Here is a 144179-nt window from a genome sequence, read left to right on the forward strand (position 1 = left end):
TGTTCATGGTGGATTTGGGTTAATTTGGGGCTTTAAGGGTTCAGACACAGGACGTGGAAATAGTCTTTTCTACCTTAATCGCTTTTGGATTATTATGCTGTTTGTGCTTACCATAGTCTTGCTCTTGTTGGTGAGTTTTAGCTTGTAGTCAGATTTTGATGTTTTTACTAGTAATTGGGTTCTCAAAAAAGTGAAAATTCTATTATGAAATGGGCATTTAGAACTGTTCAGATGATTGCTGTGAGTTTATTCAATCTTTGATTGTTAGATGGTATGTTGGTGTTGCACAAAGATAAGGCTTTTTTATTATTATTTTGTGATTCTTTCTGCACGTTGTATGCTTGTAGACTTCCTCGCTTTTCTTAGTTTTTGTTTTCACAATTTTTCCATTCTTTCTCAAGCAAGTCAAACAAGAATCCTTATTGGAGGATCCACTAGATGCTTAAAGTTCATCAAAGTTCATCAAACTTCTCAGGAAGAACTTTAGAGCTATTTGGAGAAATGGTAAGTTTGGAGCAGAAGCCTGATGGCTTTACGTTCATTGTAGTTCTAATTGCGTGTAGCCATGCTAGGTTGGTTAAGGAGGGGCTAAAATATTTCAACCAGATGCAGAGCTTGTATGGAATTGATCCAAAAATAGAGCATTACGCATGTGTGGTGGACATGCTTGGTCGGAGTGGCCAATTTATGTATCATCATGCACCCTACGGCACATATGCAACATCTCTGTTGAATTTACTTTTGAATGTCAACTTTGTTCTTTGTAAGTATTTTTTAATGCCCCTTCCAATTTGGTTTAAAATTCAGGACCTTGATAAACCTCCTCTTATGTGAGAAACATTTTTCTATCCTGGCATCGTTGTGTATCATGCTTGTTGCATAATTCAGCTTGTCTATGGGGATAATGGGTCATTTATGTATCATCATGGATATGGTTATGCACCATACGACACATATGCAACATCTCTGTTAAATTTACTTTTGAATGTCAATGTCCCTTCCAATTATGTTTAAAATTCAGGACCTTGAGAAACTTTTTTCTATCCTGACATCATTGTGTATCATGTTTGTTGCATATTTCATGCTGTCTGTGGGGATAATGGGTCATTTATGTGTCATTTCAAGCGGTATATGGGGTAACTTCACTTCATCTTTCTTTTCTTTTTTTCATGTTCCTCACCCCTCTGCCTCCCCCTTTATTCAAAACAAGGGCAACCATTGTCCGATTTCCACCTCTCACAACTAGAGCTAAGCTAAAGCACAAGGGAATTTTGCAAAGAGGTATATTTAATATGTGCAGCTTATTTTAATTTTGGCTATTTAATTTGGGAATTTTAGGAGCTTAGTTTGATTTGTATTGTGTTTATTTAATTTGTGCAGCCTTGGCTTAAAGCTTTGGTTGCCTTTGCGATTGGACAAGGATTGATTACGTGATTCCTGCGAAAGTAATCAAATATAGAAAAAGAAATTGCTTAAATACGTTTGGTACTTCTGCATTTTTTGTTGAGTATTCCTCTAAATGTTAAATTGTGACTTCTTTTTTTTTTTTGTTTGTTTAATATTGGAATTTTAGCAGCTTGGTTTTATTTTTATTATGTTCATTTAATTTGTGCAGGCCTTTGTGTAAAAGCTTTGGTTCCCTTGACAATTCAAATATGAAGAGTTGTTCCCAGGAACTTATAGTAATTCTACGGATATTTTTATGAATTTTAAAAATTATAAATTTTACAAATAATAGAGAAATGACACTAGTCATGATTGCAATGCTGCATCAGTACTTGTTTGCCACCAAAATTTTGTAAACGCTTCAAAAGGATTCGCTAGAGCTTCAACATCGCTTCATTTACTATTCACTAAAGTTTCATAATATTATTTTTATTTTTTTACTAAGTCTTCATTAGTGCTTTTATGAATGTTTTAAGATGAACTCAAAAGACTTGAAAAGTGTCACATTGAGTTTGTAGAATTTTTTGGTGTGTATTTTTTGGCTATTTGATGAATTATTATGATTTTTAGAGGGTGCATCATCAGTGCTTCTGACAAGTGTCATTTTGTGTAGCGCCACGTGTCAACAGGGTTTCATTTTGTGTCTGTTTATCTTTAAAAATTCACAAACAATTAATTTTTATAAAAAAATCCTTAATATCTACAAATTTCATGCGACATTATCTTTGACTATGATGTGTGAAAATCAAAATTTGACTTTAGAAATTTTGAATTAATAATTTCAGTTGTAGTGAGGAAGAGTAATGATCTTAAACTTGGTGTGTAGTTAGTATATAAACAAATTTGAGTTTGAGAAATTATTTGAAATTTTTTTTATCTCAAAATTATATTTTTAATGCTTAAAAGATGAAGAAAAAATCAAAAGGAGTTTATAGAATTTTTCTGTACCTATTTATGATTTTTTATGAATTTATTACGATTTTTGGAAATTAAAGCATCAAAAAATAGTAATTAATGGAAGAGAATGACAAGTGGAAGCACCTAAATGTTGCATCATCAATGCTTCAGACGGGTGTCATTCTCCGTAGCACCCCAAGTCATCAGCGTTGCCACTTCTCATTCTCTTCCATTTATTACTATTTTCCAATGCTTTAACTTCAGAAAAATCATAATAAATCAGAAAAATACACCAAAGAATCCTATGAAATTCTTGCAATATTTTTTTTTTCTTCGTCTTTTATGTTTTAAAATATAACTATGACTTATATAAAATTCAAATAATTTCACAAAGTCAAGTTGCTTCCATACTAACAATAACACTAAGTTAAAGATCACTAGTCTTCATCACTACAACTCTTCCTCCAATTATTCTTTCAAATTTCTCAAAGTCAAATTTTGATTTTCGAGTATCATAGTTAAAGATAATGTCGCAATGATTTTGTAGGAATTTTCGGTGTATTTTTTTGATTTTTTAATAATTTTTTTTTGTGAATTTTTAAAGATAAACTCACAAAAATGAAACATGAATGGCACGTGCAGCTATGAGATACTGACACCCACTGGAAAAGATGACACTCATTATCTTCCATTTATTATTATTTTCCAATATTTTGACTTCCAAAAATCATAATAATTTGATAATAAATTTGAAAAATTCATCAAAAAATACAACGGACTCCTTGCGACATTTCTAACATCCTTGGAGACTTAAAATACAATTGACTTAGAGAAAATTCAAATAATTTCACAAAGTCAAGTTTGCTTCCATACTAATAATAATACTAAGTTGAAGATTACTAGTCTTCACCACTACAACTCTTCCTCCAATTATTCCTTCAAATTTTTCAAAGTCAAATTTTCATTTTCGAGTATCATAGTCTAAGATAATGTCGCAAGGAATTTGTAGAAATTTGTGGTGTATTTTTCTGTTTTTTAATGATTCTTTGTGAATTTTTTAAGATATACTCACAAAAATGAAACATGAATGACAAGTGGAGCTATGAGATACTGACACCCGTTGAAAAAGCTGACGATGCACCCATCAGCCACTGCCATGTGTCATTATCTTTCATTTATTACTATTTCCCTATATTTTGACTTCCAAAAATCATAATAAATTTGAAAAATTCACCAAAAAAATACCATGGACTCCTTGTGACATTTCCAACATCTTTTGAGACTTAAAAGACAATTTTGACTTAGAGAAAAATTCAAATAATTTCACAAAGTCAAGTTTGCATCCACATTAACAATAATACTAAGTTGAAGATCACTAGTCTTCATCACTACAACTCTCCCTCCAATTATTCCTTCAAATTTCTCAAAGTCAAATTTTGATTTTCAAGTATCATAGTCGAAGATAATGTCGCAAGGAATTTGTAGAAATTTTCGGTATATTTTTCTATTTTTTTAAAATGATTTTTTGTGAATTTTTTAAGATATACTCACAAAAATGAAACATGAATGACATGTGGAGCTATGAGATACCGACACTCGTTGGAAAAGCTGACGACGCACCCATCAGCCGCTACTATTTCATTTATTACTATTTCCTATATTTTGACTTCTAAAAATCATAATAAATTTTTAACATTCACCAAAAAATACTCTGGACTCCTTTCGACATTTCCAACATCTCTTGAGACTTAAAATACAATTTTGACTAAGAGAAAAATTCAAAGTCTTCATCACTACAACTCTTCCTCCAATTATTATTTCAAAATTTTCAAAGTCAAATTTTGATTTTTCGAGTATCATAGTCAAAGATAATGTCGCAAGGAATATGTAGAAATTTTTGGTGTATTTTTCTGTTTTTTAATGATTTTTCGTGAATTTTTTAAGATAAATTCACAAAAATGAAACATTAATGACACATGGCTCTATGAGATACTGGCACCCGTTGGAAAAGCTGACGACGCACCCATCAGGCACTGTCCTGTGTCATTTTCTTCCATTTATTACTATGTTTTAATATTTTGACTTCTAAAAATCATAATAAATTCATAATAAATCTGAAAAATTCACCAAAAAATACCCCGGACTCCTTGCGACATTTTCAACATCTTTTGAGACTTAAAATACAATTTTGACTAAGAGAAAAATTCAAATAATTTCACAAATTCAAGTTTGCTTCCATACTAACAATCAAGGTCTAAAATATCGGTGATATCGGAAATATCGATAGTCCAAAAATACAGAAATTTCGATGAAAATATCGGGATATTATCGATATCGATAAAAATTGAATAAAAACCACGGAAATTGTAAGAAAAACTTGGAAATTTTTATTGAAACTTTGGAGGATGCTTATTTAGTCAATTATCTATTAGTTTATCACAAAAAATTGGAAGAAAATGCATTGCATGATGGATTTAACTAATTTAAGTTGATTATATAGCGAGCTGACAAATATTGTGAGTGTAGAAAATATGTAGTAATTAATGAAAGAATATTAAACACACCACAATCATTTATATATAATGATTTACTATAATATTTTACATTTTATACATTGCATGGTGGGTTAACTATATGTATAGAAATATGACTACAACTAATTAGTTATGTGAGTGGTTGAATGGTAGGGTAAATGAGTAAGTTGAAACGTGGTGAATAGTTGAAAAGTGAAACTTGAAAACCAGCTCTCGCAAGTACTGTATTATATATATTAGATTACATAGTTTATAATCATAAACTTATGACCAGCGTGGTGGTTAAGAGGCTGCAATTTTCGGAGTGGAGAGGGGTTCGAGCCCCAGCGTGCGCGAGAGGTAGAGTGAGTTTAATTGTTTCATTTACTATTATTTTCCAATATTTTGACTTCCAAAAATCATAATAAATTCATAATAAATCTGAAAATTTCACCAAAAAATATCACGGACTCCTTGCGACATTTCCAACATTTTTTGAGACTTAAAATATAATTTGGCTTAGAGAAAAATTCAAATAATTTCACAAAGTCAAGTTTGCTTCCATACTAACAATAACTCTAAGTTGAAGATCACTAGTCTTTATCACTACAACTCTTCCTCTAATTATTACTTCCAAATTTTCAACGTCAAATTTTGATTTTCGAGTGTCATAGTCGAAGATAATGTCGCAAGCAATATGTAGAAATTTTCAGTGTATTTTTTTTGATTTTTTTTAATGATTTTTCGTGATTTTTTTTAAGATAAACTCACAAAAATGAAACATTAATGACACGTGGCGCTATGAGATACTGACACCCATTGGAAAAGCTGACGACGCACCCATCAGGTGCTGCCATGTGTCATTTTCTTCAATTCATTACTATTTTTCCAATATTTTCACTTCCAAAAATCATAATAAATTCATAATAAATCTGAAAAATTCACCAAAAAATACCCCAGACTCTTTGTGACATTTCCAACATCTTTTTTGACTTAAAATATAATTTTGACTTAAAAAAAATTCAAATAATTTCTCAAACTCAAGTTTGTTCCTATAGTACCTATAACACTAAGTTGAAGATCATCACTCTTCCTCACTACAACTCTTCCTTCACTTATTACTCCAAAATTTCAAAAGTCAAATTTCGATTTTCACGCATTATAGTTGAAGATAATGTCTCAAGGAGTTTTAAAAAAATTTCAATGCATTTTTTAGATTGTTTATTAATTTTGTGTAATTTTTTTTTAAGTCAAGCACACAAAAACGAAACTTTGATGGCACATGGCACTACGAGATACTGACACTTGTCGAAAACTCATCATGTGCTACCATGTGTGATGCTCTTCCATTTATTACTATTTTTCAATGCTTTAACTTCCAAAAATCATTATAAAAAATCATAAAAAATCTGAAAAAATCATAAAAAAAATCCTAGGAACTCCTTACAATATTTTCTTCATCTTTTAAGTTTTAAAGTATAAATAGTTCAAATAATTTCTCAAGACACTACCACTCGTCATTTTCTCCCATTTATTGCATTTAATACAAAATTTTGAAGTTAAAGCATAAAAAATATATAAATAAACTGAACATAATGACACATGGCAACAGAAGAGTGATGCGACTTTAGTTTTTTAAATGGGTTTCCTCTTAGAGTATGTCCACCCCAAAAGGCAAAGGCAAGGCAAGGGCTGCTACTATTCACGTGAATAGTGGCAGCCTTGCCTTTTTTGGTTCCACCCCAAAAGGCTTGGGCAAGGGCAAGAAAAAAAAAGAATATGCAACAAAATATAAACTTGTTATGTATTTGTAGGGAAAGTGAATAAAATTGTTATGTATTTATAGGGAAAACATCCATAATTTTTTGGTATTTTTTTCAAATTTTTTTTTTTTGCTCCACGCTAACGTCAGTGCCCTCGGGCTGAAACCCAGGCAAGATCTGCCCTTGGGCTTGCCCGGGCTAGTGGGACCCAGGGCTTGCCTGGGTTGCTTCTTCTGCACTGGAGGACCAAAATCCAGCAAAAGAGCCTCTTGACCTGGCAAAAGGGCCTGCGCTGGACATGCTCTTATAGCGCCATGTTAAAAAATATTTCCTTTTTTATATTGTTTAGCTATAAATGGAAGGAAATGACAAGTGCAAGTGCATTGAGGCTGCATCCTCAATGCTTCTCACGAGTGTCACTTTAAGTGGAACTATGCGTCATTAAAGTTTCATTTTTGTATGTTTATCTTAAAAACTTCACAAAAAATGTATAAAAAATAAGAAAAATAAATATGTCAAAGCAGTGTTTATAACACGTGTCATTGTCCAATTACACCACGTATTTCTAGAATTACTCTAAGTGGAGAATAATATTTCACCAAATGTATGGGTTAAAATAGGTTCCATTAACATTTATACAGTCAATAGGTGTTTGCTAGAATTTCAGTAGGTGTACAATAAGCTTTCACCAATAGGTTTGCAATGAGGTTTCAAGAAGGGTGCAAGAAAGTTCAACTGAGGTTTCACACCTATTTCACGTAATATGCACTAATGTTTCACCTAGTGTTCATCCGAACCTAACTTGAGCAATTATCACCAATTAGAAGAGTCATAAAGCCTTTAATTACTCTACACTTCTTCACCGATCCTTCTGCAACCAAAGATTTGAAAAATAACAGAAATTGTCAACAAAAAAAAAAAAGAAAAAGAGTGCTGCTAAACGAACCTTAAAATTGACTGAGTACACCCTATGATATAAGTACACCCTAATATTTTAATTAAAATGTAAAATTAACTAAGTACACCCTATAAAACTACTAAAAATACCCATGGTACACCCTAATATTTGTAGCATTATTTTATAGTTAATTTTCAGCTCGATTTTTTTAATAGTGTTTATAAATCTTTGACTTTTAATATGGATTTATACTTCTACTAAAACTGTTGACACTTTTTTTGCAATCACCACCTCTTTCGTTAAAAACACAATAGGACAAGCAATCTCTTAATTAGAGTTGAATATGGTTCGTAGGGTGTACTTATTAAAATTATATTTGTTTCACAATTCCATATATCCTTTTTGGTCATTTTATATTAGGATAAATCAGTAATTCAATATATACTTCTAATTCATCTGGATGAGGTGCAATACCCAGCAACGTCCAATAATTCACATCGTAGTGGCAAGCTTCCATTCCCGCTCTTCAAAATCTCTCTCTCTATAAGTATAAATATATGTAGATATCTCTTCTCTTATTCCCACTTTGCCTCTATTCTTTAATCAACCCGTCTCTCATGAAACTTTTGTCGAACACATAGAAGATGATTGTGGAAAAGCAGAGCCGGCTACAACATATTGTAAAACACGAAGGAATTGAGCTTAGCCTCTTCGAAATGATCTAAGAGCGTAAGCTTCTTCACAATATACGACCTGCGCTTCTTCACGATCTACAAGCATAAGCTCTTCAAAATTCTGAAGATGAGAGGAGTGATGCTTTGTATAGAAATGGAAGCAAGGAAATGGGTGTAGATGGAAAGATAGATGAGAAAAGAGGGACGTAGCTCATGGAGATTGAAAAGTCCACTGTAAGGGTAACTGGGATGGGTAAAGCTGATTGCTTTCAGTATTTTAATATAATTTTGGGGCAAAAATATCTACATTCAAGGGGAGGACAAGAGACAATGCGGGAAAAAATGGCGCCAGCGAAAAAGTTTTGGAGGTAAGAGAGAGAACAAGTTGAGGTGAGGGCCTTGTTCTAGTACAATTGTTTCACTTACAATTGCTTTTAGCGGAGTCGTTAGATTAGATTCAGTGGTATTCTTATATAATGTTCTCATATAGCTGTTCTCGTTAAATAACCTCCTTGTTTCTTTACTTTTCATGTAGTGGGCTTTTTTTACATAAATTAATAAACTTAAGTTTGAAATTTTTATTTAAATTTTTGTTCAAAATAAGGTAAATATTGAACATAAAAGTTCTCAATTTTGCAAAGAACCCACTAGTGTAATGGTTTGGGGTATTTATTCCCTCAGGCAAAGTCAGGTTCGAGTCCTAGTATCCGTGTAGTGTGAGTGAGTTTAGTATTCTATCATCCCTCTCAATAAAAAAAGTTCTTAAAAAAAAACAAAAAAAAACAAAAAAGGTTCTCAATTTTTATTTCTGTCCAGGGCTCCAAAATCAATGGACCAACCCTAATAAAAGAACGCAATGCTTGTCAATATCATCTCAACATACATATAACCTGTGGCTTGATGATCAAACCAATAATGGGGCCACAAATTACAACCATTTGAAATCATCAAGTACCACTTCAAAACTTTATTGAGTATATATATGTATAAGAAAGGTAGACATAAATTACACCTTCAGAAAACCAAACATTCATGCTTAGAGCTTATAAAGTTGTGGAGCCTGGATATCAAACATTCATGATGAAGACATACTTCATTGTATAATGTATGAATGTTCCTTTTTCTCAGACATTTCAAGACTTCTGCAGTAGAACATGTCGTCGATATTCTCCAAGAGCCCATACGGGAAAGATATTTCGATATATTGCGTAATGCAATACACAATTCCTCATAAATAGTCCAGTAATTTCCTATAATGATACATGAAATAATATCAAAATATTTAATTTAAAAAAATAAAATATAAAAAAACCTACTTTTATGCTTTAATGTCATGTATTGTATATAGCTTTCTTCCATGTATGTAAGTTGATGCATTTGTATATTTGACTCATGTTGGTTGGCCTTTGTATAATATACACAACAAAGAAGAAACTTGTGGAATCACCTGTTCAGGGAAGTCACCATCCTCCATTTGTGAATTGATCAATAACCTCATTCCACGATGGATGGGCGTTGGATCTATATCGGCCTGAATTGACGACAACAAAAAAAACCAAATATACATTACAAAAAGCTGAACCGTATATTCCTTACCCAAAAAATAATAATATTGAACGATCGGCAAGAATAGTGGGATCTTTAAACTACTTCCTTAGACAAGCGTTTTCCCTAAAAATTTTAAAAATCTATATGCCTTTGGATAAAACAAGAAAATCGTTTTAAATCAACCGAATATTTTACCTGTCCAGCATTAATGAGGGCTAACAAGGCCCAAGCAGTCTGGACCAAATGAGCGCGGTTGCCTTCTCGATTAGTATACACCTATTTTTTTTTTTCAAGAAAGAAAGAAAAATAAGAGAGATGAATGTACAATATCGTGTGATCTATTATGGCTATATATGGATAAGTTATTGAATCAAAAATAAGAAATTCAACTAGGAAAGAAATTATTGTATGATACTGAAATGCCGGCTGCACTATAAATTTATAATTACTCATATAAACAACATGAGATATTTCCATGGCGTTTATCTTGTTTTTGGTCAAGGCCGCATGGCTATTATCTCTATGTTATTAATTATGTTAGGATTGATAGATAATAATTGACAAGGAGAAAGAAAGTACATTGCATTACATACCCTGGTTTGGCTAGAAAGATAACTCTCTCCCCATCCACCATTAATTAGCTGCTTTGATAGTAAAAACTCACAAGCTTTCCTCATAATTGTGGGGCTATTGTGGTGGTTCTTCCCACAGGCTATTAGCGCTTCTGTAGCAAACCATGTACCATATGTGTAGCAAATACCCCAACATCCAAGCCTGTTAAAATGCCAATTATCCTCTATGTGTTAGAAAACAATTAGAAAAATTAATTTATTTTACGCTCAAATTAAGATATTATTATATGGTATTAGAATGCGACCATGTGGTTAAATTCGTCCATGTGTTATCAATCTTTGGTTTCCAATACCTCGCTATAATAATACGGTGTCTAAAATAAAATAAATTACCATGAACCATCAGGATTTTGTGCGTCTTCAATGTAACGAATTCCTCTTGATATGCAACTGTCTATTTCTTTGCTTCGATGCTTGGGATGCAATTTCCTGAAGAGCACTAAAGCTTGCACAGCTGATGATGTGCACTCTAGATACCTGGAATATTTAAAGCCCCATTAATTTGCAAGTGTTAGAAAAGCGGAATTAGAGAGTACCTATGTGTAACAGATTTTTTTTTTTTTTTTTTCTTTCTTTCAAGAATCGTACTCTCGTTCGATAAGACTATCTTCGAAGAACTCTATGGGGTTGAACTTCTGCAAAGAAGAAATAGAAATTGTTGAACTGTATGGCCTTGCTAAGTTCATCCATATATCGCTTGTATTATAAAAAAACAATTTACAAAATTGCTATTGTGCATGTATACACTTGGAGGGTTAAAATTAATTACCTCCACCCAACGGGGTGCACTTTGAGGCTCCCATGCACTAAAACCACCATTTGTGCTCTGTATTAAAAATTAATTAAAGAAAGGAAATTCATTTAATTAGCTAGCAATTCGATGTGTATCATAGTTGGTTTTTTCCTTACTTGCAAAGAAAGAATGACATTCACTGCATTGTAGAAACATTCTGTTTCCATTTTCTCTCCAACTAGATCTGGTGACATTTGTGAGAGCAGGAGTGCAGCCTGTAATTGAGAAAAGAATGCGATGCATGATGACTCAATATTGTTCATTATTTAATTAACAAATTGTCCAAGTTGAAAAGTATTAAGTATATAACGAGATATTATTGACACTCCAAAGTAATCATCCAGCACTTCCTATCCATCTTTTATACAAACATAAACAGAATGCATTAGATTTTCGGAGTGCCAATAAAAATTCCCACGTTACAAGAGTGACATCTTTAAAGTAGAAAACTCTATAAACCTTTAATCCTTCTGCAGTGCAGTCGGAGACTTGCCAACCATTATCTTGGACTGAGAATGTCCATCCACCTTTAGATGTGTGTCGGTACATAGCAGTGAAGTTGCCAGAAGGATTGTCTTTAACCTTAATTCAAAATAACGTGTATGATTAGTTACTTATTGATTATATAAAAGTATTATATATGCATATATATATATATATATATCACCATTTAACCTGTGAAGCCTTGATGAAGTCATGTGCCTTCCGAAGTGTTGGCCCAAACTCTTCGTTTAGGTTACAAGAGAGTATTGCTTGAATTGCCAAAGCTGCATCCCACGTTTGACTGCCAAAGCTCTGTATATATATGTAGTACAAAAAGGCATGTACATTTATTTATATATGTTCGGAAACAATAATGCTACCTTGTTAGATTTAGGGGGGAAAACAAAGTGATTTTATTAAATTTGGAGGAGAATAGTATATAGCTTTGTGTAGGTTAATTGGCCTCTTTAGCATATTGGCTTATTGGCCATCACACTTGATTAGATTAGTTTGGGCTATTTCGCCCTTCACTTAGATTGGTGAGTTTAGGCCATCTCTAGTCATAGGGCTAAATGTAGTCCAGAGCTAAAAATTTAGCCCTCCAACCACAAGTGTGTGGCTTCATCTAGAATATTCTATATTTGTACAATATTATTTGATTTCTTGTATATATTCTTTCCTAGCTAGTTAGCTTACTTGTAGAAGAAACCTACAGAATGTATTATATAAACATACATCAGCGATGAATGAGAATAATTCTAGTCAAATATCCTTCCATACCAATTTTACACATGTGGAACTCACCGGTATATAAATAATTTTTCAACACATTTCACCTGCTTATTGGTTGAACTTGAATCTATTGTTCTATATCATAAGATGCATTGGATGTTGTATATCAAAATATGAAATAGAAAAATCGGCTCAGCTGATCTGATATCAAACCGACCAATTTGGTTCAGCTACGTACTTCATTTTACACCATACTGGGAACCGTACCAAACCGCTTGGCTAATACGGTCCGGTTGTTGGTTTGGTGGGCTGATTGTGCGAACCAACTCATGTATAGTATATATAATTACCTGAATTTTCAAGCCATCTTCAGCAAACCCAAAAAAAATCTGGTATTCTTGCTAGATGAAGTTTGTAAGCTTCTGAATTTGGATCCTCAAACCAACAAGCAAGCATAGACAATGCCTGCAATTGAATTATGCTATTAATTAATGAAAAGAACTCTCTTTCTCACCTCAGAAGAGGAAAAAGAAAAATATAACATTCAATTTTTAAAATCTTGTTACAGAAAATCTCATGTACTAAACAAAATCCGTGAACCAAAAAAAAAAAAAAAAATAAAATTTTAACCTTCAACTAAAACACCAACTAACTTTTGGTTTAGTGGTACCGATTTGCTTGCTAATGAACGATTAGGGACCAAATTAATTATGTAACACATACCTTTGGGACATTTCCAGCGCAAAAGTATCTACTATTCTCGTCCTCATAATGTATGTGCTCAATTGCAGCTTTCAGCGCCTTCTCTCTCAAGCTAGAAAATGGCCAACGACTCAGAATTGGTTCAGCAACATGGTGAAGAAATCCCCATAGAATATCTTGCACCAGGGGAATTGAATAGCACTGATCCTCCTGATCAAATAGGATTGGATTAAACACTTTATTATATAAACAAGTTTACTATATATATGTTTTTTTTTCTTTTCTGTTTATGTATGAAACCATAAAGTAATGTACCTTGGCAACCTTGTTTCGGGCTTTAGCCCAGTTTATTTCATGGTAAGGCATAGTGTAGAGCTCTTGTCTTAGTGATCGAACCAATCCAGTAATTGGACCAACAGACTTCTTGCCATATAAGTATGACATTGGCATGCAGACCGTCCGGGCAAAAACCAACATTTTTCCTGTGTTCATAATTATATTATCATTGTTTTCTATTTTAAAAAAGAATAATATATAACCGGTCAGATTTTCTCCTACATGGACTTTCGGACGTTATTACAATGTTGTGGGACGAGTCATTTGGTGAGTTTTGAGTGAACTCCAATTTCTGGGACTCTACAATACACCAACCACTCCATTTCAGAACGAACTTCGTACGAACCTGAATAGTCCGATTTCATGAAGGAATTGACATCGGACTGAGTCCAAAACTTGGGGAACATCATAATATGGTGATAAGAGTCATTTGGTGGGGTTTGTGTGAAATCCAATCTCTAGAACTATGCAATACAACAACCACTCCATTTCAGAACAAACTTCGTACGAACCTTAATTGTCCAATTTTATGGACCAATCGATATCGGACTCAGTCCAAAACTTGGGGAACGTCATAATATAGTCGATGGAGTCATTTGGTGGGTTTTGAGTGAAATCCAATCGTTAGAACTATGCAATACACCAACCACTCCCTTTCAGAACGAACTTCGTACGAACCTGAATTGTACAATTTCATGGACCAATCGATAACAGATTGAGTCCAAAACACGGGGGACATCATAATATGGTGGGAGGAGTCATTTGGTTGGTTTTGAGTGAAATCCAATATCTCGAACTATGCAATACACCAACCACACCATTTCAGAATGAACTTCGTATGAACCTTAGTTGTCCAATTTCATGGACCAATCGATATCGGACTGAGTCCAAAACTTGCGGAATGTCATAATATAGTCAGAGGAGTTATTGTGCAGATGTCATGTATTTTCTATTATCCCTCCCTGCGTTCCTTCCTATTTACAATGGAGTCCACACAATAATAACATGTGGACAAGTCCGAATGAGAGAATAGTTGTATAACATGTTATATTGGGAAGTATTCTCGTGTTAGTATGATATGTTTATGTTGTTAGACTGTAAACTTGAACTATTTAACATTTGAATAGTAGTGCTTTTAAAAATGTCAGAGTACTTTCATTTAGGGATTAGGAGTTTTAAGTTTTAATTCTCAGGTCTTGGCTTTAGGGGCAGAAACCTAACTTATTCTAAGCACTTAAGCGGTTTCTGCACTATTATTTGTGCTCCAATTCTGCGTGTGTTTCCAGTAGTAGCTCGCTTTGAATTTACTGAAAGAGTTAAGAGTAAACCAAGCATTCTCATCTTATATATATATTTATATACTTTAGCAGCAGCTTCAAAACAAAAGATGTGTAAGTTTTCATGACCAACCTGGATGGATGGGAGATGTTTTTGGTAGAAGCCATAACTCAGGCGGCGTAGGGTTGCAGCCTGAATACTCGTACACACCTAGCACCTATATCACGCATATGCATTTGGTAAAGCTTTCAATTTTTGTAACATAATTGATAAAATATCGTGTACTTATATGAAACATGCTTTAATCATTTCGTGGTATAGTTTGGTAATTTAATTATGTGAACCTAATTACAATTAGCTCCCTTAAATAGAAAAAAATACATTTTCAATTTTTGCTTTTTCTTGTTGTCGGTGTGAGAGTGATAATTTCATTTGGACAAAAAAAAAAGTTTTAATATTATGTGTCGATCATATATTTGGAGTCCGGATCTACCGTCCCCATTTTCACAAAATGCGACATTTTGTGAAAAATCAAAAGTCCAAAATGGCAAGTAGTTTTGCTCTCCAAATAATCAAAAGTTGGTTAGACTTGTGACCTAACATTATTGATTAGATTCGAGAAAAGAAACTAGAAGGATTGCATCTCCAAATTTTGAAATTCTTAACTAAATTATCTGTAGAAAATTGATGTGTACGTACAGAAAGAAAAAACTTTCCCCAAGAAGGGATTCCCTCTGCACCACCATGGTCAAGAATCCATTTTCTGGCTCTAGCCATAGCCCTGTCTTCACCATCATCAGGACCCTCTCCAAGCAGCCTTAAGGTAATGTAGTTTTGCGTTGACCCAAATAATGTGCTTTGACCTTCTATGTGCAGCCCCCAACCTCCATCTTCATTCTGCCCAAATTTTTCTTTTAAAAACAAATTTTCTTATGCAAATTACTAGTCATAGCTGAAATTAATAAGTACCTGATGATTGTATAAGTAGCGAATCATTTCCTTCTTGTGTTGTTGTCCTAAAACTGCATTAAGCGATCCAGTCACGTACAATGCTATTATCTGCGTGAGTGCATAAATGGATGTATTAATTATCTCAATGATGTCCTTTTATTTTATTTTTGAAGTTAAGGGACATTTTCGTAGAGCCCATATAGCGCTAAACTTTCGTTTAGGCCCGCTGTATAATGTCATCATCATATGATCAAAACTGTTCATTTTTAGATCAACATTTAAAGATCATCCTTGCAAAAATGTGTCCAAATTAGAAAAGATTTTAGTCATCTAACTATGATCAAATAAACAGACAACCTATTATAAACAATGAAAAATTTCACGATAATAATCAAATGGTTAAACAATTTTCGGTTTGGCTAATTATTTGCAGAGATTTTCCTTGAACAATGATCTAAAAAAAAAAAAAAGAATAGTTTTGATCATGAGAGTTGGCATTGTAGAGTGGGCCACACGAGTAGTTAGCACCGTATTAACTTACAAACTAGTTAACACTTGAAACCGTGCATATATATATATATATATGCATATGTAAATGAATTTGTTACGTACAACAGAAGAGGGATCTATTACCATAGATGGAAGGAAAAACGAGGGACCAGAAGATTCAACAGCCCAATGACCGTCATGGGTTTGAATGGAAGACAAGAAGCTAAGAGCCCTTCTCAGTGTAGTTGTCATTGCTTTTTCTGTTATCTCCTCCGTTTCCTCCACCTTCACTGGAGCTGGTATTGGTCCACAGTGGTTTTCCTTCCTAAGCTGTGAGTTTAAATTCCGCATCAAAGATTAAAATGTAGTTGTTCATTGGGTTACAATCAGTAAACGACTGTCATGTTACGTCAGATCAGTTGGTAAAACAGTTCAGATAATAACTAGTGCTACTAAAAATAAATAAAAAATCTTGAACTTCACAAAATCTAATGTGAAAATTTAAGTTGAATATTTATCAAGAAAGAAAATGCTTGAATATTAACCATATGATCATAACATACATGTTGAAAGAACTACGTATCGTAATCGTTGTGGTAATTGGATCTCTGTTTGTTATTTAGATTCAGTTATTAATATATAGTGCCCGTTTAGCATTGTTTATTTGGAGTGATAAGTGATTTTTAAAAAAATTTGGGAAACCCAGCCCATTTGGTAAACTATGAGAAAATTACTTATTGTTGAAAATTGTTGTGAGAGAAAGCTATAAGGGAAAACAGCTAATGATGTGCTTTCACTTTCTGATTATGCGGGAATTAGTTTCAAAGAGGCGCTAGGTTTAATGATTATGCGGGAATCATTTTCTGATTATGCGGGAATTAGTACCAACAACACTTTTAACAAAAAGTTTACCAAATGCTAAACTGCTTTATCTCACAGCTGATTTCTCTCACAGCAAATCTGACATTGATTATTTTCACAGCACAACAATGTCAAACTGGGCCCATAGATAGTTTGATAAGGTTTCATCATACACACCTGCAATCTCATCAAAGATCAGCACTTTGTTTGATTTGAAACCGATTTTTCTTAAAATTCTCACGAACCCTTTCGACTTCTTCTCGTTCTTCCCGTGTTCCAGCATCTGGATCAAACTCCCAATGTTGTCGACCTACGTGATTGTTTACGGTAGTCAACCAAGGTCCACCTTCGGCTATCTTCAACTTCCACATTCTATATACAAAGAAAAATGACGAATCCTACATTATTTTTGACATAGTAGAACTTAACAGTTTATTAATTAACCAACCAAGTTTTCAGGCTAAATTTACCGATCAATCAGCTAGCCATATGCATGGCATTGGAAGCTGTTATTATGATCATTTTAACAAAGAAGAATATAACATATAACATATATATATATATATAACATAATGTAAATTCTAGTTTGGATTCCGCCTTATTCGCTAGCAAATTACGGTTTGACATATGCCCAACAAATAATTCATAAAAAACAACCTAAAAAAATAAACTTCAACACACATGTCAAATTGTTGTTGCCACAAATGTAGAAGTTCTTACTTACACGAGAAGGAGGCAAGTATTTTCTTTCTAGTTTTAGGCTCCTCAATTGTAAATCAGGAGTGCAAGAACAAAAGGTTGAAGGCTGCGCAGTGCATTTGGAGAAGAGTTATGGGCTTCTTATATAGGAGAGGCGGGGGGGCGCTGTAATTGTGAGTCTAGGGGAGTAGTGAGGCGGTGGTTAGGCCGAGCTCCTCTATGTGGGGTTTCAGTGCTCATATTAATTCCTTATCCCCATTACTGCTAGTTAATAGGATCGTTGTCTGCACGTACCCATCTTTTTTTCGGCAAACCTAAAAAGAGGGTGTACTGTGCTGTCCTTAGGCTCTACATCTTTTTTTGACACAAACCATAATGAGGGTACGTACGTACAGTCTCTTTATGGTCATTCACAAAAAATAAAAAAAAAACCTTTTAATGCAATGTTAATAATTACCACCAAAACCAAAAAGGAAGCAGTGCAGTGTTTATTATTTGTTAGATTTTTCACTAAGTTTTGATACTGGATAAATAAAAGTTAAATGAAAGAAGAAAAACTATGTAAACTTTGTATTTCAAAAAATAAATGAAATTTGGATTTCCGCCACGGGATTTTTATGGCAAAGTTTTAACGAGGTTACTTTGTAGCACCTAGAGAGGCCATGATCTCTAGTTGTTTTGTTGATATTTTCAGTATGAATGAAAGCTCTTGACTTGATAAAAATAAATAAAATTTCTCCTAAAGAAATGAAGTTTTAAAAATTAAAACTAGAAAGATAAAAAGAGTTGTAGCAAGGATGGTAGTAATTATGGGTTGGCACGGTTCGGGTTGGACCGATTTTTGCCTTAAATTAGAATTGATCCGATACTATTCATCCAGTTTGGTTCAGTTCGGTTTTAATAAAAAAAAAATTCAAAAACTATCTGGTTCGGGTTGAATCGATTTCGGTCTAGTTTCGATTCCGATTATGTTTTGAACCGGATTATTAAAATTATTTTTTAATACAATTGTCAACTAAAATATTATTTTTTTACTTGAAAATTAACAAATTATTCAATTTCATGTAAAAATAAATATTAAAGTTAGAAAAGAGAGATATTTTGAAATTGAACTTGGATAAATATTAGTTTTTTTTTGTTGTGAAATTAAAAATATAGCATTAAATATAAATATATATTGAAATTATATATATATTTTTTAATTTGCCATGTTCGGTTTGACCCGGTCCAATTTTTGAAGACATGGAACTTGAACCGGAACCGGTCCAAATCGGTCTGGTTCGATTTTTGACTGGTTGTTAACTTCTTGGTCAACTAGTTTTTTTTTTGGGTTTGATTCGGTGTGGTTCGGCTCGAATTTCTGGTTCGTCGGTTTGAGTGCCCACCCCTAGTTGTAATGTCGCAATCCACACTAATGAGGGTGTTTGAGAATGCTTCTTCTAGATGTGCCGGCCCTTGCCAAAAGAAACAAGGGCCACAACCCGAGGCCTAAACCTAAGGGGGCACCAAAATATTTCCAACTGCGATTGTCCCAAAGAAACAAAATCTAGGCCATCCATTTGTTTTGATTGTTGGAGCAGAGGTGGCCCAAGTTGCGTATTGTGAGCACAAACTACTTGTCTAGTAAGAGCATTTACAATTGTGTGCACATACTATTTGTTCGGGAGCTCTTTATGAAATTTCAACTCCAACTATATTCTTTAGTTTACGAAGTCATAATTAATGCTTTTAATTTATTTATTTATAATTCAGTTTTTGAATAAAGTGTATAAAAAAAAAGCAATAAAAATTAAATAGCATTGATAGGGAGCATGGTTGCAAGGGTGGAACTAGGAATTTTTCGACGGGTGTGTTAGCTAAAATAAAAATATACATTAAATCATATAAGTTAAGCTAATTCAAAGCTTCATTAACTAATTTTCAATCAGCTTTAACATAAAAATAAATACATATTAAATGTAATAAAAAATACACATTATCAAAATGATTATATGTTCAACAAAATAATTTCAAGTGTACCTATTGAAGTTGTGCCCTGTGCAATCCTTGAGAAAATTGAAAAAGATTAAAACTTGAGAATTAGGGATAAGGACTTTACCCTTGGGTATTGATGATGAGATCGACTTTGATAGCATAGAATACAGAAAGGCAACATATATTTTTATGAGACTGCTAGGGCTAAGTCTCACATATATGTTTTTTTTTTTTAAAAAAAAAAATTTATAAACAGAATATCGTACTTTATTATGTGGTGGGACCAACTAGCATACTAGGATTTCATTATAATTGTAGTCAAACTTGCAAACTTCATTATGTGGAAATTGCTAAGAAGTCACACAAGATGAGCGCTAGTCACTCGATGAGCTATATATAGGTTTAATATTTTTTTTCTTTTCAAAAAGCTACAGTGGGCTGCTTTATAGGTTTAATATATAATTTTTTTTTTGCAGAAAGCTACATGGGGCTACAGCCCAGTGTAGCCCATTACGTGGTTCGGTCCATGTATGGTTGGAGTTGTTTATTTTTTTTTTCCTTTTATTTTTTAAATTTCTCTCTAAAATTTATCTAAAGATGTACTTTAAGGAGTCTATTAAAGATGCTCTAAGTACTAAGCACAAAATTTCTACGTGAAGCACATACTTCTTGATCATTTTTCTCTTCAAGGATGCAACTATACTTCACATGTGCATCGCATTTTATGTATGGCACTAGCTTTTCATTATTTTTGTTCTGATAAAAATCCCTAAGTAAGTATTAGCAAGTCTGAATATATGCTACCTGCATGTATAAGTTACAGGCAGAGCTTCTTCCTCAAATGATTAGTGTCCTTACTAATAAAATATATACCAAGAGTCCAATTCGAATGAAGTCATAATATTCAAGTGTACTTGTTCCTTCACGAACGCTAATATAAATATCCAAGCATCAAACATCTCTCTTCTAATAAGCTTCTATTTTCTTGAAGCAGCAAGTGATGAATTTCTATGGCAAGTTGTACTACATATATAAAAAATACCAAAACATGAATATCATCTAGCCACACAACACATATCAATCAGTCCAAACCGGAAAAGGAAAAAAACCAAAAAAGAATTAATTGCCACATATCGTAGTTCCCATGGTGGACAAGGAGTTGTATAAGATCACACCAGAAGAAATTGCAACAATTCAGAATCAAAATAAGAATCGCAAACATACTGTTGTAGAAGACCGCATGCACGCGGGGTACTAAATAATTAGGGGCTTAAGGCGGACTCAAAAGAAGAGTCCAAAGATCCAAAGGGTTCACTTCATGCTCTGAGATCTTAGAAATTGGGTAAAATATTTGGAACCAAGGCTAGCAACATTCAGTTCTTTCCACCATGGTAAACCAAAGTACGAGCATGCAGAGGTTTTCAAGCTTAAATTAGTTGCAAACTTTGTCAAAGACTAACAGCAAAACGATGAAGCTTTGCTGAAGAAAGCTGAGGAGAACATCAAGGAACTAAGAGAGTGCTATGATGAGGAAGCAACAAAGGACTATGACGACAAGTGCCTCGAGTGGATGTTGTTCGTTGATGCATGCTCGATGTCGTTAGAATTCATATACAAATATGATAAGTTAGAACAATTTAAGATCAAGAGAGAGCATGTGGCCTTTACACAACAGGACATGTTCATGGTAGAGAATCAACTTCCTTATAAACTCCTCAAGGTTGATGAGCTTGAGCTACATACATGAGGACTTGCATTACTCAATCGAGATTTTTGTTCATATGCACGGAGGAGATGATATCAAGCGCCAAAGCAGAAGGCACAACCAATAGATGGACCAGGCATAACACCACACGCCCAACCCCCAGCAACAACATGCAGGCACAAACATAAATAGGGAAGAGAAGCGGCATCCTAAAGGCGTAACAATAAACGTGGAAGCAGAGCCAACTCATCTTCTTGAGCTTCTTCTGATAAGAATGCTAGGACTACCACCTAACAACAAAATTAAGGAAAACTAAGGTCGTACTAATGTTCGTCCCCAATCTTGTCGCAGTGTACAAGAGCTTCATGCAGCAGGGATCCATTTTAGGCCTCGTATGGACAACTCCTTTATCTTCCTAAAACAAAAGTAGATGACTCGACGGGAGCCAAGTTCATGAACTTGATAGCCTATGAAATGTCTAGTGATTTCCAAAGCAATTTCGGGGACGTCACCTCTTACATATGCTTCCTCCATTTGCTCATTCATCATGCGGATGATGTGAAGCACCTCAAGGAAAAGTACATACTTGAAAACTCACTCATGAGTGACGAGGATGTGGCTCAACTCTTCAAGGAGATGGGCATTCAATTTGTACCTAACAATGACATTTACCACATTGTTAAAACCAAAATAGAAGATCACTGTACAACTAAGTGGAAGATATGAATGGTTAAATTCATTCGCAACCATTTCAGCAGTCCCTTGGCTTTCCTAGAAGTAGATTTCAGGATCATCTCATCTAATGTTCAACATTTTTTTTTTTTTTTTTTGGGAACTAAAAGTACATTGGCTGCTTTTCAGTTATTGTGTTGCATGGTTGTTCATATACCCCAATTATGATGTGATTCTCATAATAAAATAATGAATAAAAACGATATGTATTGTTTACGAATATTTGCGTGTGTGGCATTTTTCAGAAGTTTGTTGTAATTAAACCCAGTATTAATCATGCATATTACTTGTTGGGTGTATTTTTTAAAGCATTTCCAATTTTTATGAACTATTGCAAAAGGGATCTCATATTGTGACAGCTTTGACTAATAAGATTATGTGAGATCCAATGTGTTTATTAATGCAACAGATTAATATTATTGGTTGTGGGATTTAGGAAATGCACAAAAGGGGCATAAAAATTACATTCAATGCAGGCAGTGGTGGACTCAGAAATTTTTTAGCGGAGGTGCAAAATTGATTAAGTATGAAAAATAGTTTTTCGGAATAATCATTTTCTCAAGATAATTTTTGGCGGCTTTTATTCCTTACACATTAAATAAGAAAACTTGATTTTATGGGATTTTAGTATGAAGTATATATTGACTTAATGAGCCATCATTTTTAGCCTAAATCGTATTTTGCACTAAAACCGATTTTTCATATTTTGATTTGATAGGAATTTGATTTTCTAGTATTTTTATTTGAATCCAAATGGGGGGTACTTCCTTATTTACATTGTAAACTTAAGTAAATGGAGTAATATAAAACTAAATTAAAGTAAAATGACAAAGACATTTACTTAAATGTTGAAAATGGAAATAAGGTAATCTGTACACCAGTTAAGCAAAGGGGTAGTTTGAAGCACCTACAATGGTTTTTCCGGCGAGGAGAGGTGCAAGTGCACCTCCTTGCGCCTATGTAGATCCGCCAGTGAATGCAGGGATGGACCCAGGATTTCAAATTTAACTGGGCTAAATTTACCTTACATATAAACATACTAAATAGATAGAAAACTCGATAGTACGATGTAATTTAATTGATAACAAAAAATTAATAATACATCTACTCAGAGGGGGGACACTATATAAGTTGCACCCTTCGAGTCTTCATAGAATTAAAATCATTAATTATCTATTAATTATCTATATTATCAGCAAATTCTCTTTCAATGTGAAGTAACATACAATCAGCAAGAAATTCATCACCTATCTTGTTTTGAAGCCAATTTTTGATCAGTCTCATACAAGAAAATGCTCGTTCTGTTGTTGCTGTAGAAACAGGAAGAGTTAGCACCAAACGAATTAATCTCTCAACCAAGTAGTAGGTTTGTGCTAATCTTGTTTCCACTAAGCGCTCAAGTAATATAGGAATGGAATCAAGATTCTTGAAGGTTGGATTGTGATCCATGTCAATCTTATAAAATCCCAGTTGTTGATTTAAAGCTTGCAACTCAGTTGTAGTGAAATCTTGAGGATAAAATTTCTCAGCAAGAGTGTATATATCATCAATGTTAAATCGCTTGAAAGCATCATGGGGATGCAATGATGAGCTAAGACGAAGGAGTTCCACAGTTTCATCTGGAAATCTAGTATTTAACTCCCCCAACTGATAATCTATTACCTCATTAAATACATCCCTATGATAATAATGCTCTACTGTGATACAATCTTTTGTTGACAAGAACACCTAGTTCCCATTGTATGACGAGCACCCATATCAGGCATACTAATTTCATGTTTTTAACAAAATGATCGTACACTTTGTATAAAGTCATCCCAACCATTGTTTCTCAACTCATCAAGCTCCATTTTTGTACTTGCAACCAAATTCGAAGCACTTACAATGTCTTGAGATTTTCTTTGAAGTTCTTGACAAAGAAAATCAGTGAATCTCATAGTTTTGTCCAACAAATTCAAGGCAAAGACAAAGTCAAAAGATAACATAAAAATTTTAATGCCTTCTGCTTCCCCACGAAATTGTGAGGTAGGTCCATTATGACTGATATCCTTTAAAAGTGTCTTGGTTGCACCAAATAAATCAATCAAACTCCTAAAATGTGTGCCCCAACGAGTAGTTCCAAGTCGTTGCAGACATCGAATTTGATTAGCCCCTTTACCTGTTCCAAGTCTTCTAGCTGCTAATAAATCTTCAATTTCAGCTTCTCGGGTTAATTTTAACTCAGAATGTCATTTGGCAGAAGCACCAACAAAATTCACAATGTTATTCAAAATTGAAAAAAAATCTCCAAACAAGTCCTACCTCTTTAGCAGCAGCGTTTAAATCTAATTGAAGGCGATGAGCAAAGCAATGAATATAATATGCATATGAACAATCATTGAGAAATAATGCTTGTAAGCCACTCCATTCACCACGCATATTGCTAGCACCATCATATCATTGACCACGCATATTGCTTACTAAACACTTTACAAATATCACTTTTAAGAGTTGAGGAATTAGTGTCATGAACACTAACAATATCAAAAAACCTTTCTCGAATATGCCCATCACAACTAACAAACCTTATGATAATAGCCATTTGTTCCTTCTTAGAATCGTCAAGTGCTTCATCAACAAGAGTACAAAATTTCCCATCTTCCCCAATTTCATCGCGTATCATTTTCCTCACTTTGTTAGCATAGATATTTAGGATCTCCTTTTGTATCTTATGTGAAATATATTGGGCATTTAGAGGAGCATTTTGTAACACAACTTTTTCAACTTCTTCGTTCATTCTTGCAAAAACCTTTACCAACTCAATAAAATTACCCCGATTAAAGGAGTCATGAGATTCATCATCACCTCTAAAAGCCATTCCTTGATTTTCTAAATACCTAATGGCCTCTATTGTGGTTGTAAGCCTCAACCTATTTTTCGCAACTTCTTGTTGGGGTTGCACAACTCTATCAATATGGTGAGTCGGGTTCTTTAAATCCATCCACTTTTGGATAGCAAAATGATGTGGTGAATTTATAATGCCTACATGAGTAAGGAAAGCACACTCTTTGCCACCAACTCTTCTCCAATTTCTAAATCCATATACAGTGAATGCCTTACGTGAGTGATCAACGTCAAAAAGAAAGCATGGAAAACAAAACGCTTTATCTTTATGAACAGAATACTCAAGCCAAGGATATTGGTTATACCAATTACCATTAAATCGATGCATTTGTTTCCCTTCTAAATGAGATGGATATTCCTTTAGTTTTGGTTGACATGGTCCTAAGAGAATATATGCTCTTCAAACATTATCATGTTGATTAGGCGGAAATGTGTCTATTTGAGGACGTAATCCTGGATCAAGCTCAAGAGAATTGGTATCAACTTCTTGATCAAAATTGGCTCTTTGAGACTCATCTCTTAAACTTTCAGATTCAACTCTTTGAGATTCAGAATGAGGTTGCTCCTCACAAATTGGAGGAAATAGAGGAGGGTTGGAACCCATACTAGTGGATTTTCATTATTTCTTTAAAAAAAATCCCGAATAGTCTTTGATCTCTTAGGATTTGGATGATGATCCGACATTATAAAGTTAAAGTATAACCTATTGGATAAGCAAGAACACCAAAATCAACTACAAATCCTATTTGATAATTCACAAATTGATACTAAATAAAATCCAAAAAAATTCTCAAATTTCAACATCAACAAATTGAGAGAAGCTTACCGTACTTGAAAAATATAGGAGCTTGTGCAACAACAACAAGAGTGTTCCTTTACATGTGCAAAGGTGCAATATGAGTTTGGTGACAAAGTCCACCACTCTAAGAACAGTTAAAAATTTTCTTTTTTTTTCCTTTCTTTTTTTCCACCGGCTGTGTGCATTCCCTTTTTTTTTTTCTCTCCTATGTGTTGTTTCTGCAACTTTCCCTTTTATTCCCCACATGCAAGCAATATAAGCAAAGGAATCCTAAGAAGAGTAGGATTAGGATATTCACTTGGTGGCTGGGCTATAAAAAAATTTTGGGCTGGGATTTTAAAAGCCACCTGGGCTGTAGCCCAGGTTAGCTAAAGCCAAGTACCGTCCCTGATTCAATGTGTAGGAGGCTTTATGCAAATATAACATAAAAAGAAAATAAAAATAGCCTTAAAAAGAAACCCTAGCTGCACTCTCTCTCACTCTTAGGGATGGTAAAAATCTCCGTGGGGGCGGGTCCCTGACCCTAATGGGGGGAGATTTCAGGGCCAAATGGATATTAGGTACGGGGATCCCCGAACTTGAAAAATCCCCGACGGGTATGGAGAGGGGATGGTATTGACGTCCCCATCCCAGAACCCGACCCAAAAATATATGTTTATATTTAAATAAATAAATAAATAATTATAATATTTGTATTTAACCCTAAGTTAACCTCCCTCTCCTAATTCTTCCTAATCTTCTTTGGAATTTCATATTGAAGTGATTTTGAATAGTTGAGTTGAACTTTATAGTTAATTTGGATGTGTTGAATGATAAATTAATATAAAACTTAATGTTAAAATGTATGATAAATTTTTTTTTATGCAAAAAAAAAAAAAAAAGAGGGGCCGGGGGGGAGGGGGGATTCAGGAAGGGTATGGGGAATAGTCCCCTGACGAGGACGGCGACTGGGATTCCCTAAACCCATTAAACGGGGATGGGTTTGGGGATGGGGGCGGAGATGGAGAGCGGGAACAAGGATGGTATTGTCATACTCAGCCCCTACCCGACCTGTTGCCATCCCTACTCTCTCTCTTGAGTCCGAAAGAAAACACTCAATAGAGGAAGGGGAGGAAGAAGCATCATTGCATCCTCCTCTCCTTTTGAATGAGAAGCCTTTTGTGGTAATTTCTTCTGAGCCATGCTCAAATCAAAATACCTCATCACCTCTTTTGGGCTATTTCTTCAATCAAATCCTTCTCCCAAAACCATATCTCTAATACTTCTCATCATCTCAAAATTTAATTTGAGTTCCACCTTGTATATGAAGGAGTTTGTGATCTACCAATTTTTTTTGCCATAATTGTTGGATTGACTATTTGTTCGCTACTATACGCAATTAGAACATTGGAAACCATGTTTTCCCTAGATCTATCACATATGTTTTGTTTTCGCTTAAAGATTATATGCAGTAGTGGGTGTGACTATGATAATACTTCTTCAGGTGGTGATAGTAGTGTTCATCTAGGCTCTTGGGTTGCTTTAGGGTTTTTATGTTGGGTTTTAAAGGATTTGATTGAGATTATTATTAATTGTAGTGATTTGGGCTAGTAATTGTTGATACAGCTTTTGTCTGCTTTAGTTTTGTTTCTTAGTGTGTTAGTTTTGTTGCATTATTGAGATTGGTGTTTTGGATGTCATGTTCATGTCTTAGTTTGCATTGTTGAAGATTATCTAATGGATTGTTTATAATTATTTTAAATAAAAAAAAGTCTTAAAGATGTGAACCCCGATGTTGTTACACAGAGCTCCCACATAGACTTCCTTCATAAGACTCCTCTGACATAACTTCTCTTTTATATTAGATAATTTGTTACAATTCAGTTTCATTTAGTTTGGTTAAGTTCTACATTAACTCCTGTAAACTTGTCACAATCAAAACCTATCTTCAAGATTAATCATATATAAACTCTCTGGATATCCACCATTATTTATTAACTCATGAATTTAAAATTAATGCCAACAAATTTCACCATAATTTCAAATTCCATTACTTTTGCGCCTTCTCCCTTGAAATTCTTTTTTATATTTTATATTTTTTTAATGAGATAGGAGGGATAACAAAAAGAAACGACAAATAACTAATACAGATCAAGCGAGGCCTAGCAAAGCCTAACAAATCATCCACTAAGGAAGAGCTAATCCAGGTCCAAATAACAAACCCCCAGATCCAAATTAAAACTCCAGTTAGCCATACAATCTGCTACAAAATTCTTCTCTGTAAACATGAACAAGGTGACAATTGGCAATACACCTCATAAGAACATAACAGTGTTAGGTTTGGGATTCTTAGAATTGGCTTTCCTTGCCAAATGTACACTTTCATGTAATTCTTCCTCCTAGCTCATCTTTAGAAATTATGCATTGGGTATTTGCTATAAAGTTAAAGTACATTAAAGAGCTTATGAGGCTATAAAACCAAGGTATCATTAGGAAAATCAACATTTGCATCCATATACTTTGTCGAGATAACTAGTCATATTTGCCAATATTTCCAGCACGGGATTTTTAACCAAGGCACGTGATTTTGCTTATTATAAGTCCAATCATTGTTTGCCAATTTCCTTTTGATCTACCAAAATGGCTGGGGCTGGTCTGGACTCATCAACTCTCTTATTGACATTTTTCAAATGGATTTTTAGAGAGAGAGAGAGTTCTAGTGAGATATGGTGCATAAGGTTTTTGTTTTTGGGAGAAGAGTTCATAGGTTCTTGAATTCCTTTTGGGCTTTCATTGAAATTTCAAATATCAAACTTTTGTTATAGTGATACAAAGTTTACATCTCTCATCTATTTCATTTTCACCATTTTGGAAAACTTGGTTTTGACAAGACCTGCCCATAATTCCCCCTTTGGAATCAGTGACGAACCCTGTTCCTATCCGGTATTTAACCGATGCCGGGCCCACTTACTAACATAACCATTTCGCCTTTGATTTAAACAGAAATTAGGTCGAGACTTCAACCGAAATTTCGGCAGAATCTCCCTAAAAAATTAAACATTCCTAAGAGCAACTCCACCCATTTGCCCTTAGCCATGGCAAGGGTGGAGCTAGGGCAAGCACTATTCACGTGAATAGTGCTTGCCCTTGCAAATAGTAAATTGTGTCTCCACCCGTTGCCCTTAGCCATGGCAATTACTATTCATTTTTTTGTTTTTTCCTCCTATTTTTTAATGAAAATAATTAATTTGGGTAATATTTTCAGATAAGATTTTCGGATTCCTACGTGTCAAGACTATTCATAATCAGATAAAATTTTCGGATAAGATATTTGGATTCAAATTTCGGATTAATTTCAAAGTTCAAATTTCAGATAAATTTTTGGGTTCAAATTTCGAATGAATTTCAAAATTCAAATTTCAGATAAATTTGGGTTCAAATTTCAGATAAATTTGGGTTCAAATTTCGGATGAATTTCAAAATTTGAATTTCATACAAATTAGGGTTCAAATTTCGGATGAATTTCAAATTTCAGATAAGATTTTCATCCAATAAAATCAAGCCACGTGGTATGTCTATCTTGCCAAATTTTTCTATAAAATCAGAGTCTCAGCTCATACCTCTCACACCACATCTTTCTATATTTTCATTTCTGAGAGTTTATAATTCATACTTCATTCATTCTGAATGGAAGAATTTAGGAGATGCTTGGAGAGACAAGAGAGAGAAAGAAGAGAGAGAAACCGTAGAGCAGATGAAGTCAATGAGTTGCAGAGACAAGTTGATGAGCAAGTTCTCATAGCAGTGGCTTTGGAAGAAGAAGAGAACCAAGGTCGCCGCCATAGTTCACAAGCCGGCCGCCGCCGGAATGTGGAAAGACATAGGCATTCTAGGGGTAAGAATCTTTTGGAAGATTATTTTATCCCAACTTCTTTGTACTCTGATGTTGATTTTCGAAGGCGATTTAGAATGCAACCTCATTTGTTCAATAAAGTCATGCATGATATTTGCAATTATGATGCATACTTTGTTCAAAAGTGTGATGCTGCTGGGGTTTTGGGGCTTCTTCCGGAACAAAAGCTTACAGCTGTTATACGAATGTTGGCGTATGGAGCATCTGCTGATCAGGTGGATGAGATTGCCCGGATGGGGAAGTCCACTACGTTGGAGGCTTTGGTAAGATTTTGTCATGCTGTTGAAACTCTGTACACTAGGGACTACCTGCGTAGACCTACTCCCAGGGACCTCCAACGGCTTCTACAAAAAGCCGAAGCTCGAGGATTCCCTGGAATGATTGGTAGCATCGACTGCATGCACTGGCAATGGAAGAATTGCCCAACTGCCTGGCAAGGTGATTATGGAAATCGAAAAGGCCAAAAAAGTATCATCCTTGAAGCGGTTGCTGGTTTCGACACATGGGTTTGGCATGCCTTCTTCGGAGTTGCAGGATCACAAAATGACCTCAACGTGCTGGGTCAATCCCCGGTCTTCAACGATGTATTGAGAGGTCAGGGCCCCAATATCACCTATGAAGTCAATAATATAGTGTACCAGACGGGGTATTATCTAGCTGACGGCATCTACCCGAGGGGGACCACTTTTGTCAAATCTATTCCGAATCCCCGATCCCAGAAGCAAAAATTATTTGCTACATATCAAGAGGGATACATGAAAGATGTCGAAAGGTGTTTTGGTATCCTTCAAGCTCGGTGGTTGATTATTCGAGGTGCGGCCCGTATGTTTGATGAGGAGATCCTCAGAAACATTATGATGACTTGCATCATCCTCCATAATATGATTGTGGAGGATGAGTATGATTATGATGCTTTAGAGGTGTACGAACCGGATCCAATGAACACGGCTTTGACACGGATTTATGAAAGGCCCATAGGACCAAGTGGAGAACCATTTGAGCCAGAACCGTTGGTGAGGGATGGTCATTTGATGACCCGAATGATAGATCGATATACAGAGATGCAATCTTCGTATATTCATGAAATGCGTCAAGTTCACTTGATGGAGCATCTATGGGCGGTGAAAGGCAATGAAGAAGAATGATGGAGCATAGATGCTTTGGTTATGTTTTATTTAGTTATGGTTTGGTTGTGTTGTATTTTTATTTATTATGTTTTGGTTTATGGTTTGGTTGTGTTGTATTTTTATTCATTATGCTTTGGTTGTGGTTTGTTATTATTATTGTGCCTTGTTTGTAGTTTTTTTTATTTTTATTTTGTTTTGTTTGAAGTATGGAATATGTTGAATAAAAAGGTAATTTATTGAATACTTTGTTTATTAAATAACGAAATCTAATACAAGTCATTACGAATTACTACTACTAAAATAAAATACATGAATTACAACAACTTTAAAAGAAAACATGAAAAATAGTCATACATAAAAGGTAGGCTAACAAATTTAATGGTTTCCATCATTTAACCAATCCGTGTTGCTAGGCCCATCATCCCGGAAAAGTTTTCTTCTCATAACATCCCTTCGTTCTAGTTTCCAAAATTGTTTTGTTTCAGGGGACATATGACTTGTATCCATGGCCATGGTTTCTCGATCCGTGTTGTCTATATCTTTTTTGCGCAAATACTCCCTTTCTCGTGCATACTCAGCTTGAAGGGTCAACTCGTTATCTTGGTGTTTTTGCTCCATTTCAATTCTTAGGCCATTTTGCCTTGCAATTTCCTCCAAAAACTTTGAATTATAATTGCTTGAATTACCCACTTTCTTTGCCTTCGCGGCCTTTCAGCCAATGGGCATCGGCTCCTTTTCCATGGGTGAGTCTTGACTCATAGGAGAATCAAGAGGTGAATCCGGTGCCATTGAATCACGGAGTGGCGTCTCGTTTAATACAACGTCGGGACCCGTTGGAATAATTATGAACCGTTTGCAATATTTGACCACCTCCCAACATTCATGATGGGTGAAACTTTTTTTGCCACCCCCGGTTGCACCGAACCACATTTGTGCTTGTATAATCTATTTAACAAAAAAATAGAAATGCAATAAATATTTAAAATATATTGGATATGCAAGTAACAAAAAATATAATAATGAAAATGCAATTAACCTTACAAATAAATTAGAAGTGCAAGAAAATTAAGAAACAAGTGGAAATGCAAGAAATATTAACAACATATTGAAAATGCAAGACATATGAACAAAATATTTAAATTGCAATAAATATTAACAAAATATTGATAATGCAAGAAATATGAACAAAATATTTAAAATGCAAGAAATATTAACAAAATATTGAAAATGCAAGCAATATTAACAAATTATATATATTAAGAGATTAAACTTAATAAAACAAAAATTATAAAATACTTACCTCGTTAGTACGATTTTGCCCGCTTCTATAGTTGTCCATCGCTTTTGCTAGGGCATTTCTCCATTTTCCCAACTCTTTATTCAGGATTTTCCACCTACTGGATAACGCCATCTCCGTACGAGTAGACCCCGGAATTTTTTCACAAAATTCGGCATGAATTTTTTTCCACATATGAAAAAATTTCATCTCATTGCCGGACACGGGACAATGACAAATTTGGAGCCAAGCCTCACACAATGAAACATCTTCCATGGTGCTCCAAGCCCCTCCGGTTTCGATAGAAGAAGCCATAAAAATGTGAAATCAAAATGCTAGATGAAAAAGAGGAAAATGTTGTGTAAAAAGAGTGAATAATAGTAGAAGTATAATGAAATGTAAGAGTATTGGTGTTGAAAGTGAAGGGTATTGATAGGTATTTATAGAAAAAAAATATCAGAGTTTTTTAGAATTTTTTACGATTTTTTTTTCATATTTTTTCCCCCAAAAAAGCCTCAGCCGTTGGATTAATCCTCAGAAGCAGATCGGATGGCGTTGGAGGCGACATGTGGCAGCGTACCGTTGGCGCTGACGTCAGCGCGCGCTGGTTCAAATTTTTTTACCGTTGGCGCGCGCCAACGGTAAAAAAATTTGAAACGCGCTAGCTGACGTCAACGTGACGCGAGTGCTGACGTCAGCAACTGCGTTTTGGACCTGGGGCTGGTTTTGCCTTCGGGCTGGCCCGAGATGGTGGGTCCCACACCACCCCCGGGCCTGGGCGCAACGTTGGAGCGAAATTTTTTTTTTTTTTCTGCCCTCGCCTCGGGCTGGGCTGCATTGATGGAAGGGCTCTAAGTTACAAACACCTGCAAACAAGCGATAAATAATCCTAAACGGCAGTACACATAATGCTAAAGCATACAATTTATAACATAGGCCTCCGGCCTTAAATTCAACCATACATGGGCAATATAAGAGCTTTCAAAAAAACTTTAGTTTACAGAAATATAGGAGTTCAAAAAGAAATAAACAAATATCCTACAAGTACTGGCGTGTGCTGTACAGAATACTCGACATGGATCGGTGAATCTCGTCGAGCTATAGTCTAGGGGGTGCAAAACAGGAAATTGTGAGTTGACAAAAGTAATGTTTATAACATAAATTATATCTAAACATACTAACCCCACCATTTTAGAAAAACGATGTAAATATACAATAAAATCCATCTTTATCCATATACCATTTGATACTTGAAACCTTACATTCCCAAGACATACACACACACACACACACACACACACACACACACACACATGCACCACATCATGATATGTACTGGGGAAAACAATCCAACCTGAGGATTGTTTATTCTCAACCATATGCCGAGATCCTGCATCATACAAGTGGCTAGGGATGAGCAATCCAACCGGGGGTCTATTGCTCCTCAGCACGCATGCGGGGACTTGCATCGCTCGTGCGGCTAATCCAGTCATACGCATAGACTAACATCCTTACACACCTCCCAAAAAGTATGTGTGCCCTGATGAGTCCCAAAGACCAACTATAATTTTTTTCCATAATTTCATCATCCTTTCCATAACGAACCAGGGAAAGGTACAACACATGGTGTGTACTCACACAAATCTCATATCCTAAACCACCTGTTTATAATCATAGTAATAATACTACCCTATACCCTTTATGCGGTAACCAAAGTACAACATAAAATCATTAAAACTTCACAACATCCCAATTCCAGTAAAACACATTTCAACCCAACCAAAACATAGTTATGCATGCACTTGCCAATATGAAAATAATATTCATTTGAAAACAAAGTCCACTCACAACTAGTCCGAAGCAAATTCATCCCTTAGAGGGTCCTTCCGACTGAGTATGAGGAGCCTAAGCACCCATGGAAATAACACAAGGATAATATTAACAGTTGAATCGAATCGAATCGAATTTAACTTAAAACTTAATTTTGTCGAAAAATAAAATGATCTCGAAAGATTTGCGGTCAACCGAGCGGTCAAACTTTCCATATCGATCAACTGAGCCCATGGGGCTCACGACCTCCGACTTCCGATCTGAAAGTTCCTATACAATCCTAGAGGCATCAGAAACAACATAATTGAAATTAAAACCGATCGAACAATCTAAACCTATCGAACTGGAATAACGCATAATAGGCGTAATATTCATTCGATAGTCAAATGGTAACCAAATTCAAATCCGATCATATCGTCATGCTCAGGACGACGTTAGATCATTCTAGGTCTAAAAACAAATCAGCGACACAAGGCCCACGCGTCTCCACCTACTAGGTGTCTCAAGAAAATTCCGACGACAGAAAATCTAAACCGAAATGAGCAATATCTATAAGGGGCAAAAAGTTTGTTCTTGGATCACGACCAAAAAGTGATCGAAAATAGATGAAAACACAATTTAACAGTCAACCCTATATGTGTGTTTTGACAAATTTCCAATACTTCAAAATTAACTCAAACTAACTACATAAACAGGTAGAGCACGAAGAGGTGATGAAGTTTCATACCTCACTTGACGGAAATGGTTGCCGAAGTCGCTGGAAAACACACAATTAGACCAGGTCTTGGGTGGGTTTTGTAGAGGAGGACGAGATGAAGAGGTTTCGTGAAGGTTGCGACGGCACCTGAAATTGGAGTGGAAGTGATTGTTCACTGCGTGTAGGAAGAGAGAGAGAGAGAGAGAGAGAGAGAGAGAGAGTCGCGAAGAGAGAGATAAACCAAAAAAAAGGAATCTAGTCTGTACTTAAATTAGAACTTCGCGATATTTACGATTGTACCACTGCACTTCCGTACATCATAACTTCTTCGTTATAAATCGGAATTGAGCCTACCGCATGTTTACAAACTCGTATTCATGTGCCTATGCAATGGTGCAACTCATTTCTCCAAACAAAAGGTGACTAACGTACCCCCACTCCCAAGGGTAAAAACGTAATTTCACAATTAATTAAGTAATTAACTAATTATTTGAGACGGGGTGTTATAGTTTTCTTGTTGGTTTGTCTTAGAGTGTTCATGGCATAGGAATGAGTTTTCAAGCTTTCATTTTGAAAGCTACTTCTTTTTGAGAAAATCTAACCACATCTTTGCATATCAAAGTTTTAATCTCTCATATCTTTCATTTGCACAATTTTGAAAAACTTGATTTTCTCTTTAGTTTGTCAAAGAGTGTTCATGGCTTCCGGGAATGAGGTTTTCAAATAGCTTTTGAAATCTACTTCTATTTTCGAAATCTACTTCACCCATTTAGAGTTTTTTTAGAGTAAAACTTTTACTTTGCATTCTCTTGGTGAGGTTTGGATTTTCATTATGAGATTTTGAAAATTGGTTTTTGAAATCTGTTGTGGTTTTTTGAAATCTGCATCTAGGGTTTAGTTTAAACACTTCATCATCCTAGCTAGATCAAATTCTCTGTTGATTTCTTCAAGAGGATGATTTCTTGAAGAAATTGACTATTTCATTCTAGAATCTATATTCATTCATCGATGACTATCCGGAACTAAGTTGCTGTGTCATGGGGTGAAGAAGCTGATGGACTAGCTGCCATTTCCATGAAGGACAAGCTACTAGCTCAACTAAGTTTGGAGAAGAACGTTGCACATGGAGGTAGTGCTAATTTCCTAAATAGACATAAGATTGTTTGAGCTTGTGATTACTTTTTCTGTAAGAATTTTCTTGACTTAGTGGATTGCCTGGTCGGAGTGATGACCCCCTGTTTTTCCCAATGGTGGGTTTTTGGGTAAACATTTATGGTGTGATTCTCTTATTTATATGCATAATCATAGTGTATGTGTTATATATGAAATGTTGATGAATGTTCACACACCTATCACTCTAGTTGTTGCTAGAACAGGGGATGCCTAAATTAACAGGTCCTTCTGAGTGTCTAGGTTGTCACATAGTTATCTTCTAGGCTTGCAAGGATTTAAATATTTGATATGTTGTGCGTCTGTATTATGCTTATATGTTCATAAGTCTATGACTAGTTGTTGACTAGTCATATTGTCTCCAAGTTTATTTGATCACTGTTGTCATACATCTATCCATTGAGATTTTAATTTACCCCCTTCAATGGATTTTAATTTATCCATTGGTGACAATTCAATGTACCAATTTGCTGAACAAGGGATACAACAACTGCAGCATCCAGCTCAACAAGAAGATTAGAGATACCTTTATCCTAGTCCAAATTAAGCCCAACATATAATCCCCAAAGTTCAGCCTCAAGGATCTGCCCCTTGCCTAAATTCACAACAAAACCACAAATCCAATCTCCATTAGCCTCACGGATCACTCCTCCAGCACCAATACAACCCGAGGCTACTCTCCTAAAACCATTCGTATTCAATTTAAACGTGCCTAAACTAGGAGGCTCCCAATTAAGTAAAAGCTGAGCTTTAGGACTCATCTGGGCCCCCACCTGAGAAACCTTGAACTATACCCTCGCATCTGTAGAAATAACCTTAATAGGATTAGCAGCAACCTCATCACGAGGAAGAAAAATATGATTATTCCTCCATTTCCACAGGTACCAACAAGTAAAACAAACACAATTGACCAAGGCAAACCACCACCTCAATTAGCTTTAGAAAGAAAATTAACAATAAGCCTAGGTATGAAATCCTGCTTAAAAAATGAGAAACTAATCCATGAATAGAAAGAGCATGTCGAACACTTCGAGCCCTTTCACAATCACGAAAAATGTGCAACATAGATTCTATAAGCCAATCACATAACCCACAGGAAGAATCATTAGCCAGCTGCCACCTCACTCCATACTAATAGGACAAGATATTACCTTGGGACGCAAGCCAAAAAAATATTTGCAACTTGGGAGGAATTTTCAACTTCCAAAGAAAAGTCCAGCTAGACTCAGGCCAAGAAGGGCCATCAAAGAATAATTTATGAGCAGTCTTCACAGAGAAAACATCATTAGAAGAAGGATGCCATATTCGAGTATCATATAAACACCCATGAACACCCATAGAAATACTAACAATTTGTTGAACTAAATCATCAGACAAAGCTTCTCTTAACTTAAATATATCCCACCAATTATTAAGACAAAATTTGGACACCACACAGTCAACATCACAAACTTTCAAAACTCTATCATGATGTAGCAAGGATATGTCACTAAACCAACTATCCTTCCCAAATTGGACTTGATCACCCAAACCAATCCGCCACCTCAGACCTTTCAAAAGCAAGCTCCACACCATAAACAATACCTTTCCAAGTATGTGAGCTAGTCTGTTCGGTAGAATTAGGAGAATCCAAAATAGAAGCACCTTATAAATACTTAGCTTAAAAAATATTAGCCCATAAACCATTATATTTGTTTTGAACCCAATTTTAGCTAACAAAGCTTGGTTCATTGCAGCTATCTTTGTAAACCCCAAACCCCCTTTGCATTTAGGCTTGCAAACCAAATCTCATTAGCAAAGATGGACTTTATTTTTCTCCTCCTTGCCTCCCTAAAAAAATTACGATTCAAAGGATCTATATGCTTGCAGACACTATCAGGAAGTTTGACTATTTGCATAGCATAAATGGGAATGGAAGAAGCCACAGCTTGAACAAGGGTAGCCCTACCATCAATAGATAAAAGCTTACTTTTCCAAGAAGCCAACCGATTAATCACTCAATCAATCAAACCATTATAAGTAGCATGAGTTGGTCTTAAATGTAAAAGAGGCATACCAAGATATTTCCCAAGACTTGCATCAATAGGATAACCTAGGGATGGCAAAAATCCTCATGGGGGCTGGTGCCCATCGGGTCCTAACCCTAATGGGGGGAGATTTCGTGGCTAAATAAGTATCAGGTACGGAAATCCCCGAACTTGAAAAATCCCCAACGGCTATGGGGAGGGGATGGTATTGGTGTCCCCATCCCCGAACCCGACCCAAAAATATATATGTTTATATTTAAATAAATAAATATATAATTATAATATTTATGTTTAACCCTAAGTTAACCTCCCTCTCCTAATTCTTCCTAATCTTCTTTGGAATTTCATATTGAAATGATTTTGAATAGTTAAGTTGAACTTTATAGTTAATTTGGATGTGTTGAATGATAAATTAATATGAAACTTAATGTTAAAATGTATGATAAATTTTTTTTATGCAAAAAAAGAAAGGATTTGGGAAGGGTATGGGGGATAGTCCCCCGACGAGGATGGGGACGGGGATGGGCTCGGGGACGGAGGAGGGATGGAGAGCGGGGATGAGGATGGCATTGTCATACCCGGCCCCTACCCGACCCGTTGCCATCCCTAGGAGAACCACATTTAAAACTAATCTCCTTAGGGGTATTAGGAGAGCAAAAAATTACAAATTTGCCCAGAAGCCTGACAGAATATCTCTAAACTATTCTTCATAACAATTCTTCGCCAATGTAATGGGCAATGGAACTACACCACCATAAAATAATAGGATGGGAAATAAAATCGTGTCATTCCAAATTACAGTACGAAAAAAATAAATTAAACAAACGTGAATGAAACAACATAAAACTTGTGAGAATACAAAAAAGAAAGTTTGCATGTTGTTGAAGTAGTAAAGTGAGGGTACACAGAGAAATAACCACATAGTGTTTAGTTGGAAAAATTTAGAGGTAAAGAAGATAGACTATATGTAAGTGTATGCATTTTGTGATTTTCTTTTGGCTTCCCTTGATAATTTTGTAATAGGATAATCATTGTAATTTCCCAAGCTCTAAGTTTAGATTAAGAATTACTTCTCTAGGTGTTCTTATCTGGCTATATTCTAATGGATAATAATGTGTTTTGACAAAGGTAAATTCTGCATTGTACTGCATTGCATTCACTAAATTTCTGAAGATTATGACTAGTCATCTTTCCTTCGTATGACTAGTCAACCTTTGCATTAGTAGGATTTCCAGCTCACTGTTCTAGTTGGATCCTAACCATCTTTTTTGTTCTTTTCTGTGAAATTCTCAACTGCCATGTGTACTATTATGACCTAAGAATTTTTGGGTAAAAGCCAAAAAATTCCTCATTTGGCAGCTATCTCTTTTGTGGGTGAGTTTTGAAAAGCTTCTTAGAGAACTTTCTCTTCTTCTTCCTCAAGAGTAAACCTTCATATTTTTCATCTTTGAGTTTTTCAAATTGATTTTTTGAAAACTGCAGTTGAAATATGAAATCTACATCTTGCTAGATCAAACACTCTCTTATATATATCTAGGTCAGATTCAAGATTGATTTCTTCAAGAGTATGGTTTCTTAAAGAAATTGGTCTTTTTTCTCTTTGAATACAAATTTCATTTTTGTTTGAGTTGGAGTTGGCTAGCTGGTGGCATGGGATAAAAGAGCTGAAGAAGGAGCTGTCATTGCCATGAAGGACTAAGCTGTTGGTTTTGCTGACCTGGAGAAGAAGATTGCACAAAGGAGTTATAGCTCATCTTCCTAAATAGACCTAGGATTTCTTGAGCTCGCTAGTGTTTCTTTGTAAGAATCTTTTTGCTTAGTGGATTGCCTGGTCAGTTGATGACCACCAGTTTTTCCCAACAGTGGGTTTCTGGGTGAACAACTTATGGTTTGCATCTCTGTAATTTTCTAGGTTTGTGCTCTTGATATTTGACTAGTCATCGTATGATATTCATGTATTTCTGGGTTTGTGTTCTTGCTGTTGACAAGTCATCATTTTCTGCTGTTTGGTGTTTACTTAATTCTGATGCCTTCACATACTTTCACCATAGTTGTTGCTAGCACAGGGGATGCCTAGATTGATAGGCCCTTCTGAGTGCCTAGGTTGTCACTAGTAATTCTCTAGGCTTGTAGGTACATTTTGGTATGCTCTGAGTATGTTCTTGGTTGTGGTTATGCATGTTTGACAGTTAACTAGTCATAAGCGTATTTGGTCAAGGTCTAAAGTGTGTGAATATTGTTTTGTTTTGTTTGAGTGTCGTGTAATTTTACCCCTCGTCACCTAAGTACAAATTATACTATTGTGTTGATAACGTACTATAAACTAGGCAGAGTGTGAAAGTACCACTGAATATTAGGGTGGAATTGTATTTGCTATTATGGTTTTACACTGATAGAATTTTCTTTCTTTGATAAAGCTTTCTAACTCTAATTTCTCTCCCTCTTTTTCTTCGGATTGGTATCTCTCAAAGCCTAAAGTTTGCCTCTATTTATAGGCAGATGATATATGCTACACAACAAGAGTATTCACTCTACAACATTAACTTATAATTGCTTCTTACTATTTGTAAATAGTGACTAAACCTATAAGTCTTCAACTTTCCGTAAAACATGGTATTACACTCAATGTTGCTGCTCATTTTCAACATGTGGCCATCCATCATTTACAACACCCTTTTTTTTTCTTCTTTTCCTTATGTTTTATTTCTTTAATGAAGCTCATTCAGTCCATCTACCATGGGATCCTTGTTCAATATCTTTTTGGGAGCCTGTTTGTCCCACTCTTAAATTTGTTCGAAACATCGTCCCAACTCTTCATAGGAACCATCTTCCTTTTCATTCTTGTGCATTTTCTTCTTTCTTTAGAATCCTAGTGCCTTTTCTTCTTGCTCAATAAGAAGAGAAAAAAAGAAGGGCAAAAGGTAATTTTTTTGTCTTTGTCGTTTATTGATTTTCCACCTTTCGTTCTTTTAGTATCAATTTTGTCAATTTTGCTACTGTAGTTTCATAATCTTACATGACAGGACCCGACTCAAATTCCACTTTGGAATCCGAGCCGAACCCTGTGAGTGTCCGACACCAGGCTAATGTCGAGCACAAAGACCAAACTGCCCTTCTAACTAAAAATCCACTAATAAAAAAAAATTATCTTCTGCCGAAAATTCGGCAGAGTTTCCCCTGTAATTTACTCATTTTCCAAAATTTCCACCTGTCATCAATCGTTTATATAACTCAATCGTTCAGCATGCATTCAATTTATATCCAAACAAATTAAGCATCATAATAAGCTGGTCTCAGGTCGTAATAAATCAAATAAATAAATCTGCTAATAAAATTCATCTCAACTTTTAGAACATCAATAATGCATTGGTAACCTCAAACATTCTAACTCGTGGTTGCACCTTGTAACTATAGGCTGCATACATACCCTTACTGAGGGATCAAGCCACACGTAGTTCTTTAATTGCAAAACCACTCTAATTCTCATATTTCATCTTAGCTTTCTGTTTCAAGCTTCCTAACATTTCTCACATGGCAATATATAATCAAACGAAGAAATAAAAGCATTTATATCAAGTAATCATGCTTGCAAAACCATAACCATCAATTTCTAGTGACACCAATGGTGACACGTCCTGACCTGTAATCCTCGCTGGACTCAAGGGACATCTGGTTAACCTAGTCTGCAATCCTCGCTCCCACAGTCCGGATATATCTAAGACTCGTGGGGCAAAATATGCTAGAAAACTTAAGCTATTTAATACTATATAAAATAATGCAAGATAAAGATAAATGAACATAATAAAATAAAAACATAAGTTAAAGATTATAAGCTCCGAACACCCTTGTATTGAACTCACGTAAAGTTCATAAATAAATATATATATTTATATATATATATATTAATAACTTGATTAGAATCTATATATATTTCCATCTATCGCTCGTAAAACAAATGTGACACTTAAGAAAATAATGGTAACTGTATAAAATCCTCAATTTACTTTAAAAGCATCTCAGAACTTAAATTCTCTCCACCTAGGCGTACCCCCATTTCTCATCCGTCAATTCCATATATGCCATCAATTCCAATAATAATCCGTCAATTCCAATGTTAGTCCGTCAATTCCATCCTCGCAAGCCTCGGAAACACAAAGTTAACTGAGCCGCATTCCTCGTAAGTCTCAGAGATAACACTTCAATCTGAGCCGCAATCCTCGCAGGTCCCGGAGACACCAAGTTCATCCGAGCCGCATTCCTCGTAGGTCTCAGAGATAACACTTCAATCTAAGCCGCAATCCTCGCACCACACGGTTCAGGCGTCCCCGAAACTTATGCAGCATTATCAAAATAACCAAACTGTTTTAAAATAACTAGGGAGTACCCTCATGGTGGGTTTGAAAACCATAACCCGTCATTTATATCAACTTTCAATAAATTTGTTCAACTTTCAATATATATATATATACCACAATCTGATAAGAGCCAAGGACTATGATTCATCCTTTTCAACTATTGAATAGATGTATTAAATACTTAGCTAGTTTGCTAACCATCTCGATCTCTAATTAACATATCATTCCAATATTATATTTATAATCTTACAACAGAATTAACCATATGAATATATATATAAACAGGTGATAAATAAACAGATAATTAAATACTTATCTCAAAATCACATAAAATCATGAAATTAAAACCATAACTAAACCAAAATGAACACTCGCACACACATGATCTTTCTAAAAGCTCCACCATATCCTATGGAGCTCATCCTCATTATTTCATCCAAAGTCCTGGCCCTGGGCTCCTTGAAGTGCGTGCATTGTATTTGAAGTCATTCTTAAGCCTATGTAAGCATTTTCAATGATTAGAACGGTCTAGAAGTGCCTCGGGACTCAAAAAGCAATAAGTCCTAGAAAGTCAACCTCGGACCCCGTGGGGTAGGGGTGGGTACGGTTCGGTTTGGACCGATTTTTGCCTCAAATTAGAACCGATCCGGTACTATTCATTCGATTCGGTTCGATTTTAAATAAAAAATTTCAAAAACTGTCCGATTCGGTTTGAACCGGTTTCGGTCCGATTCCGGTTCGGGTTCAATTTTGAACCGAATTATAAACATTATTTTTTAAATTATTTTTTTAATACAATTCTCAACTGAAATATTTTTTTTTTACTTGAAAATTAACAAATTATTCAATTTCATATAAAAAAATAAATATTAAAGTTAGAAAAGAGAGATATTTTGACATTGAACTTGAATAAATATTAGGTTTTTTTTAGTGAAATTAAAAATATAGCATTAAATATAAATATATATTGAAATTATATATATTTTTAGTTTGACCGGTTCGGTTCGGCCCGGTTCGATTTTTGAAGACATGGAACTGGATCCGAAATCGGTCCGATTCGGTTTTTGACCGGTTGTTGACTTTTTGGTCAACTCGATTTTTTGCCAGTTTGATTCGGTGCGGTTCGGCTCAAATTTTCGGTTCGCCGGTTTAAGTGCCCACCCCTACCGTGGGGTCCACGAGCTGAAGATTCCGATCCGAGAGTTCCTAGAGGTCTTAACATGCCTAGGACACATGTCCCGAGAGTTTGGTCTTGATCGGACAATCGGACTACTCACGATCGTACGATCGGACGGTTACTGTAAACCTAGCCCTAGAGTTGGCGTTTTCAGAGTATCCGGGACTCCGATTCCCGATCAATTGAATCTTACATGATCCGGGAATTGTCTAAATTGACATATACGAGAATAACTACGATGCAACGGTTCAAATGTATCAAACCCAAAAATCATACAATATGCGAGATCCGATTGGGGCTCAAACGTTGTCTAAATTCAGATCCGTGAATTCCTACGCGATCGTGACAACGCGATGATCATTCTAGGACTGAGAGTGACCTCACTATGTAGCCCACGCGCCGCCACACGCGCTGGCAGCACGTGGGTGGCTTGATCAATTTTCTACAGCTGGAAATACTCCAAACCGCCAGCCTAAACTCCTATCCTAGGTATAACACCCTATTTGGAACCACTTTTGTTCTTGAATCTACCCCGAAAAATGGCCGGAAGTGGCCGAAATTTCAATTTGAAAATTGGCCAAATTTCAATTCGTATTTCAGGTTATCTATGATACAAATCAATCAAATCCTACCCAACAATGAGCTAGAGCTCGAAGAATAGATGGAAAAGCATACCTGGACCGCAAGATTTGGTGCCCGAAATCGTTCAAACGAAGCTTGAGAAAATATGTCAAAAAGAGAGAAAGGCCAGGGGGGAGAGGCAAGATTCTGGTTTTAAAAATTAGTTTGGCACAATTACTATTTTGCCCCTACTTGAATTTTGATCGTATCTCTCTCGTTACAACTCGGATCTGAGCCCACAACGTGTCTATGGACTCACCTCGATGTGCTCTGCACAACACAACGGTACAATCGAAATTTCCAAATTTCTTTCCAAACTTAAAATGACATTTTTGCCCCTTTTTATATTAAATAATATCTTTAATTTTCAAAAGCCTAAATTAATTCAAACCATTTTATTTTATTGTTTATTTCACTTTATTTTCTCATGTAAATTTACTTCTTCTTATTTTAATTATTTAATCTCCCCGAATAAAAAGTCAACTCTTAAATCATTTCAATATTCCCAGGGTAAATTTGTCTTTTCCTTGAATAATTTAATATTTAACTATTAATTTAGGATCGGGTTGTTACATTACCAATACAAGGACTCGTCACAATTTCTGTCAATTTCTTTCATAGTGTGTCATGGAATTGTTACAATTATGAAACTATAATGGCAAAATTATTGACAAAATTGAAACCACATGAACGACCTTTATCGTTAGAGGGCAAAAAGGAACATAAATACCCATCGACGAGAGGAGAAATTATACAATAATACGGTATTACCACGTGGCTCTTGCCAAGTGGTAGTACGCACCTATAATATGGCGACATTTGGATAACTACTGGAAAAAAACGGAACTAACGTCCGTTTAATATTGGTCTGAACACTTGTACGGTCCGTCTTTTTTGCCTCAAATACTGCATAGCTTTCGTCCTTCTTCGAATCTCTTGAGAAGCCATGGCTATGGAGTTTTTCGTTCAACCCACTGGGATCTCTCGAAAAGCCATTATCTCATAATTTCTTTCAACATAAAAAAAAAAAATCATCAAAATTTATTTTAGATTTTTAATTATACATCCATAAAATGAACCCATGTTGTTTGAGCCTACCCATTTAACAAACATCAACCCAAGCAATTGCAAAAGACGATGGACTCAAGAACAAATTCGAAGTAAAAATCCTAAAGTTAACCCCCGTTTGTCTGAAAGAAAAAGAAATTCAATGTTTTCCTTTACTAACACCCAAGAACAAACTGGGGAAAGAGAATAATTTCTTAAAATTTTATGAACAAAAAAAGGGAGAAGAAATTAAGAGGGTTTATGACAATCTGATGGCACCAACACCAACATAGCCGCTCTTCAAGGAGTCAAATGAATCTTGCAGAAATGGAAGTTGTTGGTGACAGATAAAGATGGGGAAGTTTCATTTCATGGACGGTGACTTTAACGTGGTAGCACTGTACTATTGTATAATTTCTCTCATCAAAGGATCATGTGGTTACGTCATAAAAGAAATTGACATAAATTGTTACTAGCCTTTCTGCATGCGCTTTGGCGCCTGTGAGAGGTTTTTTTTTTAAATTATAAAATTTATTTTAGAATTAAAAAGATAATGAGTAGTTGTGTTTTATAAAAATATGATCAATTATCTGATTTTTCTTTTAATTTTAATTTTTTAAATATGAAAAAGTATAAATTTACCATATTATCCTTATTTAATTAATAATTTCAATTCTTAATGTTTACATTAACTAAAGACAATTTCTGCTAATTTAAATATTTTATCACCTCTATCTTTTGCTTTATATATACATGTATAGATATTGATATGTCCTCGAATTATTACAACAATAAAATTACAAGGAAAAAATTGACGTCATTGAATTACTGGGACGAAAGTGAAAAAAGGGGCCAAATGGGACTATTTGCCGAAAAAACCCATATGGTAAGATCCATGACTTTTTTCTAATACCAGCACACTTCCCAGCGCCCCAAACCCAAGTGCACTTTCTCTCTCATATTCAGTCAGGCTCAGGAGGACTCAGGAAAATCCAACAGAGAGAAGAGAGGGAGAGATGGAAGGTGACGCAGAGGCGAATGGCGATGCCAACGGGGAGATATTAGGGCCTTGCTTGACTGGCTATGTAGACGACGGAAGCCCAGAGAGCCACAGATACTACCTGTCACGCAGAACCGTGCTGGAGATGATAAGGGACAGAGGCTATTCTGTTCCAAGTTCAGAAATCGACCTCTCTCTCCAAGACTTTCGAGCCCTTCACGGCCAGAATCCGGATGTTGAGCGCCTCCGCTTCTCCGCTACTCATCGCACTGACCCTTCTGACAGGGTAAATAAACAGTTCTCTCTCTTTTTCTTGAATTTCTTTTATCTTCTTCTTGCATTGACCAGAGAATGGAAGAAATCAAAGAAAGAAGAATTTCTGGTTCTGGGTGGTTTTCTTTTCTTCATTGTTGTGCTTGGGATTAATTATGTTAAGGATTTTGAATGGTTCACAAAGTTGGCAATTTTGAGGTTTGGGCAAGCAATTGGGGTTTTAGCTATGTATGTCTACAATTTTGTTTTTGTAACTTTTAATGTTGTTCCAGTTGGTAAACTAATATGGCTGCAACTTGAGGTTGACCATGACAATCTTTTTTTTTTGAATAGAAACGAAATTTATTGAAAGAAAAAGAAGGAACACACAAGTGGATAAGAAATCCACAAGCCAAACGAGCAACAACAGAAAAACAGACGAAAATAACAAAGACACCAGCCAAACTACACAAAGACTACTACACCAGAAAGTCCCAAAGAAACCAAATCGCAAAACAAACACTTCACATCACAGCAGCAGCCATATCCCTCAATATAGTGGAGTAAGAATAGTCTTTGAAATCTGAAGTGACAGAAGCCCACAGAGATGCCCAGAATTTAACTCTATCCCACACCAACACCCACTCCCTCGTACTCATGAAAAATCCTCCTGTTACGCTCCATCCAAATGTTCCAAAATACAGATTGTACCAAGCAACCCCATAAGGTTGATGCACGCTTCCCCCTGCCCCAAGTGACAAAATGGGAACAGAGAAGATCTTAGCAACCTTTTGGAATAACCCAAAGAGTCTTAACCTCCCTCAACGAAGTCCACCAGAGACATAACGAAAAGGGGCACTGTAAAAAAAGGTAATCCACGCTTTCCTCACTCATTTTGCATAGAACACACCAGTGTGGAGACAAATATATGTACGGTCTTCGTCTTTGGACAAGATCAGATGTGTTTACTTTCCCAAGGGCCACCAACCAAACAGAACTTTAACCTTAGGAGGAGATTTGGCCTTCCATATTATAGAATAAGGAGGAAGGGCCTCCGCCATCCCATTGTTGAGAAGAGAAGAATGAAAAGATTTGCATGAGAAAGAATCTGAACCCTCGAGCTCCCACCATCTCCTGTCCAATTTGGAAGGAGAAAATCTAATTTCTTCAAGAATGTCCAGCATCTTGATCACCTCAGCTAACTCCCTCTCATTCAGATTCCTCCTAAAGCTGAAGTCCTAATTATAAAGGAACACCTGAGTGTCCATGAAACGAAAAATGCATAAAAAGTGCTTCGTAGACAGCGCAAACAATCCCAGAAAAATATCTTTCGAAACCCCCTTCCTCGCCCAATTGTCCTCCCAAAATCTCACCCTAACCCCATTTAGCACCTCAAACCTACAACACTGTAAAAAGGAATGGTAACCAGAAGAAATATCCTTCCAAGGATTACAAAAGGAGCTTGTAGTAACAGGATTGGCGTCCCACCCGTTCCTAGCAACCCCGTATTTACTCCTAATCACCAAATGCCACAAGGAATTAGGTTCCAAAGGGAAACGCCACAACCATTTAGCACACAAAACTTCATTCTTTTCCATCAAAGAACCCACTCCAAGCCCACCTTCAATCTTAAATTTGGCCATTAAATCCCATCTAACCAAATGGTCCTTCTTCCCTTCCTCCACTCCTTCCCATAAAAAGGATCTTATGAGCTTTTCCACTTTATTAACCACACTGCTAGGCATTTTAAAAAGAGACATAGACTAGGATGGGATATTACTCAAAACAGCTTGAATTAAAGTTAACCTTCCACCTGCTCTTTTCCACTTTTGAAGTCTCAATTGAAGCTTCTCCACCACAGGCTATTAGAAGATAATTGCTCTAGGATTACCGCCAAGGGGAAGACCTAAATACTTCATAGGCCACTCACCCACCTCGCAACCCCAACCGCTAGCTAGCAAATTTAAATATGTAGAGCTACAATTAATTCCCACAAGAGAACATTTAGATTTATAAATTTTCATGCCAGAAACAAGGCAAAAAAATCCAGCAACTCAAGAAGATTAAACCAGTACTCCTCCGCTTCCCCAAGTAAAAATATAGTGTCATCAGCAAATTGGAGATGAGAAACCTCCACTCTATCACTCCCAGAAATAAGACAATGACAATCTTACTTTGCATGTCATATAAATGCTGTCTATGGATGCATGTTCTTATTTGATTAGAATTATCTCTAATTTATAGCCTTTTCTTGTTGAGTTCGACATATATTGATCCTTGTGAAGCTGATCAAACTACAATCTAGTCCTTAACTTCTGCTAATCATGGATACATGCTTCGTCTCCGAATTTTAGGCCTACGGTCCTCAAAGGCTGATTTAGTACCTTAGATTTGTTTGGTGGCCTTTTTCTGTTTTGAGATATCTCAGTACAACCTATGAATGCATGCTTAGTTGTAACTTGTAACCAGATGTTTACCAGGCCACAGATAGCTTAATTTCATGTGAAAACTACAGTAGCTGATGTAAGATTAAGGAACTGACAAAAATCATTTGAAAAGAAAAGTTGCGAGCTTTGCCTTTGGATAAGAAGAAATGAGTTGATGTGAAAATTGAGGATTTGCTAATTTGCTAATTTGCTAATCAAGTTTTATCGGTTTTCAGAAGTTTGTGATTTGATCTGTTTATTTTGTTTTAGCATCTCTTTGTTGTTTGGGAAGCAGTTCCATGTGGTTAGTTTGGAGATGAGAGTGTGGTGTGTTTGTTTCATATATTGGAGCTTGTTTGAGTTGGATGTCTTGTACCATTTTTTATTTTTTATTTTTTTAAAAGAAACAATATTATTCAATAAAGAATAAAACACCAACAATACACGAGATGGCCAAGCACACAAACAGAAAGTTAAAACTCTACACTACAAAGCTAATGCTTTCCAATCTAGATGGATGAGCTGAAAACTAATCTCCCTAAACTCTGCTGAAACAGAAGCCCAAAGTGAGGCCCAGACTCGGATATGATCCCAAAGCTGCTCTACCTCGTCCCCAACCACATCCTCAAAGATTCTTCTATTCCTTTCCTCCCAAATTACCCAAAAATTGCCATCATGGCACAGTTTCCCAACACTGAACCCTTCCTCTTACCACCAAAGAAATTCAATCTAGCTTCAAGCACCGCACTACACGTTGCGAGGCTACCCCACGTTAGCCCTGCCACCTGAAATAACTTAGCCCACAAGGATGAGGCAATAGGACAAAGCAAAAACAGATGATCCACAGTTTCACTGTCTTTTTTGCACAGAACACACCAGTTAGGAGAAAAATACCAGCCGGGTCTTTTCCTTTGAACCAAATCACAGGTATTAATTCTGCCATGAGCAATTAACCAAACTAATAATCACAGGTATTAATTCTAGATGTCTGTTCCTGTAGACTCTGGAAGCTACTTTTTGCTATTCTTCTTTTTATATCGCTTACTGGATAGGTTGTTCCCTTTGATAGAACAATTTATCATATTCTGCAATGCTTTAAGTGGATGGTTTAGTATGCTGTTATGCATTGGTATCAGTCGCTAGTGTCATATTCTAGCATGTGATAAATGATGTGGCCAATTATTCATACTAGACATACCTTGAAACTGCTGAAAGGTCCTGTGTTACAGGGAAAGTGGAGAAAGAGTCCAGGGATAGATATGATGTTAATGAGTTGCATAGGGACTTCGAAGACTGCTTAACTTTACTTATCCAGACTAGATATGACTGCTCAACCGCACTTACTTCTACAATTCCACTTACACTTGAGTCAAGGCAACTTCCTTCCATTTACCATTGGAATGAATTGTAAAACTGTTATGCATGCGTACTGGAAAAATGAAAAAACAGTGGCAGTGATGTATTTTTCTTTCTCTTCACTGAAAGTTGGTGTAATGATACTAGTAATAACTTATGAGCAATCGTTATTTATGATTAATGTTTGAATTGCAGATTATGGTCATTTACTGCGGGCCTGGTATCGTGAAGGTTAATGTGATTCGTGGGCTGCATTCTCAGATTGCTAATAAAGACACTTTGAATGGGCTCATATTAATTACCCAAAACCAAATAACAAGCCAAGCTCTAAAAACTATGGAACTTTACCCATTTAAAACTGAAATATTCCAGGTTTGTTTCGTACTGTTGCTGGTCTTTTGAATTTTTTTTTTTTAAAAACAAAGTCCTGCAGGATAATTATATTTGATTCCATTTACTGATTTTCTGGGTTAGCTTTATAGATGGCTTATGATTGGAGATGCATTATAGGCATCCTCCTAGAAGTAAACTGATGAACTAGTGTTGTTTAAGAATTAAAATGCATTGGTACAGTGGGCTGTTTTGTAGTCTAGGCACAAAGGATACTGGGAAATGCAATTTACGGAGGTCAAATCTGAAAATTTGAAATTTATATATTCAATTTAAGATAAGGGGAAATTTACATTTCCTTTTTTGGAACATTATGAGTCCCACATGATAATTATATTTGATTCTGTTTCTGATTTTCTAGGTTGGTTTTATAGATGGCTTATGATTGGAGAGGCATTATAGCCATCCTCCTAGAAGTAAAATTGATGAACTAGTGTTGTTTACGGATCAAAATGCAGTGATACAGTTGGCTGTTTTGCATGTTTTAGGCACAAAGGATAAAGGAAAATGCAATTTACGCAGGTCAATTGCATGTTTTGAAAATTTGAATTTCTGTATATACAATTTTTAGAAAATTTATAATAATGTGTTTTGAAATGATGACCAAGGTACGTATAGTTGTGTTTTTGTTGTTTCTTTAGGTGCTTTTGAAAAGCATTTCACAATAGCTTGTTAATAGTTGCTTCTGCCTTTTGCTGTTTCCTAGTTAACCTACCTTTTTTTGGTTATTTTATTTGCAGCATTTCTACTGAAACATTTACTGTACACTGTACAAGTGTTTCTGCCTATTATCAATAGTTTTAATGGTTCACGCCTTGGAAGCTCTGCTTCTCACTCCTCTCATATTTCTATTTCTGGCTTTGTTTCTCAGATTACTGACTTGCTTGTTAATATCACAAAGCATGTCTTGAAGCCAAAGCATCATGTACTGACCGAACAAGAGAAACAAAAACTCCTAAAGAAGTACAACATAGAAGAAAATCAGGTTAGTGTATTAACTCATGCAAAGAAAAACCAGCCTCTAATATGCTTTCTTTGGAGATCGTTCATGTCATTCGTAATTTTTGAATAATCTTGAATGAGTTTGAATTGCTAAGCTGACTTGGGCTGTGGTATGCCCTCCATCATTTGAAATTACTGATGATATGGAGTTAAAAAAGAGTGCTATGAATTTATCTGTGGGTGGCTGGTAGGGATTTTTCAAAGTAGTGAATTGGGTTGAACCCATTTTTATGTCATGTAATCAGTATTAATTCCATATTAAATAAAGAAAATAGCAATGTCAAATTAGTCACCACAAAAGTTTCTGTTTAATATCTTTGATGCATCCAAGAAGGGAATGCTTGATTGAAACAATGGAAATTGCATGGAGTAAGTTGAAACATTTAATAAAGATAGGGACAAAAGCACAAGTATGCACACACATTCACACACAAACACATTCAAGAACATTGTATTCTATGTGGCCACATCTGGAAGGAATTCTCTAAAGTTAGTTTTGATCAATGTGTGAATCTCTCATTCTATTGCTCTCTTTAGGAACTTGAGCCCAGATGGCTTATTGCCATCCCTAGCAACTGATAATACTTGGTGCCTATAGACCTATATTATGTAGAGCAAACTCAAATGATAAACTCTTCTCGTTTACCTGAATCTAAGGACTCACAGATCTCTTTTGGTCCTCTAGACCTATATTAGAGGCTTGCCTTTATGCCTTCAAGTAAACCGACTTGTGGTAAGGTTGCAAGCATAGTAGTCATCTAGCACAATGTTCTTTCACTTTCTTCCATCCAGGACTTAACAATGGAAATTTTGTACAATTGTGTACAAATGTTTGCATTTTAGTTTATTAAATTGTATATTACCATTACATTTCGCGTAGATGGTTGATTGGCATATAACTGGTAACTAAACCGTAATGTTTCCATTGTCGTAATCTCATCAACTGTTCTTCCTGTAGCTTCCCCGACTGTCAAGAAAAGATGCAATTGCACAGTACTATGGACTTGAGAAGGGGCAGGTAGTGAAAGTTACCTATACTGGTGATATAACCGAGTCACATGTTACATACCGTTGCATCTGGTGACGCCTTTTTCTTCTGGGTACTCTTTTGTATCATATCCTTTGAGGAATGACGCCCTTTCTTGTTTCTAGTTTCTAGTTTCTAGTTTGTGGCCTCTTGTATCTGCAACCTTGATGAATACCCTTTTATTTTGTTTCTTGTTTTCCTTATAAAAAAGGAACTTATTTATTGTTTCAACATTAGCCCGATGAATGCTTGAGTATTGCTCACGTGAGGGCCTTGTTTGAGTGTCTGGTTCTAGATTATTTGCATTTTATCACAAATGTGACGACATTGATCGAATTTGAAGAATGAGGACTAAAATGATGCGTTTGGAATAATACACGGACCATTCGTGTGAAAAAAAACCTAAATGATTTCACTCATGGACACTAAAACATCAGGCACTGAACTGAGCAAGAGCAATATGGTTTACCAAATTTCTGGGCAGCAATTGAATGGAAGTGTAGCTTTAAATAAAAGTTTTGCAACAAAATGCTTATGTAAGCAAATGGGAGGTGTGGTCTTTCGGCTGCAGCCGGCCTGTTTTGAGCGGCCTGCATGAAAAGCCTCTGGGTTAATGTTAATAAGTCCTCAAACCATCAGTTTAAAATCACAATTTTAACCCAAAATGAATTATTTTATCATAACATGACAATTTTGCTCACCATACCATTGTCCTTCATTAATTTAATCATATTAGTCATGATGCCTCAATGTACTTGGCAAGACTCCAATCAAGAGATAAATTACTTACTAAAAAAGACATGTGACAATTATAAACAACATGTGGCAATTCCCTCCCCTTAAGTCACACCCTTGTCCTCAAGGGTGAATTTGGAGACTCAATCATCATTTCTTCAATGGTGGTTTTAGAAGATTCAGCCACCATCATTCAAAGATCCTCATGTAATTTATTGTGATCAAATTTATTGAACATGCAACCAAACATCCATTATTTTCTTGCATATATCAGTCGAACAACCAAACATCTATTTAAATAGAAAATATTATTGCTCGCCGTTTTATTTATTTTCTTGCAATTCAAGGTGTATTATTACTATTCTTCTCAATATTTAATACGTATTTATGAACATAATTATAGTTAACTGTTTACTTTATATTTGTGAAATCATAATTAGTTATGCTGATTAACACGTGTAGGGTGGTGATGATATAAATGGTTTAACGTGGTAAAGAAATGCTCCCGTTAGAGCAGGTCCATCGCTGAGGGTTGGCCCAGGCAAAAGGCAAGAACCAGCCCGAGTCCAGCTCCAGCGCAGAGAAAGAAGCCCGGGCAAGCTGCGGGTCCCACGAGTCCGGGCAGGCCCAAGGGCGAAATTCGACTGGGCTCAAGCCCGAGTTCAGCTGACGTCACGACGACGTCAGTGCTGACGTCACGACGACGTCAGGGCAGTAAATTCAAATTTTTTTACCGTTGGCGCGTGTAATACATGCGCCAACGGTAAAAAAATTTGACTGAAGTGCGCCGACGTCACCACCAACGGTTACATGCCACGTGTCGGCACCGGGTGGCTCCGATTGGATTTTTTTCAGAAATCCTACGGTTCTCATTTTTTTGGCCAAAAAAATTTAAAAAAAATCCGAAAAAATTCTGAAATTTTTTTTAAAAAAATACCAAAAATGTATGTATTTTTTCCCTATAAATACCTAACCATTTTATCTACTTTCAACACCAAATCTTCATACAATTTCTTCTCCATACAATATTTTCTACTCTCCACTCACATAATTCATTTTCCACACCAAATCTCCATACAAACTCATCTCCTTCCAATATTTTTTACTCTCTACTCATATTTTCCACTTTCCACACCAATTCCATACAAACTCTTCTCCTTCCAATATTTTTTACTATCCACTCACATTTTTGTACTACTTTCCATTTGTAGAAAATAAACAAATGGCATCTTCTGTTGAAATCGGAGGCTCGTGGTCAACCCAGGAAGATATTGCGTTGTGCGAGTCTTGGGTGAACGTTAGTCATGACCCTATCACGGGCAATGAGATGAAGTTCCATCATATGTGGAGCAAAATTCATGGAGAATTTTGTCAAAGATCGGGTTCCATTCGGACCGAAATGGCTTTGTCTAGTAGATGGAAAATTCTAAACAAAGAATTAGGGAAATGGAGAAATGCCTTGACAAAAGCAAAGGAGAACATTCGGAGCGGTGCGAATCTTTCCGATGAGGTAAAATATTTTTAATTGCCATTTTAATCAATTTGGGATAACTTTTTTTTATTGCATATTCTATTTCTTTTTTGTTGCACAATGTTTATTTTATTTTTGCATTTCCTAATTGGCTTTATTTATTTACATAATCAATTTTAATCTTGCATTTCAAAATAGTTTATAATTTCATGCATAATCTTTATTTTTGTTTTTGCATTTTCAATTTGTCTATATTTATTTACATAATCAATTTTATTCTTGCATTTCAAAATAGTTTATAATTTATTGCATTGTATATTTTTTTAATGCACTTCCAGTTATTTATTTTGAATAGATCATACAAGCACAAATGTGGTTCGGTGCCACGGGGCAAGGGAAAAAAAGTTTTGTGCATTTCCAATGTTGGGAAATTGTCAAGGATTGTTCCAGATTCAAAATTATTCCTACCGCACCCCCGGTTGTGTTGCATGAGACGCCGCTCCACGAATCGCCGTCAACCGATTCGCTATTAGACTCCCTAATGGAAACGGAGTCACCACTCCCACGTCCGCCGAGGCCTATTGGGAGAAAGGCGGCAAAGGCCAAGAGAGGGGCCACTTCGAACATTGATTGTGTTCAAATATTCGAGCAAATAGCTAAGAACAACTCTCTAAGATTGGAGAGAGACTTGAGGAGAGATGAAGCGGACAAGGCACGATTGGAAGCCTTTGCAATTGAAAAGCAACATGCAAAAGAAAAAGACGACGATGAAAGAGAGATGAAAATCATGGCCATGGATACGAGCCATATGTCTCCTGAAACAAAGGCCTATTGGGAGCATAAACGAAGGGATGTGATGAGAAGAAAACTTTTCCATGACGACGGACCTAGCTATACGGATTGGCTAAATGATGAAAACCATTATATTATATTGTTGTATTTTTTTATAATTGTTGTATTTTTTTTAAATTGTTGTATTATCCTTTAATTTGTCGTATTGTTTCTTTTTTATTCAATCAAAAAAGCATTCTATAATTGGACTACTTATTAAAAACATTTGAGCATTCCTCACAAAGATTAATTAAAAACAAACCTTCATTTATTGCAAACAACACACAAAACAAACCATACATAAAAGCATAATAATAAAAAAGACCTCGCAATAATTCCACAAAACACAACACACAAAAACAAAGCATAATTAAAAACAAAGCATAAGTCCAAACAAAGCACAAATCTAGCCTTCATCCATTGTGATTGCCTTTCATCTGCCACAAGTGCTCGATCAAGTCAACTTGACGTCTTTCGTGAACATATGAAGATTGCATTTCTTGATAACGATCAATCATGGGGTTGTTGAATCGACCATCCTGAAGTAACGGTTCGGGCTCCAATGGTAGTCCATTTGGTCTTATCGGCCTTTCATATATTCTTGTCAACGTCGTGTTCATAGGATCGGGTTCAAACACCTCTGGAGCATCGTAGTCATACTCATCCTCCACAATCATGTTGTGGAGGATGATGCAAGTCATCATAATACTCCTCAGCACCTCCTCGTCTAGCATCCGAGCAGCACCCCTGATAATTGTCCAACGAGCTTGCAAGATACCGAAACACCTTTCCACGTCTTTCCTGTAACCTTCTTGAAAGGAAGCAAAGCTTCTTTCCTTCTCGGATTGGGGATTCGGAATTGTTTTCACGAATGTCGTCCACCTAGGATAAATTCCGTCGGCAAGGTAGTAGGCACCAGAGTATACGGTATTGTTGATTTGGTATGTGACCTGAGAGGAATGACCTCGCAATACCTCATCGAACACCGGGGATTGACCAAGGACATTGAGGTCATTCTGAGATCCGGCAACCCCAAAAAAGGCATGCCAAACCCAAGTGTCGAATGAAGCTACGGCCTCCAAAATGATACTTTTTTGGCCCTTCCGATTCCCATACTCTCCTTGCCATGCAGTAGGACAATTCTTCCACTGCCAATGCATGCAATCGATGCTTCCGATCATTCCTGGGAAACCTCGAGCCTCGCCTTTTTGTAGAAGCCTTTGCAGGTTCCTCGGAGTGGGTTTGCGAAGGTACTCCCTCGTGTACAAATTTTCCACTGCATCAGAATCTCACCAAGCACTCTAGGATAGTAGATTTTCCCATCCTTGCAATCTCATCCACCTGCTCTGCAGATGCCCCATAAGCAAGCATCCGCAAAGCAGCTGTAAGTTTTTGCTCCGGGATAAGACCCAAAACTCCAACAGCATCATGCTTTTGAATGAAGTATGTGTCGTAATTACAAATATCATGCATGATTTTTTGGAACAAATGTGGCTGCATTCTATATCTCTCTCGAAACTTATGAGCAGGATATAACGAATTTGGGATAAAGTAATCCTCCAAAAGATTCTTACCCCGAAACTCTCTGCGTCTGTCCACATTCGGGGCACGACGACGATGGTGTTGGCTTGATTGATTCATCATACACACCGCCGCTACTTCAAGCATTTCTTCCTCTTCTTCATCGGCGTCCCGATCTTCTTCCTCACGTCTACGCCGGATTTCTTCCCATTCTTTCTGTTGCCTCTCCAACACCCTCCTGAAGTTTGACATTGAGAGTATAATGGGAAATTGTAAAATCTGAGAAATGAAGGAATATGTCAGAGATGGTGTGAGAGGAGTGGTGTTGATGGTGTAGTTATATAGAGGGATTCAGAAGATAGAGATGACACGTGGCACAATTTTAGAGGGTGAAAATCTTACCTGAAATCTGAGATCACTATTTGTAAAAAAATATCTGAAAATCTTATCAGACATGGGACACGTGGCACAATTTTAGAGGGTGAAAATCTTATCTGAAATATGAGATTATAATTTTTAAAAAATATCTGAAAATCTTATCTGACATGGGACACGCGGCACAATTTTAGGCGGTGAAAATTTTATCGGAAATCTGAGATTATAATTTTTATTAATGAATATCCGAAAATTTTATCTGGAATAAGACACGTGGCAACCGAGATTCACATCCGAAAATCTTATCTGAAAATTTAATTACAAAAGATTATCAAAATTAATGATTTAAAGTATAAAAATAATAGGAAATAAAGTACAATAAATAGTAATTGCCCTAGACTTTGCCCTTGTGGGTGGAACCACAAATGACAAGGCTGATACTATTCACGTGAATAGTGTCAGCCCTTGCTTGCCCTTGCCTTAGACTTTGCCCTAAGGGGTGGAGTTGCTCTTAAAGTCGGAGCATGCGTCAAAGTTTTAAGTTTATTTCAAATCAAAATCTAAAACCACCTACGGAGCCAACGGTGCACTGAGTCGACTCAGCGGTCACCTCCACACAATGACCGATCCAACGGTAAACGAAACGACGTCGAAGAGCGGCGGCGGCGGCGGGTCTGACGCATCTCGAATCGGAGAGGTAAAGCAATGGCTGACTCAAGAGTTCTCCCAAGCCGGAAAAGAAGTGCCCGATTTCGAATACACCCCTCGATCGGTGGCATATTTACACAACCTTGCCACTCTCTCCCAAGCCCAAACTCAAGCTTCCAAGATCCTCGCCACTGATTTCCGCCTCAAAGCCTCCGAATACCGAGCCCAAGGTCTCCCCTTTTAACCCAACGCAAAAAATCTCTTGTTCAAGTTCTCTTTGTATCTCCATATGTGTTGTTTATGTTGTATATTTTGTATATATCTTCTCTTTTTTCAAACAAAATTTTGATTTTTTCTTTGTGGGTATTAGCTGCGAGGATCGGAGAGATATTGGAGAGTGTTGGTTTGGCACAAGAGGGTTTGGCTTCGAACGTGGTGTCTTCAGCTCAGGTCTTAGCGAATGTAGCCAATTTGTTGAATATAAGAGACACTGAGCTAAGCAGGTGCGTTTTGAATTCTGGGTTTTAAGTTTTACTTTGAATACTGACTCATTGAGCTCACACTGTGATAAGAAATGTGGATTTTACATTGTTATTTGAATACTGAGATGACACAAGAAATGTGGGTTTTACATTGTTGTTTGAATACTGGACTGAGATACGAAATTTGGGTTTTGTTTTGTATTTTGAATGCTGATCTGACATAAGAGATTTGGGTTTTACATTGTTGTTTGAATACTGGACTGACATAAGAAATCTGGGTTTTAGTTTTCTTGTGGCGATGGGGGATATATCCTTGAGGAAGACGGGTGTGGAGGAGAAAAGAGCTAAAGCGCAAAAAGAGTCCAATATACTTCTTGATTATACTCGAAAGGCGATTTCCAGGTTAACTTATTTGAAAAGGTAAGATCTTGTTGGATATGTTGCAAGAATTGTAAAAGTTAGGGTATGAATTTGTTGAATGTGTTGAGTCTTCAAACTTATGCAGAACACTTGCCCAACTAGAAGATGATGCAGGTCAATGCGAGGCACACATTGAGCATTGGAAGAACAACTTGGCGCTGATGCTTGGTAAGGAGAAACAATACAACCAAGAAACTGTCCGCTTTAAGGTATTTATTTTCTTTTCTTGCTTTTGTCAGTCCAATTCCTCTTTCCTCCTGTTTAAATGTGTGGGTGGATTTCTTGAACATCAGTATCTATGAGTAATTGTATAGACCAAATTGCATTACCTGTTATATATCTAAAATGAAGCTCTATACTTTAGGACCATTTTGCAGATGTGGTTTAAATACACACACACACACACACACACACACACACACACACAACTGAATGCCCCCCACCACCATTTGTATTGTTCATGAGGTGAGAGAATATGATTGGGAGTTGGACAAAGAAAAGTATTTCAATGGTGCATAGATTGTGATACGTATTCCAAGATCTTATAAAATTACCAACTGTGTAATTGTGGAAATAAATTTTGATTAAGCTCAAGTTGCATAAAGTTGGATAATGGTTGGTTTCTGAATGCAAGCCCATGTCCAACAATGCTGGAACACAGGAATAATCAGGGTATTGAAATAATGGGCATCTGCATTGCCTTGATCATAAAGAAAGATGGGGGGTTTTTTAATTTTAATTTAATTGTTTTTTATGAATGGTGATGATTGATAAGAAATTTGGGATTTTAACCTGCCGCAGCTTAGCAAGGCATTCTAACCCTTGGATGATTGCCTTAGTTTGAGGAAGGATATCACACTATAGGTAGAATGTGGCAAGAAATCCATGATTTTGTGTCCTGTATAAGGAAAAGAGCAAATTTTTTGCTCGGTGGATTGTATCAAATGAGTGATAATTGTTCATCAGTCTCTTTTGGCTAGTTTATTGAAATTCCGTACTGAAGTCGCAGGAATGTATTTTATCAGCCATATTGTTTGGTTATGCTGAGCCTACATTTCTGTGTTTAATTTGACAAAGAGTTGTTGTGTAAACTTGTTGGACAGGACACCCTTAACCGTGTGGGTTACACCCCAGATATTAGCCATGGGGTCTTGGTTGGATTGGCTGAGGAACGAAAGGAATTAGAGAAGAAGACAAAGCCAGTCCTTGATACTTTGAGAAGCTACCAAGATTTACCTCCGGTACTTTCCTATTTTGGTTAATTGATCACAGTTTGTATAGGTCCTACAAATATTGTTAGGTTTATCGGATATGTACGTGTGCAGGATAAAGCTTTGGCTGCTTTAGCAATCGAGGACAAGAAAAGGCAATATGCTGCTGCGGAAAAGTATTTCGAAGATGTACTGCATACAGCTCTTTCCACTTCAAAGTAATGCACCAGTAGACTTATTGTTGTATGATTGCGTCTGTATAAATATATATAGTTTTGTTTTATTTGACAACTGGTAAACTGGTCAATGTTTCTTTGTTGATCCGATGATTGTTGCACAAGTTGTGGTCACATTATTTTTGCTACTTTTGTTTTTGATCGGTTAACAATGAAATTTTTATTTAGATAGCGTTAAATTTGAAGGAAAACTTTCTTGTATATAGTTTTATTAATATGCTCTCAAAAGTAAGAACCTTGAAGTTTCTTGTATCCTGGTGGCGAGAGCCCTGCCGTTGTGGTTTTATTAATAGAGTTTTCTTAATAAAAATACGGAAATTTTGATTTACTTTACAATGACCCTTGTGATGTTTTCTGGTGGCAAGAGTCCTGCTTTCTCTTTCTGTGGAGGGAAATCTGTTACCTTCAATCCTTTAGGTGGACAATCATTTCTACACCTTTTATTATTTGAAGTTTAAGCTTCATCAAAATCCTGTTAAGCCAATGGTATACCCAATGAAAAAGAGCCTTGACCAGATGTCTCAATTCGAGCCCAATGGCACATTGGTAGTATGTGTAAAAACCTGTTAATTACACTTGCATTCAAGTTGTTGCTCTTCGCATGAATTGATCAGGCCCGCCTATTGTGTGAGCATTGAAGCTCCTCGTATTAATGGTGTGCTGGTTGATCTTGTAGGACTAGGGCTGTTTGTATAAAAGCTAGGACCTCTCGGACGTTTCTTTTTATTTTTTATGATAGTATCGTTGGCCCATTAGAAATAAATAGAAATAAGATGAATTAAAGGGAGAAATGTAATGAAACGAACCCCTTATACCATTAATCCAATGAAGTCCTTTGCCATGCGATTTTTCCTTAGCATCATTAAGGGAGAAATGTTGGAGATACTTGGTTTTAACAGAGACCAACTAATTATTGGGATGGGTTAAAATTTTCCAACCTAATTTAGCTCGAGTAAAATGGTTAAAATCTAGTTGCTTGTGGATACCTAATCACCTAAACTGTTTTAGGCCCCTTTCAACCCACATGAACTTGGGTTGGACACAAACCAAGCCAAAGATATGATTAAGTATAGTGGCAATATGTGAACTAATAAGAGAAAGTGTACTTTCCATATCCAGCAAATTCTTTCCAGTTAATAATGTTTCGGATGCCCGAAACAACCAACCAAAAAAAAAAAAGACATTGGGTTTCTGTGGAATTTGTTGAAGAGTATTGAGACTTCCTTTTAAAAGCAACAAGGCAACATATACAACATAACATAAAATCACATAGAATGAGACTTCCTTTTAACAGTAGCAACAAGGCAACATATACAACATAACATAAAATCACAATTTTTCCATACATATTTGCAAGGTACATATGCCAAAATAATGGCAGAATATTTGTAAGCTAAGCATTATCAACTGATTAACAACATAATATGAGGGAAAAACCTATTCATTTGCACAAAAAATATCAAATTTAAAAACTCTTTTTTTTTTTTTTTTTTTTTCAGAAAAGAAAGTAGTCAAGCTGCAGAATTTGTTTTGAGCTATTCTCAGTCTGATTATTCGGAACCTTCTTTTTTCAGGGGAAAATTGAAACTTGTAAGTAATAGCCAGTCATTATGAACATTGTTGGCTTGTGCTCATCACCTGCGAACCAACGCTGCTACAATCCCAGCTGCTATAAGCCCAACAGCACTAGCAGTAATGCCTATTCCAATTAAGCCATCTGCATTCCAAGCAATGTGTTCACAATTCCTTGATTTTAGTGCTACAGTGCAGGCAAAAGCAGAAGAAAAAGAAAACTACTAATACCTTTAGCAATTCGATCCTCAACAGTCTTCTTAAGGGTCAGAGCCTGTCTCCAATCAGGAGCAATCTGCAAATCAAAGAAAAAAGGTTAAAAAAATAATTTTAAAACAATATTAGGACAAATCATTGGTAGGAATTGTAGAAATTAAAATAGCAACAGGCTGAAGGCAACTCATTTGTATAGTGAAGAGGAGGATAGATAGTAGTCTAGTCTGCAATACTACAATAGATGAGCAGCTAAAGGTTAAGTCCACACAGATATTATAGTTACAGTACAGAATTAGATAATTAACTATAAGTAAATTTCACCATGCTGAAAAGCAGCTAATACAATATATGCACAAGCACACAGCACGCAATCAAAATTTTAGAAAAGGATGACACATTTTAAACTTACCACCTATATAGCAGAGTCAAGTGTTGTTGAACATTTAAATGACAGATCCTATGAAAACAAATGGTATTATTCGGGGCAGGTTTTCACTGAATGATGGTCAGCCAACCATATGCTAAATGTAGGAGACACATGAACATGTCACAGAAAAGAGAGATGAATGCCGCCAAAGGGTGCTGGAAAATTAGGTGCAAATGAAACGAAAAATAAGAACAAACCTCTAAGCATTGCTCCACAAGATGCCGACTATTTGAATATTCAGCAGTTCTGTAGTATCCAACAGCCAGAAGGTAAAGTTTCTCTCTCTGATGCAAAGGGGAGCTAGTGTTGGCCAATGAAGCTGTACAAAATCATATTCTTCAGTATTTTTAAATGAACAATTTTAGGTTATAGATACCACTAGAGAATGCAAACCTACACTGCCAGTATCTAATATTGGAAACTCAAGCATTAGCGACAAGCTAGAACAAGTTCTTCAGTTAAAAGCAAAACAAGAAACAATCACAATACAAGAGAAAATGTATTTAGTAATTTAACTTTTTTAATATGGAAAAGACTAACCAATTAAACATAAGATTGATGACCTTTTTTTTTTTTTTTGCGAAAGTAATCATTACTAGAAATCCAGAAGGGCTAAGTGTCTTGTAATTTATAAATTTTCTTGTGGCATGGAGGGCCTAGTTCCAAATTCTTATGAAAGAATGAAGTAGAAAATGATACTCTAATGAATTTCTGGGGAGAATAATTTTGTTGGTGAGAATCAGGAAAAAAAGATGGCATGCATTATGAAAGTGTACAAACACCATCACTACTGTTGTACAGAGGAGCAATAGGGTGAAAAGAGGGAAGATTCATGGCAGTGTGAGCCCTCATAATAGTCTTTCCTATTCCTGCAGTGTCTTATAACCCATACAAAGGAGCAACAGAAATGATTGTTCCATTAACTTAGAGTTGATTGAATGTCTTTGGGCACACAAATTCTAAAAAGGCTGTCAAACCATTGCAAAATATAAAGAATCAGTGCCGGCTGATTTGATAATGTTATATTAAAATAAACAAGAAAATAAAAATAACAACATTATGTTATGTTTATTTTCTTGTTTGTTTTAATATTAGAAGACAGAGAAAAGGAGAAATAGAAGAAAAACTAGAGATGTGAGATTTTATAAATTCAGCCTCCTTTCTCCTTGATATCTCTCTTCTCCTTTTCAGCTCCCTCTCCCCTCTCTTTCTTTAATAAAAATAAATAAAAACAAAAGTGCTACCAAATTGGCCTACATTTTACACAGAATTTTTTTGTATAACTAAAACCATGACGAGCAATTAGAGAAGATTAATTAAATTTAAAACTCATAATTAAAGAAATCATGAATAACCCAAGAAAATAATCAGGAATTCTATGATTGAAAAAGACATGTACAGAATCAAAATCAAGACGCTAGGGAAATGTAAAAAGAAGTGTAACGAATTGACAACACCAATGGTTCAATATGCTTATGCTACCTGACATATAAAAACACTTGCAGCATTGAATGTTTAGAAATATTAATAAGAATAATGATAATACCTTCAAGCATGGCAATTCCACGCTGCACATCTTCTGGTTGCTTTGAGTGGACAAGTGCCCACGATAACCTCATTATGCTTTCGCTCTTCAGCTCATCTGAGTCACCCTTGTTGGCCTCTGCAACTTCTTTCTCGCACCCCTGACCCACAATTCACAAACACTCAAGTGTCTTTAATTCAAGCAAACAAAAACCAAACCAAATTGGATTGGCGGAACAAAGAGGAACCCAGATCTCTGTTTCGTTTTTCCTTCAGGGTTCTTCATTTTCTCGGGAAACAAACAGAAAATGAGCATTGGGGGGTTTGTAGTGTGCACTTACGTGGATGACGTCGCGGTCGCACCAGGGGATCGAATCTCCGCCGCCGAAAAGGTTAGCGATGGAGTCAAAAAATTTGTCAAACATCTGTTCCATTTTGTGATTGCGGATGATGAAATGATTGAGTCTCAATTCTCAGGGGGGATTCTCTTGGGATTGGATTTGGTATTTATAGGTTTGTGAGGATATTTTCATGTCTTTTTCATTTAAACCCAAAATGGGACTTTTGAATGTAGGCTTTTTTATATTTTATTTATAATTAAACAGATATTGTGATGGTAAGGGAAATTCTAATATACTTTATTAGTATGGATACAGCAAGCACCGTTAGATCAAGTCAACGGTTACTATTTTTTTTTTAATACAAAAAGGATAAATTGTTAGATGTTTACCTATAGTACTATTTGCTGTTAGGAAATATATCAGCAATTTTAATATATATGTTTTAATTATGTATAAGGATCTATCTACAGTCCTGATCTCTTGGACTACAGGGGTTCAAGAGATTTGTGATCACTCACCGTTGGGTGTAAATTCAACGGTTTACTTACTCTTGCACTCATTTTAAAAAAACTTTTTTGAACCATTGGATTAATATCCAACGGTGGGTGACCACAATCTCTTGGACTCCTGTGGTCCAAGAGATCGGGACTGTAAGGATCTAATTGAAATTTTATATATAACTAGTCTCTTCGCACGGGCTTTCGCGCTTGCGAGAGGCTTTTTTTAAAAAAAATTTAAATTTATTTTAGAATTAAAAAAGATAATGAGTAGTTGTGTTCCATAAAAATAGGATTCATTATCTAATTTTTCTTATAATTATAATTTTTTTTAAATATGAAAAAGTGTGAATTAATAATTTCAATTCTTAATGTTTGCATTAACCAGGGCATTTTCTGGTATTTTGAATGTTTTACCATTTTCTGCCTTTTGCTTTATATATATAGATATAGATGACAATACACAGCAATTTCAAAATTCATGTAAGCAGAAGGCTTAGGATGCGAAAATATCAAACAGATTAGTTCATTAATCAATAATGTGACACCGTATGTGATTTGAACAAAAGAGTCAAAACAGTCATACTCTACAGTACATTACAATGGAGTTTTGGAACACAATTCTGTACATTCAAATTCTCAGTTAACAAAAAAGCCAACAGAAACAAAGTGACGCTACAAACAGAGTTCTACACAATTAACATAAACCAAACCCTCTAAAAGGACTGACTATATCAATTTCAAGTTGATGGATGGATGGAACAACCAAAATTTACAAAACATTCATTGATTCTCCTTGAACTTCATATGCTGATAAAGCAGAGTCTGGAAATTCAAGGGAATCAGTGATTTGGAGACATCAACTTGAAATCACAGTCCTCTGAAATCCAAGGGAAATCAGTATAGTCAATTGGTGGATAGTCAAGCTTGTCAGAGAGCTCATCAAAATTCTCATATGGAGTGTAGTATTTTGGTGATTCAAATACAGGCGGTGGAGAGTCAAGCTTTTCAGACATCTCTTCCAAATTCTTGCACCTCAAGGGACTCTCCGGCTGAAAACAAAGACGAAAAAACCACATTGTTAGGAAATCCAAACTGACAAAATAACTTCAGAAAAGGAAGAAAAAGGAAATGCAGACTTGCCTTGAGTTCACTGAAATTCATCAGAAGTTGATCCAAGTCCATGGCCTTGTTCTGTGCTTTGATGCATTCTTGATGATTGTGTAAGAACCCTTCCTCTGCAATAGCACTAGGACAAAGAGGTTCTTCTGCCATAACCTTTAGCTTCATGCTGTGGTTCTTCTGCAGGTTTGGTTTCACTGAGTTTGAAATGTGAGATAGCGTATTCCTGCTATGGGTCTGCACCTTCTCTGAGGCTTTAAAAACACCTTTCCCAGTGCTTGCATCATGAATGATTTTAGGAAGGCTGGTCGCTTCCTCAACGACAGGAACATTCTTGGAAGACTGCTTTTTTGATGCCTGGGAAAGAACAGGCTTCCCCGAATTCGATATGTCACCAAGCGGTTTCCTTCCACCAAGCCCTCTCATTTGTGTTTTTAAAACATCACCCTTTCCCACAATAGAAGCTCCTGTGGCAAAATTCTTGGAATGCTGCTTTTTCGATACCTGATTGAGTGCAGGCTTCCCAGAATTGGATAAATCACCGAGCGCTTTCCTTCCACCAAGGCCCCCTTTCCCTTGTGTTTTAACTGTATCAGCCTTTCCCACAACAGAAGCACCTGAGATACATGTTATAAGGGTTATACACCAAAATAGCCCAACAAGAATTTTAGGCGAAAAAGAAAATAACTGGTAGGCTTGAGAAGTACCATTAGATTGAACATTAAGATTCTGATCGTGAATCACACGACCAACTTGTGATGCCATTGTTGTTTTCTGTACCCACTTTCGATTTAATATTCTGCTAACTGCAGAAACAAAGGAAAATAAACACACTTGAAACAATCCTTCACATCACCAACTTCCATACACGATGTGGCCTTAGATAAAGAAATATATATCCAGAATTCTAAAACTAATTGAACACTTAAACTGAAGTGAAAGAAATACTATCCAGAATCCAAGATCTTATAAAACTACGAACCTCAAATGGCAATGGGAAAAAAAAACACCAAATTATTATTTATTTGCATCACTAATATGTATCCCTCATCACCATTCACCATCATTTTCAATCATTTCTAATGGGTACCATCTGAATCTTAAATTCAAATTCTTGTTTTTACTGTACAAATATTTGAAAAACAAGAACATCAAATCCAAAACAATTTAGAAGGTTAAGAACCACAATTCAAATTACAATTCAAAAAAATTTCTCAAGAATTGTAATTTCCCAAATTACAATTCAAACCTAAACCCTAATAAACGAATTAGATTAAATCATACAGATTTCTAAAGAATGTGGGAAAACTCACCAAAAGTGTTTCAAGTAAGCGATCAATATCTTGCGACTTTGGAATACAACGCGAATTCTCTAAAACTGGTCAGATGCTGCAAAGTTGGTTCTTAGTCTGGCTCAGTTCAAAAGAAACGATAGATGATGAATGGTGTTTCAACGGTTACTTTATATGACTTTACACTAAGCTCCTTTTTTAAAACACGTAATTACCAAAATGGCATTTTATCTTTATCTTTCACATCTGAACTTGTTTTAAAAATAAATAAATTAGTTCAGACTTGAAAAAAAAAGGTCATATTAAGCGACTCATAATTTATCCACCCATTGATCAAAGATTTTATGATTAAATTGATATAAAAAGACATTGATAAGCAAAAGTGGGTTAGGGTAGTGGCCCGTCATCCATAATATTATAAAGTATTTGATGTTGTTTCGGATAAATAGTTTCACCAATTTATATATATGATAAAATTTTATTTTATTTTTATTTTTACCAAAATATATAAGACAAGATTACATCAACTAACTCATTATCATAATTGTAGAACTTGAGATGTTTCTTGATGGAAAAAAAAAAAAAAATCACATTTTGATATATTAAAAAAAAAAAACTTATTTTCTGATGGTTTTTGTGTTGACATCGTCCTTTTGCCATCCTCCTGTAAACTCAAATGCATTATAGAAATGGCCAGTTGAGATTTTACCAGATAAGAGTCAAATCCTGGTTGAATTGCTCTGACATCTACAGCAACCCAACCCAACAAACAAGTCGTATATTAATTTGCATATAAATAAACAAACATAAAACTGAGAAAATGAAGAAAGTATAAAACTTTAAATCAAAATGAAGAAAATTGATGAAAGCAACAAACAACGGACTTGTTGAAAGGAGAGAACGTCAGAGCCGAACTTATACTTGTTAAAATCCCCCTCGATAGGTGGAGAAATATCCGTTGATTGTAGAATTGACTTTGTGGTGTTCCCTTTATCCTGGGGACTTCTCCCTTCAACTGGGTATGCAAACCCTACCAGCATTGGCGGATCTAGTAAAGCGTAAGGAGGTGCAGCTGCACATTATCTCGCCGGAAAAATCATTGTAGGTGCTTCAAATTGCCTATTTGCTCAACTGGTGTACAAATTACCTTATTTCCATTTTCAACATTTAAGTAAATGTCTTTGTCCTTTTACTTTTATTTATTTTTATATTACTCCATTTACTTAAGTTTACAATGTAAATAAGGAAGTACCCCTCATTTGAATTCAAATAAAAATACTAGAAAATCAAATTCCCACCAAATCAAAATATGAAAATTCGGTTTTAGTGCAAAATACGATTTAGGCTAAAAATGATAGCTCATTAAGTCAATATATATTTCATACTAAATCCCATAAAATTAAGTTTTCTTATTTGATGTATAAGGAATAAAAGCCGCCAAAAATTATCTTAAGAAAATGATTATTCCGAAAAATCATTTTTCATACTTAGTCAATATTGCACCTCCGCTAAAAAATTTATGGGTCCGCCAGTGCCTACCAGCCCATGGAATTGCAATTTCACAAACTTGGACTTCGTTGATGGCGACGAAGTGAGAGTCAACCCTCCCAACTGCTGACTGGTGCCTCTTGCATAGGAGAACCATAGGGAGAAGAAGATGAAAGCGTATGATGTTTCACGCATGTTTTTTTTAATAATTAAATGTGTATTATCTATAGTTGTATTAGTACAAATTGAGAATATTAAAAGTCCAAACCGTTTAAAATAGTCAAGTAATTAAATAATGCAAGTTGACATAAAATAACTGACATTAACTATTTACTCATATTCAAAGTCTAATACGTTATATTTGATTAATTCAGTGGCAATTAAATTTTTTTTTGTTAGAAATGCTAAAAAAAAGGGTTAATTACTGTAGACGTCCCTGAACTTGGTCCCCATTTGCAATTGGGTCCGTGAACTTTTTTTTCGGCAATTACATCCGTTAACTTGATAAATAGTTCTAATTGGGTCTTGCCGTCCAATTTTGTCAATTTATCTGTCAAAACTAGGGGTAAAAGCGTCCTTTCAGTTAGCATGGATGAACTGCTCCTTCTTCCAGAATTATTTACTATGCTGGAGAAAAGGTAAATTTAAAACACAAAAAATAATAACAAGAACAAATATATCTTAAAGAATAAAATAACAAAAAATTCAAAAAAAATAAAACCTAGAACAAGAACAGTCGCACCAAACCCAGAAAAAGGCACCCCCATCTCATCTTCCCCAACCTTCCCTTCCTCATACCCACCTCCGAAACAAGTGGTGATGATCATTCAATCCATCCCGTTCGATCTTAACCGACGCCGTCTCCGCCTCCCAACCGAGTCTCGGCCGATTCGCTCCAATACTCGCCCGGCTTCCTCGAAGCCGTACTCGACGTACTGCCACCGATGGAAACGACAACGGGAAAATTGTCGACGCCATGCAGTACTTGATGAACATACTGTCGTCGGAGGTGTATGACGTGGCCATCGAATCGTCGTTAGAATTGGCCACAAAGGTGTCGGAGCGATTGGGAGTGAGAGTTTGGATGAAAAGAGAGGACTTGTAGCCTGTAAGTGTTGTTCCAAGTGTTCAATTGAATAATTTGGATTGGAAAAATTGGGGATTTTTGACAGAAACTTTTTTGTTGAATTTGCAGGTCTTCTCGTTCAAGCTTCGGGGAGCTTACAACATGATGGCAAAGCTTCCAAGGGAGCAACTGGATCAAGGGGTTATTTGCTCCTCAGCTGGAAACCATGCCCAAGGAGTTGCCTTGGCTGCTAAGAAGTTGAATTGCAGTGCTGTGATTGCAATGCCTGTAACCACACCAGAAATTAAGGTACACTTTTTTTTCTTTTTCTTTTTTCATTTTGGAGCTTAATTTCACAATTCTAATTTGTGGGTTTGGCTTATTGAATGTTGTGGAATTTTGTATTGCTTGTTTGCAGTGGAAATCTGTTGAGAGATTGGGCGTCACGGTTGTTCTTATAGAGGATTCATATGATGAGGCTCAAACTTATGCTAAGAAGCGGGCTCAAGAGGAGGGAAGGAGCTTCATACCTCCTTTTGATCACCAAGATTTTTTTTTCTTCTTCACTTTTTTCAGTTTTTTTCTTCAAACTCAAAATGACACTTTTACCCCTCATTTTGATGGACAAATTGACAGAGTTGGATGGTATGACCCAATTGCAACTATTTGTCCAGTTAAAGGATGTCATTGCCTTAAAAATTAGTTCACGGACCCAATTGCAAATGGGGGTCACGTTCAGGGACATCTACAGTAATTAATAAAGAGCACTAGTGCATTTTCTATACTATGTTAAGAACATTTCTACCCATTTGTCATGGCAAAGGGCAAGAGGAGGCAAGTTACTATTCATGTGAATAGTGCCAGCTCTTACAAAAGGCAAGTTAGGTTTCCAACCTATTGCCACGACAAAGGGCAATTGCTATTCACTTTAAATTAATTTTATTTTTTTATACTTAAACGATTAATTTGGATAAGATTTTTGGTTGCCAGGTGTCAATATTTATTATAAAATTCACATCTCATATTTCGGATAAAATTTTCGGACAAGATTTTTGAATAAAATTTTTGGATAAGATTTTCGATTGCCACATGTCTATATTTATTATAAAATTCACATATAATATTTCGGATAAGATTTTCAGTTGCTACAATTGCGCCATGTGTCATCTCTATCTTCTAAATCCCTCTATAAAACCACAACCTAACTCACAGCAATCATCCATATCCTCTCTATCCTTTCATTTTTTAGATTTTACAAAACACATTCTACTTTCAATGTCTTACACGAGGAGGTTGTTGGAGAGGGCCGAGTGAGAAAATGAAGAAAGAATACACAAACGAGCTGAAGAAAAAAGGGAGTGGGAATCAAATGATGATCAAGTTGCCATGGTAATGGGTATGCTTAATCAATCAAGCCAACAAGACCGTGGTTCACAACCCGGCTGTGGCCGAAACGTGAACAGACGTAGGCAGTCTAGGGGTAAGAATCTATTGGACAATTACTTTATCCCAAATTTGTTGTACTCTAGTTTTGATTTTCGAGGGCGATATAGAATGCAACACTAACTGTTCAATAAAATCATACATAATGTTTGCAATTATGACGCATACTTCGTTCAGAAGTATGATGTACTAGGGTTTTGGGTCGTTTTCCGGAGCAAAAACTTACAGCTTCTTTACGGATGCTTGCGTTTGGTGCATCTGTAGACCAGGTGGATGAGATTGCTAGGATGAGGAGATCCACTATCCTAGAGAGCTTGGTCAGATTATGTGATACAATCGAAACTATCTACACGAGGGATTAACTCTGCAAACATACGCCTAGGGACCTCTAAAGGCTTTTACAAAAAGCCGAGGCTTGAGGTTTCATAGGTATGATTGGAAGCATCGACTGCATGCACTAGCAGTGGAAGTATTGCCCAATTTCTTGGAGTGGAAATTATGGGAATAGGAATGGCTAAAAAAGTATCATTCTAGAGGCCGTTGCATCATTCAATACATGGGTTTGGCATACCTTTTTCGAAGTTGCAGGATCTCACACTACTACAAAAAAGCAAAAAGACGACGGTAAATCACCGTCGTGTATTCGATTTTTCAATGGTCGTGGAATCCACCGTCATCTTTTCCCTCATATACCACGACGCTAAATCACCGTCGTTGTTAAAATATACAACGTCATCAACAAATACAAAACGACGTCTTTGTACTGCAAAAAGATCTAAAAAAGCAGTCGAGGATGAGAATAGACGACCAACTCTCTAAAAAAACCGTCGTTAAAAAGGAAAAATATGACACATATTAAGAGAACAAGGCCGCAAGATAGACATACAACGACGGAAATAAAAAAACGACGCCGTTAAATATCATTTTCACGACAATAAAAAATTTGACGTCTTTAAATACATTAGAAGACGACGTTATTGATACCTACTACGTCGCATATATAAAAACAGCCGTCGTAAAATTAATTTTCCACTTCGATTTTTCGATAAAAGATGACGTGGAAATAGTTGTCAATGTCATTATTTACGACGTATGTATTTATTGAGTAGACGTTGAAAAACTAAACAACGTCAGTTACAAATATATGAGAGTCGTATTACAAAATTTATACGTCATATTTTCAGAAACAAACAACGACGATAAATATTAGACGTTGTTAAATAAAACAACGTCGGAAAACAATAAAAACAGACGTGTTTAGTCTGCTAAAGTTCTAGAAAATAGTCGAGGATGAGAATAGACGACCAACTCAAACAAATCACCGTCGTTAAAAAGGAAAAATATGACACATGTTAAAAGAACAAGGCCGCAAGATATACATACAACGACGACAACTAAAATTTTACGCCGTTAAATATAATTTACACGACAAGAAAAAATATGACGTCTTTAAATACATGAGAAGACGACGTTATTGAAATATACTACGTCTCTTATTTACAAACAACCGTCGTGAAATAAATTTTCCACTTCGATTTTTCTAAAAAAGATGACGTGGAAATAGTTGTCAGTGTCATTATTTACGACGTATGTATTTATACAGTTGACGTTGAAATGCGAAACAACGTCGGTGGCATTTATATAGTCGACGTTGTATTTATATCTATCATCATTACTCACGACGCACTTAATAATATAGACGACGTTGAACTTCTAAACAACGTCGGTTCCAAATAAATGAGAGCCGTATTACAGAACATATAGACGGCGTTGATTATGATGAGAGCCGTATTACAAATAACGTCGTTTAATTGTTATTAGACGGCGGTTATAATGAATTTCCGTCGGAATTCATTTCGTTCCTCTTCGTTTATAAAAGAACTTGCGACGTGGAAAATGTATGATGACGTCGTATTTTTTAACGTTCAGATTATATATCTCGTTTTTTAGACGTCGGTATTATAGGATTGGAGTCGTGTTATTTTGAATTACATGGCGGTTCTTTATCCTTCACCGACGTGATATCCTGAATAATTGCTTCACAATAGCGTCGTGGTTCTTCATTGTTACGTTGCTTTAAGACGTCGGTAAATATGCTGAATAACTGGTTCACAATAACGTCGTGTTTTATTTGAACGTAGAAAGTGAAGAAATCACATTACAATATATTACAAAATTAATGTCATACACTGCCAATTACATAAGCATCATTCAATCCATATATCTTCACACCCATCTCGAATATTTTGACCGCCTAACTCACCCACCAGTTCATCAAATGTGTCAACATTTGGCATCCCTCTAGTAAATGGCTCACACTCAATTATCACATCACCTAAGACTTCATCACCAATAACATCATTATATTCTCTATTAGGCATTGATAACACTACCGACCAACCACGATGCATCGGGTCGTCAACAAAAAATATTTGTTTGACTTGAGAAGCCAAAACAAATTGGTCATTCCTATGTCCAATTTTACTCAAATCTACAAGGGTAAATCCAAGTTCGTCGACTACAAGACCAGAACTATCTATCCAATCACACCTAAAGACTGGGATTGTAAACTTTTGGTAGTCAAGGTCCCAAATTTCTTGAATGACACCATAGAAACCCATATTTGAGAGAATTGGGTTTTTATCCTTGGCACTAGCAACTTGCATGGTATGTGCAAGTAAATAAACTCCACTATTTTGAGTTGTCCGCACATCATCTTGTGCCTTGATATTGAATTTAATACCTTTAATAAGATAGCTCCTATATAATGGCACTGACATGTTTGGACCAGCTGCTAGCCACCTTAAATTTTCTGATACGCCATGATTGTCTTCCTCAAGTTCACTTTGAACCTGCAAATTAATCATATCTTAATTCAATCTAACATATAAATAAGAAGAAAATTAAAAGAGAAATATATTATTCAACAATATATATCTTGAAGCGTAGCCATTGAATGAAAGTGCTATTGTGCTTATCCTGCAGCCACTTTGTTCTCTTTCTAAATTTTGGATAAGCAGTCTTGATGTGAATCATATGTTGCCTACATGACACGAAAAATTCAAGCATTACGGTCCTAAATATAGAAGATAAACATAAGAAATAATTTAAAATGGAAACTTAAAGAATAAAGCTCATACGTACTCGATATAAGGTAGGACTTCCTCCGTATTCTCCAAGACATATAGATGTGCTTGATTCAACAGGTCCTGATCAACTACGCTCACTGTGCAACCTGATAATGGCTTTGAAAGTCCCATCTTTTGGCTTGAAGGCACTCCAACTGTACTAACATCAGATAAATGCTGAGTACAACACTCTACCGCTTCTTCAGCTATATACCGCTCAACAATGCAACCTTCGGGACGAGTACGATTCTGAACATACCCCTTCAGCACTTTCATATATCTTTCAAACGGATACATCCACCTAAAATATACTGGCCCACATAGACGAACTTCTCTGACAAGATGTACTACTAGATGAACCATGATATCAAAGAATGAAGGGGGAAAGTACTTCTCAAGCAAACACAGAGTAACTACTACATCTTCTTCCAACTTATCTAGCTTGGAAACATCAACAGTCTTTGCACATATAGCATTGAAGAAGAAGCACAAATGAGTTATTGCATACCTTGCAGGCTTCTCCAAAACAGAACGAATTGCCACAGGGAGCAATTGTTGCATTAAGGTATGACAATCATGTGATTTAAGGCCAAGAAGTCTTGAATCTTGTAAAGATACAAGATTTTTAATATTTGAAGAATAACCTTCAGGGACCTTCATACCATAGAAAGAATTGCAAACCTCTCTCTTCTCTGCTCTTGACAAATTCCAAGGCCCAGGAGGCAAACGAGTACGTCTTTCTCCATACTCGGGTTGCAAATCAGTTTTGACCCCCATGTTCAATAAATCTAATCGAGCAGCAATCCCATCTTTATTTTTTCCAGGGATCTCCAGCAATGTACCAATGATACTATCGCAAACATTCTTCTCAATGTGCATAACATCTAGGGCATGCCTGACACGAAGGTATTTCCAATACTCGAGATCAAAGAATATTGATTTCTTCTTCCAACAAACTCTGTCACCATTTTCAACCATATGCAGCACTTCTTCTCCGGTTAATGGCTCGGGAGGTATGCCATATTCAGGTTTCCCATTAAAAGCTGCACGTTGCCTCCTATATGGATGATTGATTGGTAACCATTTTCTATGCCCAATGTAACAAATTTTGTGGCCATTTTTCAACCTGTGACTAGGTGTATCATCGCCGCATATTGGACAAGCTTTATATCCTTTAACAACACAACCAGATAAGTTTCCATAGGCGGGGAAATCATTAATTGTCCACATTAATGCAGCTCTGAGTGTAAAGTATTCTCCATTATGTGCATCATACACTCCTCTAATCCCAACCCACAAGGATTTTAAATCATCAATCAAAGGCTCCAAGTAGACGTCTATATCATTTTCGAGTTGTTTAGGACCGGAAATCAATAAGGTTAACATCATGAACTTTCGTTTCATGCACAGCCATGGAGGGAGATTATATGTAACTAAGATAACCGGCCAACAACTATATCTGCTACTTAGAGAACTGTGGGGATTGAATCCATCAGATGAAAGAGCCAATCTCAAGTTTCTCGGCTCATTACCAAACTCAGGCCATTTATCATCAAGAAGTTTCCAAGACGGGGAATCCGCCGGATGAGACATCTGACCGTCAATTGATTTTCTAGCAGCATGCCACCAAGTCAAACTCTTAGCTGTCTCATGTGATTGAAACATCCTTTTAAACCTTGGAATTGGGGGAAAATACCACACCACCTTCGCTGGCACACCCTCTTTCAAGATTGAATCTTTGCCTTCCTTCCACCTTGAGATACCACAAGTAGGGCAATTAGTTGAATCCTCATACTCCTTCCTATACAAGATGCAATCATTGGGGCATGCGTGCATTTTCTCATAACTCAGCCCCAATGCACACAAAGTCTTTTTAGCCTCATACATGGAGGTTGGTATTGTATTTCCTTCTGGAAGCAAATCGCCTTGAAGTATCAATAATTCTGTAAAACAGACATCACTCATCCCATGTTTTGCCTTCAAATTATGCAACTTCACTAATGCCGATAACTTCGTGTACTTTCTACAACCAGGGTACACTGGTTGATCTCCATCCCCAATCACATTGGCAAACTCATACGGATCCGAACCAAAATCACCAAAATCATTATCATCCATATCAATTTCTTCAGACACAAAACTGTACCTACTATGGCCATCATCTTCTTCAACATTTCTACTAGCATTAGTAGTTGCTTCCCAAGGTTCTCCGTGAAATGTCCAATTCTTATAGCTTTGGTCAATTCCATTAAAGTATAAGTGATCCCTTATAATTCCAACCCCAAACAACTTCAAATTAACACATTTAACACATGGACAACGGATATGTGTTGTAGTTAGAAGATTTTCTACAGCAAAGTTCAAAAATGCTTCCACCCCAAATTCATATGCCTTCGATCTTCTATCCGAGTGCATCCATGACTTATCCATCTCCGACACTATAACCTATTATCTATAATAAAGTGAAAATACAGGCAATGACCATCACTATAGCAGATTATACAATGATCTAATCGCAAGTAATACACAACAGAGACGACGGGTTTTAAACAAAAACAGACGTATTTGGCATATATAGACGACGGATTTTCAACAGACGTCGTCTATTATAAGTAATACAAACGACGGTTTATGAAAAAACCGTCGTGTATAAGTAATACAACGACGGTAGTTTAAAAACACCGTCGTGTAATCGTCGTCGTATGCCTTAAAATTCGTCGTGTCTCAGTTTATTTTCAAGAACACAAAACCCATTAAGAACACAACATATATATGAAACCAAGCAAGAAACCAACATATACATGAAACCAAGCATGAAAACAATAAATCCATTCCCAATTCAACATAACATAGGGTGATTAAAAGATACGACAAAATTAAATCCATTCCCAATTCAACATAACAGATAATGTAATCCATGAACCCATTAAACAGAAAATCCATGAACCCATACCTATAAGCACATTATTAACAGATCGCAAAGCATACACATAAAACCCTTTAACAAAACAACCTAATATAACTCGAATCGTTACTAGAATCATCACTCGAATCCCCATCTTCATTATCAGTTTCTTCCTTCGTAGGTACTATTTGCTCCCCATCATTTTCTCCATAGCGGAAAATGACAAGATCAAATAAAGGTGTACTTTTGCTGGAAATCATTTGGAAGTTGGTGATCTGTGTCTTTTTGTGTTGATTTCCAGCAAAAGTACACCTTTATTTGATCTTGTCATGAACCCATTAAACAGAAAATCCATGAACCCATACCTATAAGCACATTATTAACAGATCGCAAAGCATACACATAAAACCCTTTAACAAAACAACCTAATATCATTCAATGAATTTACAAGGGGAAGATAGGGTTTGTACTTACAGGTTGGACGAGCTCACAGATTCGACGGAGCCTGGAGAGTGCAACTTTTAATTAGAGCAGAAGTGAGAGAGCGAAATGTTATGTCGCGCGAAATCTGAAAATTTTAGGTTTCAGGGTTCGAAGTATAAGAATAAGAGCCAAATCTAAAAAAATTTAGGTCGCGCGAAAATTTTTAGAGTTCGCGCGTTTTAAAACGTCGAAAGAAAAACCAAGGCGAAAGTTCTACACGTACCGACGTAAATTTAATATTCCACGACGGAAACTTCATTTTTCGGATTAAGAACGTAAGGCCGTTCATTTTGAAGCTTCATTTTTCGGATTAATTTTAAATTTATTTTGAATTTTTTATATAACGACGACTGAAAAACCACGTCGGTGTTAAGAAATTAAAAACGTTGTAAATTATATAAACTGACTTACATATTAAATGACGTCGTTTAAAGCGTAAACCATGTCGTATGTTTTACTGTACGACGTAAAATATGTATTCCACGACGCAACCACCGTCGTTAAAAATTAATACCCTAAACCCATAAAACTAAATTATACAATTTAAAAAATTAAGTTTATAAAAGGTTTTATGGTTTTAAAGCCTAACATATACCCTAGACTACCCAAAAATTATACTTTAAAAATAAACCCCAATAAATAACAACCCTAATCTCTAAACCCTAGACTCTAAACCCTAAACCATAAAACTAGAAGTGATTTTATGACTCATCAAAACAATTTTGTTTTGGATGGTCATTTTAAATTTTTGTTATTCAAAATGAATTTTTTCAAGGTTTATGTGGAAGAAAATATATCAATGACTTCATAGGAGTTGACTTTTCAATTTTCTGATTTATTTTAAATTTATTTTGAATATTTTGATATAAAAATAATAAAATATTCTTACCACAACAACAAACCACGTCGGTGTTAATAAATTGTAGACGTTGTAAATTGTAATAGACTACTAAGTCGTTAAAATGACGTCGTTAAAATGAGAAACCATGGCGGCTATTTAACTATACGACGTAAAATATATATTCAACGACTTAACCGCTGTCGTTACATAAACGTCGTCGATGATACCCTGAACCCTTAAGAAATTGAAGATGTTGTAAACCATAAACGACTCAATTGTTCAAAGAACGTCGTCTAACTATATTTTTACGTCGTATTTGTTTAAAACACGAAACAACAAAATACGACGGTTTTTGACTTTATTAGGTCGTTGGAAAAGTATTACACGTCGGTTAAGCAATTTGTATGTTTGTTTTTTTTTTTAATTTAAGAAAACCTCAACAAATTTTTACATTACATATTATAGAGAAAATTTGTACATTATACATAAATATCAAGTGTTCAATAATTGCCCTGTTTAATAATTTGGAAAACAAACTCTGCCCATTCATTCCGGACTTCATCAATGGCTTCTTGGGGGTATGAAGCTTCCTGGTTTCCCTTGGCATACTGCATAAACAATGACTATTAGGGTTTATAAATAAAAAGAAATTCAATCACAGACGACGATATTTTTCATAACCGACGTAGTATATCCATTCAACGACGTTAATTTTACATGACCGTCGTTGATAATACAAAAAACGACGTGAAATGTATGAAGGTAATTTCTTCTTACCTTATTCTCAAACCCCAAGGAAGGATCCATGATGATGTCCCTCATGAAGCGCATCACATAATACCCGCATTCGACATTGCTGGGTTGCTTTGGTGTGCCTGAGAGAGTTTTCCAAATTACATTTTTACGTCCTGCTCGGCCTATGTGGGTATTATATATTTTTAAAGCACTGTTCACGATGTTTTTCGCCTCTTCGTCGACCACACGATGACCTGGCAGAGGATCCAGAAAATAGACGGTCTCCTTCTTTGCTCTTACAATCAGCAAGATCCAATGACGGCTGCACAAAATTAATATAAAAACGACGATTATTTACAAAAACGACGTATTATAGTATTTCACACGACAAAATAAAGTAGATAACGACGACATTATATATTTATCACGACGACAAATAAATACCGACGTGGTTAGTAGTTTCAAACGACTAAATAAAATAAAACACCGACGTGGTTAGTTTATAAGCTGTCATTTATTGAAAATCATAAAAACAAAATCCTAAGGAGACTAACCCTGGATTGTAAGGCATCATGAAAAGCTGTTCACCGTCTGTCTTCTGAAGTCGAGCTGCTACCAGTCGTGATCTTTCAGTTATTGTGCCAGAGTTGGCACTAACTGTAGCAGGGTCAATAAAGCCAACCATGCTGCACATATTGGCTTGTTTCAAAACATCGTGTAAGTACCTAAATACATAAAATAATATAAACAAGTCAGCAAAAACAAACACGACGGTTATGTATAAAAAAACGACGTATTATAATATTTCACACGACGTACTGAAATAGATAAGGACGTTATAATATATTTATCACGACGGTAGTTAGTTAAGACGACGTGGTTAGTTAGTTAAGACGACGCAATATATAAACCAACGAGTTATTATCTTAGAAGTACAAACCTCATATATACAGCCAATACAGTAGCTCCAATTTCTTCCATGCCTGCAAATTGTGTAATATCTTCAGGCAGGAGGAAGGTATCGCGCTCACCACCAAACACCTCCTTATCAATTGTAAATTGGAGTGTCTTATCCTCAGGCAGGAGTGTCGTTTCCACAAAACGACAAAGGGTTTTTAAAGAAAATGGCGCCTCCATATTTGAATAAGCACCAACTTCAATAACCTGTTTAAAGAAATAAAAAAAATGACGTGGTAATTCAATAAAGACGACGGTTTAAGTAATAAAACGTCGTCTTAAAAGTATTTAAACGACGGTGAAAAAACTGTCGTGGTAATTCAATAAAGACGACGGTTTTATTAATAAAGCGTCGTCTGAAACCATTTAAACGACGGTGCAAAAACCGTCGTTTAAATATTTTATTACGTCTTAAAAAAAGTCCGCCGTCTAAGTTTTAAACAAACGACGGATTAAATAAAAATATCGACGTCTGAAATTTTGAAAAACAAATAAAAAAGGCAAAGTTATGTGAACATACCTTGTCGTCATGCTTTTCTTCATCTTCTTTCTCCTTTTCTTCTTCCTTCTCTTCATCTCTTTTTTCTTCTTCCTTCTCTTCATCTGGCTGATGTTTCCCCATTTTGGCAGTATCATCCTCCAAATGTAGGGATCTCACATCACCTCCAGAGCAGCTAGCTTTGTCAGACATTGGATTTTTGGGGCTTTGGCTAATTCTTGGTTTAAGCATGCTTGGATCAAAATTGGAAATTAATTGGGAAAGCTGACTCAGGAAATGCTCCCTCTCAGCCTCTACCAATTGTTTTGTCCTAGCCTCCATCCTTAAGGCCTCTTCCCTTGCCTTAGCCTCCATCTTTTTAGTCTCTTCTTGAAGGAGAACTCTTAAACTGTCCTTCAAACGGTCGTCAAAGCTCACCCTCTGTGGTTTGGGCAAATTGAAATATTGCCTTGGGGAAACACCAGCACCAACTCCCCTCAGTCTGCCTGGATGCTCGGGGCCCAAAGCCATGGTCAGCACATCATTGCTGCCATCTACTCTGACTTTGCCTTCCGAGACTTGTTTCTGCAATTCATCCTAAAAAAAGATAAACAAAAAAACACACGACGGTTATTTATGTACAAACGACGTATTATATAATTTCACACGACGCAATAACGTATAAACCGACGTTATTATAACTTATCACGACGGTAGTTATACCGACGTGGTTATTTATTTAAAACGACGAAATGAATAAACAACCGACGTCTTATGCTATAATTAAAGATAATAGAGTAGTGATTCCTATTTAGACCGTTAACGACGTTTTTAAAAAAGTTTCGACGTGGTAATATCATTCACACGACGCGAAAATGAACCACCGACGTCTTATGCTATAATTACAGAAAACATAGTAGTGATTCCTATTTAGACCTTTAACGACGTTTTTAAAAACTTTTCGACGTGGTAATATCATTCACACGACGAAAAATATAACATACGACGTAATAAGAATAATTCACAGTTTAATAAAAATTTAAAACAGAGTGATAGTAGGCTTACAATTAATTTTGCTTTCTCTGCCACCTTTGGATCAGGGATGTTACCATGTTTGTCCTGTCTAGCTCTCTTCCATAAGGTAGATCGATCAATTTCTACCCCAGGCATGGTTTCCTCCAATTGATCCTCCAATCCAGCATATCCTTTTCGAGACAATCGATGATTGTACTCGAGTTTCTCCCTAATCTGTGCATGTTGAGAATGCACAGACTCAAAATCTTTGGATAGCCTTGAAGCTACAAAGGCATCCCATTGTGCTTTCTCTATGAATTTATATGTTTCAGGGGGTTGGCTTAATTTCTCCCTGTCATTGGTGTATGGAAGGATATAATGCCTCGTTAGTGTAGACTTGAAATCCTTCCATTTCTTGGAAGCAGAAGCTAAAACAGAGGTCTTGTCCCCTTGGCCTACGACAAAAGCCATGTCAACTGCTTCCCAAATCTGCTCCTTTATATCCTTGGGGATTTGGGACCATTTCTTGTCCACAAGTGGGATCCTGGAGCGTGCCAACACACCAATATACGACTGCATCTCAATATGTGCTTGGCCAACACCTTTCCCCCTTTTATTGTACTCAACAATTGGCCTCAGTTTCTGAAGCTTTCTCTTCACAACACGAGGCATTGTGCTCATACCTCGACCAGTCTTTGAATCATCAGAGATTGTTGTCTGGCTGGTTTGTTCTGTCTCAGCAGATGATGAAGCAAACTTCATCTTCTTCGAAGACTTCATCTTCTTCGAAGACTTCATCTCCTTCGAAGACTTGTCTTGAGGAGCTACCATTCCAAGCTTCTTGGAGCCAGAATCCTTAGTTTGTTGTTGAGAAACCATTTTAACAGACAAAACTGCAAGTGAAAATATTTCAGGAAAACATTAAGAACACAAACGACGGTATTAAAAAAATACGACGTATGATATGATTTTAGACGACGCAATGAAATAATCTCAGACGTAATAAATGTTTAAAACCATTATTTATATAACGTCGTGGTATATATGTTCACACGACGTCAATAGTAATACACCGTCGTGGTAAACTATTATTTATATAACGTCGTGGTATTTATGTTCATACGACTAGTTTCTTTTTCTTTATATTTTATCAAATAAGGGAAAAACAAAAACCATTGTTCAGCGAAATCAAACCTGCCAACCCTAGTTTCTTTTTCTTTATATTTTATCAAATAAGGGAAAAACAAAAACCATTGTTCAGAGAAATCAAACCTGCAATTAAACAAGCATATAAAAAAAGACTATTATTTTAAAAACAACTTTGTCAATTTTCAGACGACGCTAGAACAACTGACGAACCGTCGTGGTCTACCGTCGTCTTATTTAGTTGATGTAGTTGTCTTCAAAGTTGGAAACTTTCCCTCTTTGTCTGTATATTTTATCAAACTTGGAAAGAAGTAAAATGATTTTGGCCAGAAAAAAGGTCAAAAGATTTTTCAAACAAAAAACGTATGAGCATGCAAAACAGTAACCAAAATAGTGAAAATGAAAGCTTACCTTTTGCGTGCAATGAAAGCAAGAGGAAGATGATCGATGTTTAAGTTCAGAGACGACGAAGAAGACGAGAGGAAGACGATGAGAAACTCTGACAATGCTCTGACAAGGAAAAAAGACGAAAAGGTTTCTCTGGGAGATTGAAATTTTTAATCGGGTTTGGAAACAGTGCATGTGTAAGTCGAAAAGTTGCTTACATATAAAACCATTTCAAAAAAATAATACGGCGGTTACATTTAACTACGTCGTTTTTAACTAACACGACGCAATATTTTTCGTTCGACGTGGAATCATTTCATTTAACGTCGTTAGGTTTAATATAACCGACGTGGATTTTAATTTTTAAATTATGAATAGAATTTTTTTTCCCGTGACCTTTCAGTTTATTTTTCAATTACAGTGCGTTATAAATAGAGTTTTTTTTCCGGAGGAAATTTAAAACGAAGGAAATTAATATTCTGCAATATGTAAAGTTTCTTTTTTGGATGACAGATTTAAATAAAATAAGAATATAAAAACAACAAATGTGTAAGTCAAGTAGACGAAAAGTTGCTTACATATAAAACCATTTCAAAAAAATAATACGGCGGTTACATATAACTACGACGTATAAATTACAAAATACGACGGTACATTTAACTTCGGACGTGGTAAATAAATACGACAGTAGTTTGTAGGTACCGTCGTAGTAAACTCAAAAATTAAAGTACATAAGTAATAACTCGCGTCATGGTAGATTATTTAACACGTCGTTTTTATTAATTTACCGACGTGGATTTTTGTAATATACGTCGATCATACCGACGTTGATTTTACAATTTAAACGGCGGTTGTTTTGTAAGGACCGCCGTTGGTTTTAAAAATTTATTCTATAAATTTGTCGCTTTCATTCATTTTCGGTTTACATTTAAGGTTCCAAGTTCTTCCTCTCTTACTCGCATCAAATATATGTCCACAAGAAGAAGCTTGTCAACTAGCCTTCTCACTTCCTTGATCAAGCCTGATAGGACACTTAGTGCTTCTGAATACTCCTTGCTTTCCATCAAAAGAGATGCAAGCCTGGCCTCCACTCGCTGTCGAAGGAAAGTTCGCTTCTCAGGGAAATCTGAAGATCAGATGTGTCTGATCCTCTGCTTGATTTTCTTGCCTAAGAAGATCCGTCGGATTTGTGATAGCCTCTTCCTTTATCCGTAGAGCTTCAGAAGAAGAAGACGGGTTTCAAGAATGCGATAAAGAATAGAAATGGCTTCAGATGGCCTCTAAAGCATGAGCAATTGAATCAGTAGTTTCTGGGAGATATGATGAAGACATTGTCAATGCTTTGAACTACACAAGTCCTGCAGAAAGATATGTTAAAGAAACTGAAACAACGGCGGTTTTCTGTTCTACCGTCGTCTTTTCTCGTCGTCTATATTAAGTTAAGATGGCGGTAGATTTATAATTACCGACGTAGATTATTTTGTTAAACGTCGTTAAGTGTACTACAACCGACGTGGATTTTAATTTTAAATTATAAATAGAGTTTTTTTTCCCGTATTCTTTCAGTTTTAGTTTTCAATTCCAAAGCGTGATAAATAGATTTTTCTTTCCCGAGGAAATTTAAAATGAGGGAAATTAATGTTCTAGAATTTGTAAACTAACACGACGCAATATTTGCAAATCTGTGTCATCTGTTAAGATTATGATGTGGAACAGAGTTCCATCTGGTAAGATTTCGTAACCCTTGGGATCTCAGACAAAACTGATTATGTCGGCGGTGTTCTATATAAACCGTCGTGGTTATTTCAATTCTTGTCATTAAGTAGATCTACCGACGTAGGATAAGAAAATCAAAGAAAAAAATTGTTAACAAAAATTCTTATTAAGACGACCGTTAAAATTAAAGGTACGACGTATAAAATGAATAAATACGACGATAAATTTTATTGTACGATTTAAAGATAACGTCGTAGAACTATACGAGAATGACGTCGTTATATTTATATTTTCCGTCGTTGTAAATTAATTTAATACGGCGATATTTTGTATTTTAAAGCCGTGGATTTGTTTGTAATTATACGGCGTCTTATACGAAAACCTCGTCGTGTTATTTTATGAGTAAAAACGGCAGTTTTTATTGAAATCGTCGTCTTTACTTTCTACGTCGGTCGATTCATAACTTCTGCCGTTCTTTGTTGGCATTGATTTTACACTGCGGAAATCTGTTTCAAATAGACGTCGGTTGTTTAATTATGTACGTCGTTGTTTTTGAACAGCCATTTGAAACTCCATTTTTTAGTTGTCTAAGGTTGTATTACACGACGGTGTTTTTAGAACCGTCGTCTTTTTATAAACCACGACGGTTTTCACTTAGACCGTCGTTGTTTTCTGGTCGTCTTTTTCACTTTTTGTAGTAGTGTCAAAACGACCTTAACGTGCTTGGTCAATCCCCGATGTTCAACGATGCATTCAGAGGTCAAGCCCCTCAGATCACGTATGAAATCAATAATACCATCTCTTATGTGGGTACTACCTAGCAGACAAAAATTACCCGAGATGGACGACATTCATCAAAACAATTATGCATCCCTAATCGGAGAAGGAAACTTATTTTGTTGCTCGTATGTTTGATGAAGAGGTGCTTCGGAGCATTATGATGACGTGCATCATCCTCTGTAACATGATTGTGGAGGATGAGTATGATTATGATGAACCAGAGATGTTCGAACCCGATCCCATGAACACGACATTGACAAGAATTTATGAACAACCTGAAGGAGCAAATGGACAACCATTAGAGCACAAACCATTGATTAGGGACTGTCGTTACAACAACCATATGATTGACCGTTGTACAGAAATACAATCTTCTTATGTTCACGAAAGACGTCAAGTTGACTTGATTGAGTACTTATGGGCGCTGAGAGACAATCACGGTCAATGAATTCAAGTTTAATACTTAGTTTTGAATAATGTTTTGTTTGTGTTTTGTTTTGAATTATGCTTTCTTTGTGTTTTGTAATGAATTATGCTTTGTTTTGATGTATGCAATATTTTAAATAAATGCCTATATTATTGAATGCTTTCTTTATATAAAAGACAAGAAATACAACTAATTCAATAAAAGACAAGCAATACGACTAATTAAGAAATGACAACTCTATCAATACAACCTAATGGTTTTCATCATTTAACCAATTCGTGTTGCTAGGTCCATTGTCATGAAAAAGCCTTCTTCTCATAACATCCCTTCGTTCTTGCTTCCAAAATGACTTTGTTTCATGGGACGTATAGCTCATATTCTTGACCATGGTTTCCGGATCTTTCTTATCTATGTCTTGTTTGTGTGCATACTCCATTTCATTTGCAAATGCTTCATCTTTTGTCTTGTTAGCCTCATCTCTTTTCATGTCTCTCTCAATTCTTAGTGTGTTGTTGATAGCAATTTGCTCCAAAAATTGGCAGCCATTGAATTGGAGCAGAAAGAATGGATTGGACATTCTAGGAAGCTCCACGTGGCTTCTATCCATGGGGGAAAGGAGGGCTGACGCCAAGCTGGTATCAGTGATGAAATTTTGAATTTTTTTTTTTTACTATTGGCGTGCGTAGTCTCTGTGAAAAATTCGAATTCATGCACTAATGTCACAATCCTCAAGCAGGAGAATGGGCTAATTTTGCCTTGGGCCTTGCCTAGGTTGGTGGCCCCCACATCTTGCCTGGGCTGCATTTGCATGCTAGAAGTGCCTTCGTGGGCCTAGGCCCCCTCTTGCTTGGGCTGGGGCGCAACGCTGGAAATGCTCTAAGAAAGTCCTCTTTATTTACTAGATGGTATACAATGTCAATGCTGTCCTTTAACTAGATGGGGCTACACAATACATGTCAATGCTGTCCTTTTTCAAATGTCAAATTTTGTTTACTAGATGGTATACAATGTCAATGTTGTCCTTTTACTAGATGGGGCTACACAATACATGTCAATGATGTCCTTTTTCAAATGTCAAATTTTGTTTACTAGACAGTATACAATGTCAATGCTGTCTTTTTACTAGATGGGGCTACACAGTACATGTCAACGTTGTCCTTTTTCGAATTTTCAAATTTTGTTTACTAGATGGTATACAATGTCAATGCTGTCCTTTTACTAGATAGGGCTACACAGTACATGTCAATGTTGTCCTTCTTCGAATTTTAAAATTTGGTTTACTAAATGGTATGCAATGTCAATGCTGTCCTTTTAGTTTTTTTTTCCTTTTTTAGTGGTAATTTTTTGAGTTGGGCTCTTCTTAATTTTGGATTTAATAATTGGGTCTAACATAAATTTTAGATATAAATTCTTTAAATATTATTTTGGTTTCCGGATCTTTCTTATCTATGTCTTGTTTGTGTGCATACTCCATTTCATTTGCAAATGCTTCATCTTTTGTCTTGTTAGCCTCATCTCTTTTCATGTCTCTCTCAATTCTTAGTGTGTTGTTGATAGCAATTTGCTCCAAAAATTGGCAGCCATTGAATTGGAGCAGAAAGAATGGATTGGACATTCTAGGAAGCTCCACGTGGCTTCTATCCATGGGGGAAAGGAGGGCTGACGCCAAGCTGGTATCAGTGATGAAATTTTGAATTTTTTTTTTTTACTATTGGCGTGCGTAGTCTCTGTGAAAAATTCGAATTCATGCACTAATGTCACAATCCTCAAGCAGGAGAATGGGCTAATTTTGCCTTGGGCCTTGCCTAGGTTGGTGGCCCCCACATCTTGCCTGGGCTGCATTTGCATGCTAGAAGTGCCTTCGTGGGCCTAGGCCCCCTCTTGCTTGGGCTGGGGCGCAACGCTGGAAATGCTCTAAGAAAGTCCTCTTTATTTACTAGATGGTATACAATGTCAATGCTGTCCTTTAACTAGATGGGGCTACACAATACATGTCAATGCTGTCCTTTTTCAAATGTCAAATTTTGTTTACTAGATGGTATACAATGTCAATGTTGTCCTTTTACTAGATGGGGCTACACAATACATGTCAATGATGTCCTTTTTCAAATGTCAAATTTTGTTTACTAGACAGTATACAATGTCAATGCTGTCTTTTTACTAGATGGGGCTACACAGTACATGTCAACGTTGTCCTTTTTCGAATTTTCAAATTTTGTTTACTAGATGGTATACAATGTCAATGCTGTCCTTTTACTAGATAGGGCTACACAGTACATGTCAATGTTGTCCTTCTTCGAATTTTAAAATTTGGTTTACTAAATGGTATGCAATGTCAATGCTGTCCTTTTAGTTCTTTAAATATTATTTTGGTTTCCGGATCTTTCTTATCTATGTCTTGTTTGTGTGCATACTCCATTTCATTTGCAAATGCTTCATCTTTTGTCTTGTTAGCCTCATCTCTTTTCATGTCTCTCTCAATTCTTAGTGTGTTGTTGATAGCAATTTGCTCCAAAAATTGGCAGCCATTGAATTGGAGCAGAAAGAATGGATTGGACATTCTAGGAAGCTCCACGTGGCTTCTATCCATGGGGGAAAGGAGGGCTGACGCCAAGCTGGTATCAGTGATGAAATTTTGAATTTTTTTTTTTTACTATTGGCGTGCGTAGTCTCTGTGAAAAATTCGAATTCATGCACTAATGTCACAATCCTCAAGCAGGAGAATGGGCTAATTTTGCCTTGGGCCTTGCCTAGGTTGGTGGCCCCCACATCTTGCCTGGGCTGCATTTGCATGCTAGAAGTGCCTTCGTGGGCCTAGGCCCCCTCTTGCTTGGGCTGGGGCGCAACGCTGGAAATGCTCTAAGAAAGTCCTCTTTATTTACTAGATGGTATACAATGTCAATGCTGTCCTTTAACTAGATGGGGCTACACAATACATGTCAATGCTGTCCTTTTTCAAATGTCAAATTTTGTTTACTAGATGGTATACAATGTCAATGTTGTCCTTTTACTAGATGGGGCTACACAATACATGTCAATGATGTCCTTTTTCAAATGTCAAATTTTGTTTACTAGACAGTATACAATGTCAATGCTGTCTTTTTACTAGATGGGGCTACACAGTACATGTCAACGTTGTCCTTTTTCGAATTTTCAAATTTTGTTTACTAGATGGTATACAATGTCAATGCTGTCCTTTTACTAGATAGGGCTACACAGTACATGTCAATGTTGTCCTTCTTCGAATTTTAAAATTTTGTTTACTAAATGGTATGCAATGTCAATGCTGTCCTTTTAGTTTTTTTTTCCTTTTTTAGTGGTAATTTTTTGAGTTGGGCTCTTCTTAATTTTGGATTTAATAATTGGGTCTAACATAAATTTTAGATATAAATTCTTTAAATATTATTTTGGTTTGTAAAAGTTTTGGGAGAGATTGGCTACTCTCACCACTAGTACCAGTGAAGACCCAACCTCGAGACGGGGCAACACAGTACATGGATCTTACTAACTGAACCAACCATCATTGACAAATTCTTTTTTATGTCATAGTATAGTATGTATATAAATGAATTATATAAATTGAAGCCCTCCCAATTTGGAGCCCCTAGGGATCGCCTTGCTTTCTTGGCCTCCGGGCCGCCCTTGAAAGTATGGCATGGGAGACCAAGTTTCCGTACGGGGAGATGTTTATAGCTATGGGATACTGTTAGCTAGAAATATTCAGAGGAAAAAGACCAACCGAACCGATGACATGCTCAAAGATGGTCTAAGCAATCACCAATTCACAGCCATGGCTTAGCATTCCTCTTTAGAAACTATATTCTAACAGGAACCTGCAAAAGTCACATTCGAGTAACAAGCCTTTGTGCTTTCCAATTCCAGACAATCTTTTCTCCATAATGAAATTAAAATTGGACAGCAGTGGTTGCTACCCCACCCCTAAAATATCATCTACATAATCAAATTAAAACTGAAGACTTCATTGAACCAAATCACCATAATAGATTTCTCTCATTAATATTTCTCAAGTGTTTGTGATCCTGCAATCAACATTTTTGCTCATTTTCTTTTTTGAACGAAAAGAAGAAATTTTATTTCACAGCAGAAAACTATACATGAGAGAAAAAAACAATAATTCAAGCTACATCTAACAACTAGAAAACTAATCTCCATGATGATGAATTTAATATTTTGACCACTATGGTTGGGCCTGCTGCTGAAACTAATGGCTCCCCAACTAGAAATGTCAGCTCCATAATGAAATTCAAACAAGGTGTACATTACCATTCCAATAATGAAGAGACAGAGTCCTCTTGTAATTGAGACAGCCTTCAACCATATCACTATTATAAATTGATTATTTCTGATCCATAATTAATAGTTTACTATTTGTGTGATCCTGCAACAAACCCTTTGGCTCTATAGATAGATAGAAATTTATACTTTAGGTTAATGACTTAAATGGTACTCCAACTATTGCTCCAGTATCATTTTGGTCAACCAATTAAAATTTTTATTTGAAACATCCTTAAACTTTTTATTTTGTACCAAGATGATCCATCTGTCAAAGTTAGTGTATTATTCTGTGAAATCGAGGGACAAAACCGTAATTTTAGGTCAGTATCCTCCTGTAAAAAGGTTATTGATCTCAATGGTTCCTTAACTATTGCTCCAGTATCATTTTGGTCCACCAACAAAAATTTTCATTTGAACCGTCCTTCAACTCTTTTTTTTGTATCAAGATGGTCCTACTGTTAAAGTCTGTCAATTTTATTGTTAAATTGAGGGGTAAAAATGTCTCTACGAATTAAAATAGTAATATATAATTAAAAATTAAATGAAACTATTATAAAACTTAGAAAATTTTAAAAAATTGAATCTCACCAGCCACATGGCTTTTTTTTTTCGTGAGACTGACCTAACAATTAATAATAAAAAAATTCTCTATTGTTTAAATTAATTAAAATCACATTAAAAATAAAATGACAAATTTTTTCAAAGAGTAAGCAATAATTAAAAATTAAAGGAAACTATTATAGGAACTTGTACCTAATTTTAAAATTGAAAAAATTGAATCTCACCCCACCAACATGGCTTTTTTTTTTTTTTTGCTGACATGGACTTAAAAAGTAATTGTTTTTTTCTCTATTGTTTAAATTAATTAAAAATTTTAAAATACGATAAATACAAAAATAAATAACAATAAAATTGACGGATTTTAACGGTAGGACCATCTTGATACCAAAAAAAAAAAAAAGTGGAAGGACAGTTTAAATGAAAATTTTAGTTGGTAGACCAAAATGATACTGGAGCAATAGTTGAGAGACCATTTCAGTCATTAACCCGTTTTAAAATAATATTTTATTTTTTTGCCCCTCAGTTTAACGGAATATTTGACAGACTTTAACGGTAGGACCATCTTGATACAAAAAAAAGAGTTGAAGGACGGTTCAAATGAAAAATTTAGTTCGTGGACCAAAATGATACTGGAGCAATAATTGGGGGACCATTTAGGTCATTAATCCTTATACTTTCATCCATATGAGACTTGGTTTCTGATTTTCTCCATGCATAAAATTTGCACTCAGAACAAGATGGAACACTCACAAACTCATTCTAGCCAGATTTTGTTTAGATTTTTCCTTTTTTTATGGTGGACCACATGTCTGCAATCTGCAACACTATCCACTTTTGGAAATGAATCTGATCGCCTGGCATTGCTAGACTTCAAGAAAAGAATAACTCAAGATCCTCTCCATATCATGAGCTCATGGAACGATTCCATTGATCTCTGCAGTTGGGTAGGCGTTACGTGCAACCCTGCCACGAAAAGGGTCATGGTTTTGAACCTGGAAGCTAAAAAATTGGTAGGCTCCTTATCTCCTTCTTTGGGAAATCTTACTTATCTTACTGGAATCAACCTGATGAACAACAGCTTTCATGGTGAAATTCCTCAACAAATCGGTCGACTACTGAGCATGCAACATCTCAACCTGTCTTTCAATTCCTTTGGTGGGAAAATACCATCTAATATATCTCACTGTGTGCAACTAAGCATACTCGATCTTCGTTCCAATAAGCTTTTTGGGTCAATTCCTAACCAACTCAGTTCATTGTTGAATTTAGTTGGTCTAGGTCTTGCTATTAACAATCTCACCGGAACTATCCCACATTGGATTGGAAACTTTTCATCTTTGGAAATTTTTGTGCTTGCTATCAACAATTTTCAAGGAAGCATACCCCATGAACTAACAAACTTAAGAAGATTTGTACTATGGGATAATAATCTGTCTGGTATGATCCCTACTTCAATCTATAATATTTCATCCATATACTACTTCACTGTTACTAAAAACCAGCTGCAGGGAGAGCTACCGCCTAATGTGGGAATTACTCTTCCTAATCTTGAAGTATTTGCCGGTGGGGTCAACAAGTTCACTGGAACTGTTCCTCTGTCATTGTCCAATGCTTCGAGACTTCAAGTGCTTGATTTTGCTGAAAATGGTCTCACTGGGCCAATCCCCGCTGAAAATCTTGCAACTTTGCAGAACTTAGTTAGGCTCAACTTTGATCAAAATAGACTAGGAAGTGGGAAAACTGGTGACCTGAATTTTCTCAGTTTCCTAGCTAATTGTACTAGTCTTGAGGTGTTGGGTCTTTACGGTAATCATTTTGGAGGAGAATTGCCGGGATCAATTGCCAACCTTTCTACACAACTAAAAATTCTTACTCTGGGGGCCAATTTGATACATGGAAGCATCCCTAACGGTGTTGGAAATCTTATAAACTTGACCCTTCTTGGCCTAGAAGGTAACTATTTGGGTGGTAGTGTCCCTGATGAAATCGGGAAACTTCAGAAGTTACAGGGTGTTGAGTTGTTTGCTAACCAATTTTCTGGGCCAATTCCGTCCTCCCTAGGTAACTTGACTTCATTGACAAGGCTCCTCATGCAAGAGAATAAGTTTGGGGAAAGTATACCACCAAGTTTCGGGAACTGCAAAAGTCTACAGGTACTTAACCTTTCAAGTAACAGTCTAAATGGCACCATTCCGAAAGAGGTTATTGGGCTTTCATCCCTTTCAATTTCTTTATCCATATCTAACAATTTTTTGACTGGTTCACTACCATCTGAAGTGGGTGATCTCAAGGACGGATCCACCATGGGGTCAATGGGGTCAGACGACCCCATGACAGATCTGGAGTTTAGTGGTAGGGACTGGCTTTTGCCCTTGGCAGCTATGGAAGTGACCCCAAGGAGAAGAAGAAGAAGCTTCGGTGGTGGCAGCTGGAGCAAGCAGAAAGAGAGAGAAGGAAGAGAGATGGAGCAGACGGAGGAGAGAGAAGAAAGAAAAGAAGAAGAGAGGAAGAAGGAAAAAGAATAAAAACAGAGAGGGGAAAAAGGAAGAAGGAAAAAGAATAAAGAAAGAGGGAGACGGGAGGAGGGAGAGAGAGAAAGAGGAAAAAAGAATAAAAAAGAGAGGGAGTGATTAAAAAGAGAGAGAGGGGAAAATATAATAAAAAAGAGAGAAGGGAAATATAATCTTTTTCTTTTTTTTTTCTTTTCTTTGTTTTCTTTCAAATCCTTCTAAATATTTCAACAATATTATCAATAATTCCAACATTTTTTCTATTTCAAATGTCGTATAATAACAAAAAGTTCTAAATATGATGAAGAAAATATACTGAAAAAAGATTGCTTATATAAAATAAAAATATAGTAAGGGCTTATAATTTATCCAAAAAAAAAAATCCGTTCATGTGGGTTACCTCTAGTTTTCAGTTAATACAATCTATTGTTCAAGCCTAAAAATCTACAAAAACCAACCAAAATCCACAAAAACTCACCAAATTTTCTTAATACATTTGTACTTAAGGTAAATTTAGCCCGCCCGATTTGCAATTCCTGGGTCCGTCCCTGTCCACCACCAATATCTCATCCCTTGACATCGCCGCCAAGGGTGCTAGCTGCCGTTCACCAACAGCCGTCTCCATTGCCGCCACTATTTTTGTGACCCCACGAGTGGCAATTCCTGCATCCGCCACTGGGTGATCTGAAAAATATTGGGGAGTTAGATATTTCAGAAAACAAGTTATCAGGTGAAATCCCAGGAACCCTCGGCAGGTGTATTAGTTTGGAGCGTCTTCATTTGCAAGGTAATAAACTTGAAGGATCAATTCCCCAAACACTAAAAAGTTTAAGAGGCTTGGAAGAAATAGACATTTCGCGTAATAACTTATCAGGGAAAATTCCAGAGTTTCTAGGAAATCTTGGATCTCTTAAGCATCTCAATCTTTCTCATAACAATTTTGAGGGTGAATTGCCTAGAGAAGGGATCTTTTCAAATGCAAGTGGTGTCTCAATCCTTGGAAATAATAGGCTATGTGGTGGAATTCCAGAATTCCTTCTCCCTGCATGCTCTAGCAAAAAGCGCCATTCACCTCGAGGATTTCTTGCCCCAAAAGTATTCATCCCTATAACTTGTGCACTAGCATTTTTAATTGCTCTGTCATGCTCCTTTGCTGCTTGTTCATATGTGAAAAAGTCAAGAGATAGACCAGTCACTTCGCATTCTTATACGGATTGGAAATCAGGTGTTTCATACTCTGAACTCGTTCAAGCAACTGATGGGTTCTCTGTGGACAAACTGATTGGCTCGGGAAGTTTCGGTTCTGTTTACAAAGGAGTACTCCCTAATGATGGAACGGTAGTTGCTGTTAAGGTATTAAACCTTCAACAAGAAGGAGCTTCCAAGAGTTTCATTGGTGAATGCAAAGCTTTAAGAAGTATAAGGCATCGTAATCTTCTCAAGATCGTAACTGTCTGCTCCAGTATTGATAATCAGGGCAATGCCTTCAAAAGTCTAGTTTTGGAGTTCATGGAAAATGGAAGTCTAGACCAGTGGCTTCATCCAGGAGATGATGAGCAATCTCAGCCTAGGAGATTAAGCCTTAACGAAAGACTCAATATCGCAATCGATGTTGCTTCTGCACTAGATTATCTGCACCACCACTGTGAAATGGCCATGGTTCATTGTGATCTAAAGCCAAGCAATGTTCTTCTTGACGAAGATATGGTAGCCCATGTTGGTGACTTTGGTTTAGCAAGGTTCCTCTTACAAGCATCAAATGATCCCACCAAAATTCAAACCATGTCAGTTGGGCTAAAGGGATCCATAGGCTACATTCCTCCAGGTATAAATTTTAAAATCCTCACTTCCTAATAACATTTTGATAAAAAAGATTGCTGACTCTTTTTTTACTGGACAAGAAGTATCAGAAAATTTTGAAATAATATAAGATAAATTCTAAAGGTCCATCAACTACAACATCCTAATGTATGCATTGACATGCAGAGTATGGCATGGGAAGCCAAGTTTCCATAATGGGAGATATTTACAGCTATGGGATACTGTTGCTAGAAATGTTCACAGGAAAAAGACCAACCGATGACATGTTCAAAGACGGTTTAAGCATTCACCAATTCACAGCCATGGCTTTGCCTGACCATGCCATGGACATAGTTGAGCCTTCATTGCTGCTTGAAACAGATGACGAGGAGGATGAAGAACACGACGAAGAATACAAAAATGACATACAAGAAAGACCCATAAGGAAATATAAGGATCCCGGTACAGACAAAGTAAAAAGATTGGAGGAATGCGTGGCTTCAGTGATGCAAATAGGGATCTCATGCTCTGCCATATCACCGACAGAGCGGATGCTTATGAATGTTGTCGTCAACAAAATGAATGCAGTCAGGGGCTCATATCTCAATTATTTAACAAGAAGAAGATGATGATGATGATTGCAATGTAATAGAAAATATTTTTATGTAATATTTTATCTCTGCTTAGCACATGATCTACTGCAATGTAAGCCTATCTATGTCCAGATATGTGAACTTGTCATTTGAAAAGAGAAAAGTTAGTGTACACAAACTATAACGTGGTAGACTTGACCGTGTTAAGAGGTGGAAGGTAACCAATTTGGTGTTGGTATCCCTCATGGAATTGGGAAGCTTCATAAGTTAGGGATACTGTATTTGAATCAGTGTTTTCAAAGGCATGCCTAAGCGCGTGTCGGAGAGAGGCGGAAGAAAATCGCCTGAAGCGTTAATCTATTTAGCAGGTTGCACGTTTAGCTCCGCGAGACGTGGAGAGGCGTGGCGAGCGTGGCAACGTGTGGCAAGGCGGACGAAGGGCCGTTGTTCTGCAAGCGGCTACGAGAGGAAGAAGATGAGCTCGCGTGGTTTTTTTAGGGGTCCTTGGGAATGAAACGACTTCGTTTCGTATAGTTATTAGTTAATGAAACGCACGTTTAGCTCTGAGGTTACTTAAAGAAACTGACGTTCTGCGTGCCTTTTTTATTATTTTTAAATCATGATTTTTTTTAACAAACAACATGGTTAACGCCTCCACTGAAACACCACCACTTAGAGCATTTCCACCAGTTGCCTCTTGCCATGGCAAGATTAGCCCTAGGGCAGGCACTATTCATGTGAATAGTGCCTGCCCTAGCCCCCTCCAGCAAAATGTGTTTCCAGCAGTTGGGGCTTGCCATGGCAAATACTATTCATTTTTTTGTTTTTTTCACAACTTTGTTTACTTAAACAATTAATTTGGATAATATTTTCGGATAAGATTTTTGGGTTCCTACGTGTCAATACTATTCATATCGGATAAGATTTTCGGTTTCAAATTTCAGATAAATTTCAAATTTCAAATACATTTCAAAATTCAAATTTCAGATAAATTCAAAATGTCAAATTTCAGATACATTTCGAAATTCAAATTTCAGATAAATTTGAATTTTGAAATTTCATTTGAATTTCAAATTTCAGATAAGATTTTCACCCTCTAAGATTGCGCCGCGTGTCATATCTATCTGTGTACATTTTTCTATAAAATCAGAGGTTCAGCTCATACCACCCACACCAGTTCTTCTCTACATTTCCATTTCTCAAATTTTAGATTTCATTCTCCATTCTCAATGGCAGACATGGAAGAGGTTTGGGAGAGGCAAGAGCGAGAAACTAGAGAAAGAATGCGTAGACGAGCTGCAAGCAAAAGGGCGCAGAGAGAACTAGATGAGCAACTTGGCATAGCAGTTGCTTTGCTGGAGGAAGAAAAGCAGGCTCGCCGTGGTTCACGAGAAGGCCGTTGCCCAAATGTGGACAGACATAGACATTCCCGGGGTAAGAATCTTATGGAAGATTATTTTATCCCACAATCTCTGTACTCTGATGTTCATTTTCGAGGGAGATATAGAATGCAACCCCATTTGTTCAATAAAATCATGCATGATATTTGCAATTATGATGAATATTTTGTTCAAAAGAGAAATTGTGCTGGAAATTTGGGACTTCTTCCAGAGCAGAAGTTTACAGCTGTGATATGAATGTTGGCGTATGGGTCATCTGCTGATCAGGTGGATGAGATTGCTCGGATGGGGAAGTCCACTGTTTTGGAGAGCTTGGTGCGATTTTGTGATGCAGTGGAAACTCTGTACACCAGAGACTACCTCCGCAGACCTACGCCCAGGGACCTGCAAAGGCTTCTCCAAAAAGCTGAGTCTCGAGGATTCCCTGGCATGATTGGTAGCATTGACTGCATGCACTGGCAGTGGAAAAATTGTCCAACTGCTTGGCAAGGGGACTACGGAAATAGAAAAGGGCAGAAAAGTATCATCATGGAAGCAGTTGCTGGTTTTGATACATGGGTTTGGCACGCCTTCTTCGGAGTTGTCGGATCTCAAAACGATTTGAATGTCCTAGGTCAATCCCCGGTGTTCAATGATGTTTTGAGAGGTGAAGCCCCAAATATCACATATGAAATTAACAATACCATTTACCAGACCGGGTATTATCTAGCTGATGGCATATACCCGAGGTGGACAACATTTGTGAAAACAATTCCACATCCCCGATCCCATAAGGAAAATTTTTTTGCTCGCTATCAAGAGGGGTACAGAAAAGATGTTGAGAGGTGCTTTGGTATCCTTCAAGCTCGGTGGGCTATTATCAGGGGCGCGGCACGTCTATTTGACGAGGAGGTGCTTAGGAGTATAATGATGACTTGTATCATCCTCCATAACATGATTGTGGAAGATGAATATGATTACGATGCTGATGACGTGTATGAACCAAATCCCATGGACACGGCCCTAACACGAATTTATGAAAAACCAGTGGGGCCAAATGGAGAAGCAGTGCAGCATGAACCGTTGGTTAGAGACGGTAGTTTCATGCCCCGTATGATTGATCGCTACACGGAGATGCAATCGTCGTATATTCATGAACACCGTCAAGTTGACTTGATGGAGCATTTATGGGCGGTGAAAGGCAATGAAGGAAATGAAGGTGAATAAAGTGAAGTGAAGAAGTTGTTTTTATTTTATTATGTTTATGTTGTATGTTGTTTATTTTTTGTTGTGAGTGGGTTGTTTATGTTTTATGCTTTGGTTGTGGGTTGTCTATTTTTTATGCTTTGGTTGTGGTTTGTTTTTTATGTATGGAATGTTTTGAATAAAAAGGATTTTTGTTGAATATTTTCTTTATTGACAAAAAGAAAAGCAATACAACTAATAATAAAATAAAATACATGAATTAAACAAAACAAAAAATACAATAAAATGAAAGGTACATGAATTAAAGAAAACAAAAAATACAATGAAATCAAAGGTACATGAATTAAAGAAAACAAAAAATACAATGAAATCAAAGGCAAGTAAACTAAGACATGAAAGGCAAACAAACTATTTTAATGGTTTCCATCATTTAACCAATCCGTGTTGCTAGGTCCATCGTCACGAAAAAGTCTTCGTCTCATAATATCCCTTCGTTCTAGCTTCCAATATTGTTTTGTTTCAGGGAACATATGGCTTGTATCCATGGCCATGGTTTCCCGATCTTTTTTTTCAATGTTTTGTTCGCGTACATACTCCCTTTCTTTGCGTACATACTCCCTTTCTTTTGCATATTCTACTTCAATAGCCATATCGTGCTCTTGTTGTTTTAAGTCCATTTCAATTCTCATGGCTTGGTGCTTTGAAAGTTCCTCCAAAAATTGAGATGCATTCTTGCTAGAATTACTCCCTCTCTTCGCCTTCGCCGCCTTCCTCCCAATAGGCCTTGGCTCATTTTCAATGGGTGAGTCTAGATTCATCGGGGAATCCATAGGTGAATCCGATGCCGGCGTCTCATGAAGTGGAGTCTCGTTCAAGACTACCGTCGGACCGGTTGAAATAATTTAGAATCTCTTACAAGTCTTCACCACCTCCCAACAATGGGTATGGTTGAAACTTTTTTTCCCTTGGCCAGTAGCACCAAACCACATTTGTGCTTGTATAATCTATAAAAAAAATAAAATGGAAATGCAAGAGAATTTTTAAAATATTGGCAATGCAACATGTAAAAAAAAACTAATGGAAATTAAAGAAATAATAAAAAAATGCAACATGTATTAAAAAAAACTAGAGACATATTAACAAAATATATAAATTGCAAGAAACATTTAAATAAAAATTAATATGACATAGAAATTAATAGAAGAAAAATGACAAATAATTTACCTCACTGCTAAGATTTTCTCCGCTTCGATGGTTGTCAATCGCTTTTGCTAAGGCATTTCTCCATTTCCCCAACTCTTTATTAAGAACTTTCCACCTACTGGATAATGTCATTTCTGTACGTGTAGAACCAATTGCCCTTTCACAAAATGCTTGATGAATTTTTTTACACATATGAGAAAATTTAATCTCATTGCCCGTTACGGGGACAATGACTAACTTGGACCCAAGCCTCACACAAGCTAACATCTTCCATCATGCTCCATGCCCCTCCATTTTCATTAGAAGAACCCATAATATGCTAGAAAAAAATTACAACTTCAAAGTGAAAAAATATTGAATAGAAAGTGAATAAAATTTGAGGAGAAAGTGAACAATAGTAGAAGGAGAAGAAAATATATGAGGATTTGGTGTTAAAAGTGAAGAGTATTGGTTGGTATTTATACACAAAAAATTATGTAATTTTTGTGTATTTTTTAAAAAAAAAATTCGATTTTTTTTCAATTTTTTTGGCAGAAAAATTGGCTGCCGTTGGATTGAAGAAAAAATTCCAATCGGAGCGACCAGAGGCCGCCACGTGTCAAGGAGCCGTTGGCGGCCACTGTAGCGCTGATTTGAAATTTTTTTCAACGTTGGAGCGTGCAATGCACGCGCCAACGGTAAAAAAAAATTCAAATCTCCAGGGCTGACGCCAGCATGGCGTCAGCTATTTTGTCCCAGACCTCGGGCCCGAGCTCGGGCCGAATTCGCCTTCGGGCCTGCCCGTTTTGGTGGCCCCCACTCTCGCCCGGGCTGAACCTTTGCTGCTGGACTTCGTTTTTTGCCCCAAACCCCCCCCAGCCCGAGTCCACCAGCACTACTGGACTTGCTCTTAGAGCATTTCCAGCAAAGGGCCGAAGGGGAGGGTTGGGGGGGAAACCCAAAATGGTGTTTCCAGCAACAAAGATCTGCCAGGGCAAGGAGTGGGGCCCAACAAACTGGGCTGGCCCGAGCTCAAGCCCGACTTTTCCAGCAATCCAACGGCAGCCATTTTTTTCCGAATAAAAAAATCGAAACTGCCCCCCCCAACGGCTCTCTTCCACGTGGCTCCTTATGGGCTCTCTGATCCCCTTTTTCCAGCAATCCAACGGCAGCCAATTTTTTCCCAAATTGAAAAATAAAAAAAAATAAAATTTTTTTTTAAAAAATACCCAAAAAATACTGAATTTTTTTTTTTCTACAAATACCAACCAATACTCTTCACTTTTAACAACAACTCCTCATACATTTTCTTCTCCTTCTACTATTATTCACTTTCTACTCAATATTTTTTCACTTTCAAGTTATTTTTTTCTCTATCATATTATGGGTTCTTCTAATGAAACCGAAGGGGCATGGAGCATGATGGAAGATGTTAGCTTGTGTGAGGCTTGGCTTCGAGTTAGTCATTGTCCCGTAACGGGCAATGAGATTAAATTCTGTCATATGTGGAAAAAAATTCATCAGGAATTTTGTGATAGGGTAATTGGTTCGACCTGTACGGATCAGGCATTATCTAGTAGGTGGAAAATTCTTAACAAAGGCTTGGGGAAATGGAGAGATGCCTTGACAAAAGCGATGGATAACCATAGGAGCGGGGAAAATCTTAGCAGTGAGGTAAATTATTTGTAATTTTTGTTTTATTAATTTCTATGTCATATTAAATTTTATTTAAATGCTTCTTGCAATTTATATATGTCGTTAATATTTCTTGTATTTCCAATATTAATATGAATGTTTCTTGCAATATTTATATTTTGTTTTGCATTTCTAATAAATTGTTAAAGTTTCTTGCGTTTTCATTTTTTTTTTTAATACTTGTTGCATTGCCAATATTTTTTAAAGTTTCTTGTATTGCCATTTTTATTTTTTATTTTTTATACTTGTTGCATTGCCAATATTTTCTAAAGTTTCTTGCATTTCCAATTTTTATTTTTATAGATTATGCAAGCACAAATATTTTTTGGTGCTACTGGGCAAGGCAAAAAAAGTTTCAACCATACCCTATGTTGGGAGGTGGTGAAGAATTGTAAGAGATTCCAAATTATTCCAACGGGTCCGACGGTAGTCTTGAACGAGACGCCACTCCATGAGACACCGGCATCGGATATTCACCTATGGATTCCTCGATGAGTCAAGACTTGCCTATCGAAAAGGAGCGGAGGCCTATTGGGAGGAAGGTGGCGAAGGCGAAGAGAGGGAGTAATTCTACCAAGAATGCATCTAAATTTTTGGAGGAACTTTCAAAGATGCAAGCCATGAGAATTCAAATGGACATGAAACAACAAGAGCACGATAGGGCAATTGATGTAGAATATGCAAAAGAAAGGGAGTATGTGCACCAAGAAAAGATTCAAAAAAAGGATCGGGAAACCATGGCCATGGATACAAGCCATGTGTCCCCTGAAACAAAACAATTTTGGAAGCTAGAACGAAGGGATGTTATGAGACGAAGACTTTTTCGTGACAATGGACTTAGCAAGACGGATTGGTTAAATGATCAAAACTATTAAGTTAGTTTGCTTGCTTTTCATTTCATTGTATTTTTTGTTTTGTTTAAAAAATTAGTGGTAATTCATGTATTTTATTTTATGAGTTGTATTGATTTTCTTTTAGTGAATAAAGAAAATATTCAACAAAACTCCTTTTTATTCAAAACATTCCATACATAAAAAGCAAACCACAACCAAAGCATACAAAATAAACAAACCACAACTAAAGCATAAAAAAATAATAAAGCATAACTAAAAATACAACATAAAAATAATACATTAAAAAAACATCTTCACTTCACTTCATTCACCTTCATGCCTTTCATCGCCCACAAATGCTGCATCAAGTCAACTTGACGGTGTTCATGAATATACGACGATTGCATCTCTGTGTAGTGCTCAATCATACGAGACAAGAAACTACCGTCTCTAACCAACGGATCATGCTGCACTGGTTCTCTATTTGGCCCCATGGATTTTTCATAAATTCGTGTTAAGGTCGTGTTCATGAGATCTGGTTCATACACTTCATCAGCATCGTAATCATACTCATCTTCCACAATCATGTTGTGGAGGATGATACAAGTCATCATTATACTCCTAAGCACCTCCTCATCAAATAGACGCGCCGCACCCCTGATAATAGCCCACCGGGCTTGAAGGATACTAAAACACCTCTCCACATCTTTTCTGTACCCCTCTTGATAGGCAGCAAAAAAAATTTCCTTATGGGATCGGGGATGTGGAATTGATTTCACAAATGTTGTCCACCTCGGGTAGATACCATCAGCTAGATAATACCCGTTCTGGTAGACGGTATTATTGATTTGATATGTGATATTTAGGCATTCACCTCTCAGAACATCATTAAACACCGGGGATTGACCCAGGACGTTCAAATCGTTTTGAGAGCCGGCAACTCCAAAGAAGGCGTGCCAAACCCATGTATCAAAACCAGCAACTGCTTCGAGGATGATGCTTTTCTGCCCTTTCCGATTACCATAATCCCCTTGCCAAGTAGTTGGACAATTTTTCCATTGCCAGTGCATGCAGTCAATGCTACCAATCATTCCAGGAAATCCACGAGACTCAGCTTTTTTTAGAGGTCATTGCAGGTCCCTGAGCGTAGGTCTACGCAGGTAGTCCCTTGTGTACAGAGTTTCCACTACATCACAAAATCGCACTAAGCTCTCCAAAATAGTGGACTTTCCCATCCGGGCAATCTCATCCACCTGATCAGCAGATGACCTATACGCCAACATTTGTATCACAGCTAGGGGTGGGCACGGTTCGGTTTGGACCGGTTTTTGCCTAAAATTAGAACCGATCCGGTGCTATTTATCCGGTTTGGTTCGGTTCGATTTTGATAAAAAAAATTTCAAAAACTGTCCGGTTCGGTTTGAACCGGTTTCGGTCCGGTTCTGGTTCCGGTTTGGTTTTGAACCGGATTATAAAAATTATTATTTTTAATTGTTTTTTAATACAATTCTCAACTAAAATATTACTTTTTTACTTGAAAATTAACAAATTATTCAATTTCATATAAAAAATAAATATTAAAGTGAGAAAAGAGAGATATTTTGACATTGAACTTGGATAAATATTAGGTTTTTTTTAGTGAAATTAAAAATATAGCATTAAATATAAATATATATTGAAATTATATATTTTTTTAGTTTCACCGATTCGGTTCGGCCCGGTTCGGTTTTTGAAGACATGGAACCGGATCCGGAACCGGTCCAAACCGGTTCGGTTCGGTTTTTGACCGGTTTTTGACTTTTTGGTCAACTCGGTTTTTTTCCGGTTTGGTTCGGTGCGGTTCGGTTTGGATTTCCGGTTCGCCGGTTTGAGTGCCCACCCCTAATCACAGCTATGAACTTTTGCTCGGGAAGAAGCCCCAAATTTCCAGCACAATTTTTCTTTTGAACAAAGTATTCATCATAATTACAAATGTCATGCATGACTTTATTGAACAAATGAGGTTGCATTCTATATCTCGCTCGAAATTGAACATCAGAGTACATAGAATGTGGGATAAAATAATCTTCTAGAAGATTCTTACCCCGAGAATGTCTATGTCTGTCCACATTCGGGGCACGGCCTTCTCGTAAACCACGGCGGCTCTGGTTTTCTTCCTCCAGCAAAGCAACGGCCATGCCAAGTTGCTCATCTAGTTCTCTCTGCGTCCTTTTGCTTGCAGCTCGTCGACACATTCTTTCTCTCATTTCTCGCTCTTGCCTCTCCAAAACCTCTTGCATGTTTGCCATTGAAAATGGAGAATGAAATCTAAAATTTGAGAAATGGAAATGTAGAGAAGATCTGGTGTGGGAGGTATGAGCTGAGCCTTTAGTTTTATAGAAAAATTTAGACAGATAGATATGACACGTGGCGCAATCTTAGAGGGTGAAAATCTTATCTGAAATTTGAAATTTAAAATTTATCTGAAATTTGAATTTGGAAATGTATCTGAAATTTGACATTTTGAATTTATCTGAAATTTGAATTTTGAAATTTATCTTAAATTTATCTGAAATTTGAAACCGAAAATATTATCCGATATGAATAGTATTGACACGTAGGAACCCAAAAATCTTATCCGAAAATATTATCCAAATTAATTGTTTAAGTAAACAAAGTTGTGAAAAAAATATAAAAAAATGAATAGTATTTGCCATGGGAAGCCTAAACTGCTGGAAACACACTTTGCTGAGGGGGGGCTAGGGCAGCCACTATTCACGTGAATAGTAGCTGCCCTAGGGCCCCCCTTGCCATGGCAAGGGGCTAACTGGTGGAAATGCTCTTACCCTTTTTGTCTTTTTTTCTTCTTCCTAAATTAATTTATAGTATAACCCTAATATATAAACTGAATTGTGTTTTTGTTTTGATGTTGAATAAATATTTTAGATTTAGGGATTGATTATTATGCATGAATGAGATCATTAGAGCATTTCCAGCAGTTAGCCCCTTGCCATGGCAAGGGGGGCCCTAGGGCAGCTACTATTCACGTGAATAGTGCCTGCCGCAGCACCCCTAGCAAAGTGTGTTTCTAGCAGTTGCCCTTTGCTATGGCAAATACTATTCTTTTTTCTTTTTTTTTTTTCACAACTTTTTTTACTTAAATAATTAATTTGGATAATATTTTTGGATAAGATTTTTGGGTTCCTACGTGTCAATACTATTCATATTGGATAATATTTTCGGATAAGATTTTATTTTATTAGTTGTATTGGTTGGTATTTATAGAGAAAAAAAAAGTATGAGGATTTGGTGTTAAAAGTGAAGAGTATTGGTTGGTATTTATAGACACTAGAAGACCCATAATTTTTTTAGTGGAGGTGCAATATATATATATATATATATATATTGATGAAGAAAAGAGGGTAAAACCCCAAACACCAACACAACTAACTATTACTTAATCAGACAAGCCTTAACAGCTCCCAGAGAATCATTAAGAAATAAACAACCAAGCCACGCAGGACTCTCCTCAAAATAGTAACAGCCCAGGTCCAGATTGTGACTCCAAGTAGCTAACCCATCAGCTACATCATTCCTCTCTCTATAGATATGTTGAAGCTTGATCCTTCGAAACAGATTCATAAGCCTTTTACAGCTGCTGACCAACCCAGCATTAGGATGACAATCATTCAAAACCTTACTCTCAATAAGAAGCATAACAGTATCAGAATCCATCTCAATAACAATATCATCTAGATTTTTCTCAACGGCCAAATTCAAGCCAAAAAACAGGCCCCACAACTCAGCATCAAGCACTTCTCCCTGGCCTAAATTGACAGCAAAGCCAGCAATCCATTGACCCAAATGATCTCTTAGGACCCCTCCAGCATCAATGGCACCAGTGCTGCCCCTGCAAGACCCATCTATATTTAACTTGACCACACCAATTTCAGGAGGGACCCAAGCCAACAACACTTGCACCTTATTAGCTCCACTACTAGTACAAAAAATGGCCTGAAACCAATCCTTTGTAGCAGTAAAAATCAAATCTCTGGGGTTAAAAGGCAAATCTGTTTCATTTTTAAAAATAAAGTCATTTCTCCATTTCCAAATATACCAGCATATAAAAACAAACAAAATTCTCCATGGAATCTGAGCAAAGTGAGCCTTTGAGCACAAATTGTTTAACAACCAAGGATGAAAATCAGTTTGGAAAAAAGGCAAAGCTTTCGTAGAATTCATAAAAAGATCCCAGACATTTCTAGCTCTAGAACAATCTCTTAAGATATGCAAAGTAGATTCAATAGGCCACTTACAATAATCGCATTGTAACAACCCGGTCCTAAAAATAAATTAGTGAATATTAATTTTTGAGAGAAAATACCATTTTACCCCTAAAATATTTTATTAGGATTAAAGTTGACATTTTGATCGAGAAGGAATTTGGGATTTTCGACAGTACCTTACGTAGAGCACGGCGAGATGAGTCTGTAGACTCGTGATGGGCTCGAATCAGAGTTGTAACGAGAGAGATACGATCAAAATACCTTCAGTGGCATAATCGTAATTTTGGAGAAAAGGGTTTTGATAAAAATCAGATTTCTCTCTCTCTCTCTCTCCTCTCTCTCGCGCGCGCAGCTACAGCCGGCCACGTTTTGGCCGGCCGTTCTCTCTTCCGGCCACCTATGACGACGGGGCCGGTACCAAAATGATCGGGCCGTCGTCCTGTTCCAACCCCAGCCAGCTCTCGCCGCCAGCCGTCGCGGTTTCGCTGGGAAATGGAGAAGAAGCGGCCGGTGTCGTCCGAACTTCTCCGACGTCGATCTCCCTCCTTCGGCCACCGATTCCGATGAATGAGGTATGCTTTCTCACCTACTTTTCATGCTCTAGATGCCTGTTAGGTAGGATTCGATCAATTCCTAGCGTAGGTAATTCGATTTACGAATTGAAATTTGGCCGGTTTTGGGATTGCGATTCTGGCCACTTCCGGTCAGTTTTTGGGGTAGGTCCAAGAACAAAAGTGGCTCCAAATGGGGTGTTATACCTAGGGTAGGAGTTTGGAGCCGTGGTTTTGAGATTTTTCCGGCGATGCGCAATCACTTTGGGCACCCAGCGCTGCCGGCGCGTGTACGAGGGTGGTGAAGTTGCAATTTGTCTCGATAAGATCCTTAGGTTTTCACAAGTGCGTAGGATTTTGCGGATCTCAATTCAGACGTCGTTTGACTATCGAACGGATTTTTGCATATGGTGCGTTACCCGGGTTCGATAGGTTCTGACCGTTGGATCGTTTCCCAATTAATATATGTTAATCTAGGCATTTCTAGGATTGCGTAGAAATTCACGGATCTTGAATCGAAGCCCCGGATGTTCCGATTTAATAATTTAAATTTTATGTTTATAGTAACCGTCAGATCGTGTGATCGTAAGCGATCCGACTGTCCGATCTAGACCAAACTTGTAGGATGAGTGTTCTATACCTTATGGAACCTATAGGAACTTTCAAATCAGAATTTGGAGGTTGTGGGCCGCGTGGGCCCGTTTGACCAAGTTTGGGTAGTTTGACCCCTAGTTGACCGTGAGTATTCCGAGGTAGTTTTGCCTTCCTATGAGAATTATTTTGACCCTAGTGAAAGGTCTTGAGAGTTGTTGAGCTGTGTTGACTAGGTTGAGATTTTTAGAGTGTTTATTATTATCATAGGAAACTCTTGGACCTTATTTTAAATGAATAGCATGGCTTTGTGATGGACTTGTTAGGCTTATGAATTTAATGGTTTCTTGAAAATCATTTTTATAATTAATAGTTAAGTTAGCATTTTTGGTAAAGTATTGGTGATGTGTGGGGTACTTGGGATGTTGTTGATGTTCATACAATATTAGAGTTTAACTTATATATTTAAATACAGGTATAAATGTATGGAAAAAGTTTAGAATGTCAGTTTGAAGTGCTATACGCACTACCCTAGGTACCTCCTCGGATTTTGATTACATTATAAGTACCACCCTGTGCTTGTTAGGTTCCACATGGCGTAGGTTATCAGGCATGCAGACAGATCCCATACGTGGCGTTGGTAATACCGGCGTATGAGGAGATTATGTGACAATATGTTGAGGTCGCACGTGGCATAGGTTATCTGGCGTGTTGGCAGACCCCATACGTGGCGTTGGTAGTACCGGCGTATGGGGAGATATTGTGATATGATGTTGAGGTCTCGCGTGGCGTAAGATTTTTCGGCGTTGAGACAGACCCCATATGTGGCATTGGAATTTCCGGCATATGGGGAGACTATATGATTGTTAGGTCCCACGTGGCGTAAGTTATCTGGTGTGCGGACAGACCCCATACGTGGCGTTGGTAGTACCGGCGTATGAGGAGATTATGTGATAATATGTTGAGGCCGCACGTGGCATAGGTTATCCGGCGTGTTGACAGACCCCATACGTTACGTGGCGTTGGTAGTACCGGCGTATGGGGAGATTATGTGATAATATGTTGAGGTCGCACGTGGCGTAGGTTATCCGGTGTGTTGACAAAACCCATACGTGGCGTTGGTAGTACCGGCGTATGGGGAGATTATGGGAATAACAGAGAAATGAATAATGGTATTGTATGTGTTTGGAAACGGGTTTTTAGGAAAGAACTACGTGTGGCTTGATCCCTTGATAAGGGTATGTAGGCAGCCTAGGGTAATGCCTAGGTGCAGCTGCGGGTTAAACTTTACTCATGTTGTGTGATGGAGATTGGTTCAGACCTTCTTGTTGGTCCTGAAATTTAGGTGAAAATGAGATGCCGTCTTGTTAAGAGGTTTAAATTTTGTACGTTTAATATTTGGGAATTTAGATGATGGAAATCGCATTTTGCGTTCATAAATGTTTTTGAGTTTATACTTGCATTGTTTAGAGTTTGTTAGTGGTTTGTTGCGAATTATTGGAAGGCCGAAGGCCGATTATGTGAATTGTATGAAATTATATTGTGCGTGCTGCTAGTTGTGGATACAAAATGTGTTTTATGGAGGTTGAAATTTTGGACAATGTTCAATTTACAGGGGAGACTGTCAAAATTTCGGCAGAAAGTCTCGTACCCTTATTCCTTTTCGGGAAAAGGGATATAGTTTTAGAAGTGGGCCCTACATCGGGGTGATGTCGGGAATTTCCACAAGATTCGTCTCGGGTTTCAAAAAATTCGGGGCAGGTCCTGTCACGCATGCACAATTTCTAGTAAGATGCCTTCGAACTCGCTGCTCATTGGAGAGAATTTTCTACTGAAAAACCAACCAAAAGAGGATTTGGAGTTTAGGAGGGATTCGAAGCTTCCATAGAACTCTCCACCAAGGCTTTAGCCAATCTGCCCCCTGAAAAAGCAAGTTGTAAGCGGACTTTACAGAGAATAACCCATTAGAAGTAGGTTTCTAGATATGACAATCCCCCAATAAGCCCTGAAAATCAGCTGAACAACAGTAATTTTTTGGACCCATTCCTCTGGAAGAACACTCCTCAAATTCTCCACATCCCACCAGCCGTTCACAAAAAAATCAGAAACAAGAGAATTCAAATTGAGATCAGGAGCAAGGTCCACTGTCTACATCAGAGGCACATCACTGATCCATTTATCTCTCCAAAACTTAACCTTATCGCATTTCCCAAGCCTCCAAATTAATCTTTTGTCAAGCAGCTAAGCCCCAAACATAATCCCTTTCCAGGTAGGAGAACAATTTTGTTTTGGGACTATATTAGACTCACAAAAGGACTGGCTCTTAATATATTTCTTTTCAAAAATATGGGCCCACAACCCCTCATCCTTCCTCAATAATCTCCAGCCAACTTTAGCTAGGAGAGCTTGATTCATATCATGAGTTTTCTTCAAGCCCAAACTGCCCTTACTTTTAGGTTTACACACAAGATCCCACTGGCACAAGTGAATCTTATGCTTCTTCTCACTGCCTCCCCAAAAGAAATTGCGATTCACTTTATCCAAATCCTCACAAATGCTCATAGGAAGTTTGGAAGTTTGCATAGCATACACTGGTATAGCTGAAGTGACAGCATGAATAAGAGTTGCCCTTCCAGCAGCAGAGAGAGTCTTACTTTTCCAAGAAGCCAACCTAGCATGCACTTTGTCCACAAGATTACTATAAGTAACCTTAGTCACCCTAGAGTGTAATAGAGGCATCCCTAAGTAATTGCCTAGGTTCGTAGTGAGAGGTGAACCATAGATACAACTAATATTAGCAGCCACCTCCTTGTTAATATTAGGAGAGCAGTATATAGCAGACTTTTCAAAGTTGACAATCTGACCAGAAGCTTTACAAAAAAGGTCTAGGCACTGCTTCATTATTCTTGCTTGGTGAGAACTAGCTTCAACAAAAAGAATCAAATCATCGGCAAAAAATAAATGGGAAACAGCAGGCCCAGCTTGAGAAGCTTTCACTGGTTTAGGGTTTAGGGTTAAACATAAACCCTTTTTTTCCCTTAGTATTCCGAAATTTAAACATAATCTCTTGAGCAATTAGGATATTATCTGTAATATGCCTACCAGGAACAAAACTTACCTGATGAGGACTGATTAGCTTAGGCAGAATAGGCCTCAACCTAGCAACAATCACTATAGAAATAACTTTATAAAGAGTGCAACATAGGCTAATAGGGCGAAAATGCATCATAGAAACAGGGTTAGCTAATTTAGGAACTAGAGTGATCAAAGTAGCATTCAAACCTTTGACAATGTGAAGCTCCCTGAAAGCTTGAACAACCAGATCATAAATATCATTACCACACATATTCCATGGATTTTGGTAGAAACAGGCAGGAAACCCATCCACTCCAGGGGCTTTGAGACCACCTATATTGAAGAGACTTTTCTTGACTTCACTGATATCAACCCGAGCCACCAAACCATTCAAATCAACATCATTGATACTGGGAAACAGATTAGGCATGGAAAGACCACTGTGATCCCTAGGAGTCATAGCGAAAAGGCCAAGAAAATAATTCACAGCAAGCTCTTTTAAACCCTCAGCCTCCTCTACCCACATATCATTGTCATTTTTCAGCTTTTCAATTATATTTCTTCTTCTTCTAACAATTGTGGTTAGGTGAAAGAACTTAGTATTACGGTCACCTTCTTGGAGCCATTTAACCCTTGACTTCTGTTGCCAAAATAAGGCCTCTTGCTCCAAAACATCATTATATTCTGCAACAAGAGATTCCTCCAACTTACTGAGCGACCTATTAGGCCTGCGATACAACACCCTATGAATACCATTGAGCTGAGCTAGAAGCTTCACTTTTCTGTGCTTTAAATGACCAAAAACAGTCAAATTCCACTGTTTAAGAGGTTCCACCAACCCCCATGATTTATGCAAAGCCGACCCAACCCCTTGTTCCCACTTTGGAGTCACAAAATTTTGAAATTGCTCATGCTTCAACCACATGGCCTGAAATCTAAAAGGTCTACTGTTAGGACAGGAAACCATTCGAGATTTGAGACACATTTTAATGGGGCAATGATCAGACTTGGTTCTTGGAAGATGCTGAACAAAAACATCAGCAAAAGATTGCTTCCATTGAGTATTACACACCGCTCTATCCAGTCTTTCAAAGATTCTTTTATTACTCCAAGTAAATTTAAGCCCCGAATAGCCTAAATCAACCATACTATGGTCATCAAACCACTTCTTAAACCCCTTAAGTCCACATAAATGAGATCCTCCAACCTTATCATCTACATTGAGCATTTCATTAAAATCACCTGCCAGGAGCCAAGGCATCTTATGACAGCTAGCCATAAAATCCAAGTATTCCCACAACTTCTCTATTTTAGCATAACAAGGGCTAGCATAAACACCAGAAAACAACCAAGGCTGTTGACCATGCCAAGAAACGCAAGCAGAAATAGTTTGATCAGAAGTACCAATTCGATTTTCATTCCAGAGGAGCCACATACCACCAGAAAAACCAATAGGATCCATCACCTCAAAACCAGAAAACCCTAAGGATTTGATTACTTTAAGAGCCTTGCTCCCACCAATCCTAGGCTCACAGACAAAAAGAAGATCCATATGATGCAAGTGAATTAACTCCATCATATTAAATTTGAACTTTGTGCAGGCTGCACCACGAACATTCCAACACAAAATATCCATAAAATAAGATAAAAGATATGGATCACCCAGAGGCTTACCCCACAAATCAAGAGCCAACATTCATACCTCCAGCTGAGTTGAAGGTATGATTAGCATCTGTCTCAACCTCTGTGTGAACTTGACCTTCAGAAAGGTCCATCCCTTCCACAGGACCGCAACCATCTGTCATAGCAGAGGCCAGAGAGGCATTATCCACCTCAAGCTCCCGCTCCTCTACTTGCTTATTATTCTCATTTGTAATATTTGGTGGTTGATGACCAAATATATAAACACCCTTACCCTTGGCAAGATTTGACCCCCTACCCAATCATCCAGTTGATCATTCATAGATTCCCCATGAGAAGCCCTTTTTTCACCAAACACCCATGTACCTTTATTCAAACTCCTAACCAAATTATCCCCCTTATCACCCATCATGCTTGAATTAACAGCTGCCCCTTTAGAGCTTAGAGCTACCTTCTTATTTGAGATATCTTGTAAAATAGTTCTAGCCCCAGCTTTAGGAGTTTTCGATTTAGTCCACACCTTCTCACTTACTCCAGAAGTGGCATGAGCACCAACCTGAGCTTGAGGCAAATAAACACCAACACCACATTCCACAACGTTATACCTAAAATCATCTCCAACCTTTCTCCGAGCATCAAACCGAGATGCTTGATGTGAAAGAACCCGCCCCGAATTTTTCAAAACCCGAGGCAAACCCTTTGGAATTCCCGACATCATCCCGATGCCAGGCCCACTTACTAAAGACTGAGACTTCCTGCCGAAATTTCGGCAGAGTCTCCCCTATAAATTGGATATTTCCCAAAATTACAACCTGCATAAAAACGCATTTAATATTCACAACTGGCAGCATGCACAATATAATTTCATGCCGTCCACATACATGGCCTTCGGCCTTCCAATAATTCTAAACCAACTACCAAACGATTCAAATACAAATTATGACTAACATTTAGTCTGCGGCTGCACCTAATAACCTTAGGCTGCCTACGTACCCTCCTTGAGGGATCAAGCCACACGTAGTTCTTCCATAAAACCCAATTCCACACTTAGGAGATACCTTATTTCATTTCTCTGTATTTCACATAATCTCCCCATACGCTGGTACAACCAACGCCACGTATGGGGTCTGTCTCAACGCCCGATAACCTACGCCACGCGAGACCTGTACATCATATCACATAACTCCCCATACGCCGGTACAACCAACGCCACGTATGGGGCCTGTCGACACGCCGGATAACCTACGCCACGTGCGACCTCAACATAATATCACATATCTCCCCATACGCCGGTACAACCAACGCCACGTATGGGGTCTGTCTCAACGCCGGATAACCTACGCCACGCGAGACCTGATCATCATATCACAAATCTCCCCATACGCCGGTACAACCAACGCCACGTATGGGGCCTGTCCCAACGCCGGATAACCTACGCCACGTGGGACCTAATCATCATATCACAAATCTCCCCATACGCCGGTACAACCAACACCACGTATGGGGCCTGTCCCAACGCCGGATAACCTACGCCACGTGAGACCTAATTTTCACTTGGTGGAACTTGTAGTGTAACCTAAATCCGGGGAGGTACCTAAGGTAGTGCGTATAGCACTCCAAACTGACATTCTAGACTCTTTTGTACCCTTGTACAAACATATAAAATTTATAATTATATAAATTAATTCTAATATTGTGTAACCCTCCACAATAGTCTAGCACCCGATAATCCCCCCTAGAAAGGTGAGATTACTCCGGGAGACTCACGGTCAACCAAGGGTCAAACGGACCTGCGGAGCCCACGACCTCCAATTTCCGATCCGAAGGTCCCTATGGGTTTTACAAGGTATAGGACACTCGTCCTGCAAGTTTGGTTTAGATCGGACGGTCGGATCGCTCACGATCGCACGATTTGACGGTTAATATAAAATATAAACTTTAAATTATTATTCGGAACATCCGGGGCTCCGATTCACAATTCGTGAATTCCTACACAACCCTAGAATTATCTAGATTAACATATATTAAATTTGGGACCATCCAACGGTCCCAACCTATCGAACCCGGATGATCGCATAGACGCACAATATGCGATCATCCGTTCGATAGTCAAACGACGTCCGAATTGAGATCAGCGAAATTCTACACACTCGTGACAACCTAAGGATGTCATCGAGACACAGTGCCACTTTTTCTACAGTTCCCACGCGTCGCCACACGCGCGGGCAGCGTGTGGGTGTCCAAAGCGATAAAGCTTCGCCAGAAAATCTCAAAATCACGGCTCCAAATTCCTACCCTAGGTATAACACCCTATTTGGAGCCACTTTTGTTCTTGGACCTACCCAAAAACTGACCGGAAGTGGCCGGAATACCCGATCGCAAAACCGGCCGAATTTCAATTCGAAAATTGAATTGGCTACGCTAAGAATCGATCCAATCCTACCCAACCATCAGCTAGAGCATGCAGAAGGGATGAATTTCCATACCTTGATCGCCAGAAATGGCGGCCGGAGGAGGGAGATCGGCGGCTGTGAAGATCGGGCGACGTCCGGGCGAAAATCGCAATTTTCCGGCGGCTGGAGCGGCGGTCGATGTCGGGGGAGGGCTGGGTCGTGACGCCGAGGCCGAGCCGGTCCTTTTGGCATCGGTCTCGTCCGCAGCCGCGGCCGGTGGCCGGAGATACGAGGAAAGAGAGAGAGAGAGAGGCCGACGGGAGAGAGAGAGAGAGAGAGAGAGAGAGAGAGAGAGAGAGAGAGAGAGAGAGAGAGAGAGAGAGAGAGAGAGAGAGAGAGAGAGAGAGAGAGAGAAATCAGATTTTTATAAAAATCCCATTTCGAAATATTTACGAGTGTGCCACTGGATTTCTTTTGACCATATCTCTCTCGTTACAACTCCGATTCGAGCCCACTATGTGTCTATGAACTCGTCTCAGTACGACCTATCCAAAAATATTAGTCACTGCCCCAAAATCTCTCCGGGTTAAGATATGACTAAAATGCCCTTAAATAATTAAATAATTTAAATAAGGGTTAAATTTGGGGTCGGGGTGTTACATGATGCATAAGACCATTACTCTGCCCATTCAAAACATTAGAGCCATTTTCAGGCCTCCTCCTAAGAGGGACGTTCATCCATGGACCCCGTAGATGCTCCACATCATTGTCAACATTTTCCTTTGCCATAACAGCATTTGAATCCATTTGTTCCAACCCAGAACCAGCACAAGTTCTCCCATTCTCCTTCGTTGATGGCTTCTCTCTCAAAGTACAGTTCTCACGCTTGTGTCCATAGAGCCCACAGAGATAACAAATATCTGGCAGACCTTCATATTCAACATTATACCAAGTTTGATTAATTTGGACAAAGGCATCCAAAGGCTTGGTCAAATCAAGCTCAACACACAACCTAGCAAATTTACCCTTATTTTGACTCGTAGTGAGAGCATCAATCTTAAGAAGCTTACGCAGCAGATTTCCAATTCTTTTAAGAGCCCAGACATCAAAACACTCTAGTTGGATGGCAGCCACTCGAATCCACACCGCCATTCGGGTTATATGAGCTGTTGCAGGGCAAAAACCAGGACGTCATTTTTGAAGAGTCAAGTACTGTCCAGCAATAATCCAAGGGCCCTCAGTAAGCACAAAGTTCATATCTTTTCCAAATCAAATTTGACCACAAAATAGTCATTCACCAAATCAATCAATTTCCAATCACCCTTAAGACTCCACTTTTGTTGCAAACGGTCACGAAGATAATTGTAGGTATGAGATCTACCCAAAAGCTTGATGATTAGAGCGTTCTTCCATGGTTGGCAAAGCCTATTCATCACACGATCAGAGAATTGGATGCTTGGTCCTCGATCCCCACGTGAAGTAACCACATCTTCGTTATCAGTAAGCTCTTCATAATCTGCCTCCAAGGAGTCAACATCACTACCCACATTCTTGGCCAAATTTACTTGATTCATGAGCTTATCACGAAAGCTTCCAGAACCCACAAACTGGGGCACAGGTGCTGGCGGGAGAATTTAAGCAGACGAATCGACCATCGAAACAGGTTCGACTTCGCACACTGAACTGAGTTTCTCCGACGATCGTATCCGCTTAGAAAAGCGGGGGAGTTCCATAAAAACCCCAGGCTGTCCTTCAGCCATGGCTCAAATGAGCACAAAGAGCAAAAAAAAAATGGCGGAGGAACCACCAAATTTGATAGCTCTCAGCTGATGAAACCAGCGAAAAATGGGATCTGTGAAAATTATGGAGCGTGCGTGAGGCGCGTTCAAGAACTGGGCATTTTATGATGTTTTTTAATTTTGCGGAGGTGCAATATTGACTAAGTATGAAAAATGGTTTTCGGAATAATCATTTTCTCAAGATAATTTTTGGCGGCTTTTATTCCTTACACATCAAATAAGAAAACTTGATTTTATGGAATTTTAATATGAAGTATATATTTACTTATGAGCCATCATTTTTAGCCTAAATCGTATTTTGCACTAAAACCGATTTTTCATATTTTGATTTGGTGGGAATTTGATTTTCTAGTATTTTTATTTGAATCCAAATGTGGGGTACTTCCTTATTTACATTGTAAACTTAAGTAAATGGAGTAATATAAAAATAAATGAAAGTAAAAGGACAAAGACATTTACTTAAGTGTTGAAAATGGAAATAAGGTATAGAGAAAAAAAAATCAGTAATTTTTTTGGTATTTTTTTCCTTTTTTTTCTTTTTTTTATTGCACAAAAATTGGCTACCGTTGGATTGCTGGAAAAAATCTAATCGGAGAGCCCAGCGCGCGCCACGTGGACGATTAAAAAAAAATTGGATGCAGGGCTGACGTAAGCCTTGCCCTCGGGCCAGCCCAGTCTGCTGGGTCCCACCATCTGCCGGGGCTTGCTTTTGTTGCTGGAAACCACTTTTTTGCCTAAACACCCCCCCCCCCCCGCCCAGCCCAATGGATGTCCACCTTAGTTGCTTAAAATGCTGATGGTGATTTATTTGATATACGTAATCATGTTATAGGATCAATAAAAATCTAGCCCGACAGTTTATTGGTATTGGATTATTTATCAATTTTCTTTATTGAAAATAAATTATGTTCTGAAGGCTTACGCCCCGCATAGCACGAATAAAAACGCTTTGCCTCTACGCCTCGCCTTTCAAAACATTGATTTGAATACATGTCTGCCTAGGAAACTTAGTTTAAAAGATGATCCATGCATAAAAAAAATATAGTAAAAGTTGCACCTAGAATGAATCCAGGATTCTAACATCAGAAATATTTAAAACATAACAATTAACACCATTAAAATTACAAAGCGACTAAGTATCAAGATATCCTACAGCAAATAGTGGTCCATTTACATAGCAAAATGTGATAACTGAGCTCTCTGCATCCCTCTTTAAATGACATAACTTTGCCTAATCAACATCTGAAAATGTGAACTTTCAGTACAATGTCATTTCTCTCGATGAGCTCAAATATACAAACATCTCCTTCCATCAAACCATTTTCCGTCACAAATTCACGCCAGCCACCAGAAAGTTCAGCTCCTGATTGTTTAGTATGACCAATCAAATTCACAGCCCATGATCTCTCTCTGACCTGAAGAGTCACGGTTTGCTTCCTATTTTTGACGAAACTCCAGGCAAATGTAACTGGTACATGCTGCATAAGATGGATATATGGAAATGAAACTCTATACAAACCTAGTGAGTATCAGTAAATCATTAACGGAGGTGATTTAGAACTAGTACATAGACAACATATATATAATTATATATATATATGTGGCTGAAGAAATTTCACTCACACTATTCCTGAAGAAATTTCAAGAACACAGCAAACTCATACCTGAAATCAGGTCCTATATATGGCTTAGTAGCAGGATCATGTTGGAAACAATGGTCGTCATCTCCCGTCTTGGGAATAACCTGGTAAATTTTAAAATAATAATAATAATTGAAAAACAGCAACAAAAGTCCAAAAATGAAATACCCAGTAAACCCTATAGAACACTTGTTAATGGTAATTCCCTCTAATTAGCTCTGTTGAGCTATAATTAAAGACAGAAGTACTTTCAACTAGCTTCAACTAGTAATTCCAGCCAACAGTAACTAGTAACTTGTAACTTGTAATTCCAGCCACATATTGTAGCTTCAACTAGAACTTTCTAATAGCTTCAATTAAGTTGGTGACTAGTGTTAGCTTGTAAAAATTATCATAGAAAATTCTGCCTAGCTTGTAAAAATCTCCACCAAATGTGCATTATTTTTCAACACTGGGACCATCCATAATTATTTTTCAACACTGCAACAAACCCTTTGGCTCTGTAGATAGATAGAAAGATTTCTTCTTGTTATACTTTCATCTATATGAGACTTGGTTTCTGATTTTCTCCATGCATAAATTTTGCATTCAGAACAAGATGGAACACTCACAAACTCATTCTAGCATGATTTTGTTCAGATTTTTCCTTTTTTTATGGTGGACCGCATGTCTGCAATCTGCAACACTATCCACTTCTGGAAATGAATCTGATCGCCTGGCATTGCTAGACTTCAAGAAAAGAATAACTCAAGATCCTCTCCGTATCATGAGCTCATGGAACGATTCCATTCATCTCTGCAGTTGGCTAGGCGTTACGTGCAACCCTGCCACGAAAAGGGTCATGGTTTTGAACCTGGAAGCTCAAAAATTGGTAGGCTCCTTATCTCCTTCTTTGGGAAATCTTACTTATCTTACTGGAATCAACCTGATGAACAACAGCTTTCATGGTGAAATTCCTCAACAAATCGGTCGCCTACTGAGCCTGCAACATCTCAACCTGTCTTTCAATTCCTTTGGTGGGAAAATTCCATCTAATATATCTCACTGTATGCAACTAAGCGTACTCAGTCTTAATTCCAATAAGCTTTTTGGGTCAATTCCTAACCAACTCAGTTCATTGTTGAATTTAGTTGGTCTAGGTCTTGGTCTTAACAATCTCACTGGAACTATCCCACATTGGATTGGAAACTTTTCATCTTTGGAAAATTTTGTGCTTGCTATCAACAATTTTCAAGGAAGCATACCCCATGAACTTGGGCGTCTAACAAACTTAAGAAGATTTGTACTATGGGATAATAATCTGTCTGGTATGATCCCTACTTCAATCTATAATATTTCATCCATATACTACTTCACTGTTACTAAAAACCAGCTGCAGGGAGAGCTACCGCCTAATGTGGGAATTACTCTTCCTAATCTTGAAGTATTTGCCGGTGGGGTCAACAAGTTCACTGGAACTGTTCCTCTGTCATTGTCCAATGCTTCAAGACTTCAAGTGCTTGATTTTCCTGAAAATGGTCTCACTGGGCCAATCCCCGCTGAAAATCTTGCAACTTTGCAGAGCTTAGTTAGGCTCAACTTTGATCAAAATAGACTAGGAAGTGGGAAAACTGGTGACCTGAATTTTCTCAGTTTCCTAGCTAATTGTACTAGTCTTGAGGTGTTGGGTCTTAATGATAATCATTTTGGAGGAGAATTGCCAGCATCAATCGCCAACCTTTCTACCCAGCTTAAAAGGCTTACTTTGGGGACCAATTTGATACATGGAAGCATCCCTAACGGCATTGGAAATCTTATAAACTTGACCCTTCTGGTAGTGGCAGAAAACTATTTGGGTGGTAGTGTCCCTGATGTAATCGGGAAACTTCAGAAGTTACAGGGTGTTGAGTTGTTTGCTAACCAATTTTCTGGGCCAATTCCGTCCTCCCTAGGTAACTTGACTTCATTGACAAGGCTCCTCATGGAAGAGAATAAGTTTGGGGAAAGTATACCACCAAGTTTCGGGAACTGCAAAAGTCTACAGGTACTTAACCTTTCAAGTAACAATCTAAGTGGCACCATTCCTAAAGAGGTTATTGGGCTTTCATCCCTTTCAATTTTTTTATCCATATCTAACAATTTTTTGACTGGTTCGCTACCATCTGAAGTGGGTGATCTGAAAAATATTGGGGAGTTAGATATTTCAGAAAACAAGTTATCAGGTGAAATCCCAGGAACCCTCGGCAGGTGTATTAGTTTGGAGCGTCTTCATTTGCAAGGTAATAAACTTGAAGGATCAATTCCCCAAACACTAAAAAGTTTAAGAGGCTTGGAAGAAATAGACATTTCACGTAATAACTTATCAGGGAAAATTCCTGAGTTTCTAGGAAATCTTGGATCTCTTAAGCATCTCAATATTTCTCATAACAATTTTGAGGGTGAATTGCCTAGAGAAGGGATCTTTTCAAATGCAAGTGGTGTCTCAATCCTTGGAAATAATAGGCTATGTGGTGGAATTCCAGAATTCCTTCTTCCTGCATGCTCTAGCAAAATGCGCCATTCACCTCGAGGATTACTTGCCCCAAAAGTATTCATCCCTATAAGTTGTGCACTAGCATTTTTAATTGCTCTGTCATTCTCCTTTGCTGCTTGTTCATATGTGAAAAAGTCAAGAGATAGACCAGTCACTTCGCATTCTTATACGGATTGGAAATCAGGTGTTTCTTACTCTCAACTCGTTCAAGCAACTGATGGGTTCTCTGTGAACAATCTGATTGGCTCGGGAAGTTTCGGTTCTGTTTACAAAGGAGTATTCCCTAGTGATGGAACGGTAGTTGCTGTTAAGGTATTAAACCTTCAACAAGAAGGAGCTTCCAAGAGTTTCATTGGTGAATGCAAAGCGTTAAGAAGCATAAGGCATCGTAATCTTCTCAAGATCGTAACTGTCTGCTCCAGTATTGATAATCAGGGCAATGACTTCAAAAGTCTAGTTCTGGAGTTCATGGAAAATGGAAGTCTAGACCAGTGGCTTCATCCAAGAGATGATGAACAATCTCAGCCTAAGAGATTAAGCCTCATCCAAAGACTCAATATCGCAATCGATGTTGCTTCTGCACTAGATTATCTGCACCACCACTGTGAAACGGCCATTGTTCATTGTGATCTAAAGCCAAGCAATGTACTTCTTGACGAAGATATGGTAGCCCATGTTGGTGACTTTGGTTTAGCAAGGTTCCTCTTACAAGCATCAAATGATCCCACCAAAACTCAAACCATGTCAGTTGGGCTAAAGGGTTCCATAGGCTACATTCCTCCAGGTATAAATTTTAAAATCCTCACTTCCTAATAACTTTTTGATAAAAAAGATTGCTGACTCTTTTTGCTGGACAAGAATTATCAGAAAATTTTGAAATATATAAGATAAATTCTAAAGGTCCATCAACTACAACATCCTAATGTATGCATTGACATGCAGAGTATGGCATGGGAAGCCAAGTTTCCATAATGGGAGATATTTACAGCTATGGGATACTGTTGCTAGAAATGTTCACAGGAAAAAGACCAACCGATGACATGTTCAAAGATGGTTTAAGCATTCACCAATTCACAGCCATGGCTTTGCCTGACCATGCCATGGACATAGTTGAGCCTTCATTGCTGCTTGAAACAGATGACGAGGAGGATGATGAAGAACACGACGTCGAATATGAAATTGACATACAAGAAAGACCCATAGCGAGGTATATGGATCCCAGCCCAGACAAAGTAAAAAGATTGGAGGAATGCGTGGCTTCAGTGATGCAAATAGGGATCTCATGCTCAGCCGTATCACCGACAGAGCGGATGCTTATGGATGTTGTCGTCAACAAAATGAATGCAGTTAGGGGCTCATATCTCAATTATTTAACAACAAGAAGAAGAAGATGATGATGATTGCAATGTAAAAGAAAATATTTTAATGTAATATTTTATCTCTGGTTAGCACATGATCTACTGCAATGTAAGCCTATCTATGTCAAGATATGTGAACTTATCATTTGAAAAGAGAAAAGTTAGTGTACACAAACTATAACGTGGTAAACTTGACCGTGCTAAGAGGCGGAAGGTAACCAATTTGATGGAAAAAATCCTCAATCTCTTAAAGGCCTTTGAGTAACCTGCCCACCAATCTTCAACCTTTTGTACATTCCTACTAGGGGTGGGCGCGGTCCGGTTCGGTTCGGTTCTCACCTCAAACCGGAACCGAAACCGGTATTATTTAACCGGTCCGGTTTGGTCCGGTTTAGGCAAAAAAAATTTCAAAAACCAGCCGGTTCGGTTCTAACCGGTTTCGGTCCGGTTTTGAACCGGATTATTAATTTTTTAATTTTTTTTAAAAATTTTTTAAAAAATTTTTTTTTTAATTTTTTTTATAAAAAAATTATAATAAATAACTTATTTTTTTAACTTAAAAATGAACAAATAATCCAATTCATACATTTAAAAATTTTTTGAAGTTGAACTTGGAAAATTAGTGATTATAAAAGTTAAAATATGGCATTAGATTTTAAAATTTTGTAAAAATATAAATATAAAATATATGATCGGTCCGGTCCGGTGCGGAGAGATGTAAAACCGGAACCGGTTCGGTCCGGTTTGTTGACTTTTTTGGTCAACCGATTTTTTTTCCGGTTTTTTTTCACCGATTCAGTTCGGTGTTCCGGTTTTCCGGTCCCGATGCCCACCCCTAATTCCTACAGTACAAGAAACAAAATTCTATATATACTAAAACCCAATGCAACTAAACACTGTAGCTAAGCACAGTAAAATTACGAAAATGCCTTCTATTTTTACTGTTTTTCAAACTCATTTTTCTCATCAGCACAGTGAAATTACGGTTTTACCCTTGGTTAATCGCTTTGTGTGTTCCCCGTTTTGCCCCCCCTCTCCTTCGATTGTAACCGCTTGCCTTTCGTTCTATCAGATGCTGGGTTCGCTTCTAACCAGGTTGGTTGGCCTGGTTGCGGGGCAATGATGGAAGAGGTCGGTCTGCTGTTGGAGATTATCTGGAGGCTTCGATTTTTATAGGAGTGGCGTGCGTTGGTCTTCTTCTTCAGATCGAACTCCAGCTTTCTCTCTGTTTCAGTCTCTTTCTCTCACTGATCTGTAAGTGAATTTTGCTTCATCTTTCCATTCGATTTTTGTTGCTTTTCTTTTTCATTTTTGTTGTTACTAATATCTTGGATCTTATTTGATTAAACTATAAGACCTGTTTTAATTTGCTGCCCTAAAAGTCCAAATCCCTAATTTTCCTCATAGTGGGTCTGTGTTATTGATTTGCAAATTTTATCCAAATACTGAAATTGATTTGATTGTGTTATCATTTTGATGAAATCATGTTAAACAATTTAGTTATTAGATTACTATATGATTGCTTTTGATAAGGTTTTCTGTTTGGTTATTAAAAATTAGTTGGTAAACCCTGAAAATCGGTATTTGGATATGCCGGTTCTTTTGTTACAGGGTTTAGGATAGCTCTGTTTTGGTAAGCAGGATATGCTGCTATTTGGGTTGCTCTGTTTAAAGATATGTTCGTTCTTTTACTACATGGTTTTAATTCAAATTCGTTCTTATACTGGTTTATGGGACTGGGGATTTGAATTTGATAATTTTTGTTTTGGTAGGGGAAAGAAAATTTGGGAGTGTGATTCTGGGAACTGATTGCAATGTTTTAGCATAGTTGACTTGAAGAAGACTGGTTTGGGAAATATGTGGGATTTGAAAATCTGACTTCTAAATTGGAATTATGTTTGTGGACATTAGTGATGACGAGAAAGAATTCAGAAAAGTTAAAATTCAGAATTTTTTTGTTTGTGGGTTTGATTTACCAAGCAGATTTTTGCGTTGAATGGAAACTTATTGAAAACTTAAAAAGTTTGTATATCCTAATTTCAGAATGCAGAGTTTGGTTCTTTTGTTTTTTTCCTTTTCATGGGCTAATAATTTGGCCATGCTTCTACTCTTTGCAGTTGCTAGGGACTGGAATGGATACGCAGGATACATCTCCTTCAGTGTTGCTATTCTTTGACAAGGAAAGATTTATATTTAATGCTGGAGAGGTAAGGAACTCAATTACATACATTTACATCTGGTTAGTTTTGTAATATTAAAAGTAAAGTGATGATTCAATTATTGTCTATGAAATAGTAATTAGAGTTCAATGATAAACCTGTTGTTAAGTAATATAGTGTCTCCTACTTTGCAACTCTCACTGCAGGGATTGCAACGGTTCTGCACAGAGCATAAGATTAAGTTATTATAGGTATAAGATATCTGAGATCCTTACCCATTAGGTAGTTAAGACCAAAAGTGGGGCTCTATATATACGCCTCGTGGTTAGCAAGAGAGAGTGAGTGGTTTTAAAGGGTGTCAATGGCCTTTGAATTTTACTTAAATAAGATTAAAGTTATGTGCTTTCAAGTATTTGTGAGCTCTCTGTATCTGGGTTTTGAGCAAAATGACTTTATTGATAAAGCTTTGATTTGCAGTGTATATTAATGGAGTAATAGGAACTGCTGACTGATGCAGTTTTGCATGTCCTTGGTTAATGCATTTATGTTTGCTCTACACAGATGATAAATTTTTAGGAGAAATGGAGACTTAAGGAGAGAAGTTATGGATCTGATAACGGTTTAGGGTTTAGGGTTTACTATCTCTAATTTTTGGATCCAAATGGAATTTCTTTGATTACATATGCTGTTTCTCCAAAGCACCAATGAATAAAGCATTTAGATTTGATGGGTTTGATGTGAATGGTATGAATAAAAGCGTTTAGATTTGATGGGTTTGATGTGAATGGTATGAATCTCTCTCTCTCATTTTGGTTTGGGATTTTTGATTTATTTGTGAATTAATTTTGTTGGGTTCAATGAAATTATCAGCCAGCTGCAGTTGACTTGGTGTAAATCACGTATTTGGTCTACTTAAGTTCTTTATCGTTTCTGCCCAAAAAAAAAAGTTCTTTATGGTAATTTATGAAGCATTTTGATTCTGTTTTCTGGCGTTTTCCTTTGTTTCTCCAACTAATAGATGTAGGGGTTTTCTTTTATTTTTGGTTCACCAAATGGTTTTCATCTATTCTGATTTTCTAATTTTTTATATGAGATGTGCAGTTGTTGCGGCTCTTAATCCTTCAATCTTCTCCATCTTACTTCGAAAGTTCACATTACTTTGGTTGTTTTTGGGTCTTTCTGTTAACTACTTTGAACATGCATTTTAAGTTCAATTTTTGTCGGCTTGGCATTTCCCTTTTTTAAGAATCTATTTCAATGAAGGCATTCAAGTTATATTACTCAGTTAGTTGGAGTTTACAGCAAGACATTCCATTTGAGTTCATTAAATGTCAAACTGCATAAAATAAGTAAGATTCATGGTTTTAAAAAAATGGGACAAGGTTTTGCAATCATTAAGGATCTTATTGTTATTGGAATAGCTCCAAGAGATCAAGGTTCCAAAAAGGAGTAACATACATTTGGAAAGGTGTTTCACCCATGATCCTACGGCTGTGTCTGCAATTTTTGTTGGCCTGGCATTTCCCTTTTTTCTAATCATGCCTACCAAATGATTGTTCTGATATGAGGATTAAGGGTGCAATAAATTATTTTTTTTATACCACTGAAGTTGGGATTTTTGAAGAAAATATCTATATCTTCGTTTTGCAGTTTCAACCATTTTGGATTTCTAACTGTCTTTATGAAGATGTTGATTCTTTCTTATATTCATGTCACAAATTAGTGGCATGCTCCTCAAGAGTTTTTTTTTTCATTATTATTTTACGTGCTTATTCTCCTTGAATATTTAAGCTCAAAATAGTTAAACTGCCATCTGAAATTTTATTAATTGAGTTGTGTGTTTTCTGGATATTGTTAGCAAAGTAAAACAAATGAACAAATTTCCTTTTCTCTCCATCTCTGCTTTCGCTTACCTAAATTGCATTTTTTTTTTTTTTGGCATCCACATATTGTTTCACTTTAGTTTATGATTTTTTAAAGCATGAACATGATGAACATGACTTGCAAGACACCCTGCACTTCCTTTTTTTTCTTAGGTAACGCTCTGATTTCAGTTCTGGGTTTCATGAATGTCTAATCATGTTTTCCTTTGTACTTGGATTTTGCTGTGCATTTCATATTAGTTTTTAGTTGTATGGATTCAATTTAAGTTTCATGCTTCATGATGTGTAATGTTAGAATTCTTTTGTAGTTAGACTGTTAGAATCCTGAAATTTAAGTATTTGCTTAAAGTTGGTTGGTTGGTTGTATTTTGAGGCTATGTAATTATGTGGTTGTTGTACTTCATTCTAATTACTGTTTATTTTATTATTATTTTTTTTCAGTATGAATCACAGTTAGGCAGTCATCCAATTGCTTCAGGTATGACTTATGAAAATTAAAAAGTTATTCAAATCTACATGTTGTATTGAAACTTTGGAATTTTATCTCAACAGATTCAATTGTCTCTCACCTCTCTGACGTATAAGCAATCACTGAAGCAAAGAAGCGAAGATAACTTTCAGGTTAATGTTTCTTCATTTTGATTTATTGACTTTTTCTTTTTTCGTTTGTGTTGCCTCAAAATTCCTTCACAAAATTCGACTTGCCTCTAGTACTACGTGTTTCCTGCTCTCTTCCTTATGTTGTTTTCCCCCTGATTTAATCTCAGGCTTCCATGAAATTTTGATTGTTTCAGGTGAGCTTGGGTACGAAATCCAAATACGAGAAGCAGTCGTTCGCCCAAATTGTTTAACCATTCTTCGCTTTAAAGGTATATTCATGATTGCCTCTCTATTCCTTATACTCTCTACTATTTTTTTTGGTACTGATTTCTTTATTTTTGTAATGTTTGTTTGCTCATCATTTCTGCATTTTCATGTTTGTATTTTTCTTTTCTTCCACAACCTTTTCCTTCAGATGAACACAGAATTTAAAATATGTTTACTTTCATATTATTCATATCTTAAAAGTAAAGAAAAACATTGAGTTCTTATTTAATTTCGTTATTTTGTGTTTCTTCGATTGGAAAACCATTTATAACTTTTTTATTAAAATGTAAAATTATATTATTCCTATTTATACATAATTAGATGTTTATGATTATTGTCATAACTCAATTTTCCCCATTCATCAACATTAACACTTGCTATTTTCCCACTTTTTTATAACAGAGTCAAGACCTCCATCAAAGAGAAGAAAAGTCATGAAGAAATTGCAAAACAAAGCCCAACGAATTAAACAACGTGCTGCTCAAAACTATTCAAATTTTGCTATTTTAATAGCTCCTTCCCACTATTAACATCTCAATGTATATACAAACATGTATACTATTTTAACATAACAAGTAGCCTGTAAAATATGTGATTTCCTTTTTTTCCACTTATACTTCCTTAGTTAAGCATAATGCTACGAGTTAAATCTCATTGTATATATAAACAATTTTATTTTGTCTACGTAATTTCAAAACCCGCAGCATCGCGCGGGCTTTATTGCTAGTATAATCTGAATTCCTTAACCTTAATTTTGGGAATTTCTCATTCTGGTGGACTAACCAATTTCAAGAGAAGGACCAAGAGAGCAAGACACACCATGTTCATAATTTGTGGTGCAATCAGTTTCAACTTTAATTATGGGGTTTCTCCTTTTCGCAACTCGATCAATTGCTACTCCACCATGGCCTGTGTTTCCCCAAAATTACAGAAAAAAGAACAGAATCTGTGTAAGTTACAATGACATAATGAGCATATATTCACAAATGAACAGATTTACCTGGTGACGGGCAATCTTCAGCGTTGTTGGTGCGATTAAAAAAAAAAAACTTCAAATAAACGTTCATTGCAGTCAATCAACACAAAAACACACATATCACCGACTTTCAAATTATTGTCCCTTGCAAACGCCAACCAGCCACGCTGGAATCGAGCTATTGAAGTTTCATACTTGAATTCGACAAGCCAAGTTCTTCCATCTAAAATCTTAAGGATTATGTTACGTGCAGGCTGCTTGACAAGATGTCTCCTTGCAAACTTGGATGGCAAATGCTAAAGCAAAAAGGAAATTAGGAATATATATATATATAGAGCTTCCATTGAGGGATTTCTCAAATAAGTTATTTGAGGGACACCCCTTGTAGGCCCCACTCCGGATTGTATTTCACTAATCCAAACAGTCTATTTTGTACATACTCATTCAAAGATCATCTCTACAAAAAATTACTTGAATCCAATATCATTTGACCACTCATTTGAGTTATTGAAATTTTAGTACTTTCTTGAAGCACCGTGTTCGTTGATTTTGTAATACATAATTGGATGTCGAAACGGTTTCCGATTTGTCTAATTTTTTGTAAAGATGATCTATGAATGAAGAACTTAAAAATAGATGGTTTGGATCATTGGGGAAAAAATTGTAGGGTACCCTAAAGGGCGTCCCTCAATAAAAGGGGATATATATAAGATTTTGTTTTTTGTTTTTTGCTCTTTGAGAGGGAACTATCTATGCTTAATCTTTTCTCACACTGATATCTAGAAATAGGAGTTACCAGAGTGTTATATGGAAAGCTTACCAGGTAACCACGGTGGATATAAACCGGTGGAATGGCAACCAAGAAATAAGGATATTCAGATTTGAAAGCATTGGCTCTCTGAAGAGCCAGAGCTTTTTCACTTTTAGTCAATGGATGCGTCCTCCCAAGGACATCAGGTGTTCGTTTAACGAATATTTGATTGCTAGATGAGCCTCCAAAATCTTTCTTTGTTGGCATATCATTCTCTCCTGTTAGAATAAGGTTGTATCGTAATTTGTTTTGGTAGAAAACATAATATAGGTAAAGAATACAAGACCAAATATAACATTACGTACTTTTGATTTCTCCTCTGGCATGGCCTGACTCATCATCATCATCTTCAGAATCAGAATCAGTTTCTTCCATCCCGGGCTTAGGATATTAAATTTCTGTAGCAGTTTTATCAAATATAAACACATGGAAGTTGGAGTTCCCTTCATATCCAAAGACTAGTCAATTACCATAGTCAAGAGAGCACAACTTTGAGAACTCTGGCCAACCCTTGTCAAACCAAACCCAACCATCCTTGGATCTTCTGAGTTCTATTTCCATTTCTGCACCACTTGGAAGCTTAAGATGTACTGGTGTTTTTAGAAATCCTATCTAGAATGATCCTGAAGAAATGGGGTATGGAAGGTGGACTGTCATGAAGAGAAGCCTTGTCTGAAGTAACTCTATCTAAAGCTTGGTTGAGTTTTATGGGAAAGCTTGCAATTGGATGTATAAAAACTTTAGTGCTGGAATGAAGAAGAATAAAAATCTGCTATGTTCTAGTCTTGCAGAAAAAATCTGCTTTGTTGTCGTGAGCATGTCGTGAAGAGAAGTGACTCGACCGAGTTGATCTTAGCTCACTACACTCGAGAAGGAATCTAATAATTTCAATCAACTCAACAGTCACTACTTTATTGGTTTTTATTCATGTTTTTATAGTTAGCTCTTCATTTTCTTTTCTCTTTTGAGATATAGTTATTTCTTTCATTTATCAGTTAATTAATTGAGATGCCATTGAGGCCATTTACGTATGTGAAAAAGCCACCCAAATCCATCACCCTCTCTGTCAAAAACTCAAATGGTCTTGTGTTCACTTCTCCATTCGCTGGCTCAAATGGAAAACCAATGGTTCAATACTTGTTGTCCACTAATTTACGCGCCGGATCACAATAAGGGTTCATATCAATGGTATAGAATAAACCTCACAAGTTACAAACCATAAATCTAGGCACAAATCATGAAGCAATAGTAATTGGAACAACAAAATGCCTTGCAAATCTATCATATAAAACCAAAACACTGCTTAAATCTGCCTGGCCAAAAGACACAGAGTTGCTGACCTGAACAATGGTGATGGTGATTTCTGGCTGAATTCTGAAGTAATATTGATCATGGAAAGCATTTTTCATATGTTCTCATGTTTGAATAGAATTGGCTGTTAAGTTAGTGTACCGGGTAAAGGTTTGTCCAAAGAGAGAATTTTCAAAAAGCCTGAGCTTTAGCAGAGGATTATTCTCTATGGCTATGCACTGGACAAAGAATCTGCCTATATGTTCAACTGATGACACATAGGTGTCTTCTCCGTTGAACAAAGTGAAGTTTGGCACTTTAAAACCTGGGGATAGAGGCATTTGATCAATATAAGCTGGATATGGCTTCCTGTAGGTGGGCCTTTCTCCTTTTCTAGCCTCGGACTCCATCATTTCTCTGATCATTCTCTGTAGTGCTCCCATGTCATTTAAGGCGTTGACTGGATGTAGATTCCGACCTAGTTCTGGCTGATTGTGCTCAGCCCTCTGTTCCATTCTGTATGGTCTGGGCATGACTTCCTCCCTATATTCCTCTTTCTCTTCAAAATCTGGATGATTTCTCCAGTTTGCCCCCGGCCTGTTCCTGTCATTGTTGGCAAAAAGGTTGATTCCCCATCTGCCTCTCCTGCCTCTTGCTAGTGGAGGAAATGGATTAGGCTTCATCCTTCTAGGTCTGTCGCAACACGGCTAGTTGCTCAGGCAGAAGTGCTACTGGCTGATCGCGTGGGACCACTGGTCGTGGAATAGGTGGAGGTTCTGCCTGGATTTCTCCATATCATGGTATTCCAGCTATCTATGCAATGAGAGGATTCTCTTGTTATGGCCATGCCAGTCATGGTGGAGGTCCAAAAAAAGAAATGCCAAGTCCGAAAAAAGACAACAGAACGTTGGACTTTGATTTCTGCTTGGATAGCTGGCTCTGAACTGGGCTGAATTGGATGTTTCTATGCTAGATTGAATCGTCAACACCTTCAACCGATAGGTTTCAGCTTGAAATCGATACCAATGTTTGAGTTTGGCAGAGCTTCGATTTATTTCAAACCCTTGAAGGCTTTTTGAAAAGGCAGAATTGGGGCCTCTTTAATCTGAAAATGGCAGAAGTGGTTGAATTGATGATCACTGAGCTGGAGCTGCACTGTAGTACCTGTTGTGCTTGATCAAGGTTTTCTGTAAATTTGTTGAGGTTTTCATATTGTAAAAAACCTGGACTCTGCTTCACTTGGTTTGTGCTAAACCAAATTTGTAACGAGAGAAATCTCGCTTCGTAAAACTGTTTATCTGAGCTGAACTGAAATCAGAGATTTGAATTCTGGCTGATTTGTTTCTTGCGAAACAAAGGGCTTTGGTTGCTTCAGTGTCTGAAGGCTTTTGAGATCAATTGATCTTTTTAAATTTGTCAGTATGAATTTGAGAGTTTTTGTCTTGATTGATTTTTTTGGCTGCCTTTTGATTTGTTCACCTCCTCTCATATCTATTGAAAATGCTAGAGTGGGGTTTTTAATCTTTAATAATGGGCGGCAGATCTTTCAAAAAGATCTTCCCTTTTAAATACCACAAAAAGGGAAGTTATTATTTTGGCAGAGAAGAACCATTAACAGTCAGTTTTCATGGTGGTCTTTTCCTTGCTTTTTCCTAAACGAAAACCAACTCTTCTTGTTCTCTGTTTGTTCCTTGTAAAAACACAATCCGCCATGATGGTCAATTTACTTTTCCTGGTGAACAACTCCCTTGCTCCCTACTTATCTCTTGAAACTGTAACTTGCTTATCTCTTGGAAATATAACCTGCTTTGGTGCAGAGCTTCTCTGTATATGGAGAGAGGATTTGATCTTCTTTCCGTGGCTAAAAAATGGAGAATAAGTTCTCCTGTAAGACCTATCTTTATTAACTTCCCATAACTTCTTCTGTGATAGTTGAAAATTTTGGCTTTTCTAAAGTCAGAAAGTCACGTGAGGCTCTTTTGAGAAAACATTTTTTAGTAAAAAAAGATCTGCTGGCTTTCTTTGAGGGTTGAGATCAAGTGATGAGAATTTTTCAGAGGCTGGGCTTAATCCAATTTTTGGAGGTTTTTTATCTGCTTGGTATTAAGTTACCATTAAATGGCAATCTTAACTGTAGTTTTCGTGTTTTTAAACCTCTGCCATTTTCCCTTTACAGAAGTATGGGCTTCTAAAGTCACTTGGACTGATTTCTGGAGATAAGGCCCATACTTTTGTTTTCTGATATGGGCCAATTTTTAAATGGCAATCTTAATTGTAGTAAAGAAAAGATGCCACCATCGTGAGATCAGATGACAGAATTTGACTTGAGAGACCCAATGACAAAATTTGGCTTGGTATTGCATAACATACAAGAATTGTTTTTGCAGGTCATTTGATTTTGTGTTTTGGTATGTGAACCAGGCTAATTATATTTCTAGAATTGTAATAGTTGATTTGTATTCAGCTTTTCACATAAAGATTTGACCCATCATTTGGTTCTACATCTCAGAAGACATTGCCTATGTCTGGACGCTACTGAAATAATGTCCTTGGCTGGCTGCTATGCTAACTGGCTTTTGGCAGCATTTCACACCTGAGCTGTCCAGGTTGCAAGGGAGAAGCCATACCAATACGCTTGATATTAGATTTTCAAATTCTTGAAACTACAACTCAAAATTTATAAATAGTAGACACTTCAGAAACTGAACAATATATACCTCACATTTATGTTTTGAAATTATCTGCTTCAAAATACATAGACGAAGCTAGCAAGTCCTTAAATGTGGAAAACTATTCACTCAAAATTTACATTTAAGTAAATGGTAATACAAGAGGGATAATTAGTTACACCAAGCTGAGATATATTGTGCATTTGCAAGAACTTCTTCTCTCCTTGATTCCTTGCGAAAAATCATGGCAAAATGCTTTTGACAAACATGTGAGCCTCAAAGCCGCTGCCCCATTTAAATATAAAAGGGATGCAGTCATCCGAACCCCATGGGACAATGCCCTTGAAGCATTTGAGGCCTCATTGGAGGCTTTCAAAACGAAGGTAGATTTGTTTCTCCCGAAGTCCAATGTGGTGATGCTCAAGCTAGAGGACGCCATGTCAGCTTTGAATTTGAGTTGAACCCTAACCAGTCCCTTTTCATGCATGCACTTTAATCTGTAGTTTACTTTACATTATGATAAAAATACAAGTCGTCCACGTTGGCAATCCACGACTCACTAAAGCAGCCAATCAGGGACATTTCCCTCGATTTTTATTTATTTATATTTTCTCTTATCCGATAATTAATCATCGGTACTATCACCTTGCTTATTTTCTATTATACTATAGCCCCCCGCCCCCCAAACTCTTCCACCTTATATATAAATCAAATACCCAATCTTCTCTTTTAACTTTCTGCAAATCCCACCCACCCCACCCCATTGCACCCACACATCACCGTCGTATAACCCACCTCTCTCCCTCTCCCAATCATTTTCTTCATCACAGCACAGTTAGCACCCAAAAAATTTTTGATGAGCTAATCTAATAGAAGACCTACTAATTTCACTAGAAAATAGACAAAATGAAGACCCATATGTGTCTAACTAATGAGAAGATCCAGTAATTTCACCGAAGAAGAAAAAAATAGAAATTTAAACATTCAAACGCATTAAACGTTACAACACATTAAACATGAGATATATGAAGTTATGAAGCCATTAAAGTCAAAAGCCATGAGAGATATGAACCCAAATCAGAAACGCGAACAAGAAAACCATCAAATCTACAGAGTGAGAGTGAGAGTGAGAGAGAGAGAGAGAGAGAGAGAGAGAGAGAGAGAGAGGTTACACTGGGGAGACGAAGAGGCCAAAGGTTATGACATTGTCTGCCAAAGGTGATGAAGATGGAGATAAATGATGCAATGAGATGAGAGTAGTGAGTGTTGTGTGCGGCTAGGGTTAGGAAACGAAGGAGAGGCTGAGAGAAATGTGAGGGAGAGGTGGAGAGAGACTAGATTCGTGAGTTTTAGTTATGGATGAGTTTTTCAGGCTTTTGGAGTCCAATCATGTGCGGAATGGTGCATGATAACACTTACAAATAACCACTCAAGCCTTGCCACATGTAAAATATAATTAACAAATAATAAATATATTTCTAATCGGTTCGGTTTGATTTAGGACAGTTTACAAAATTCTCAAACATCAGTCGAATTCGGATCGGTTTTTAAAACTGTTGACTTTTTCTTTGGTCAAAACTAAATCAAACCAAACCAATATAATCGGTTCGGACGGTGTAACCGGATCGGCCGGATTGATGCCCACCCCTAATTACAAGACAATGTCTCTACTTGTTTGATTTAGGTTTAGATCCAACTTATTTTTTAAACTTGTTTATTCACTATTTGGTTTGGTTTTCTCAACATTTTAACTATAATGTGCTTATTTCTATCAGGTTGCTGCTGATGATATGATGCAATGAGCAATATTGAAGTTTTCTTCTGTATTTTAGCCAAAACTTATTGTATGAGAATCCTCCCTTGGTCTAGTCATTTTCAACTGTATTTTTGCAGACGTCCCTCCATCTCTATGTCTCCCACACTTCTCCTTTTGGAGTGGAGTGTCCAACTAACCCCTTTTTTTTCCAGTGAAAGTCCAACTAACCGTTTAATTGTGTGATGATGTGAGAAAGAGAGTAACGAATCTATAATATCTATATGACAGAAGCCAACAAGGTTTGAAAAATCAAGGGCCTACACTACACCTCAAAAAAGTAATATTTTTGTCATTTTTTTAAGTTTGGAACCATGTATATAATATATCCTTTGGTTTCAGCATGTTTCTTCTGGTTTATATCTGCCTAGGATTTTATGAAGGAACTAAAAGTCAAATGTCTTCATTTGCTGATGGATGATTGATTCACAATTTTTTCTTTTTCTTTTGGTCGAAGATTCACAATGATTCTTGAGGTTTAACTTGATAGGTCTTTTTTTTTAATTATTATTATTATTTTTTAATAAATAGCCCATCACCTTATTAATCTATAAATAAAACCCTATTTTTATAAGTAAAACCCGATGACTAGGGTCCAACTCAACAAGTTACTTAATCAAGCTTAAAATCTTATTTTCTATAATATTTAGATCCCAATTTTTTTACCCCAGCCGGGCCAAAGTTTCAAAGGGATCAGACCCCGAGCAAAAACAAAATATTTAAATTATTATAAAAAAGAGATAATAGCTAAATTGACATTATCAATAAAAACAACGTACCTCTTTTATATATGCAATGCACCTATTATCAATAAAAACATAACGAGTAAATGTGTATGTGTATGTGCATGATCAAATAATTTGTAGGTACACAACCAGAGGAATGAACAACCAAAAAAGAGGAATAATTAATATGCAAGAAATCAAGGTCTATATCATCTGGAAGAAGGGAAAAAAAAAGAAAGGCTACATACATTTACAACAAGGAGTTAATATGGTATGCCATGTGAATAAATCATAACGCAAAATGTGAAGGTGATAAGTTACCATACAAGTTACCCTTATCTTCAAATTGAAATCGACATTCAATTCATGTTCTTCTCCATTTAATAACAACAAAAATAATAATAATAATAATAATATCGAAATGAATTAAGGCGGAAAAAAAAAAAAAAAAAAGCTGCAAACATGGAAAATCACTTGGACACAAAATCGGATTCTCTAAATGAGGTTAGAAAGTGTAATTAATAGGAATCCATGGACAGGGTAGGAAGGGAAAAAGAACCCAAAAAAAAAAAATGTGAAACATTTGCAGGCCAAATGATTTCAATGAAATATTAAACTCTAAATATGAATTTAGTAGCGATCTGATTATTTTATTTCAATAGGAAGGTTTCATCAAAACCCTAGTTTTTTTTTTAAATTTAAAATTTTAGAACATTTTCTATTGAGGGGAGCGATAATATATCAAACTCACACACACTATACAGATGCAAAGACTCGAACCCAAAACTTTATTGAGGGAACAATTACTCCAAACAGCTACACTGGGTCCTTTGCAAAATCCTAATCAAAGATGCATGCATGATTACATATTTTAATGGCCAATTTTTGTTGTGTTTTCCTATATGGTGTTCTAATGGCCAATCTTTGTTAATTTTATTTTAATTTTGTTTTTTTTATAAACATTTCAACAAAAAAATCCAAATTGCCAAAAAATAAAAAAATAAAAAGTTGTTGTGGATATATGTCGCCAAATAAGGCATTTTGGGCTCGAGGAAGGCAAAAAAAGCATTTTATATGAACACTTTTGAAGAATTTGGAGTGGAGGAAGGCTGGGCCGTGGGATTCAATGGAAAATTGAATCATTGCCTACAGATTTTGTATTAAAAAAATTGTCCCAAGAATATGTAGTCCCATTTCATTTGGAGGGTTAGATTTGTTGTTTGAAAAAACCTGGGTCATCCATTTCAACTACAATAAAATAATAAAATAATAAAAGGTTGGGCTTGGTGGAGCGCAGGGCTTCCACCGGAGGAATATTACCTTGATCAATAACATTCATAATTATTTTCTAGTAAATTGAGCTTAACTCCAAAGTTATTTTTCTTCAAAGTCATTTAGGGATTAGAGGGAATGCCCACAAAAAATAAACATAGTTATTGATACGCTGTAAATTATGAAGTATCTTAGAAATGAGGAACTTAATAACATGCTTGAAAATCGTTAGGTTGACTTATTTGAAGTATGGTGGCAAACAATGTAAATATGTAGGAGCATTATGATTTTTTTTTTATTTTAGTTTGAATTTGGGTTTTATACATACATTTCAAAATTCATGGGTTAATGTCTAGGAAATAGAAATGGTTGGGGAGCATCCACAATCATGCTCTCTATTTTTTAGTCAAAATTTAGCTAAAAACATATAAAAGTTATTTTAGAAGCTCTTTAAAAAATTTAAATTCCAATCATGCTCTCTAGTTTAAGGAGTCATAAATACTATAACTCTTTTTTAATTGGTCTATCTCTATTATAAAAAAATATTATAAAAAATAGTTAACATTAATTAAAGGTTTGAAATACTCATTAAATAAAGCAACATTAAATTATAGGGAGTCACTATGAGTCATTTCTCTCTCCTTAGATTTAAGAGCTCCTAGAAGTCTCCCTATTTTAGGAGGTGGATAGGGAGCATGGTTGGGGTTGTAATTTTTCAATTCCTCCATAAAATTTATCTAACAAGATAATTTAAGAAATCCATTGTAAATGCTCTAATTAATCTGTTCAAAAAAGTCGGTGGTACTCTTTCAATTTAGTGAGTGAACACCATGGCATTACAATATACATGCACGATTATACAAATGTCAAGTCCTCAAAGGATATAAACTAGTAGTGGAGAAGTAGGGGGTGAGGGGTTGAATATATAATATAGACTGAGGATGGTAAAACTTGTAGGTAAAAAGCTTGCCAACCAACCATCCATCGATCCATCCATCAAGTGTCGGGGTCCAGTGGAGTAAAAGACTTGCCAACCAAGAACCAAGCACTAGTACTAGTAGGTTGGCCATATATGTAAATGTAATTAATAAGTTGGTTTGGTTGCCTAGTATTATTCTAGAGGATGGTAAAACTTGAGGGTAAAAAGCTTGCCAACCAAAAAAGAATCAAGCACTAGTATTAGATAACGTTTGGTAGTGCTTAAATTTTTAAAAAAGCTGCTTTAATAAAAATTTTGACAAACCATGGTGTTTGGTAAACATCAGAAATGCGCTTTTAAAAAAAATTGCGGTCAATCACCGCTGTTTTTTCAAAGCAGGCAAAACCCAGCTTTTAAAAGCTGCTTTAAAAAAAATTTAACCGGTGGTTTAATGAATGTTTTACTTTCCCATAATGCCCTTACTTATTTTTCAAATAGACAATCCTTGTCCCTCCAATACAAATCGAGCGACGCAAACTCCTCTTTTTCTCCATTCTACAAACTCCCATTTTCTTCTTCGTTCTGTTCATTCACAACCATCCCTCTTCCTATTCGTTCTACCTCACATCCCTTTTTCTATTCGTCGTCTGCAACAAACCCCACCCAAGCTCCAACCACAACCACAACCTCCGACCATGGGCTGTAGACGACGACGATGACAGCAATGACAAACGATGAAGACTCCACAGCTTGGACTGTAGACGACGATGATGACTGTGTAAGGAGGACGACTTCTCTGGGCAGAGGGAGAAAAATAGAACAAGGAGAAGGAGTAGAAGAGAACATTTTTTAAAAGAAAAAAAATTTGCAGAGAGAAAGGAGAAGAAGCAGGTGACAGGAGGAAGGAGAAGAAGCAGGTGAAAAAGGAGCAGCAGAAAGGGATGCAGAGATCTGGAAAAAAAAGAAAGATTCAAAGAGACGAAAATGTTCTGACTCAAAAAAATTGTAAATTAAAAAAAGAAAAAAAAATGTAGCGTAAAGGTTTTTTTTATTTTATATTTTAAATTGAAGTAGAAAAAGAAATAAGAAAACAACAAATAATTTCATCATGATTCATGTCCTTTTTTGTCATTATACACACTAAAAGCAATTTTGATAAAATTTTACCAAACACTTTGATTACTCACAACACTTTTTCAAATATAGTTTACCAAACGTCTAACTGATTTTTTTCACAGCTGATTATTCTCGCAGCACAGCAGAAGCAGTTTTTTTAAAAACACAGCAATGCCAAACTAGCCCTTAGTAGCAGTAGGTTGGCTATATATGTAAATGTAATTAAGTTGGTTTGGTTGCTTAATATTATTCCAGCAAGGAAGGAACAACCCCACATAAGTCATTACTTTACTTTCGTTTGACATATCCTTTATCAAGTTCAAGTTGGCAGTGGAATGGAAACCAATTTCTTGATACTTTATCGAGTCATTTATCTACTTTTAACATCCCTAAAAGTGAATATTTAAAAAGTATAATCGCTGAGCGGCTATACTCCTTATATATATATATATTTTATTTAAAGAATATAGCTCGTGGCTATACTGTCTTTAAATATATTTTGGAGAGGAGATACCTCGAGTTTTTACATTAAAAATCTCACCCCATTGGCCATTCTTATACTCTATGCTGATTATATACTTAGCGCCCAATAAAATTGCAAATAAATGGTTACATATAAATGACCAAATCTGAACCAATTGTTGTATTTATATTGTGCACATGAAATCAATTCACTGTGTAAATGATTGGAAATTCCAAACAACATTAGATACATTGTCAAAGAAATGAATGAATTGGATGATATGATACCATACAAGTTACCCTTGTCTTTGAATGATGTGTTCATTAATGATATGATATGAGGTCATTGGAAAGTGGTTAGCAAAGAAAAAATAAAAAGAACTATGGAAAAGTAAAAAATCAAACGAAAGTATTATTGAAAAATACATACGTATGTGTATAATACGAATATTAAACGGGAAGCTAATAAATTCTTTAAATGTATAATAACTATGGAACAGTAAAAAATCAAAAGGAAGTATTATACTGAAAATGGAAGTTTTATTGAAAAATACACACGTATGTATATAATACGAGTATTAAACAGAAAAATACTAAATTCTTTATACAGAAAATAACTTTGGAAAAGTAAAATTTAAGAGTATAGCCACGCGACTATACCATTTATTAAAAAATTTTAAAAAAAGGACCCAAGTATAGCCCCACAAAAAATAAATCCAGATGACTAAAGTCCAACTTAACAAGTTACTTAATCAAGCTTTAAATGTTGATAATAAACATATGAAAATAACCTGAAACAAAAATTGTCCATTACATTGTAGTCTGGTCTTGAATGCCATTAAAACACCATAGGAAAAGACGGAAAATTTTGCCACATACAATTTATAGTTTTTGGGTTTTTTTTGGATATATTTATAGAAATTAAATGGTGTAGGGTTTATTTATAGTTTTAGTGCTAAGAATGGATATATGACTAAATATCTATTTTCTTTTTAGATCTCTTTCGCCACTTGTAATTTGCCCAAGACATGTGTGCAGATTTGTCCACATAATCCAAACTATAATATGCTTTCACTACTACAAAAAGTGAAAAAGACGACCAGAAAACAACGACGGTCTAAGTGAAAACCGTCGTGGTTTATAAAAAGACGACGGTTCTAAAAACACCGTCGTGTAATACAACCTTAGACAACTAAAAAATGGAGTTTCAAATGGCTGTTCAAAAACAACGACGTACATAATTAAACAACCGACGTCTATTTGAAACAGATTTCCGCAGTGTAAAATCAATGCCAACAAAGAACGGCAGAAGTTATGAATCGACCGACGTAGAAAGTAAAGACGACGATTTCAATAAAAACTGCCGTTTTTACTCATAAAATAAGACGACGAGGTTTTCGTATAAGACGCCGTATAATTACAAACAAATCCACGGCTTTAAAATACAAAATATCGCCGTATTAAATTAATTTACAACGACGGAAAATATAAATATATCGACGTCATTCTCGTATAGTTCTACTACGTTATCTTTAAATCGTACAATAAAATTTATCGTCGTATTTATTCATTTTATACGTCGTACCTTTAATTTTAACGGTCGTCTTAATAAGAATTTTTGTTAACAATTTTTTTCTTTGATTTTCTTATCCTACGTCGGTAGATCTACTTAATGACAAGAATTGAAATAACCACGACGGTTTATATAGAACACCGCCGACATAATCAGTTTTGTCTGAGATCCCAAGGGTTACGAAATCTTACCAGATGGAACTCTGTTCCACATCATAATCTTAACAGATGACACAGATTTGCAAATATTGCGTCGTGTTAGTTTACAAATTCTAGAACATTAATTTCCCTCATTTTAAATTTCCTCGGGAAAGAAAAATCTATTTATCACGCTTTGGAATTGAAAACTAAAACTGAAAGAATACGGGAAAAAAAACTCCATTTATAATTTAAAATTAAAATCCACGTCGGTTGTAGTACACTTAACGACGTTTAACAAAATAATCTACGTCGGTAATTATAAATCTACCGCCATCGTAACTTAATATAGACGACGAGAAAAGACGACGGTAGAACAGAAAACCGCCGTTGTTTCAGTTTCTTTAACATATCTTTCTGCAGGACTTGTGTAGTTCAAAGCATTGACAATGTCTTCATCATATCTCCCAGAAACTACTGATTCAATTGCTCATGCTTTAGAGGCCATCTGAAGCCATTTCTATTCTTTATCGCATTCTTGAAACCCATCTTCTTCTTCTGAAGCTCTACGGATAAAGGAAGAGGCTATCACAATAAATCCGACGGATCTTCTTAGGCAAGAAAATCAAGCAGAGGATCAGGCACATCTGATCTTCAGATTTCCCTGAGAAGCGAACTTTCCTTCGACAGCGAGTGGAGGCCAGGCTTGCATCTCTTTTGATGGAAAGCAAGGAGTATTCAGAAGCACTAAGTGTCCTATCAGGCTTGATCAAGGAAGTGAGAAGGCTAGTTGACAAGCTTCTTCTTGTGGACATATATTTGATGCGAGTAAGCTCAATTTCTCTTTGAGAAAACATCCAAATTATTATCTTTGAGACATGAGAGACTGAGAGAGGAAGAACTTGGAACCTTAAATGTAAACCGAAAATGAATGAAAGCGACAAATTTATAGAATAAATTTTTAAAACCAACGGCGGTCCTTACAAAAAAACCGCCGTTTAAATTGTAAAATCAACGTCGGTATGATCGACGTATATTACAGAAATCCACGTCGGTAAATTAATAAAAACGACGTGTTAAATAATATACCATGACGCGAGTTATTACTTATGTACTTTAATTTTTGAGTTTACTACGACGGTACCTACAAACTACTGTCGTATTTATTTACCACGTCCGAAGTTAAATGTACCGTCGTATTTTGTAATTTATACGTCGTAGTTATATGTAACCGCCATATTATTTTTTTGAAATGGTTTTATATGTAAGCAACTTTTCGTCTACTTGACTTACACATTTGTTGTTTTTATATTCTTATTTTATTTAAATCTGTCATCCAAAAAAGAAACTTTACATATTGCAGAATATTAATTTCCTTCGTTTTAAATTTCCTCCTGAAAAAAAACTCTATTTATAACGCACTGTAATTGAAAAATAAACTGAAAGGTCACGGGAAAAAAAATTCTATTCATAATTTAAAAATTAAAATCCACGTCGGTTATATTAAACCTAACGACGTTAAATGAAATGATTCCACGTCGAATGAAAAATATTGCGTCGTTTTAGTTAAAAACGACGTAGTTAAATGTAACCGCCGTATTATTTTTTTGAAATGGTTTTATATGTAAGCAACTTTTCGACTTACACATGCACTGTTTCCAAACCCGATAAAAATTTCAATCTCCCAGAGAACCTTTTCGTCTTTTTTCCTTGTCAGAGCATTGTCAGAGTTTCTCATCGTCTTCCTCTCGTCTTCTTCGTCGTCTCTGAACTTAAACATCGATCATCTTCCTCTTGCTTTCATTGCACGCAAAAGGTAAGCTTTCATTTTCACTATTTTGGTTACTGTTTTGCATGCTCATACGTTTTTTGTTTGAAAAATCTTTTTACCTTTTTTCTGGCCAAAATCATTTTACTTCTTTCCAAGTTTGATAAAATATACAGACAAAGAGAGAAAGTTTCCAACTTTGAAGACAACTACATCAACTAAATAAGACGACGGTAGACCACGACGGTTCGTCAGTTGTTCTAGCGTCGTCTGAAAATTGACAAAGTTGTTTTTAAAATAATAGTCTTTTTTTATATGCTTGTTTAATTGCAGGTTTGATTTCGCTGAACAATGGTTTTTGTTTTTCCCTTATTTGATAAAATATAAAGAAAAAGAAACTAGGGTTGGTATCTAATATAGACGACAAAATATCTTATTGTTTTACGTCGTGTGAATGTTAATACCACGACGGTGTATTACTATTGACGTCGTATGAACATAAATACCACGACGTTATATAAATAATAGTTTACCACGACGGTGTATTACTATTGACGTCGTGTGAACATATATACCACGACGTTATATAAATAATGGTTTTAAACATTTATTACGTCTGAGATTATTTCATTGCGTCGTCTAAAATCATATCATACGTCGTATTTTTTTAATACCGTCGTTTGTGTTCTTAATGTTTTCCTGAAATATTTTCACTTGCAGTTTTGTCTGTTAAAATGGTTTCTCAACAACAAACTAAGGATTCTGGCTCCAAGAAGCTTGGAATGGTAGCTCCTCAAGATAAGTCTTCGAAGGAGATGAAGTCTTCGAAGAAGATGAAGTTTGCTTCATCATCTGCTGAGACAGAACAAACCAGCCAGACAACAATCTCAGATGATTCAAAGACTGGTCGAGGTATGAGCACAATGCCTCGTGTTGTGAAGAGAAAGCTTCAGAAACTGAGGCCAATTGTTGAGTACAATAAAAGGGGGAAAGGTGTTGGCCAAGCACATATTGAGATGCAGTCGTATATTGGTGTGTTGGCACGCTCCAGGATCCCACTTGTGGACAAGAAATGGTCCCAAATCCCCAAGGATATAAAGGAGCAGATTTGGGAAGCAGTTGACATGGCTTTTGTCGTAGGCCAAGGGGGCAAGACCTCTGTTTTAGCTTCTGCTTCCGAGAAATGGAAGGATTTCAAGTCTACACTAACGAGGCATTATATCCTTCCATACACCAATGACAGGGAGAAATTAAGCCAACCCCCTGAAACATATAAATTCATAGAGAAAGCACAATGGGATGCCTTTGTAGCTTCAAGGCTATCCAAAGATTTTGAGTCTGTGCATTCTCAACATGCACAGATTAGGGAGAAACTCGAGTACAATCATCGATTGTCTCGAAAAGGATATGCTGGATTGGAGGATCAATTGGAGGAAACCATGCCTGGGGTAGAAATTGATCGATCTACCTTATGGAAGAGAGCT

General features: G+C 36.6%; 10 protein-coding genes and 1 long non-coding RNA gene across 14 annotated transcripts in view; 7 read left to right on the forward strand and 4 right to left on the reverse strand.

The window, feature by feature from the left end:
- Positions 1 to 1886, forward strand: part of LOC109950470 — a 2453-nt gene extending 567 nt beyond the window's left edge. The window contains exons 1-3 of one of the 4 annotated variants that reach the window (XR_002272717.1): positions 1 to 1281; positions 1381 to 1502; positions 1616 to 1886. The exon at positions 1 to 1281 is cut by the window's left edge and continues 567 nt beyond it. This is a non-coding gene — a long non-coding RNA (uncharacterized LOC109950470). Of the gene's footprint in view, positions 1282 to 1380 lie in introns of all 4 variants that reach the window. The other 3 variants (XR_002272718.1, XR_002272719.1, XR_002272716.1) reach the window with 3 other exon arrangements.
- LOC18771897 (lupeol synthase) lies at positions 8970 to 17794 on the reverse strand. The gene is given in 21 exon segments (XM_020567780.1): positions 8970 to 9441; positions 9639 to 9722; positions 9935 to 10015; positions 10333 to 10513; positions 10705 to 10848; positions 10960 to 11006; positions 11141 to 11197; positions 11281 to 11379; positions 11624 to 11746; positions 11840 to 11959; positions 12730 to 12753; positions 12755 to 12844; positions 13103 to 13291; positions 13397 to 13563; positions 14828 to 14912; positions 15395 to 15592; positions 15665 to 15754; positions 16280 to 16465; positions 17174 to 17190; positions 17193 to 17368; positions 17717 to 17794. Coding segments are annotated over 20 exon segments (2274 nt in total). The 5' UTR covers position 17368; positions 17717 to 17794; the 3' UTR covers positions 8970 to 9324.
- LOC18770632 (DNA-directed RNA polymerase V subunit 5A) lies at positions 45854 to 52765 on the forward strand. The gene is made up of 4 exons (XM_007202467.2): positions 45854 to 46293; positions 50237 to 50413; positions 51303 to 51416; positions 52392 to 52765. Exons 1-4 carry the CDS (start codon positions 46024 to 46026, stop codon positions 52515 to 52517), a joined length of 687 nt encoding a protein of 228 aa, XP_007202529.1. The 5' UTR covers positions 45854 to 46023; the 3' UTR covers positions 52518 to 52765.
- Positions 57922 to 60632, forward strand: LOC18771452 (AUGMIN subunit 1). The gene is made up of 6 exons (XM_007202312.2): positions 57922 to 58271; positions 58412 to 58544; positions 58809 to 58943; positions 59029 to 59152; positions 60047 to 60184; positions 60269 to 60632. Exons 1-6 carry the CDS (start codon positions 58013 to 58015, stop codon positions 60374 to 60376), a joined length of 897 nt encoding a protein of 298 aa, XP_007202374.1. The 5' UTR covers positions 57922 to 58012; the 3' UTR covers positions 60377 to 60632.
- On the reverse strand, positions 61639 to 64690 carry LOC18769444 (mitochondrial fission 1 protein A). Its single transcript, XM_007202613.2, has 5 exons — positions 64471 to 64690; positions 64152 to 64290; positions 62803 to 62924; positions 62194 to 62257; positions 61639 to 62107 (listed from the first exon to the last, which is right to left on the reverse strand). The coding sequence occupies exons 1-5, from the start codon at positions 64561 to 64563 to the stop codon at positions 62025 to 62027; spliced, it is 501 nt and encodes a 166-aa protein (XP_007202675.1). The 5' UTR covers positions 64564 to 64690; the 3' UTR covers positions 61639 to 62024.
- LOC18769720 lies at positions 65470 to 67520 on the reverse strand. Its single transcript, XM_020567715.1, has 4 exons — positions 67403 to 67520; positions 66797 to 66895; positions 66111 to 66706; positions 65470 to 66019 (listed from the first exon to the last, which is right to left on the reverse strand). Exons 2-4 carry the CDS (start codon positions 66852 to 66854, stop codon positions 65810 to 65812), a joined length of 864 nt encoding a protein of 287 aa, XP_020423304.1. The 5' UTR covers positions 66855 to 66895; positions 67403 to 67520; the 3' UTR covers positions 65470 to 65809.
- Positions 69968 to 70661, forward strand: LOC109950441 (threonine dehydratase biosynthetic, chloroplastic-like). Its single transcript, XM_020569110.1, has 2 exons — positions 69968 to 70244; positions 70354 to 70661. Exons 1-2 carry the CDS (start codon positions 70098 to 70100, stop codon positions 70636 to 70638), a joined length of 432 nt encoding a protein of 143 aa, XP_020424699.1. The 5' UTR covers positions 69968 to 70097; the 3' UTR covers positions 70639 to 70661.
- On the forward strand, positions 91970 to 96171 carry LOC18771109 (putative receptor-like protein kinase At3g47110). The gene is made up of 4 exons (XM_020568938.1): positions 91970 to 92444; positions 92511 to 93508; positions 94397 to 95567; positions 95729 to 96171. The coding sequence occupies exons 1-4, from the start codon at positions 91970 to 91972 to the stop codon at positions 96169 to 96171; spliced, it is 3087 nt and encodes a 1028-aa protein (XP_020424527.1).
- On the forward strand, positions 118943 to 122318 carry LOC18770475 (putative receptor-like protein kinase At3g47110). Its single transcript, XM_007203281.2, has 3 exons — positions 118943 to 119452; positions 119525 to 121681; positions 121840 to 122318. Exons 1-3 carry the CDS (start codon positions 118957 to 118959, stop codon positions 122289 to 122291), a joined length of 3105 nt encoding a protein of 1034 aa, XP_007203343.2. The 5' UTR covers positions 118943 to 118956; the 3' UTR covers positions 122292 to 122318.
- Positions 123314 to 127893, forward strand: LOC109950280. Its single transcript, XM_020568787.1, has 5 exons — positions 123314 to 123509; positions 124373 to 124462; positions 126739 to 126775; positions 127092 to 127166; positions 127567 to 127893. Exons 2-5 carry the CDS (start codon positions 124388 to 124390, stop codon positions 127692 to 127694), a joined length of 315 nt encoding a protein of 104 aa, XP_020424376.1. The 5' UTR covers positions 123314 to 123509; positions 124373 to 124387; the 3' UTR covers positions 127695 to 127893.
- Positions 128800 to 129431, reverse strand: LOC18770376. Its single transcript, XM_020568786.1, has 2 exons — positions 129257 to 129431; positions 128800 to 129169 (listed from the first exon to the last, which is right to left on the reverse strand). The coding sequence occupies exons 1-2, from the start codon at positions 129324 to 129326 to the stop codon at positions 128814 to 128816; spliced, it is 426 nt and encodes a 141-aa protein (XP_020424375.1). The 5' UTR covers positions 129327 to 129431; the 3' UTR covers positions 128800 to 128813.

This window comes from Prunus persica, chromosome G7 (assembly GCF_000346465.2).
Source record: "Prunus persica cultivar Lovell chromosome G7, Prunus_persica_NCBIv2, whole genome shotgun sequence".
In the NCBI taxonomy this organism is placed as follows: domain Eukaryota; kingdom Viridiplantae; phylum Streptophyta; class Magnoliopsida; order Rosales; family Rosaceae; genus Prunus; species Prunus persica.

Bases quoted from the DNA above. Each gene is read 5' to 3' on its own strand.
- LOC18770632 (XM_007202467.2), top strand. From the start codon at position 46,024: ATGGAAGGTGACGCAGAGGCGAATGGCGATGCCAACGGGGAGATATTA. The intron at 50,414-51,302 runs GTTTGTTTCGTA...TTTGTTTCTCAG, and splicing joins TTAAAACTGAAATATTCCAG to ATTACTGACTTGCTTGTTAA. The intron at 51,417-52,391 runs GTTAGTGTATTA...TTCTTCCTGTAG, and splicing joins ACAACATAGAAGAAAATCAG to CTTCCCCGACTGTCAAGAAA.
- LOC18771452 (XM_007202312.2), top strand. From the start codon at position 58,013: ATGACCGATCCAACGGTAAACGAAACGACGTCGAAGAGCGGCGGCGGC. The intron at 58,545-58,808 runs GTGCGTTTTGAA...TCTGGGTTTTAG, and splicing joins AGAGACACTGAGCTAAGCAG to TTTTCTTGTGGCGATGGGGG. The intron at 60,185-60,268 runs GTACTTTCCTAT...GTACGTGTGCAG, and splicing joins GCTACCAAGATTTACCTCCG to GATAAAGCTTTGGCTGCTTT.
- LOC18769444 (XM_007202613.2), bottom strand. From the start codon at position 64,563: ATGGAACAGATGTTTGACAAATTTTTTGACTCCATCGCTAACCTTTTC. The intron at 64,291-64,470 runs GTAAGTGCACAC...ATTGTGGGTCAG, and splicing joins GCGACCGCGACGTCATCCAC to GGGTGCGAGAAAGAAGTTGC. The intron at 62,258-62,802 runs GTTTGTTCTTAT...TTTGATTTGCAG, and splicing joins TTGTGGAGCAATGCTTAGAG to ATTGCTCCTGATTGGAGACA.
- LOC18769720 (XM_020567715.1), bottom strand. From the start codon at position 66,854: ATGGCATCACAAGTTGGTCGTGTGATTCACGATCAGAATCTTAATGTT. The intron at 66,707-66,796 runs GTACTTCTCAAG...CATGTATCTCAG, and splicing joins TCTTAATGTTCAATCTAATG to GTGCTTCTGTTGTGGGAAAG. The intron at 66,020-66,110 runs GCAAGTCTGCAT...CTTTGTTTTCAG, and splicing joins TGAATTTCAGTGAACTCAAG to CCGGAGAGTCCCTTGAGGTG.
- LOC109950441 (XM_020569110.1), top strand. From the start codon at position 70,098: ATGATGGCAAAGCTTCCAAGGGAGCAACTGGATCAAGGGGTTATTTGC. The intron at 70,245-70,353 runs GTACACTTTTTT...GCTTGTTTGCAG, and splicing joins TAACCACACCAGAAATTAAG to TGGAAATCTGTTGAGAGATT.
- LOC18771109 (XM_020568938.1), top strand. From the start codon at position 91,970: ATGGAACACTCACAAACTCATTCTAGCCAGATTTTGTTTAGATTTTTC. The intron at 93,509-94,396 runs GTGGGTGATCTC...TGACCCCACGAG, and splicing joins CTGGTTCACTACCATCTGAA to TGGCAATTCCTGCATCCGCC. The intron at 95,568-95,728 runs GTATAAATTTTA...ATTGACATGCAG, and splicing joins CATAGGCTACATTCCTCCAG to AGTATGGCATGGGAAGCCAA.
- LOC18770475 (XM_007203281.2), top strand. From the start codon at position 118,957: ATGCATAAATTTTGCATTCAGAACAAGATGGAACACTCACAAACTCAT. The intron at 119,453-119,524 runs GTCTTAATTCCA...TAGTTGGTCTAG, and splicing joins TATGCAACTAAGCGTACTCA to GTCTTGGTCTTAACAATCTC. The intron at 121,682-121,839 runs GTATAAATTTTA...ATTGACATGCAG, and splicing joins CATAGGCTACATTCCTCCAG to AGTATGGCATGGGAAGCCAA.
- LOC109950280 (XM_020568787.1), top strand. From the start codon at position 124,388: ATGGATACGCAGGATACATCTCCTTCAGTGTTGCTATTCTTTGACAAG. The intron at 124,463-126,738 runs GTAAGGAACTCA...ATTTTTTTTCAG, and splicing joins TTATATTTAATGCTGGAGAG to TATGAATCACAGTTAGGCAG. The intron at 127,167-127,566 runs GTATATTCATGA...TTTTTATAACAG, and splicing joins AACCATTCTTCGCTTTAAAG to AGTCAAGACCTCCATCAAAG.
- LOC18770376 (XM_020568786.1), bottom strand. From the start codon at position 129,326: ATGGAAGAAACTGATTCTGATTCTGAAGATGATGATGATGAGTCAGGC. The intron at 129,170-129,256 runs GTACGTAATGTT...TTATTCTAACAG, and splicing joins TGCCAGAGGAGAAATCAAAA to GAGAGAATGATATGCCAACA.